Below are 144179 nucleotides of genomic sequence, written 5' to 3' on the forward strand. Positions count from 1 at the left end.
CAAGCAACATAGAGATTTAAATATAAATGCTGCACAATAAGGGGGATGTCATTTTCTTCAGAAGGGTGGTTACTGGAGTCAATTTTATGACCCCCCTATCGCCGCTAAATTTTTAATACAACCCCCTATCTCGGGTCAAAATTTTATGACCCCCCCTTCCACCTACACAGACTGAAGACAAATTATTAATTGCTGGAAGTGTGAAGAAAGTACGCGGAGTGAAATACAATTTTTGTTGTAAAATTCTAACACCACCCAGTATATTCATCTCCCCCCCCAATTCCGAAGAAAATGAAAAAAACCCTAGAATTACGCGGTTTGTAATTAAGGTGTCCCCCACATCAAAGGTTGGAAAATACAAAGAATATTGATCTTGATAAATTAAGGTGGCCCCTACATCAAAGGTTGGAAAATACAAAGAATATTGATCTTGAGAAATCTGCTAATAAAATGGTAGTCAAAATATGGGAATGAGGTTGCAAATATTTATGCATACATTTTGTAACACATCAGGCCACCATATACTATCACCATACCAATTTTAAATTTGATCGGTGATTGCGTAAAAGCTGCAGAGTGGATTAATGAAAAATGTAGGCAAAATATGCAAATGAGCTCATTAATATTAATAAATATGCAAATTACATGAGACAAAACTATACAGCACATCACGCCATCATATTCTATCACCGTACCAAGTTTGATATAAAATTGGACAGATTGAGCGTGATACCTGAATTTATCGGTCGAGCTAGAGTTTTCAAATATTTTGTTAAATTTGGATAATTGGTTACAAAATATATTAGAAAATGAAATTCCAAAATTGGAATGCATAACTTGAAAAACACAGTAAAAATGCATGTTTTTGGTCCTTATATCCAAAAATTGGCAAAATATTAAAATTTTACTTTTCCTGCCAGTTAATTGGGCAAAACAGGACATTTTTTAATCCTAAAAAAATCAGTGCTTTATTTTTCTGGAATTAGGAGTATTCAAATCATTCACTCAATTATAAACTTACAAAGCGAAAAGTGAATATTCATTTCATTATCGTGTTGGCCAAATTTATTCACATAGCTACACCAACTAAAGACAAATTGTTAATTTGGCATCATAATACAATATTGTACATAAACATCATAATTGTGCAGAACATAGCAAATTCTTAAGAGGAGATACCTACACAAGTTTGATTACACAATTAGTAAATTTATCAAAACTGTTTCACAGCATGCATTATTGAATGGGGCTCCTGTTTTGCTTTCTCAAAATAGTGCAGAGCATCTTTTGATTCAGGTGGTCATTTTCACTTATCTGTTTGCAACTCCTCTCCCTATCAATTTTATCAACTATTAAATAAATGCCCTATTATCATGTAACCAAACCAATAACCAGGATTGGACAAGAGGTACATCTCTCATCCTTGAGAACATGTTAAAAAAGTGCCCCAAATGATAAAAAACAAAACAACTCACAACAATTTATCTTTAAGTGTTTAAATGTTCATAAGCATCCTAAAACAGTGAAGTTTGAGATTTAAAATCCCACTTTTTTACATGCAAGCTGGACCCCTTTTTGATAATCTGATACCCATTAAATAAATCCTGGCTACAGGTCTGGTTATAACAATCCCAGAAATTATTAATCACACAGTAGTAAAAAAGATACGTTTTTTTTTCACAGTAAGAACAATTAAATTAACAAGTGTTTCACACTTGGAACGTTTCATAGACTCAACTGCTTTTACAGGCAACAAACAAGCATACATGGGCTAACCACTTTGATTAGCAATATATGCTTTGGCTGCAAATATAGTAAATGGAAACTGGGGGTCTGCTCATGAAACTTAGCCATGTTTTTATCAAAGCAGTTAAGACTATCAGGAGAGCCTGGACTTCAAAGAGGCCCATGCCCAATGGGAAATCCCACCCCACACATAGTCCATGAAAACTAGGTGGGGTCTGCTCATGACACTAGGCTATGTATCTTTATCAAAGCAGTTAGACTATCAGGAGAGCCAGGATTCCAAAGAGGCCCATGAGCAGAGGGAAATCCCACCCAACACTAAAATAGTGTAAACCACTTGCATTTTTAGGTGAAAGCCTGAAATTAAATAATACTTAGCATCATTTAGCATGAGTATTACTTAGGTTTGAACATGTAAGCCTTAGCGCATGTAATCAGCACAACACATTTCACACATATCGCAAACTCACTGAAATTTGCCAAGGCAAAGTAATCAAGAGGTACACTATTTGCCCTTCCATGATTGAACAAGAAAAAATGGTGGACCCCAAGCTCTCCTAGTCTAACTTCTTTGGCCTATATATAATATGCATAATCATGCTTGGGTGTCTTATCATCCTAGCACTGTGCAACTAGTGTTGCAAATATTATCATTACTAATAGAGGTCCTGCATATGCCGTAATCATGGCCGCCGAGTGAGCAACTCTGTTCAATAGAAGCATACCAATATCCCAACATACACAACCAACCAGTTTATTCCATATAAATATAACACATGCACCATATGTTGATCCCACCAGTTTATTGAATAGACTGCATAACGGCCGGGACACTGGTTCGAATCCTTTGTTTGAAGAATTGAAGTCTATTGATAAAAGCACAAAGGGCCTCTCTATATCTATGGCCAGGCCTCAGCATGATTGAGCATACAGAGAAGGTAAGCACAAATTCATGATACAGAATTTCTGTACAATGAATATGCAATGCTAACAATGCAAAAAGTTCTCTCATTATTTTCACTTCATCAGCTACTCAAACATGCATAGAATGACACGTACACCCCACCCCCCACACCAGGAAAACATTGTACATAATCATTACATAAAAACATTATGTGCTTATTGGAATTAGACAGTGAAAATGACTCATCCACATAAACCTGTGACTACTAAAGGTTCTAGGCCAGGCCTTCTCGACTGGCAGCGCACACGCCACTTGTGGCGCTTGGGAGTTAGTCGAAGTGGTGCGCATTAAATTTACTTATTTTTTCACATAAATTTTTAACAAAAAAGGGGGTGAAAACACCACATCTGAGCCTTTAGAAAGCCCTATAATCTTAGAGCTTCCGGGGCGCTGCCCCCTGGACCCCGCGGCAGGGGCTTTCACACTGGATCCATCCAGGGGCCATAAGGCGGGCCCCTGGACTCCACCCACTATGGGTTCGGTCGCGCACACGATCCCTCGCAAAATCCTCCCTTAACATGTTGGCACTTCATGATAACTAAAATTTCCCAGTTGGCACTTCAAATAAACTAGTTGAGAAGGCCTGTTCTAGCCTAGGTGTTGTGTCATGATTTATCCCAAGAAATTCTTCGTACACATTTTTTTTAACACAGTGGTTTGGAAACTATCCATACAATCACATTTTATTTGAATACAACATGTTGACATTAACAAACAATATCCCACCTTAGAATTGCTGTGAATGAAATGAGTTTAAAATTTTCTAATAGCTAGAGCATCATAGTACAACATTCACTGTTCATAATGTCAAATCTTAATACAAAGATAAGAAAAGTTTAGTCCAGTAGCAATACATGCCCACTTGAAACAGCTGCCTCTTGCAAAATCTGCCCTTTCTTACTTAGAGTCACACACAGAATTATACCAAGCAACTTAGTGTGATTGCTTTTGAGTTGGTTAATGGGTGACACTAGTCCCTTTATGAAGCATCTCTGAGGAATCAGTTAAGACCTAAAACTCTACAACTTAGTGAAAAATCAAAATACCCAGCAGCCATTGCACACACATCATTCTTAAAACTACAAAACAATTCACTTAATGGTAGTTCAACTAAAGACACCGTTTTTTGTTTTCGCAAATCACACAAAGCAAAACATGGTTAAGTTGTTTAGATTTTTTCATGATTTTCTCCTACTCAAGATTCACTCAAGATTTTAAAAAAAATTTTTAGTTCTGCTTTCACTAAATTATGAAAATTGGGAAAACAAGAACAGAGAATAAAAGTCCTTTCATGTTGAACTACTCTAGTTTCTCAAGGTTAAGTGTACATAATAAGACTACCACAGTTCAAACTTCATAGCCTCCTCAATAACGGAAAGACTCGGTTCAATAAGACCTAGTCAATGTACAGGAAGCTTGTGAACTGTGAACTCTACAGATGAGTCTCACTCATCAGCTGCTTAATAATTACATATTATAAATACATCAATTATATTAGACTACACATTTCAATCGGTAGTCTAGATATCCTATGCAAATTATGACTCGATTATAATGCACATTATTTACAATTTTGAGACGGAATTAAAGCAAAACCCTCGAGATTACTTGGAACATTTTATGAATAATTATTGTGACCCTTCACCACAGATGAGCTGGAAAAGTTGTCAACTTGACATTGGATTATAGTCCTTTCAATATAAGATGGCACATGACCTTTGGAAAAATACACAGGTCCCCAGGGGAGACGAAGATCAAATAGTATACAAAATGTTTGGAAAATATAGCTTTAGTGAATGTTGCCACAACTTGAACATTGACATTTAAGTGAAAAAAGAACTGGGTCATGTGCCATCTTATACAGAGTAGACTATAGCTAATTTAACTGCAGACAAAATTTACAATGTCAAATTGCAAGTCCTTGTTGCTTATAAACAATATACATGGATTCAGAAATCCTGTTTTCTCTTTATTAAGAGAAAATTTAACTCTGCGGATTTTCCAGCCCTATCGTGGTGGACCGTCACATAATTTACGTGACATAATCTGACCCACTCACACATACAGAAGAGGGAATTTTGTATAATTATTTAGCTCTTACTATTATCAGCTAACTGATACACTTAAACTTGTTGATGATAAAAGACCAGGTTTTGGTGTCCTTTCCGCATGGGTTTAAATTGGATCAGACCATGTCACATAAATGCACAAGGCTGCATGTCCATTCACTCACGCACACACCAACATAAACCCTACAAACTACTAACTACTACGACATCACAAAACATCCATGTAAAACATATTAAACATAAACATGTCATTAATAGCAAAAATGCTACCGACACACCAAATCTTTACAATACAGTGCTTCAAATGAAGATTTTGAATCATCATTTGTTGTATAAAAACAAATTCAGCTATATGGAAAGGACTTTATTATTATACTTTAGCCTTAGGCTTACAGTCTGCAAGTAACAATCAAATTTATTTTTTTAAATTATACCATGTGGGTGCCACAATACACATTCCAAAAACTACTAGACTGCATTCTGCAGAGATACATATAGGATTGGCATGATATATATAACTTAACCATATTGTGAGAGCACTTTAAATCAGTTGTACTGTACATAAGTGAACACACTGTAAATTGAGTTAGATTTATCAACATACAAATGAGGGCACTCACTATGTGTTCAAGTTTGTGAAATTGGGTGCTATCCTCTTTGCAACATTAGTTACAGTTCACTGCCTCAATCATTTGCTGCAATTACTAATGGTTTGCACTTTGCATGCGTGACACACACCTTAACCCTTTAACCTGACGTCGCCATTCTTACTTTAACAAATCTCATGTTGATTAGGTATAAAACATTTGTGGTACTCGTAATGGGCAATATAACTCTACTAATATACGTAGTACAATGATTAATAGTGGGATTTGGGGGGTTGAATTTAAAAACCTACTTTACTCACACAGGAAAATCTGTATTATAATGAACACCTCAACTACAAACTTATACAATTTTAAGAAACAAAATTGTCTCTTTTCAACTTGCTTGATATAATAAATTTAATAATACTGATAGATGAAGTGCAAACTATTTTTCAAAAAACTAGTTAATGTTTTGTAAAAATTTAGAATAAGTGTCCGTAACTGACTGTAAAATGATAATAAAAAGACTCTAATTTCATTAACATAATGATATTGACATCTGAAGTGTTAACTATCCTGTTAAGTACATAATGATTGTTTAAACCAGCTAATCTCTTATACAGACTCAAAATATTAGCTAAGTAATGCTAAGTAAAGGTAAATGAATAAACACAGTAAAAAACAATGGCAGCTTCACAGCTTGTTGCACCTGCTCAATTCACTATAGTTTCCACCTTTAGTTACGGTGCAAAGTAGATGTGGTTGGTTGTCAATAGCAGATAGTTGTTGTATCCAGCCTACACATGAAAATCACATGGCGCATCCACACTACACCTTATTCAAATTTAAAGGTCTTACGTGAGTTAAGTCTATTCCATGCATGCACAGCACATGTTTCAATTCAATATGCATCGGCATACAATATGCCTTTTGTATGACATTTCAACACATGTGCCATTGACATCTCCTTGAAGAAGTTATAATTAAAGGATCTTAGCTACTCTTGTAAGAAAACTTCTTATGGTATTTAGAATACAAAGAAAGATATCATACATATTAAAATTAATGGAATTCTAGTGATGCTCATTTTACAACAGTGGTGTGGCACAGGAGAAATATTACTATTGCCCACTTCTTTGACAGGTGCAATTTGGAAATTTAACTAAAAATGTTTATAAAAACTTTAAAAGAGGTTTTTTTTTACTTCAACAAAGGCAATACAGAGCAAATCTTAACGACTGCAACAGCCGACAATGACACTAAACAATTGTTTTGTTAGCACAGTCACTGTGCACACATTTAAACGGACATTAAACAGGTTTATGTTGTAATCATAGCCAAGATCAACCAAACCAACAAATGTTGTAAAATTATCATTTGTATGTTGTCTTTCATTCTTGGGTTATTCCAGTTAAACCCATACACCCTATGGAAGACATGACTTAATATTCCACACAGTGAGTGGTAATGGGGTTACCTGAATGAGTACCTTCATTTGAAACCTACACCCCCTGTATGGGATATTAAGGTCATGTCTTCCATAGGTGGTGTATGGATTTCAACTGGGATAGCCCATTATACTGGCAAGAAATAACATTGTAAGATGAGTACCAAGAGAATTGTACAGATTTTTATTCTTTCACTCCTGTATTGTATTCAAAGCAAAACACAGGATAAGTTAGGTACTAACTGTAATGCTTTATAATAACAGTATAACATAATAAAACAGAGAGCATCTGATATTCATACACCTTGGCGATACATGCTATATCACTCCAAAAACACATAATGTGACTACCACAATTGCACACTCCAACTTCTTAAAGAAAACTAAGTAGATGAATGTTGTTGAAGCATAATCGGTTTGAACTTTGCAATTTTGATTTCTCAGAAATTAGCTTGTTTTTGTTAAGATTTAAATTTACAAGCTGATAAAAGCAAATGTAAAAAATAAAACATAAATACCTATACATACAGAGTTAAAAAAGTAAAATGGCCAGAGTTCTACTCCTAAGTTCTCAACACAGTATCAAGTTATTTATCATCAAGATATAACAAGCCAGGATGTAAAATAAATTTGTCTAATTCTTGTCAAACTGTAGATGATCTTACACTTATTTAATACACAGTAAAGAAGCATCAAAGAAAGATAATTATTCAAAATCTCATCAGAGCTTGTCATTTGATAAACGTCTTCAGAGTAACATCAAATAATTGTGAAAAACATACTCTGATAAAGCTACAGTAGTAATTATTGTAGGTAAAATCTCCGGTATGACAGCTGGCAAGCTTAACAGCAATCAATTTAATTCAAATCACAAGATATGTTGAGGTTTAAAAGTTTGCAAGTAGAGTTATAAAAATAAGAAAACAACACTAAAAACTTTTAAGTAAACAAAAACAGAAATAAAAATTTTAATTCAGTAATTTAGATTCAGTAATTTTTCACTGGAAGGTACCATTTGCTGTTAGCATATGGGATAATATTGGTAAAATATGATTTGAAAACCTAAATTTTTTATACTGACAACTTGAGATCAGACATTTAAAATAGCTACAATCACTGACTCACTTTGTTGGTAAAATCTACAGGTTCTAAAAGATACTTCGACTGCTCAGTGCCAGAAGTGGGTAAGTGCAATAGCTGCCATGTGTAGCTGCCATAAGTAGATGAGTACAATATACTGTGTGTAAATTGTCAAATGTTCACAGGGCATCTATTGCACTTACCCACTTCTGGCACTGAGCAGTTCACTTGAAGTTGTGAAACTTGAATTTTTTTTTAACAACTCTTCAGAGGAAGAAGCGAGCACAACATTTCTTAGCTTTCAACATACCCAAGCCAAGCAAATATTGTAGGGAATTTTACATTCATGCATGTGATATGATTAACATCCCACGGTGTAATTACAACCAATTAGCAAATAAGCAGGCCTGGAAAAATGGCGAATTCAGGAATCTTATTCCTGAAAATTTGGTAACATGAAGGAAACTTGTGCTTTTTTTTTTTAAAGAAATACCTACGAAATGGTGGGAAATTCTGATATGTTGGAGGGAAATTTGTCTAAATTCCTGGGAACTGAACATTTTTCCAGGCCTGCAAATAAAGCATAGCATATTTCATTTATTTAATCTCTGCTGCGAACAAAGTACTTTGTACCATCTGAATTGATGTGTTCGTAATTTGCCACATTTAGAAATCTTTTTGAAAATCCATCTGGCAAAACTTATTTTCAACAACAACAACAAATCTGCGAATTCCCAAAATCTCCCTATGATGTAGTTTGGTCACTGATAAGAGGTAAAAATTCATGAATGAGGTATTAACATATGCATGCAACAGCATCCCAACTGATAATGTATACATGTGTAGTGTAAACTTATATACATTGCTTTCATCCCCGACTTGCATTGTGGGCTTGTTTTAGGTGCTGAGCCTATTATCTTTGACCAAACTTAAGTAGGCATGGTCTGGGGAGGGCACCCCAGTAGCCATGGATACTTTTATTGATAATACACAAGCTGATATTGATAACTTCTCAATGACTGTAAAATACAATGTAATCTGTATCCTATAGGCTAATGAAAACATTGTGTGTGTGTTCACCGACAGCCTTAATGCAGCCAGATGTCATTATGCACAGTTGCAATGATTGTAAACTAAATCTGCATCATAACCTGTCACATGGTTTTATCTACATTTGTAGCCACTTTTCAATGTGATATCTACAAGTACAACCTCAGTTATATAGAGTTATGCAATTCTTAAAAGTTACCCAAAACCCATAATGCACCCATCAGTTCAGACTCCATACTCGAGTTGCACTAATCAATTTACCTAAAAAGTTAGCTATAGCCATCACCGTTGTCAGAATGGTAGACAAAACACCCAGAGATGTGCTGTGAATCTCAGGATTGCAAAAAGAAGATATATATTTGAAGTACATCTTACTCACTATATTTATACTTTAAACTAAGAAGCTGCACCAAACAATATTATACCAGATCCAGCTAATTTGCAAGAGTATTTCACTGCTCAAGATTGAAATAAATCATGGCTGGATTTTTAAATCCAGCCATGATTTATCCAGCAACGAGTTAATAAACACAATCATGTCACACTGTAATGTTCACACTATATCCCAAAGTGTGGATCATCGTTTGCTTATTACTTGTGAACAAATACAGTTATATGTCCAAAGAAAAATGACAACACAGAAGCTGTGACCAAAACATAATCCGTACACTTTGTCAACGGTAATCCCTATCAATGCTACATAAAACTTAATGGTTAGAATACTTAATACATTGGCATTTGTGTATCAGATGCTACAAAGTTATTTGATAGATGCTGATTATAGTTGCCGCTATTCCCTCTACCACGCCCTCTCCCTCTGCCTCTTCCCTCCCTTGCCCCCTTCCCGGCTATTCCCCTTCCTCCCCTGTTATATCCCCTGGTATTACCGCCACTCGCCCCATTGTAGTTTCCCCGGCTTGACTGTTGCTTATTGCCGTAATTAAAGTATCCGTCCCCACCTGACTGGGCGTATTGAGAGTTCCCATATGACTGATCCCCTCCTGTTTGCGAGTATTGATTCCCTCCTGAATTATACTGGTCCCCTCCTGAGGTGAAGTCGCCCCCTCCTGCTATGTAGTTATTACCGTCCCCCTGGTAGCCGCCTGATGTGTTGTATCCCGATTGGTAAGTGCTTTTGTAGTCTTGCAGCTCTTCAGAGAAATCTTTCTTTTGGACCCTTGGATCCCTACTGTTGGGGTTGTGGCTCTGCTTGTTCCACCACTGGAAGAGAACAAACAAAAGTATAATTTGTGAGAAAAGTTATCTGAAATCTCATTTTTCTTTGATTGAATGAAATATAGATGTCATTAGAATGCAAGAAAGGGCTATTCTGTTTGATCCCCGAAGATTTTGGAACTCCAAATAAATTCAACGGTCTTAATTATTAAGCGTGGAAGGTTTTGGCAGTATCGGTACTAACAAACATTTCAACCGGATTTGAACATACTAGGTACAACTGGAATTGAGATGGCAGTGAAATCTTCCACGAGGGGGGAGGGATGATTTTAAATGGAATCACCCAATGTCAAGAGTGCCATTATCTTTCACTGTACGTACATTTGTACTAGCAAAAATGTATTGTACAGAAGTACAAGTAATTGCAGCAAACTTGTGTATGAGGATGTATAATCTGGTACACAAATCAAACAATTCTCAACATGGAAATGAGTGAAATGAGACATTCATTTTCTTGGAAATATTAGGAATAAATGTGGTGCAATGATAGTACAATTATTTACAAGTTCAGTTGTTGATGATGATTAATAGTGCACCAATGTATAGCAGCTACTGTACAACACTGCAGAATCAGGGAGGTGAAACAGTAACAGTTAAAATGTCTTGGGTGGCAACAAATAAAGGGTACAATTACCGAATAGGGTGCAACTTGCTAGACTTGAGTCTAGTCCTCGTTTACGGAGTTTGGGTTTAGGGTTTAGGGTTGGGGTAGGGCAGTCTTGTAATAAGACTAGTAGAGTTGCACCCTATTCGGCAATCGCTCCCAAATAAAGGATGGAAATGCAAATTTACTGGAGGCAGCTCTGGGATGTAGAGGGAGCAAGTCTTGATTGGGTGGAGATGTGCGGTAGGGATTCCATAGAAAGAAAATATTTCAAACTCGACAAAAAAAAGAAAAGAAAATAAGACCCCCAAATAAATACTAATATTCTGCACTTTGAACAATTTACCAGATTCTGGAACATTTTACTTTCATCTGCACTTTTTTATATTATATAAAAGTTTTCAAAAACCATCAATTCTCTAAACCAGTTTTCAAAAATTTGCAACCTCAATCTTAAACCCAATGGCCTACAAATGTTACCCAAATCTGCCCCACATCGCCATACGAACTTCTCCACTAAGACACCCCCTACCCCACCCCCACAGGAGGCAGGTGATCGACGAAGCTGCACATGTATACAAGTATGAGCACACATACACACACACTGACAATAAAAATACATTAATTACAACTTTTAGTTAGCGGATAAAGTGGTTATGCACACATAGCTGTCATGTGCATTGCGCAATTTGTTGATTGAGACAACTTTGGACTAGTGGTGGCACAAGAATTTTTTTCTATGGGGCATTGGAGGGGCAGAATTCCTCAACTTGCTGGGTTTTTTTTTGGGGGGGGGGAGAATAAATAATATCTCAAAAGTTTTGCCCCTAAAAGTTAAATTTTCAGGACCAACATTTTTTCCCTGGGGGAAATTGAAGGGGTGTATATGTTGTGTGGGGTAAGATCTAAAAATATGCCTCTTTTCCCCATTGATATTTGTCTCTGGGGAAGGGGCCCCAAGTCCAAATTTTTGTTTTTGTGTGGGGATATACACTGTTTTGGACTAGCATATATATAACATCCTCACATTGCCGAATACAAAAATTGCTCTCTGCGCATGACAACGACATTCGCATACCATCTTTGCCCGCTAACTAAAGGTTGTAACTACATTAGACTCAATGCATTGTTAATTATGAGTTCAGAGCAGTGCTGATGATGGATGCTACTACCTCATATACTCAAATTGCACCGATTCTTACCTGCTTACCTTGCTGATTACCTCCTGGTTTTTGGTACGGATGGAAACGATGAGTTTTTTGAGCAGCGCCAACGGCGCCGCCGCTTTCCAGCGTTAGGGGTTAGCAATCTTATTCTGGTGTTTCTGACTTCCCATATGCTGTGCAAAGAAGAAAGAATCAACATTTAAAATTAGGTCGGCCAAAAAGTTACTTGGAAGCCGATTCGCAATATGCATCCATTCTGAATTTATGCTGCGTTAGGCACTTATGCAAAAAAAGTTGTTTTCAAACCAGTTTTGTTTGACCAAAAGTGGTACTAACTCTAGTCTGCCTGACTTAATAGTTTGGCCTGTATGCACAAAACAAGTTAGACCAGGTCTAACTTTAGACCTGATTGAAACAATGAGGTACAACAAAGAGTACCGACTTCACTATGTTTGTTTGTCACTCATGGAGTGCAAAATAGTGTATCTCCAGATCATTTGCCCGGTGCATAGCAAATTAATCCAGAGGTACAATATTTTGCTCTCCATAAGTGACAAGCAAGCATGGTGAAGTCAGTACTCTTTGTTGTACCTCATTGTTTAGACCAGATTTGAAGTTAGACCTGGTCTAACTTATTTTGTGCCATTAGGCTAGAACTCTTTTGTGCATACAGACCTAAGAGTCTAAATCTAAATTAGATTTAAACAAAGGATATTTTAGAACAGGGCTAAAATAAACCTTTTTTGTGCATAATTCTAACTCAAGATCTAAATCCAAGAGTTAAACGTGAGTCTAAAATTACAGTCTATAAAGGTTATTTTGAAACAGGGCTAAATGGCCTGCAGTCAAATCGCTATCAGTTTACTTCAGGGGTACCATTTAGTGACAGTCACTAGCCACAACTGAAATGATGGTAGCATTGTACAATCGCTACATCGCTACTGGTGTTTGATCAATAGTAATTTTTCTGTCACATGCTGCAACTGCTAGAATGTCATGTGCATAAGGTGTTGTTGTTATCTTGAAACCAGTGTGCTGCCCAACTAACCGATATTGGGCGTTTTCTGGTATTCCTCTCAATACCTTGCCGTTTCTTTTCTATTTGAATCTCCAATATGTATGACCTGTTGTGAAATACTTCTTGCAAGAGTTCTAACAGAACTTGTAAAATAAAATTTTAACAGAAATATGTTTACATTCAGTGAGTGTAAGTGTACACATTCTTCAATTAACAAGCAAAATGCTATGCAAAATTGGGGAAAAATATAGTGCATCCGTTTTTGCTATTAAAAAAAATCCTGAATTTAAAAGCTGTGTTCAGTTTTATTGGAACACAGTACATTATATCTCATCCACAAAATGCTACGCAAAGTTAGCAAATTGCTATACAAAACGAAGACTGTTTAGCAGTATTTGCTATGCAAAGACATGTGGGAAGACAAATGCTGAGTATACACTAAGGTGACCAAAAAAAGAACTTTTCTACAAGCCTGACCAACCCAGATTTTGCATTTTGGGAATTTTGTTCTTACCTGTATGCCATTAAACTTGGGATTGATTTTGACTGAAATTTTTGGGACAAAATTGAGAAAATATTCAAAGTATGTTTGCAAAAAATGTACATTTTTAAGCTTTCTGTGAAAAAAGGATCATTTAGCCTCTTCTAGAAAAAAAATCCTGATCGACCGACCCTGCAAGTTCGTCCGCCGTAGAACAGGGTTTTGTTTTCGTCGCCTTAACTAAGACTTACCTGCAAATACTGCTGTTCTGAATTCATTTGTACATTACAGACTTTACAATCGTAACTTTGTATCGGCTTGCCAGCGCCCCCTATTGTTGTCGAGATTGCCGTCGTGTTAGCTTTAGCTGCTGTTACAGCTTTGTGCTTAGCACCTGAAAAAGGTAAAGATTTATGAAATATTGTTAGACTTGACATCATGCAGGGGAGCAAAGTTTTTACGCTCAAGATTTCCTCAATCATACCAAACATAAAAACGCTTTATTCTGCATTTCGAAAGATGAGAGTGTTATCATAGTATGACTTTTTGGAGAGACTCTATTTGTAAAGTCTTTGAGCTTCCAAAAAAAAGGTAACAATGTGAGCGCTACATGCAAAAATTTGATATTTTACACTAGCTTGGGGTGAATTGTGGTGGGACACTGGCTCGCTTCCCCTTTTCTTTTCCTTCCCCCCCCCCCCTTTTTTCTTTCTTTTTTTTTCAGAGCATGAAGGTAGTAGCTCTTTCTTTTTTTTTTAACAGGGGCACTCTTATGCCTCAAGCACCCTTTTGCTCCATTGCCTCAAGCACCCTTTCAAACTTCATCCCAAATCTGACATTAGTTTTTGATAGACTTGTTGACAAAGTCATGGTAGTATTGTGTTTTGTCAGTCACCACTCTTCAGTCCATATCTCAGAAATCTTTCTCAGCCAGTTGCATACGGTGAGTAAAATTCTTTTTTACCTGTTAAATTACATTGAATACCTTGTCTGGTGATGAATTGTAAATTTCCTCAAATATGCATTGTTCGGGGCATTGTTAGGCAGTATAAAATTAATGTTTTGGTTCTCGTCCAGAGGATTTTCATGAATTGATGAGGGAGGGAGGGAGGTGTTTTTTTTTTTGTTTTTTTTTCAGTGTAAAATTAGTATTGTCTGTAGTTTTCGGTCTTTTCCAACAGTGCTCGAGGAAACGATGAGGCCCTTTTTTTTTTCAAATGTGAGAATCTGAGGGATAAACCCCTAGAGTACCACAAAAGACTTGGAAGTGATGCTTGTTCTCTAATAAACTTATTTATATGTATGAAGATTTCATCAATCATTCCAAAGTCTAAAAAAATTGAAAAATCTATAAAATAAAAAAAATCTGACAAATCCCAGAAATTGAGGAGGGAGGGGACGAGAACCATAATATTAATTTTACACGGCCTTACCTATATTCTAATACCAACACCTTCCTCATTTGAGGCTCTTTTTTTTTCTTCAAAATTCCTCAAAATTTTGCACAAACAGCATTCCTCTCTTCCATTCAGTAGCTTCACCGACTCACAGCACTCACCTATTAACTTGTTATCTTTTGCTGAGATCTATTTCCCTCTATGTCATCATCTACCTCACTCCTCCTCCTCTCCTTCTTCTTCCCTCTTTCTCTCTTCTTTTCTTTTTCTTCTTCCTCCTTCTTTTTTCCTTTCTTTTTCATCTCAAGGCATTATTTCCTCAATTTCGACCTGTCATTTCCTAGGAGCGGTGCTCCCCGCTCCCGCACAATTTGCCTCCCTGCTTACATCAATATATACAATAAATGAATCAGAATGTTAACTTGTGAAGTGAGGACCTGCCTCCTTAAAGGGGTGTAGATTTCAATTGGAGTCACTCATTCAAGTAATTTAACCCCATTTGAAATTCACTCTCCTGTGCTGAAGATTAAGGTTATAACTTTCACAGGGGAGAGCAATTTACTACAAGATGAAAGCTTTATTGTGCAATTATGCCTGAAAAATTTCATAAAATAGCCCCACTGAATATTTAAGGCAAAATGCAGAAACAAAGGCTACTTTTTTGCAGAATCAATTTAAAATAGCCTTCGTGGTCAAAACAATATTTTGAATCCTGTGATATGTGAACTGGAATGTAAACTAAACACGTCCAAAAACAGATGTTTCCACTTCATTTACTGACTAGGTGGTCATAACTCTGAACATACTAAAATAAAATTAATATAACTGATATAAACATCACAATTTTATTACCTGCAATATGATACCAAATGTGTAAAAACAAATCTGAATGATTGGGAAAGTTCGGTGTGATTTGAAAAGTTGCAAATTCAAACATATTATGCAGTGTGAAATTGCATAGCATAACATGTTCCATTCACCTGAAGTCAGTGGATGTAGGTGTGCCATAGATTGGTAACTGATGCTGCTCTTTTCAATCTGGAGCCCATTCAAACCTATCCTTTAACACAGCAAATTAAACTCCAACTTTTTGAATTGCATCAAGTGTCATTCACTCATTAATAACAAGTGTGGTATCATGTTGCAGAAATCTTACATATGTTATCTTTTTTAGATATGTTATCTTTTTTAGATATGTTATCTTTTTTAGATATGTTAATTTTAGGCCTGTTTTTGCTATTGTTTTTCTGGGGTGTGGTGTCCTATGTTTTAAATTGTACATACTATAGTAAGAATACTAATGAACACAGCTTTCAACAGCTGTACTTGATCCAACCGCGATCGTATATTGCGTATTTCAACTACAACACAAACGCACAACCTTGGATACAATGCTAACCAATCACAAGTGCGTTGGCATGGTCGGATTCACTTCCGCGTTACTCACACACAGTCGCACAGACACAAACGCTGGCGTACATCGCACAGTGTACACAAAAAAAGTAACACTTTTGAAAGCTGCATTCATTCAAAAGGAATTGCTACTATACATACCTTCTAAATGCATCTTCATTTGATCTGTCCCGTTGTGCTAACATTACATAAAGTACAGAACAATTCTGATGCCTCAACCGCCTCTTTGGTCTTCTTTGGTTTAGGTGCTGCAACATAAATTATAACATTTCAATAGTAAGCTCAATTATACCTGTACACTCACTGTTCATAACAAGTATTAATATTATTGCTTAAATTTGAATGTACACGACTTCGATTATTATGTGATTAATAAAATGATAAGCATATATGTGACCCCTCGGCACAACTGAGCCCGGATGTCGCCAGTGCCACTATTGAGATATGCTCCATCGAACTTAACAATAAACAATAGGAAACAAAGGATTTATTGACTGTTTTATTGATTTTTCACTACTATAGACATGATATACATCATTTTAAAGCTAATTTCAAGCACAATAATTTGGTTGAATATCTCAAAAATGATGATTGGCGACTTCAGGGCTCAGTTGTGCCGAGGGGTCACATATTGCAAAATACTTTTAAGAAAATATCAAATATTGAGTTCCAGTCACCATACATAACAATGAATTTTATACTTTTCATCAACATCAGGTACCCAAGATTTAATGATGATCACTACAAATTGAAAAATGACAACTGCAATATCACCTCCAACCGTAAGTTTTCCATCAGGTGACCTCTGGTTGAATGTGGCATCAAAGGGTATAGCAAAAGATCTCAAATCCCAAAGTCATCATGATTGAAATCCTGATGACGCTTCGTCGAATTACACAGTTGTGTGCATTAATGTCATCAGGGTATCAGTCACAAAGGCTTTACGGATTTTCCAAAATTGTCACTTGGTGGTTTGTACATGATGTTTAATGCCAAAGTTTTACTCATCCTGCACACTTTCCCCCACCCCCATTTTCATGATTTTGATAGTATCCATACTGACCTGGTTGTGGTGTAGGTCCTTCTAGCATAAGCTTCACTTTCTTTGCATGCTTCTTCCCTTGGTAGTGCATATCCGCATGTGACGGTGAATTGAAGTCTATGTCGCAGACCTCACACTTGAGAATGTTGGCGGATGCACCGTTGGCCACTTCACCCTCAGCCGAGGGCACTACCACAGTGCGTGAACCACTAGCCTCCCCTGACCATTGTGCGTCCATGGCTTCTGCTGTCGTCTGCGTTGGTAATGATCCTTGTTGTGAAATTGGTGGTACCACTACCGTCCTTTTGTTGGGTGAATTGATAATGTCTGCTTTAGCCATCAAATCTGGTGGTTTAACATTGCATTGTGTTACATTACTAAATGTTTTATGATTATTAATTACAGATATTACACATACACAGACAAAGCCTCCTCAAAAGTTCATAAAATATGACTAACTAAAAGCAAGTTATGTAGAACAATTTTGCAAGATGTTCATCCAGTTGTAAGGCGTGTGAAAGTCGATTCCGAGTTTACCATCCCCCGCCCGCGTCACCTTTTGAGATACGATACAAAACAATTACTTTACTCGCCAGCAGGGATGTCATCCTTAAGGGGCATGGCAAGTTTTTGCGCTAACACGATTTTGCACATTGTGGTGACCTAGATCTAATTACATATGGTCAATCTGTATGACAGCCAATCGTAGCATGTTTCTACTTTGCCTGTGATGTCAGAAGCAACATTCCAAATTTATCTCTGACAGCTCACTTTATTCTCTACCTATCCAAAGAGGTTAAACTTGGGGAGTCTATGGTCTTTGCATGTCACTCCTGACTTCGGGGGAAAATAGGGCACCTTTTGATTATCTCATTATGTATGTACTAAACTTTGCTAGTTTGGGATTTGATTGTGATGCCTTATGCCAACTATGTGCACTAAGCGCTGCATGCTCAAACCTTGGTAACACTCAAGCTTTGTATTAATTGATATCCAACCTTTGTTGTGAAAAAAACACGCCAGAGGTACACTAGTTTGGCTCCCTTGCATTACAATTCCACATCACAGATTTTGCATATCATTATGAATCATACTATTATTACATGGAGTTAAAACTCACTAAGTTCAACCTCTTTGTATATTTCCAACAAAAAATACTTTTGCTACTGTAAAAATTTGTTAGTAAGCATATGTGCTTATTAACGAGTTGCTCTGAAAAGAACAAATTTTTACTGTAGTTTGTTACAGTTTAAAACTTTTTTTCTTTTAATTCACAAATATCTGTTACAGATATTTGTAAATTAAAAGAATAAACATGAAAAAATTTAACAAACTACCCTAAAAATTTGTTCTTGTCCGAGCAACTCGTTAATAAGCACATATGCTTACTAACAAATTTGTACGGTATTTTCAGATGTTTCTCTCTTTCACATCATCTTACCTGGCCGAGACAACAATAGAGCACGAGCTTTGAGCTTCTTCTGGTGGTTTTTGCCTGCATAATGCATCTTGGCCGTTATAGCCGAAGTCATGGTAATGCCACATACATTACATGTCCTGAACTCGCCGTGGTTCTTAGCATCACTCTCTGGGCCCATTAATAACCCACTGGGTGCAGAATAAGCAGGGAGGTCTCCAGGGGATTCCTCTCCAAGGGATTCCAGTCCAAGTGGGTCAGTTGATGGGGGATAGGACGTCACCAGTCTACAAAACAAGGAATCAAAGACATACGGGCAGCCTTTTTAAGATGGCTGGATGGATGAACAAAGTTCAAGCCAAGCGGAACCGGAAGAAACTCAAAGCTCGTGGTCTAGCCAGGATGATGCGAAAAGAGACATCCGACTAGAAAGGACTTCTTGACCATTTTCTCTAAAACCTCTGGCCATCAATATAATATACAAAGCATATTTTACCTTAGGAAAAACCAATCCCAAGTTACCAGTATCCAACTGACAGACATTTAGGGGTGTGTGTGTGTATGTGTGTTGTAATATGTGGAGTAGACATGAATATTAGACTTAGTGGATATTACAATTATGGCCAGATGTCAAGAAGAAAACTGGTCAACAAACTTTTCTAGTAGGATTAATTTCAATGTTAAACCCAAAGTAGTCAGATGCAAAGTGGGTATTGAAAGTACATGGGGGACATCATTAGCCTTTTCGAGATATGGCGTACACAATAGGAGGGCAGTCTTGAATATGGGTAAAACCTGGCAAATTCAAAAGACTTTACCCATTTTGTGCAGCGCCATCCTATTGTGTCCGTCATATCTCGAAAAGGCTAATAGGATGGATCAACCAAATTTGCTAAATCTGCAGAATGCTTCATTAAAATATGGACAATATTCAAGTTTGATTCATTAATTCAGTTTTGTCAGGCCACAATGCAAATTTATAGCCAAGTTACATTATAGATCTACTATATGGATACTTGGTGCAGATAAGGCAGATCCATTCATCCATCCAATCATGACTATACAACACCCCACTTTCCACTTAAATGACAACTGTTACCTTTGAGGATTGTCTCAGCTTTGAGTTTCTTCTGATGTTTCTTGCCAGCAAAATGCGTCTGTGCAATGGCATCTGAGTTCAGGATGACCCCGCACAGGTCGCATGTGGTATACTCTACTTCGGCTTTCTCTTTTTTCTTTCTGGGCGGTTTGTTTGGCTTTTTCTCCCCCTCCTGGCCTTCCTGTGCTGCCCCTTGGTCCATTGGCTGTGTCTGGTTTGCGCCCATATGAGCTACACCCAACTGGTCCAAGATGGACTTGGCTGTAGCAAGCTGACTCGCTGTTGGCTCGGTATTCATTGATGTGATGCTGGGGTCGCTCTTTATTGGGGCTAAACCGACTACATACTGAACCATAGGCTTATTTGAACCCTTGTTTGTCCTGTAAAATCACAGGTACATTTGAAGTTAACATGTAAATCATATACCATGTTTAAAGTCAAAAGTTGTAGATGAAAATAATACCAACATAATTAAAGTTCAAACCAATAGGAATGTTTGTTAAATATTAAAATGGGCACAAAATGCTAAATACTAAATCCTGATAAAAGTAAGTATTAAGTAGCGTCTACGTATGTTTATTCTATTTAGAAAAGCAGTTCGACAATCATTTAAAAAGCCATTTCCATTATTTACAATCGATTGATTTTCAAAATTGAAAAATGATCATTGTTACACAGATGTTTCAAAATTAAGTTGACACAATTGGTTTTACAAATGTCTCATAGTAGCCCACACTACTGAACAAAGAAGATTTTACAACATCCTCCAAAATTTCACTATATTTGTCAACTTACTGATTTTACATACCCCGGTACATGGGTCAAAATATGCTAAACCAACTATTTTCTAGCTAATCATATTTGCAAACATAAAAAAAATTCAATAAAAAAAAAAAAATAGAAATGCTTTTTGCTAGTTTAGGGCAGAGGTTGATTCAATGTAATCCCAGCATGCAGTATGGTTTTATGTGCAGTGTAATAAAGGAGCCATTTCAACACCATTTCACATTCGAATTTATGTACAAAATAAGAACCAGTAGTTTTGATGGAATATTCATCGAGACTTTTATGTTTTGAATTGATAATTGGGTACGGCTAATGTTTGTGGATACATTGTCACCAAGAAAGTTAAAAAGTTGTGTGTTTTTAAAAACAATTTTAGATATTTTAAATGCTTGGGAAAAGAAGATGAAACCACCAAAGTTTTCTTGCACATGCATGCATGCAGACACATAGCTTATCTTGTTGTATAACAGCCTTGACCATGCACAGCAGGGGCCCAGTGTGATATTTTCTGAAAATAACATGCATTTCTCAAACATGCCATCAGTGGCTGCAATGTATTCTGGGGTTACATTTAAACAACCTCTGAGTTTAGGGACACGTTTTAAGTGATAGAGACATAACATACTATAGGCCTACAGTTAAGTCAACTCCTTTTACACAGGAAATGATGCAAACTATAAGCCCCCCCCCCCCTCCACTACACCCTGTGAACTGGACACAGTGCCTAAAATTATGTTCCCTCCACCTTCAATTTATTAAGTAGTAGGCCCACGGTCTCCAGTTCAACTCGGTGGCACTATTTAGCTTTGATTTACATAGCGGTTACTCTTACCTTGTGTTATCAGCTTCTGATGTGTTTTGAGGGATCTGTATAGACTGCGGTGGAATAACGCTGGCATCTGATGCCCGTGTTGAGCCCTCCATATTTCCAAATTATTCTGTACATAGTGAAAAAATATAATGGTGCAAAATATTACAAATTACAATACATCAACTTCAAGTCAGTCCTGCTCAACTTCTGAGTCCAGAAACATCCTCAATAAAGTTGTCTATAAATCTTATCTTGATAGCAGGCTCAGAAATCCAACGCAAATCCGCCAACCGTACAATGATTCTCGTAAAACATGAACCAGGCAAATCCATATGATCGCATACCTTTGTGTATTGCATACGACTGTAGACTACATTGCAAACCATGTACCATATTTCAAAACAATTTTTTAACATTACAAAACAAGAACTGGGCCTTCATAAAAATCAACATTTTCCCATCACATGAAAACATCATCTGATACAGTGAAAATGGGGTGTGGATTGGGGAGACAAAATGTTAAAATACTGAAATTTAAATGTTCAAAATGAATTTTGTTCAAATTGTTGACAAAAAAATTCAACACTCAACTCAACACTTTGTCTGCATGTCTGAAGTCTCACAATTTAGCATTAAATGTCCATGCACCAGTACTGTTTGAGGCAAAAACTTCCTAGCAATATACAGAATAGCCGTTTTCACTAGACTTGCTCGCCAGTCCTACGATACACCGTACCTAAGGACTGGCTCACGCCATTTTGTCTGTCTATGGAAAATACACACTTCTTAACGGTTTGCGCAGGTCAGATATTCGAAAAATTTCTTCAAAATTTCATCAATAAAATTGGTACCCACCTTATTGTGCTTCCTAATTCAAGACTCGGTTGAAACAAAATAAGGATCGAATGCATTTTAGTGTCCAAAAAAGGCAAAATTATCGTCAGAGTTCTGCCGAATTTTCCACCCTTGCGAAGAGTGCAGAATTGGAATCGGGAATAAAAATACCTGATCTTTGCGATCAAAAACACAAAATTACAACTTTGGACGTAATATTGGCAAAAGACATTATTGCCAAACAATATAGAATAGAACATTTGATGTCAACTTATCAAAATATTGAAGAAATGTGCTCCCTAAACTTGTGTCGTGGTGAGTAGGCAAAATAATCCCCATTCAAACGCATGGGAAACTGAAAAAGTGAATCCAGACTCGTTTTCACTGCACTTGTTTTCAAGAAGTAGTTTAAATAACCTTGTATTTTACCCCATAACTCCCAATACATTAAACCTTAAAGTGTAAAAGTAAACCTTGGTACAAAAGTAATAATGTCATCCTAGCTCGGGTGGAAAGGAAATGCATGACAAGTCAATTGACATGTACGTGAAGAACGCAAATTTAGTTCCCCTTTAGATTTCGATGTATACATGCAATCAATCACAAATATTACTCTACCTTAAACGAACGAGATGCAGGAGCTCAAATGCACTTGCAAGGTGATATGGACCCAAGAAAATCGGAGATTTAATGGGTTTGTCTGCAGTTTTTTCCCAGAGTTTCACTTGCCGGTTGTTCCACCACGAGCGACCATGTTTCTTGGTGTCATAGCAAATCATGTTCAATAAAAAAAAACCACCCAATGGTTCGGTGTCATCGTGGCGCATGCACGGTATACGGCCCAAAGATAAAGGGATTCGTGTTCAGAACTTGTTGGGAGGGCTGGAAAATAATGTAGGGGATCATAAAATTTTTGGAGTTCTGAATGAAGGGGGGGGGGGGAGGGGTAAAAAGTTTTGGGTGTGTGAACAGGGGGGGTTTAAAAAAGTTTTTTGCATATGATATGGGGGGGGTAAAAACTTTTAGCAACATTAAGGGCTGGGGTATGAACGTTTGGACAGTATTTATTTTGGGACATTAGAGCACATCAGACATATCGAATTGCATTCTGAATACGAAAAATGTCATTCTGATATCAAATAATTTTGATTTTTGAAATTCGCAATTTAATACACATTTTATGGCAAATCATTAAAAATTGATATTTTGATATTTAACAGTACTTGAAGTAAACTTTATAAATCTGATGATTTATACTTAAAGTGTATGTAGGTGGGATGAAAAGCCGACGATCAATTGAAAATTTTGACCTTTCGTATTGAAGATATGGATTTTTTCCCCAAAACACCAAAAACAAATAGGTCTTTTTGGGAAAAAAATCCATATCTTCAATATGAAAGGTCAAAATTTTCAATTGACCGTCGGCTTTTCCTCCCTGCTACATACACTTTAAGAATATATCATTAGATTTATATAATTTACTTCGAGGACTGTTATATATCAAAAATTTGACAAATATCAATTTTTTATAATTTGTCATAAAATTTGTATTATATTGTGATTTTTGAAAAATGAAAATTATTTGATATCAGATTAATCAGAAAGACATGCTTCGTATTCAGAATGCAATTCGATAGGTCTGGGGTGCTCTCATGTCCCACAAAAAATACTGTCGAAACGCAATAAACGCTCATTTTGGATCCCTTAATCCTGAAGCAAAAAAAGGCAGATAAGGGTATTCGATCAGGTACTTTATGTATTTTTATAAATCGTCACGTTCAATACCCCACGATGGTAGTCACAGAAAGATTTCACACACCAAATATTAAAAATTCAAACAATTGGGATAAAAAGCACATATGAGGAAATTAATTTTTCGACATGGATGTTTGCCAAAATTGAACAACTTTGATCATGCGCGCGCTTTTCAATATCAATTTACTGTATAAATGCTTGCATATGGCAGAATAATTGTGCAGCCACTGTAACATCCCTATCACTCCTGTAACTCGACACTTGTTCGCTTTAATTGCCGCGCGATTTTGAGATAATATGATAATTAATAATATATAAATGAGAGAAAAAAGAAAAGAGTAAGATGCATGAATTCCCGGGATGAATTCAGTAATAAAGGTAGATATAGAAAATAAATAAAATTCTGACGGAGGAATGGAGGAAGAAAATATACATTGGGGGTTATTAGGGCTATCATTTTCTTTGGAAGGGGGTCCCAACTATGCCGGGGTCATACATTTTTGAAAAGAAAAATGGGGGGGGGGTCAAATTTTTTTGATGACCAAAATATAGGGAGTCACAAGATGACCACAGAGAGTGTGTTTATTTTATTCAAAAGGTGTATCGGTGGTGGGTCATAAAAGTTTTGCCAAATAGGGGGAGGTCGCAATTTTATTGATGTCAAAATATCATTTGTTTTTGTAAATTTGGGATCCCTAGGCCTAATATTCACTAAACCTCCAGTTCTTCGTGAACCCAAAACTTTTTGACATCCCCCCCCGGCCCCCTCTTTTTATAAAACTTCTTTGACTCCCACTCACATTAGGTACAAAACTTTTCCGGTTCTGGACAAGGAGCTACTAGGGTTAGGGTTATATGGGTTAGGTTTAATGCAAGGTTAAAGGTCGCTAAGGATATAGCGTATATAGGGCAATTTGAAAATTTAGCAAATCATATTTAAAACAGCTTGTGCCCCGGCATCAGGCCCAGTCAGTAGCGCCAGCCAGCGGGGGGGGGGGGGGCAGAGTGCCCCCCTGAAAAAAAAATGAAAGAAAAAAGTGCCCCTCTGACAAAAAAAAATAAAAGGGAAAATCAGGAGGGCAAAGGAAAAGAAAAGGGGCAAGGAGCCCTTTTCTACCGAAATTCAGCCCGAAAATACACAATTTTTCCGCGCTACGCGCGCATATTGCAAAGATTAAGCCCTTTCCATCCTGATAAAGGGCGAAAATAGTGTAAAATACCAATTTTTTGCGCGCTACGCACGCACATCGTCCCAATAAAGCCTTTTGTCTCTATGTATTGTATGATGCAACAGTAATTTTTTTCGTCTGTGCCCCAAAATTTTTATTTTGCCCCCCCTGACCAAAAAAGCTGGCTACGCCCCTGGGCCCAGTGCCCCTCCCATCCCGTGATCATCAGTGGTTGCCCCCTCCGATTACTCACGTCAGCTGCCCCATGATATCTAACACTAAACGTTTTTAAAATGTTTTAAACATGCAATTATTTTGGGTTTTGGTTTTGATAAAGACGTTTAACGAGTCAAGGCCTACATTTAAAATGTTGCCAAAAATGTTATGTATATAGGCCTAATATTATTTTGTTGCAAACATTTTTGCTAAATATTTCGTCAACACTATAGGCCCTAATACTAAGTAAATTTTCAAAAACTGTTTTAGAATGTTATGAAAACGTTTTATATCCTTTATGTAGGCCTAACTCGTTATAACCCGACGTTTTAATATAGGCCCATATTTGAGCCTATAAACGTTTCATGGCAACCATTTCAATAATACTAGACTTCTCCGTAGTCCACTTGCCCATTTTGCATACTCTGGCTATTACATGTAGGCCTAAGCATAAAACTCTGATTTATATTGATTTGTGTGCAACTGATAGATTTTCACATCTGTATCTGATCTTTTCAGTCACCGCACTCCCTCTGTTTGTTAGCTTCCCAAGTGGACTACTGACTTTGCCTTGCAGTTAAGATTTTTAACACGGGACTCTATGGAGAGTTAGGCCAATTTCTGGCCTAACTAAAATTGGCCATGATGTAATGCATCTTTAAATGGATCTGCCTTGTGATTGGTCCCCTATATCTCGCTATGGTTTAAATCTTCCGGGCCCGCGCCATTACCATTATAGGGCCTACTACACCGTACACAATTATCTGTGGTATTTGCGGCGCTTTTGTGTTGACGCGAAAGTTAATCTCTCATCAAACATCTAGCGCGTCTCGTACTATACCATGCTTAGTATACTTGTGGTTAATGGATTGATAAACCAAGTATGCTTGACAGTGTGTTTTTAGAGAGCAAAGTCCCGGGGTAAAGTTCTGCTTAAAATTCAAAGTCCATAGTCGGATTTTCAGGGTTCGCTATCAATAAACGGGTAGATTCCAAAATCAGAATTGTTCAGTATTAAAGCGAGCCATTATAATTATGCAAGATAATGTTGCATTCAATTACTTTTATTGTCACTAATCATCTGATATTTTTAACTCTTTATGACCATTTTACTATTGAATACTTTAATTTTAATAAACATCAGTATAATTTTGAGTTCAACGAAATGGGTTCATCATGACTAATAATAAGATATTTTTAATAAAATTCGACTATGGCATAGTATACAATAATACTAGCTTTTGCGAATATTAAAAGTCGAAAACTTTTTTCGATTATTAATTTGTGAAAAACATTCAATAGTACATCCATAATGAAGGGCGCCCTCAACAAAGTATGATTATAACTTGATTGTATATGTTTTGTGCAATTGCAGCCTTAGATCTTTCAATTTTGACTCAAGTACATAAATAAATAGGTATTGATGCATACAGATAAACAATAATACTCTCTATCAATATATTGATCTGTTCAAATCAAAGATAACAATTCTGTGTGATGAAGGTGTAACTGTTTCCCATTTCCTTAATCGTATGCAAAAAAGTATTAAAACCCAATCCATCGAATCGATCGGTCGGTCATGTTTATGATTATCATTATCACATTCACCGGTGATTAAATCATGTGTTTTTGAGTCATAAGCTTTCACTTGTTCATCTGTTATATAAGCACCTTTAATTAAAGTTTGACGAGAGGAAACAAAATCGTCTGTGAGGAAATGGAAGATCCACTGGAAAGTCATCTTGAAGAGACGTAAGCTGCTGATCGACTTGTACTTGTCAGTTTTTGAGTCTCTAGAAATTTTAAAATTTAAGCTTACTGAGCTGAACTGGTTATAATATTGATCAGTACACTAGCTATTCAATCAAGGCTAGCATATAATCTCAAGTATAAAATCTCTGAAGTATAAAATACTTCAAAGTTCCCACACCTACATTGTTAGCTATTGTTCAACAAATCCATGGATTCCTGCACTGCATGACTGGGATCCCTGGTCTTGGAGGTATACGTCGAACAACTGAATACATGCACAACGTACGGACCAATATATTTTTGTAAACATTTTAGGCCTATAACAAAATGTATATTTTCGTACAATTGTACAACTATCGCTTCTACCCTATGACCTATAAAAGTTACCTGTTATCAAAGTGTCCGCAAAAAACTGGTCATCGCAAACTTCTTTGATGCTGAAAAGTCACGATATTCACGCAGGGACAGGCCGAAAACCTTACCTCGATCGTAAAATCCAGCCCATGCATGTCATAAATAATTCATTATTGTATTGTGTAAATGTCACTGATTGTGTCGACGTATTGTTATTGCACCTGTTACAGCAGAAGTCATGCTGAATTTATACTCGATCGCTGGATCACCATGTGAATTCGCTTATTAAAAAAAAAAAAAAAACCTCTACGACCAGGTTGTTAAGCATCGAGCACGCTGACTGGCTTAGCAAATATCCAATTATTTTTGTAAACCAATCAGGTTAGACGTATTTTACTGGCGGGTCACATTAATTCATACCGTAAAAAGGCCGTCGCCTTCATTGATTGGCTAACGATTGCGATGAATGGTGTTTGCAACCAATCACAAAACGGGTTACAAATAAATAAGGCGCCCATCGGAAATTTTGTGTGACGTCATGCCACGAGGTAGCCTGAGGCTTCGCTTTTCTGCTAGCTTTAAAGCGAGCGAGTGGTATAAAGTCAGTTTCACAGCTGTGATTTATGGAGCATATCATAAAATCTCTGAGCACATACACAGCGGATTTGACAGATAAAAATGACATTTGCAATTCTGAGCAACGGGATTCCATGAAATTGAAGATTATGTAAGTTATTCTACAGGATCGGTAATAATTAACAGCTGGTCTGCAGTATTTGAAGTGCATATTGAAGTTTGTAAGTTTGTGACTTCGTCGTTATGTGCAATAGATATTACAGGAAGCTTAAATTGGCACGCTTTCCTGCAATTTGTCTGTCGCTTACGAAAGTTAAATGGAGTTCAGGGCACGTCACACCGAGTGTGACGTGACCTCGCTGGGCATACCCTGGAGGCATGAATTTAAATTGCTTGCTGACATCGTGATGTTCAACGTCAGGTCAGGAAAGGAAAAGTGACATGTCAACTTTTCATTTACACTTGATCAGGAACTTGAACAGGAACTTGGCTGCCTTATGCCCCCATAATACTTTCCTGCCGCTACAGCAAGCGGCATGACATATCAACCAATGCCTTGATTGTGTCCGTTTGTCTGCAATGCGTGTGCGTCAGCCGCGGCATGGTAGTATGAAACCAGCATTACACTTACAGTTCTTGAACCCGAGTGTACATGTAGGGGGGGGGGCACTGACATTTTTTGTAGGGGCGATGATCCTCATCTTTTGTGTTAGACTACCAGGCATAGCTATGGTAGGGACTAAATTATTACTTTCGCATTAAGATTTACTTTTGCTTCAAGGTTAAACAGTTGTCAAACACTTTGAAGTCAAGGACAAGGTTTAATGTATTGGAAGGAGGACTTCAATAAATGAGGCAAATTATGGGGTAAAAAACAAGGTTAAAACAACTTTTTGAAAACGAGTGATAACAGCTATTCTGCCAGGAAGTTTTTGTCTCCAAAAACAATAAAAAAATTACCGGAAAAGCAAAAAACATACCTTCGTAAAATCAGCATCACTTCCGTCACATAAAAAGATCAGATGAGTGGAAACTGGAAAGTGACAAAGAATTTGTGAAATGAGGGAATTTTTTAAAGAAAAGTCCATCCGTTTTTCGAGAAATTCGCCATCTTGGATAATATGCAGAATTACGTCACACAGTAAAAACCTGTCAAACACACTTGAAAATGCTTCATCAGCAAGCGTAAATCATTGTCAAAAAGAGCGTACATCAAGTGCTCATACTACGCGAAGTGTTGGAGTTTCTGAGTGGCGTTTGCATCACCGGTAGGCGGTTTTGCATTCAGCTTTTTTACGTCAAAAATTGTGATTAAAACGTGGCTTTTGAAACAAAATAAAGCTTGTTCGAAGAAATAAAAGGTATGGTTGTATTGCTAAAAACATGTTTAACCTTGATGCGAAAGTTTAATTTTATAAATTCGTAATTTTAACCTTATATAGCTCGGGCGGTCTAAAAGAAAAGATCGCCTTTGTAGGGGTGTGCCGCGGCCAGTTTCGAACACAATCAGTAGGTATTCACTCTAAAGCCAAACCTGCATATTGCAATACGGCGATCACACAAAATTATCAGAAACTTTGGCTGGTTATCAGTTGTAGTTCTCGTCTATGTAATCGGCAATTGGAGCCCACAAAACGTGGTGCATAAATATTATGACATCGCCCCATCGGGATTTGATGCAAATTTTACGGTGCAATAAATTAGTCATATAGAAAGGACTTTTCAAGAAATGTCCTATTGAAGTTCGTCCCAGCCCTCCACCCCACCTTTTTCTGACACTAGTAATGATTTTTACCAACTTCAGTACTCATAGCTCATAAATTCTTTTTCTGAACAGATATTGCTAGAGCATAAAATAAGGGTTCTGAAGGGCACCCATTTCAAGGCAATTTTGAAAGGGCACATCAAGGCAACTGGTAGGGGCACCGAAGGCAAATTGCATTGAATTCCAGAAATCTGCTTTCCTTTTATTTATCATCCAAAGTTGGCTTTTTTTTTTCATTGTACAATTTCTGCCTGGTAGATCGAGCTGGGCCAGCTCAGTAAACGCTGTCTGGGGAACAATTTGAACAATTTTGTTTTATTTTACTTCAAATTTGGGAAAGTAACTGTATTTTATTATTTTAACTTTAAAACATAAAATAGTAACATTTTTGATGGGTGGCAATATTTTTTTGTTTTATCATTTCAGATTGAATAACCCTGGTGTTGTAGGAGTTCTTTGTACTGACAAGCAAGGCTTGTGTCTAACAGGTAGGTCATACTACTAACAGGTAGGTCATACTACTTGACAGTCACTCATACAAATATTAGGGAATCTAACATTTTTGTTATTGTTGCCATCATTATATTAACATCATATATAATTGTGTTTTTGGTGTATTCATGTGAGGTTATTCCGTTCTTCTGTTTCAGCCAAAGGTACAGCATCCCCGGACTCTGCAGGTCTAGTGTCTGCCATAGCTCAACAAGCATCACAATTACTACCTGACAACAACTCAGCACCTGTTATATGTATAGAATCAGATAAAGGGTAGGTGTGTTCCAGTCTCGGGGTGGGGGGTGTTGGACTTGAATATGATAGTGGCGTGCCTGTGCCCACCAGCGTATGAAATAGGGGTCTATCAGTGTAGAAATTTTCAGAAAAATGGGGATCATTCGGTGTTGGCAATGTCAAAAATGGGGTGATTTTGTATGGGAGCGCCCAAAATTTCACATCATTAACAATCAAAAATAGCTTTTTACCCAATTTGACAGTACAAAATAGACAAAACTCATTTATTATTTTCAAAATGCACATGAAGCGTGCCAAAATTTCAATTTTGAGGACTAAATTGTTCAAAAAAGGGGGTCATTCAGTGTAGGCTACTTAAAAAAATGGGGTCATTGGGTGTAGGATTTGCCAAAAATAACGGTCTTTTCATGGGCACATGATGTATGTCAATATGGGAGTGCTCCCCTCAGAGCTCCAATGGTATACATACCTAATAGTGGGAGGCAACAGTAGCGTATCCAGGATTTTAGTGTGAGGAGGCAAAGCCAAATTTTCATCCCCATTTGTAAATGTTTTGTCACATTTTTAGTCATTTTAACAACACATACTCTTTGCCATCCCCATTTTATCCCTGCAAAATTTATGTGGGAGAAATTTGCCCTCCCCCTGGCCACCCTCCTGGGAGAAAGTTTGCTTCTGGCTGCCTCAAAAGACTGGGACAAATCACAAAATTGACCAAAACTTGTGGTGTTCGTCTTACTTTTGACCTATTTTAGGCCACAGTTATCCTCATTTTGGCCCACATTAGCATTAAAATTGGAAGATTCAAGTCATTTTGGTAGAAAAAGTGAGACAATGTAAATTTTCTGGGAAATTTTGCCAATTATATCACTTGTGTGCTCTAACAATGGAGAAGCCAGCTTTTTGACACCAGAATTTGTGAGTGTTTCTTTCAGTGGCTTAAAAATGCGGAAATGTTTTTGCATAGTTTGCCGACTTTGCCTCCACATAAAAATCAAGTGTTTTGAAATATTACAAAGAAAACCTACAACAACAAGATTTAAAATAAAATAAAAAATTACTGGCAAAAAACTCTTAGAAGTCAGAAGTGCCACATGAAAATCTTGTTAAAGGTGTGCTACTGCATCGCCATTTTTCCGCATCAAAATTGTGATTTTGGTATCAGAAGAAAGCTTGTATTTTTCTCTCATTACCACCAGTAAAATTTAACACAATGATATGTTTTATTTAGATGATGTGAACAAAAAAGTGGTGAAAAGTGGTCACTGCCATCAGAAATATTATTTTACTATCCTATGGGGCATTGATTATTTTAATGGTAGGTCTCAATGTAAGATAGAAACAGAATCAAAAAGTCTGCTCATCCAACTTTAATGTTATCATGAAGTACTAAATAACCCTTTCTTACATTTTGTATTTTCATTTGACAGAAATGTAATGATCAAGACACACGAGGACATCACAATGGCAATACACAAGATGCCAACATATTAGCCAGTTGCCTTGCTTGCCAGAACTATAGACTGTAAAACAGCAATATCAGAATATGAAGTTGTGATTTGCACTAATATGTTTTTCTGGAAAGAACAAGGAATATTATGTGCATACTGCATAGGGTCAAGATATTCACCTTACAAAATATAAAGTTCTTCAAATTAGTCGGCATCAGGGGTGAAAATAAACAGGCTACTGGCCTAGTTTCAGTTGAGAATGAAAATCTTAATTCCAAACTGCACTTTTTGCCCTGAACAATAGGGGCTATACAGTATATATTAAGATCCCCAGGATTTGTCAGAAAATTGTAACTACTCAGGATTTGCCAGAAAATAGGAAATGGTGAACCAAAATGGGGTTTCTCTGCAATTTGAGGTCATAATTTGAACTGTAGCATTAGATATAATGAGTTAAACTATTATAATAATGAAAAGTGAGTCCTGTTTAGCCTAAAATGAGTCCTGACTAAATTCAGGGGAACCAGGACTCACTATCCTCTCAAACTGAGTGCTGGTGGAAAAGCTATTATTTTCACCCTTGGTACTTTTGTATCAGTAAAATTCAGTCATAGGCTAAGTGCTGACTGATCTGAATACCCAGCAAACACAAAACGTTTTTATAACATTTTATGGGTTATATTTTGGGTTTTGGTTTTGGCAAAAACGTTCTAATAACATTAAATGCAAGGTATTATAAAGGTCATGAAAACGTTTTTTGCATCAAAAATCACTACAACAATATTTTTAAAATGTTGTCAAAATGTCAATTGTGCAATATTTGGCAATCGTTTTTGCCAAGTATTTTGCAGTAATGTTTTTGAATGTTATGAAAACACTTTATACCATTTATATAACCCAGCACTTTTTCTGGTAACCTTTTTACATTTTTTCGAATAATGTCGAATGCTGGGTATGTGCCCTGTACCAGTTGTGGATTGTAAGAAGTGTTCAAATTTGTTTACTTTTCAAAAATATTTGTTTCATTTATCAATTTATATTTATTGTAATCATGAGGAAACAACAAAAACACTGATTTTGTTTTAGTATTTTATTTTCAAGAAGAGGATATTTAAAAAATAAAATGTATATTGTCTTACACAGTAAATATATATATCTAGGGAAAAATCGGATATAACTTCAACTGCTGGTATGGAATGAAGTCTGAATGTTTCACCATTTATCATTTACTAAGTTACAAGTAATGTACTGAGCTAACAACTGAGTAATACGGCGCAACAATACATGCTACTCCGCATCACACCCAGACGATTATGTACTGCTTCACGTCATGCGTCACCTTGGCGATGGCTGGCTCACAAAGGTCCACCACAAAAACGAGAAAGGATGGAAGATATGTTAGGATTTGGTGGGTTTGATTATTTTGGGATTGTATTGATTCGGTATTTGATATTCAATTCATGTCTACTTTTAAATGATAAATTTGTTATTAATCCCCTCATTCAATACAAAAAACATCACTGACCCTTCAGAAGGGGTAAAACAGCCACCAATCCAAAGCGTATCAATTTGTCATAGGCATGTGTGTAAATATATATGCATAGTTAATTAGCCGTAGACCTCATTAGATATGACATCAAGTCATTGCATGAACACACATGAGATAACCAATAAAAAAGTTGAATTCGAAAGTAAGCAAACCAAAATACCAGCTAAGAGGTTGTACCAGTGGATGCATCTTGTGTGTATTAACAAACCATCATTTTAAAAAACATGGGTTACTAGCAAAATAATCTGAGAAGATATTTTGGATTTTATTTTAAATAGCTGCCCTGTGAACATCTGGCAATTACACGCATATTGTACTGTATTTTTTACACATGGCAGCTATTGCACTTCACCCACTTCTGGCACTGAGCAATCGATATACTGATGTTTCCATCTCTGGAAAGAAATGGGAGAGGGCAAGGTCATAAACAGAGGCAAGTGATGAATTTATATTGGGAAAGGAGTGATGCCAATAGCATTGTGTTGTATACTTTGAAAATTTGAATTGTATTGTATAATGAAAACTGTAAAATAAAATTCAATTGAGGCCAAAAGAATAAAATAAGTTTTGTAGTAAAAATGTACATAATAATTGTGAATTGTCTTAATTATTGGAGATTTATCATATTAGTATTATACAAACTAACACATCACGTCCAATAAATCATCTTATTATCAAATCTTAGTTGGATTTGACAGAAATCAAGTCTACATTAATGCTCATTTGGTAAATGCTTGTGTGGAGTGTGTGGTTTTATAGCTATATATAGCTATATATATATATATATATATATATGTGCAGACCTCTAGGTTAATTGAATTATATCAAATATTTCTACACATTTGAAAAGTATGCTTGTTATTCCATCTAAAACTAGAGAAGATGAGAAGAAATCATTCTCTGTTCTATCTGATAATATTCTTTAAATATTTGCAGTTGTTAGGTGAACAAGGCATGTAGGGAACCACCTCAACTGTTTTTCAGTAAAATAATCAATGATACTCTACAATGCTTAACCTTGCAGAAGTCTGTCATCACTTTGTTTCTGACATGACTGTATCTCCACTGTCTATTGCGACTACTTGATGATTGTACGTGAATTAATCTGTTTTGGGACTAATTGGTATATACACCACATTTCGCCATACTGCATCTTAGAAACGCTTGCTGTTAGAATAAGAAAATTTTTAATGCTAATTTATTGCACATTCTAGGGAAGCGTGGTTACCGTTTTGAAATAACCGAGTGAGAGGGTTTTCAAGAAAATATTTTTCCTGTCAAAACTGAAGCATCTGTATAAAAGAAAATATGAATATTAACTGCACATCATATATAACGATTCGTGATACCCAATTGCGGCACATTTGATGTCGTTTATGAGGCAGAGAATTTTATTTCAATTTTATATACGCCAAAATATTTTTTTAATTGAGCGAGAATGACGATAGAAAAACCCTTGAAAATTCCATGTAAAAATGACATTAGACCCTACCAATGATTACTGTTTCGTTTTTATGGTAATCTAATCTTTTATTTCCTGAAATAAAATTAGGGGTCTAATGTGGATTTATTGTATAAATGATGAAAACATCGACGTGTATACAAGAAACTACAAGAAAAATGGTAGGCCACGCCACACCGACATACTTTTGCCAACGGCGAGCATGTGCGAGTCAAAATCGATATAATGTATGAAAAAACTATTGTGCGTAGGCTCATTTATTGAATATAGAACACGCAGTTATCAACAATTGAGCGCTATTAATACACATTAATGTTTTTAAACAAATAAAATTCCAAAATATGGTACGTTTTCTGTCTTTGCTTGTCACATGGTATGTTGAAGTAATGAAGTTGCGATTTTCATCATGATGCGATCAAGCCCTTACGGCCGAGCGGTCTAAGGCGCTGGTTTTATGTCAATACTGTATAGTACTGCTCAGTGCAGCGTGGGTTCGAACCCCGCCGGCGCCTCTGCCAAAATTAATTTAATTTTTAATTTTTTTTATATTTCATATTATGTTAGGGAAATGTGGCTGGGAGAATGTATGTATATGGCGAAGAGTGGTGTGATTGGTATAGTAGTGGTATTTGCGATCTGAGTTGAGCATCAGGTGGTTCTCAATTATTATTATAAGCTATTATATTTGTTTTTGTTTACGTATCCTGGATATTTGCTTTTGGTTGACTAAACATGCATTATTTAAAAAATAATTCATTATAAGTAGGCTCATGTTGTTTATGATTTCAACTCAGGGGTCGCGTAACGGGAGGGGGGTCATGGGGCAAGGTGCACAATTTTAAATTTTGATCCCCAATTTTTTATTTTTGGCTGCTTAAGGGGTCATCAATGACCCCCTAATTTTAGACCTAACGCAATCCCTGTTTCAGCTAAAATATTTATTGTAATGCTGCTACATGACAATATGATTTCCATATATCAACATAAAAATATATACAATGAACTTGACGAAACAAATGTGAGACGAATTTACATACATTCATATTCGTTCCCGATACTTGTAAAGTTTATAACAAGATTTCTTACATGCCTCTAAATCAAGCCCTATCTGGCTGCAAAAAATTGTTTTATGCTTGTTACAAATGAAAATATGAGGGTGTATATCCTAGACAGCCCTCAGCCAGTAAGGTGCTGTCCCGCCACTGGCCATCTGTTCCACTGGATGCGTGGGACTTTGGGTACCTCCCGACAAATGGACAGTAACTCTGGCACCAAACGACAAAGAAAACCTTAAGAAAAAAACAGCACTCATGCTCGGGTGCTGGAATGTTCGCACAATGACGACTGGCTTATTCAAGCATCAGCGACATAAGGAAGACTGCCCTTATCAACAACGAGCTCCTTCGCCTTCAGGTTGATATTGCTGCCCTCGAAGAGACACATTTGGCTGACTCTGGCTGCTTGAAAGAAAGTGATTATACTTTCTATTGGCAAGTAAGAAAGAAGAGGAAACTCGTGAGTATGGAGTAGGTTTTTCTGTTAAGAACACTCTCACTGATTCAGTTGAACTTGGTAGTACCGACACTGAACGGCTCCTTTCCCTACGTCTTAACACCTCCGAAAGTCAGATGGACCTGTGAACCTGCTAAGTGTCTATGCTCCCACCCTCATCATGGCTTGTTCAGACATCAAAGATGAGTTCTACAGCCAACTGGACAGCCTTATCAAAGAGTCTCCAATACAAGAACCTTTAATCATACTGATTATGATGCACAGCCCACCTGTCTTGGACACTTTGGAGTTAGAAAGATCAATGACAATGGCCAACGTCTTCTGGAAGTGTGCTCCTACTACAACATTTGCATCACCAATACCTTCTTCAGCACCAAACCCTACCACAGAGTTTACTGGAGACACCCAAGATCTAAACATTGGCATCAACTGGATCTCATCATCACCAGACGGCCACCTCTCGAGAACTTTCTTGTTTAAGAACATACCATAGTGTAGACTGCGACACTGACCACTCACTTGTCTGTTCAAAATTCAGGCTGCTCCCCAAGAAGTTCCACCAATCAAGACAGCAAGCAAAGCCTCGTGTGGATGTCACAATGACTGCCCACAAAGATATGTAACCAGCTTCAACCCCTTGCTGGCAACTTCTCTGTCCACGAATACTAACTACTCTAATTCCACTGTACAGTGGGATCACATAAAGACGGTCACTCATTCGGCTGCTCTCTCTGTCTACATTCGGCAAAAAGGAAGGAGGCCAAAGCAACGATTGGTATCCAGTGTATGATGAGATACTCAAACCACTCATATTAAAGGTCAAGCGCATGGCACTGAAAGACCATAAAGATTCTCCATCGGACAAGTCACTGCAGACCTTGCAAACAACTAGAAAGGATGTCCAAAAGATGGTCAGACAATGCACAAACGAGTATTGGCTAGACCTCAGTGCCAAGATCCAGCAAGCTTCTGATTCCAGGAACATTAAAAGGAATGTACGATGGCATCAAGAAAGCAGTTGGCCCGACCGTACTGAAAACAGCCCATCTAAAGTCAACATCAGGTTACATAATCACAGACAAGATCAAACAGATGGAGAGATGGGTCACTCTCATAAATAAAGGTTCTAAAAAGGTTCTAAAGTTGTCCTCTCAGGAGAACCCTTTGAGGTTCTCTAAAGAACGAACCAAAAATGCTTCTAAAACCGTCAAAAATGGCCCCCAAAATGTGATACAGAACCGTTTTTGGTTCTTTAGAGATCATTTAAGGGTTCTCCAAAATTAAATGAAGCTTTTTGAGAGGTCAAGAGGGAGGGTTCTCCTGAGAGGACAAAAAAGGTTCTATTTTAACCTTTATTTTTTTAGAGTGTAGCGCATTTCTCGGAGCTGTATTCCGGGGAGAACATAGTTCACCAGTCCGCCCTTGACGCTAACGAGCGTTTCCCAATGAAGCCCCACCAGGATGATCTTCCAACCATCGAAGAATTGGACAAAGCATTAGACAAGTAACCACCAGGCAAGGACAGCATACCTGCAGGAGTCATCAAATGCGGAAAGACTACTTTGTTGGAACCACTCCACCGTCAGTGCTGGGAAGAGGGGGGTTCCGCTCCAAGAGATAAGCAATTGACATGATCTTCTCACTACGGCAACTGCAAGAAAAATGCAGAGAGCAGCAACAACCCCTTTACCTGGCATTCATTGATTTGACTGAAGCGTTTGTTCTTGTTGGCAGGGACGGTCTATTCAAGATGCTTCCACAGATTAGCTGTCCACCCAAACTACTCAGCATAATTTGTTCTTTCCATGATGGGATGATGAGTACTGTCCAGTTTGATGGCTCAATGTCTGAAGAATTTGGTGTCAAAAGTGGAGTAAAGCAAGGCTGCGTACGTACTCGTACCAACACTGTTTGGCATTTTATTTGCACTGCTGCTACTCAAGCACGCCTTCAAGTCATCCACAGAGGGAGTATACCTTCACTCACATCTGACGGTAAATTCTTTAACATTGCACTTCTGAAAGTATTTCACTTGAGATGTCTACGCCGCATTCTTGGAATCTCCTGGAAAGACAAGGTCACAAACAATGAAGTCATGTCCAAGTCATGTCCAAGACGGGTATCCCATCAATGTATACGCTATTACGTCAACGTCGCCTTCGATGGCTAGGACATGTGAGTCAAATGGAAGATGGTCGCATTCCCAAGGATCTCCCCTACGGAGAACTGTCTTCAGGACACAGAAAGGGTCGACGACTACTCCGTTTCAAGGATGTCTGTAAACGGACATGAAAGCACATGACATGAACTGGATCACCTGGGAATCTACTGCTAATGACAGAAAAAAATTGGAAGCAACATCTCTCTGTTGGCCTGAAAAGGGGAGAAGACCTCATCCAGAAAGCTGCTGATGACAAGCAAGGCGGCAGGCGCAAAGCCAGTCACTGTAAAACATCCAAATAAACCCAACCAGACGCATCAGTATTCACATGCCAGGCAGGGCTGCAATACAATCTGCAAGTCTGGGGTGTCGCATTGGTCCATTACACAAGACGATGCTCCTCAACCACCTCAGACAGCGCTACTCCATAGTCTGCGAATACTGACGGATGCCAACAACAAAACGTTTTTACCAAAGTCAAAACTCAAAATATGACCCATTTTTGACAAATGTGTTTGCTAGGTAGGTTGGTTAAATTTACAGTAAAATTTATAAATAAGACAAAGGTTAATTAAATTTAAAGTAAAAATTAATTACATATCGACTGCTTAGTAGGCTTAGTACCAGAAGTAGGTAAGTGCAATAGCTGCCCTGTGAACATGTGACAACTTACACACAGTATATTATACACATCTACTCATCTACACAAAATGGCAGCTATATTGCACTTACCCACTTCTGGCACTGAGCAGTCGATATCCTCAAGTCAGTATGCAATACGTGGTCACTGCCAAGCCTGGTAGATCGCAGATGACTATATGATGTTAATGACAGATGCATCACTACACTCTCATATAATTAATGCAACTATTTTCAATGTTTCTATGTCTGCTGCCCTGGATTTTACCTATAATTCCATAGATGTTTTAAATTAACGAAAGTTGGTACATGATGGGCAAATAATATCTTAATGATCCTGGTATCGCCTCACACTTTATACTCAAGAACTCTATTTTCGAATTTGCACATATTAGTTACGTATTTGAGGATAGAGTCCAAAGCTATCGTTTTTTCGGTAGGCCTATAGATCTTTTGCAGCGCATGTTAAATATTCTGTTGATATTTTAAATTTGGACAAACGTTATGAGTCAACTGTATCCATTAGGAAACGAATTTGGAGAAAACCTTCTGTTAATAAAATACTATGCTGAGCCACCAGCCTGGGTGGCTTACGCTCCAGTAATTTCAGATGATTGAGCTCAGTAATACATCAAAGAATGTCTTCCAATTCATGAAAACAAATAGATAATCAACTTATCGGATTAAAAACTATAGAGGGAATTAAGTCTTGCTGCTCAGCGAGTGTTTGTAATTATCAGAAGGTTTTCTCCAAATTCACCAAAGATCACCCATCGTAATCGGCTGTGTTTACTTTCGAACTTCTGTTGGTTTACCAGGTGTCATGCTTCATCGATTTCTATTAGATCTCGACAACTTCGGCCTTGGCCTTTAGCATGTTTAGCATCAAATACAAAAATAAAGGTTAGCAAATTAGACTTCTCGAGCAAACCGCACACCTAATTTGGTACTCTTGGAATCATTATTATAGTTAATGATAAAGGCGTGTTCTTTCCTGCTGCACCTGCTCCGAGAACGATAACTGTTTTGTTTGTTTGTTTGTTTGTTTGTTTGAAATTCAGCGCACTGTAAGGATATAGTACTTAATTTACAGTGACTTTAGAAATGAAAAAGAATTTCTACGATGGATGGCTGTTGTAACTATCTGCTACTCGTGTTTTATTTGATATCAGGTAAGAAACGTTTCTACTCCTTATCCGGAATTGTTAGGTTTGTGAACCCCAGATAATGAAAGGCTCTTTATCATATTTATAGATAAGGCACCTTATAAATCATAGATAAGGCACCTTATCATGGGTTTATGTCACGTTATCTAAGGGTTACGTCTATTTCCACCTTATCCGCAGATAAAGGTTGTAAACGTAGCCTAGGATAACGTGGTCTAATAAACCGCCGCATTTAATCATGTTAATTCAAGATGCGTTTAATATTCCCAGGTACGTATAGGCGCTTTATCGGGAGATTTGGCTTGCGCCGAGAGTGCTCACCTCCCCAGCCCCAGCCCCCCCCCCCACCCACCCACCCAAAACAAAAAAACCACCCGAAATGATTATGATATTGCAAGTTCACTTATATAGGTGCGATCTTAAGTAAAAAGATCCTGGGCTTGCAGTCTAGAACAAATAATAAGAGTGCATTTAGCATATAGACCGTTGCAAAAAAATGCCATTTTTATTAGAATGTTGATCTTGCATATCCGCCTTTGCAATCCGGATTAACCCAATCCAACATGTACCTAAAACATATATACGTTTAGTGTAGGGGTCAACCAAGGACAACACATGGGTCAAATTGAAAACTTGTTCAAAAGGTCTCTTACAATCATCTGAGACATTTTTTTTATCGGATCACTTTTATATAGATTCTGACCTCTGTGTGGCCAAAAAACTGACCACCTCAAAACTCAAAAACGGTATGTAGCAGATAGATCAAACTATACTTTCTGAATCCTTCACATAAAAGAATACTGTGGTATGGTTATTAACAATATTTGAGCAAGTAGGTGTATGTGTGCCAAAGAATATTTGTGTGTGGAGGGGTGTGTTTTTGTTGTTGGTGGTTGTTACGTCTGAGAGAAGAATTTTAACGGGCAAGAAGGGGAAACAGGACTGAGGGGGATGAGAGAGATAGAAAATGAGGGGAAAGAAAGAACGAATTGGTGTTTCCTTACGTTTTGTGTTGTGAAATATGAAATTGACAAAGCTAACATTAACTTTAATAAGCCTTTATTAAATTACATAAGTATACTAGCATAAGAATATTTAATCGAAACATTATAGCGAGTTTAAAAATAATATGATAAGGAGATTAGCACTGGCTCCCGACATAATCCCTGTTGAGAAGGGTCATCGCCATGTCAAGTCAAGTCAAGTCACTGTGTATTTAAACGAAGTGCCTAAGGTATAGTCATATGTCTGGAAGTGTGACCAATAACCCACTTGATCAAAGAAAAGGGAGCAGTCGCTTGCACATGCCCTTCTTTTGATCGCACATTGCTACATATGTCCCGACCTGAGTTGCAGCAGTAACCAATCAGACGTTCGCGTTGAAGTAAAACTGAGCAAGAAATCCAATCGATATATGAAGTTACCGTTGAAGTTGAAGTTAAATTTTAAAACTTCATTTCGCATACTCTTTATTACCTTAACCTACTGAAACCTGCTCGGTCGCGTGTGACTGCATACAATGTTCATTAATCGATGCAATGCATCATCAAACTCATGTTATTAATGCTACAACTTTCAATAAACAAGTACATTAAATATTTATGTTTCAATGTCATTACGTTCAATTTCACATTGATATAATGATAACGAAAGTTGGTACATGATCGGCAGATAAACATCTTGATTCTGGTATCGCCGCACATCGAGTTTGGTACTCTTTGAAATAATTATTATAATTGATTAATGCGTCACGGTGCTCTTTCCTATTGCACCTGATCCAGGAACGATAATTGTTTTACTTTAGCCCACTATGACGGCATATTTATAGTCGTCATTTTATAGTGACTTTATAGGAATAAACATGCTAAAAGGAAGTTCCGTGATGGATGGCTGTTGCAAATATCTGCTAGTCGTGCTTTATTTGATATCAGGTAAGCAAATCATTTTACCTTTTATAATACCAACAAGTCATAAATCTTCAACACAAAAAGTGAGTACATGGAAAAGAAGAAAAAACACCTTACGCGCTATGGAAAACGCTAACGCAAATGGTTGTGTAACGGAAAACACTACGGCAAATGTTTGCCGCAACGGAAAATACTACAGCAAATATTTGCCGCAACGGAAAACACTAGGCCTACAGCAAAATATTTGCCACAACAGAAAACTGTGCGGCAAATGTTTGCCGCAACAGAAAACGCTGCAACAAAATTACCACTGAATGCACGCAAAACGTTATTGTATTTGTAAGCTACAGTGGCGTAGATTTGTTTTTGACATGGGGGGATGGGTTGGGAAAAATTCTCAGTATCGCGAAAAAAATTGCCATATTGAAGCTTAAACTGGTGAAATCTGGTACAAAATGCAAATTCGCATGAAATGTCCAAATATGAGGTTCATTTGGTCAGAAACCCACATACAGGCGTCAACATGGGGGAGGGGGGTGATTGTATGGACCCCCCTGGCAAAATATTGGGGGGGATGGGGGAAGAGATTAGCAGGCCTGTCCCAGATCTACATCCCAGGACAACTTCCAAAGGCTATACAATGCTATGTTTTGGTCCATCAGGGTGAAAAAGCCACTGAAGAAGATTGATATCAACAAGTCGTCTGGCGTAGATGACATCCCGGTCCTTTTGCTTAGAACAGCTGCTCTAATCTTGCAACTTCATCGGCTCACCTCTTCCAGTTATGTTTTGACAATGGATACATGTATGCACAGTGGAAATCTGTCAATATCATTCAGTACTTCAAGAAGAGGGATGAATATGAACACACTCCAGACAACTAAAAGCTCATATCTCTATTATTCATAATATCCAAAGTAATGTTGATCAGAAAGAAACTATGGAATCACCTGCAGGACAACAACAAATAAGCAATTTTGTTTTTGAGCTGGTCTTACAAATTCGATCAACAACAGAGGAGAAGCAAGCATTGTCTGCCATGACATCAGCAGAACTTGTTTGGCATCATGGTCTACTAGCCAAACTTGCTGTCCTTGTCCTCTGTGGAACGCTCGTAGACTTTTTAAAGACTACCTCAACAGTCGTTCATTTACGGGAAGTCACCAGGACTGAATGGCATCAATACTGGATTGCCCCAGGGCTCTATAAGGGCCCTTGCTGTTTATAATTTTTTATCGTCGATGACATCTCAGCTAATTTGACCAACAAATCCATCCTGTATGCTGATAAAGAAATTGAGGTATGGGCTGTAACATGGTATGTCCTATCACAGTAAAAATATAAGTAGATCTCTTGGGCCTCACTCTCAGAAACGACATATCCTAGAATCTAGTTGTTACTAAAATGGCAAATACAGCTGGTCAAAGAGCTATAAATGAACGCTCTAAGATGGAGTATGCGAGCACTTGGTCCGGTACCACACCCATCTCCTTAGCACAGCTCGACACCATCCAAAACATTAACAGAGCTAACCGCATAATTGGACGTCTGAGCTGGAGCAGCTACGCTCTTCCACCGCATGTTCTATGAGGAGGCTCCTAAACTCCTATGTCAACTAATGCCTAACACCCAGATACTATAGATCCCCGTCTAAGACGGTTTGTCCGATCTCATGGCTTTAGCAGTCGAGACCCCAAGATCAATATTGTCAGCAATCAACGATCACTAACACCATCAACCGCCCGCTTCTTGAATGCCCTTCTTGAACACATTCCAGCTTACAACGGGCACCTGACTACGGGCCAGCTTTAAATAAGTGGTCGACCGCTATCTTGGCACCAACCCATCAGCGTTTTCTACAAGACATTAGTTTTCCCTGTTAATGCCGTGATATGCAACTGAAGGTCAGTTCAAGAGGCGAGAAGTAAAATAATTTGAGAACTCTAATGGCCTGGCCCGTAAAGTTCTCAAATTGGAGTCTAAGAACTTCGCATCGTTTCACCTTTTTCTCGACTCGTCTTTATCTGTTTATTGAAATACACCAGATCGTTACTATTCATTCAGAATACACTCTGATATGTGATTATAATTTGCATTTCCCTCTAATCACTTGTTGATTAGGCTGATTAAATCAACTTCAGTGATCCGTATCGAAAGTTGTCATACTATATTGAATTTGAAAATTAATTAGATTTAGGACCGATTGTTCCAGGGATTCGGGATTTTTGTCGACCTGTATCATGTTATAACATAAGGTTAACCTTAGTACTACGAAGGGGGGGGGGAGGTTGTACCAAACCTCTAAGGTTTTTCATCCGTCAAAACACCCCCCCCCACACACACACACACCGCCCTCCCCCCACCCCCACACACAAAACTCGCGTGTTAACGCCCAAACGACTTCAGCTAATCATAGACCCATCCTTTGTGCTCATTTGAGCGATTTACCACAGTACCTCTATACACGGAGGTAGTGCCAACCATCAACAATTAGCCGGGCCAACACATTGAAGCATAATTTATGGGTAAAATATATTTTCGCGGGCTTTTATATTCGCGGTTATCTAAAAATTAATTGCGAAAAGCACGAAAATAACCTCGTGCTTTTAGGCAAAATTGATTTGTTGCCACAAATTCTACGAACATGCGAGTTTTCACTGGATTTTCATCTAAATATAAAAGGAAATGGATATTTCAACACTGATACTGAACAGGCTGCAACTTTCAAACCTTGGGTTACTTTCATTAAAATGTACTCTGTGACATCAATATTGGGACCATAGCAACAAATGAGGTGTCATAATGCGCAGAAATAAATTTTGCTTCGACTGCAAATTTGGCATACAATGAACCATTTAGGAATAATGGCCATTATTTAAAGGGGGTAATTACTTTTTGGTAGATGTTTATACTATATTCTACAGAATCTGAGTTGAGCATCAGGTGGTTCTCAATTATTTGTTGTTGTTGTTTACGTATCTTGATGGTTGTCAAAACATGCATGCATAATATTAATGATGATCATGTTTAGTATTATTTTGTGGGCACGTTTAGTTATATACGAGCGAAAAAATAGCGTACTGTTGAAATTAAACTCATTAATTACGTTTAGAGATGAAATCAAAACTCGACCGGTGGTTGACCGCCGGTTCCGCGCAGTTCCGTCCGGTTTCTATCATACTGCAGTTACTGTCCATTTTCCTATACACAATACACAGTGCTCTCACCATTGATGTGTCACCTCTACAAAAAGTGTATGTTAGGTATAGGGCATTGCCTATTTAACGTCACTGTGTGAAAACTAACCGGCCAATATTTTTTGTACTCTCTGACATTCTAGAAAATATAGTTTTGTAACATGTCCTAAATTTTTAGCTAATTTAGATGTTTGGAAATATTCGTACTTATGTGTTTTAGTAAGGAAGGGCACAACATGGCCTGCAAGATTCCCTGTGTAAATCGAATGCAACTTTTACTGACTATCACTCATTTTGTGGGCAGCTCTCTTCCGAAGGGCATTAAAACTAAACCACTTGACGGATATTTTTGTACTTGCTGTCAATCAAGAATAATGTATACATTACATGTAGGCTAAAAACTGAGTAGGTGGGGCATCTGCAAATGGTCGTACCTCCCTGATATGTAAATGATAGATAACAGCAAAAACAACTCCCAAATCTGTCCATAACTTTGGTCAGTGGAGAGAGTCAGGGGATTTCAAATGGGTGATTATTTATTGGCAAGTGACATATTTGGGCATAAGTACAGCCTACCATTCAATGTGGCGGATGGACTAGACTTTATCGATTGATTATGCTGGATTAATTTCCTGTTAACCAGGTTTAAGTACTGCAAAAGTCTAATCATGTTTGCTGTACAGCATAACTGCACTATGTTGTTCTAAACAGTAGATACCGGACGGAACCGGGCGGAACCGCCGGTCGAATTTTGATTTCATCCCTTAGTTGTGCAAATCTATCAAAATAAAAATCCAAGAAAAATTTATTAACTTGACAAAACTCAGGAAAGGATTAGTGTCTATTTCTGTAACTTGTAAATTCTAAAGTGATGTTATATGTGGACATTTTCAAAAACAAATTCCATCTGCCGCTAGCTATACAATGACCAGCTATATCCTACCATACAGGTTTTATAGAATTGACCGTTGCTAATTAGGGTCAGCTGTAATGGGCCTAGAAATAAACAAATTAATTGCTTTCGACATCTGAGACCAAAAGCAATATTTTGTACGATTTCTAGCAAACCTTTGATACTTTCGACATTATTCTCTAAAATTAAGTTTGATACATATTTTCATAACATGATACCATACACCGATTATATTCTAACTGATTTTGACATTTTATAATTGGTTGTACATATTTCTGTATACTTTATCATTGACTTCGGCATTTTGCACTAGAATGCTATTATAATGCTGTTTTACAGCTGGTCTATGGTTATCTACTTGATCATGTTGATTGGATTTCCCTTGGCTCAGGGTGCTGGGTGTGCTCCGCGTTTTTTGCCGGTACATACTGCAGTTACTGTCCGTTTTCCTATACACAATACACAGTGCTCTCACCATTGACGCGCGACCTTTACAAATAGTCACGTTAGAAGTATATTGCATTTGCCTAGTTAACATCACTGTGTGAAAAATAACCGGCCAATATTTTAACTATTCTCCAAACTTCCAGCAAATATATTTCTCTAACATGACCTAAAATTACAGCTAGGTTAGATGTTCAGAAGGGGTCGCACTTGTTTGTTTGTTTATTTCTTCTTTATACTGGGTCCATATTCAGGGGAAAATGTAAGTATTCCCCTGTTCTTCCATATGGCCCAGCACTTTCGTAGAATATGAGTGAGGGCAAAGCATAGCTAGCTCATAGCTAGCCAACTCCCCGTGTTAATTGAATGGAGATTTGACCGAAAATATTGAGCTATATTGGTAACGGACCGCTCCGTTCTGAAGGATGCCACAAAAAAACGGTACAAGCTACATTTAAACTATTCTATGAAATTCTAGAAAATATAGTTTTGTAACATGTCCTAAATTTTTAGCTAATTTAGGTGTTTGGAGAGGGTCGCACTTTTGTGTTTTAGGAAGGATATGAAAACGACAGATAACACCAAAAATATGAAGAAATTATTTCCAAACCGTGTTAAGTCAACAATCATTATGTTGCTCATTTTCAAGAATGCTGGTTAACAAAAAGCAGGCCTTTGTCTCATTTCGTGAACAAATGTCTACATACCATTGTTTCCTTCCGTTTCCTTTATAATCGGTTACCCAACTGAAGCTATAATACCAGCTTTATTGCGATATCGCACATGTAAAACAGACACATGTGCACAACCAGAGAAGATCCGATTTAATCAGTTGAGCTGTTTCAATGAGTGTTATCTTGGTTTAATAGCTTTTAATGGGGTTTAAGTCCTGCAAAGGTCGAGATGAATTCTACTGTAGACATGACTGCATCATGACCTACTTGCCCTGTTTCGTTTCCTGTCGGCTTGTTCTGGGCAGGGAAGTGCAGCCCACGTCCCTGTTCTGAGTTGCTATGTGGATCTAGTTTTGTGACTTCCTGCGTTATTAATTTTGGTGTAATATGTTTACTATTGGATTATGGCCGGGGATTATGGTGGATTGATATATGGTGGATTAAAGACCATGCAAAAGACCAAAGACTTTTTGAAGGTATCACTTGTGATTAATTGCTTTCTTAGAAATCCACGTTACTAAAGTATGTTCATGGTTTTATGTTTTCAAAAAAGGTTATTCTTACACTGCGAATGGCTCAGTGTGTTTCGTGACTCGAATGACAGATCCAAACGAAGGAGGTAGATTACGTTGGGCGGTACCGATAAACCAGAGATGGACTTGTACTCGTGTATTTGCTTCCCCCGTTGGTAAACATATGATGCATCCACCTGCACCAACTAAAGAGTGTTGTATCGGCCATTGCAGTGAAGTGCAAATGTGGTTTGAAGATGACATTCCTTCTTTCCTTCATTTAACAATATCAGGTAAGAGATGAAATCAAAACTCGATCGGCGGTCGACCGCCGGTTCTGGGCAGTTATTGTTTAGAACAATTGTTAACCTGTCTAACAATTGTTTAGAACAATAGACACCGGCTCCAAACCGGTGTCTATTGTTCTAAACAATGATGTCAAGTTGTCGGTTTTGATTTCATGCCTTAAAATGGTATTTCATTGTAACATTTATTTTCCGTGTTCGTTTATGAAAGTATGCCGATCGTTACCAGATGAAATATACTATTGTTATTATATTTAAATGCATCAATTTAAGAAACGTTATATGATATGTAGCGTGACATACATGCGTTTAGATATCATTCAAATAATAAACTCGCCAATTCGTAATAATGTTATTGTTGTACGTTTATTGCGCAGATGAAATTACGTCTACCATGGAAAGCTTCTCAACCATGTCAACTACAAGCACTAGGCCTACAGGTTTGCTGTTGTTATCGTTGTTGTTGATGTTGTTGCCGTCGTCGTTGGTGGCGGTATTATTGGTGTTGTTATAGTTATAACTGTTAGCAGTAGTTACAGTCCTTTTGTCATAAATTGCTTGGAAGCTCGACTAACCGGGCAATGCTTGCGATATGTACATGGTTCTTGATTGGTTCTGTGCATCCAATAGCAATGAATTAGCACTGGCTCAGTACTGAGTTGACAAGCCTTTTATGGCACTAAAAATGTGTCCCAGTTGGTTCTCTGGGCCAAGGCACTGAATCTCTTTGATAATAGCTCTATTCCAGCCAACCATTTTACGTTGTTACAACGTTGTATAAAAGTAATCTACGTTGTACTTAGGCTGTCATCTACGTTGTAAATACGTACATTTGTGAACTCCTATTCGTGTTGTGACAACGTTATTTTCGACGTTGATTTTCGGACGTTGATATAACGTCATTATGATGTTGTTTTGAGGCCAAGTTGTGAACGTATTATTCATACGTTGTTACAACGTTTGACCGGATTTAATAGGGACGTTTGAATAATACGTTCACAACTTGACATCGAGACAACGTCATTAAAATGTCATAATGACGTTACATCTACGGTCCGAATATCAACGTCGAAAATAACGTTGTCACAAAACGAATACGAGTTCACAAATGTACGTATTTACAACGTAGATGATAACCTAAGTACAGCGTCAGCGAACGTCGGTAAAACGTAGTGTGTGTTGGCTGGGTATATATATGGTATCTTTTAGTACCGACGCGACGTTAGTTAAACCCAACAGATTAACAAATGAAGTGCTACATATTGTTCTGATATTTTTGATTGATGTACTTTTGCACAGATATAATGTCTACTTCGAGTTTGTCAACAAAACCCGCTACTTGCCATGATATGAATAGGTTACAAAGAAACTAACTATAATATTCAGTCTCCCGATATTTAAATATATCTTGTCTTAATTCTTATGTTTACGGATACACAGTTACACAGGCCCTGAATAATGATTTATAATAATAAGCTATAATATCCTCTACAGTAGCCCTACAATTAAATCTGTTTAATTCTTATACTTTGATGAAGCTCTGACGACTAGCGGTCAATTATTGACAACCAGTACGCAACCTGTAACTGTGTCAACAATGGCTAGTAGTTACGTTGCTCCAGACACGAATCTAACTGCTTCAAATGACAACAGTAAGTGCGCATTACCTATTGAAATGTTGAAATTGTCATGGTGTTGATGAAATGGGTTATTCCAGTTGACATCCCCCGGGCCACTTTTCGTTGACAACGGGGTATCATCCATGAACAAAAATAATAATGTAAATAGGGTCTTTTTTCACGATCAAGCACGTTAAGTACGTAACGTGAAAAGGGCGACTTAAAACCATCAAAATCATGAAAGGGTGGTACTAGAACCTACGTATTCAGGGTCCACTGTCAGCATCTCCAAAAAAAGAATCCGAAGTGTGTATTTTGTCTTTAACAAATGCCTGGGTCCAACCAAAGTATCTGCGTTTGTGCCCAGGCGCTGAAAAATACACCTGAAGCTCTTATTTATAAAATCAGCATTTGGAAAACGAAAAGTATGTAAATGTCCAAAATTTCCGATTTTATGGAAAGCAATGTTCTCCTAATATAGCCTACCATATTTAGACCAAAACGATGATGTAAATAATGATTTCATGACGTCTTTGACCAGTTAGGAAGGGAAGCTTAAATTCTATAGGGCAAGTATGTCAAAAATAATTGCATTTCCTTTTAGTTTGTTTCGAAAAGTGAAGGTCATTGTCGGCTTTTTAAAACCATAATTTATGGTCTATTGCCATTTGGTCTAATACCATTTCTAATTCCCACTTAGTCTATAATAGTCAATTGGTCTGTTATCAACAATTCGTGTATCTCTGATAATGTTATCATGGTTATCGCGCATATGAATTTCACGTCTACTATGGAAAAAAGGATACTTACCATTAATCTAATAAGCATACAGTCTAATGCCCATTTAGTCTAATACTGTTTGGTCCAAACGAAAATCCACGAAAGACATTTAGAGGCTAATGGCTGCGCATCAGTTGTTTTGAGGATATTGTGAAATATCTAAACATTGGGCTTTAGAATCGAGGGATATTCCGAGGTCCAAATCACAATGTTTTGATATTTCACAATACCCGAAAAATAACTGATGCAAAGTCATTCATAACCGTCTTCACTTTTCAATTTTTAAATTCAATTTACGTCAAATTTTCTTCTTTTAAATTTGAAAACTAAATATAATTTTAACTGAATCTTTTGTTTTCCCTGTAAAAAAATTCGAATAGCCCATTACGGAAATACCGCTAGCAACCACACTAGCGCGCAATCAGGCGATGTCCAAATACGGCTGCCAGCGCCCGCGTAAATTGTTCGAATGCACGTCACGTAACGCGGTCATTGTTAAGTGTACTTTTAGCTATACGTCAATAACCTGCATTTGCGTCCGCATATTTTAAAGTTATTATCTGTATATTAATGGAGTTATGAATTTGTATCAACCTGATGACTTTTCCTATACTAGGTGGTCACAGTTACATTGGTTGTTTCCAAGATGGCGACCCATTGATGTTTCCCGCGTCTAATTTGGTTTCTAATCCCACTATGACCAGGGAAGTATGCTTTGGTCATTGTCAATCCCGCAATATGAAATATGCTACCGTGCATTGGATATTCTGTTCCTGTGGCCCTGATGGACATAACTTCAACATCTATGGTCAAGTGGCGGACGACAAGTGTTATTACAGATGTCCAGGGAACTATGAGCAGTATTGTGGTGGTGTTGAAAATCTCTTCACACTTTTTGCTTCGGTATTTGAAATAATAAGTAAGTATACTAAATCGGTTGCAACACATACTGTCGTAAGTGAAGACAAAAATTACGTTTCCGAGCAAAGCGTTTTTGTCTGTTATCTCTCAGTGGCCCGATTCCATTTGTAATTGAACTGTATCCCTAATAGTTAAAAAGGAATAACTATTATACGATAATAGCTTGCTCTAAACCTATACGCCACTATGTGAAACGGAAAATTTGGAAAATAACTCTACGCCATTATGTGTTGCGACCGACGTAATGTATGCTTTGATGGAAACATATTTTGATTGAGTTGCTCCTCTCATTTCATTTCATTGATTTGACATGGGGCGAGTGGAATGACAGGAGGCCTATTTTGTCAGTTTTTAACTATGATGCAAAAGTGCAGTGCATGTACAGCATCAAGCCGTTTTAAGGCAATTTTCCTGTGAGATTTTCTAATTTTTCAAATCGATTGTGGGCACGAGCCCCACCCCCTCTTAATTATTAAATTGGGGTCAGGGCCCCAAGTCAGGGCAAAAGCAAATATTTACACTTCCCGGTGTTTGGCCTCCTTTTTGTTAATTTTCCATGCATTGTATTCAGTAAGCGCAGCATCAGAACCAAGTTTTGGTTAGTAATACGCTCATATTGGGTTTGCTCATTCAGTGAGTGAAGTGTGTTGTTCAAAAAGTCAAGTCCGCTCCCCTCGTCTAATAGTGCGTCCCTAAGGAATTGATGGATCAATCTTTATACAATTTTGAAGTAGATGATAATGCCAACAACAACATCTACCTCACTGACATCCATACCACTTCACAATAATCAACATACCCCACACCAAGACCCACCCACCTAACACACACCAAATAAGAACCCAAGAACCACCACAAATACCACACCCGCACACACACCCCACCCCGAACCACACAAACCCACACCCCAACCCCACCCATCTTGATATTGACAGTGTTGACATGGTGAACATTATTTTTTCATACAATTGAAGTGTCTGCATTAACATGATTAACAGGATATCCTTTTTCTAGCATCATATTGTTGCTCTGGTTCTGTCCCTAACACTTGCATGACTTGAATTGGTTGATAACAGATGACTGTGGTAGCCCAATCCCAACAACCTGGACATATTCTAATGGAAGTTGCTACAAGGAAGCTTATACCGATATTTTCGTAAGACACACGTGGGATTCTGCTCAACTCGCTTGCACCGCTCTTACCCTCGGAGGTCATTTAGTTGTCATCAACAGCAAAGAAGAAAATGATTTTATTCGTGGATTTGGATTGACGCCGCTCAATGAAGCCATCTGGCTGGGGTGTTCCGATACTCTCATAGATGGTCAATGGGCGTGTCTCGATGGGTCTGGAAGTACCTATGACTTAACAACATCAACTGGAACAGGATTCTGGGGTTAGTCATAAAATTATGTGCTTATAATAATTCACGGTTGTTTGATGGTATGTATAACTGAGTCATTTTAAAGAAAAGATGAACAATGATGGCGCTATATATCTTAAATCTTGTTTGCATCTTTACAAGGGGTAGACGCTTGTATAATGGTATTAGAACATCAGCAAAAAGACTAACAAATGACAAGGGAATTTTCAAAACACTTTTTATCATGGAATGTAAGGTATAACTCATATTATATGGCAAATTTAAATCTAAAATATATGTAAATAGAATAGCGCCCTCAATTTGCACATAAATGTACAGTTTGTAGAATAAAAATTACCCCCAGAGAAGCAGAAAAAGATGAATAATTTGATAAAGAAACGAAAATCTATGTTACTAATTGCTACAAAATATATGTGTATACAATTTATCAGTGCGATAGCTGTTGTTTATTATTCAGGTCTAGAATTGAACATTATATAATGTTTTGTGAGAAAAATTAATAAATGATCACATCAAACAACTGATAAATCATAAACAATTAGATGTAATAATATAATTAAACCTCGCCCACCGGAGGCACCTTTCTAAAATCTAATCTAAATAGTTAAATATTTATGTAAGAAAAAAATATCAGCGGGCTCCATTAATCCACCTCGAAATTTGATGGTCAGCCATTACCCCGGGTAAGGTGATTGGTCAGTTGCACAACTACATAAAGCCATTTGGCGATAATCCGAATGTAAATCTGAATTTACTTAATGGCGATATCAATGCTCTGGGTGTTAGCCATATATGCTTCAACATAAAAAGTTTAAGTTTTGAGATATTTTCTCAAAATATCAAGATCTATCTTAAGAACCACTGAACCAATACTAGGCTTGTTTGCACTCATTTTAATGCATTTTTCCTGCTGATTCCAGATATGGTCATGAAAATGTACAATTCTGAAATTTTCTGCAGTCGACACCCGAGTGGAGAGAATTAAATTTCAAGTGATTTTTTTGTTTGCTTCTTCTTATTATTATTCAGCTTGGAATGATCTGGATCCCGTATTTTCGACAACCGAAAACTGTCTGATAATGGATGCATTTCTAAATGGTGGGCGCATCTGGTATGACATTGCATGTACATTAACTGCCTATATTCAAGTTATCTGTGAAGTAGAAGTCAGCGGATCTTGTTGTCCACCCTAAGACACATGACGAAGGAAAGTTGCCACAGCTCATCTAACATATACTATCCAGGGATACTATAGGGCTAATTTAAATTCGGGTTTTGAACCGATATGAAAACAGACATATGAAGAGCTTATTTCCAAACCGTGTTAAGTCCACAAACACATGTTTCTGATTTACCTGTGCGATATTGCAATGGGTTGTGATGATCAAGCAAACAGTGGATGGCTGCACAGTACAATACTGTGTGAGGTCTTACAACAGAAATAACTATTGTTATTGGTATTATACGGTTTAATGTAGTAGAATTGTAACTTTTTTAAATGATTGTTTTTAAATTTTACTTATTATGTATACCAATTTTATATCCGTTATGTGCAATATTTTGTACTTATCTCGTTATGGCTTGATGTACCAGGGATAAAACATAATACAATAAAGCATAAAAGTATTTCAATTCAAATAAAGTAATACTATTCAAGACGTATCAACTCAAGACGTATTTATCATAGAAAACGTGATCTTATGGCGATCCTACAACAAATTTAACACTATACAAACATAATACAATAAAGATAAAAGTATTTCAATTCAAATAAAGTAATACTATTCAAGACGTATCAACTCAAGACTTATTTATCATAGAAAATCTTATGGCGCGATCCTACAACAAATTTAACACTTTTAAACGGAAAGATATCAAACCCGTTGATTGGGAAAAACTAAGAAACACAAATATTGAGCTTGAGCCACGGCGGGGAAAGTCTTTTATTCAATTCCTGATTAGTTCTTCCGGAATTTTCCTCCAACGAAGCGGCATCAATCATTCGCGCTTTCAGGCCCAACGGATTCCTGACATAGAATATGTTAGAACATTCCTGAGTAGAATATGTACGGTTGTACCTGAACTGAACAGTGCAATATTTACATTACGAGAACATTACTGAGGGCGTACATCAAGGTATACAATGGGCTATTCCATTTAAAATCCACACTACCCCTATGGAAGATTTTGGAAATATCTTTCACAGAGGGAGTATGAATTTCAAATAGAATTAACAAATTAGTAGCTCCATTTGAATTTCATACACCCTCTGAGAAAGATTCAACCTGACTTTTCCCCTGATGGAGAGTGAGTTTCAAATGGAGCTGCTAATTGTTAATTCCATTTGAAATTCATACTCCCCCCTGTGGAAGATATTTCCAAAATCTTCCACAGGGGTAGTGTGGATTTTAAATGGAATAGCGTCAATAGCCCAATAACACATACAAGTACTGCTGGCTCAAGTATGAACTCTTATGCCCTAAGTTGAGTGTGACCAGTCAGATATTTGGTTCATTAGTGCTTTATATACATAACTGACGTGGCCCTATGATGTAAATTTCTTTACATACATTAAACCACTTGACGGATATTTTTTGTATTTGCTGTCAATCAAGAATAATGTATACATTACATGTACAACTGAGTAGGTGGGGGCATCTGCAAATGTTCGTACCTCCCTGATATGTAAATGACAGATAACAGCGAAAACAGCTCCCATATCTGTCCATAACTTTGTTCAGTGCAGCGAGTCAGGGGATTTCAATTGGGTGATTATTGATTGGCAAGTGCCATATTTGGGCATAAGTGCAGTCCACCATTAAATGGGGAGGATAGACTAGACTTTATCGATTGATTTTGCTGGAGTAGTTTCCTATTAACCAGGTTTAAGTACTGCAAAGGTCGAATCATGTTTGCTTCGTATTATTGTCAGCAAGTTCGACATTACTATTATAAAGGTCAATCAAATAGTAGACTTTCTGTAAAAACAAATCACTGCTGATGAGAAATACTAGTCCGCCATTACCTGGTTGTTCCTGGCATTTATAGCGGGCGCACTTTCAAGCTTCTTACTCGCATTGAACAGGCAACGTTCGCAAAACTAACGGCGTCATTATTTGCCGACCTTTAATTAACACGATTAAGGGGTCGAATATGAATTATTCATAACGGATCGATAATTGGCCTCATTATCTAGCTAGTAAACCAGCGGGATTTGACACACTTTTGTGTTGCTAATAGAACAACCGTGAATTTAGTGTCACCTCCTTGATAAATATGCACATCATTGTTTGTAAAACAAGTGTCGAAAAGGGCGTCTGCTTTCAGGCTTCGAAATATTATTTAGCAGTTTATAAATATTTCAAAATGGTTGTACGTTCTAATGGCTATCACTCATTAAGAGAAGAAAGTAGAAATGTAAATAATGTATCTTAGTCAAATAATACTTTATAGCTTAACCCGTATCATAAACAGCCTAATGCACATGAAACATATATCTTTTATTTCAATTTAAAACTACTCTGACGCATATCACTAATCCATTTTAGAAAGTACCTGTACCCTGTACACTCTAAGAAATAAAGGTTCTAAAACGGTTCTACAGTTGTCCTCTCAGGAAAATCCTTAGAGATTCTCTAACGAACCAAAAATGGTTCCAAACCATCGAAAATGCCCCCACAAATGTGATACAGAACCGTTCATACTGCAGTTACTGTTCATTTTCCTATACAGAATACGCGTCTCACTATTGACGCGTACGCCCGTGACCTCTACAAACAGTGTATGTTATAGGTATAGGGCATTGCATAGTTAACGTCACTCTGTGAAAAAAGCCGGCCAATATGCATTGTACTCTCTGAAATTCTTGAAAATATAGTTTTGTAACATGTCCTACATTTTTAGCTAATTTAGATGTTTGGAAATATTCGCACTTTGGTGATTTAGTATGGAAGGGCACGCATGACCCAGGCCTGCAAAATTTCCTGTGTAAATCGAATGCAACTTTTAGTGACTATCACTAACTTGTGGACCGCTCTCTTCGGAAAGGCATTAAAGCTAAACCACTTGACGGATATTTTTTGTACTTGATGTCAATCAAGAATAATGTATATATTACAATGTAGGCTAAAAACTGAGTAGGTGGGGCATCTGCAAATGTTCGTACCTCCTTGATATGCAAGTGACAAATAACAGCAAAAACAACTCCCATATCTGTCCATAACTTTGGTCAGTGGAGCGAGCCAGGGTATTTCAAGTGGGTGATTATTGATTGGCAAGTGCTACATTTGGGTATAAGTACAGTCCACCATTCAATGTGGAGGATGGGCTAGACTTTATCGATTGATTTTGCTGGCGCAATTTCCTGTTAACAAGGTTTAAGTACTGCAAAGGTCGAATCATGTTTGCTGTGCAGAATAACTGCACTATGTTTCGGTTCTTTAGAGAACCTTGGGTTCTCCAAATTAAAGAACCTTTTTTGTTCGTTCAAGAGCAAAGGTTCTCCTGAGAGGACAAAAAAGGTTCTATCCATACTGCAGTTACTGTCCGTTTTCCTATACACAATACACAGTGCTCATCCCATTGACGCGTGACCTCTACAAATAGCCTACGTTAGAAGTATGGGGATTTGCCTAGTTAACGTCGCTGTGTGAAAAATAACCGGCCGATATTAAAAGTACTCTTCTAAAATTCTAGAAAATATAGTTTTGTAACATGTCCTAAATTTTAGCTAATTTAGATGTTTGGAAATATTCGTACTTTGGTGTTTTAGGAAGGATATGTAAACGACAGATAACACCAAAAAATATGAAGAAATTATTTCCAAACCGTGTTAAGTCAACAATCATTATGTTGCTCATTTTCAAGAATGCTGGTTAACAAAAAGCAGGCCATTGTCTCATTTCGTGAACAAAGGTCCACATACCATTGTTTCCTTGCGTTTCCTTTATAATCGGTTACCCAACTGAAGCTATAAATACCAGCTCATTGCGATACCGCACATATAAAACAGACACATGTGCACAACCAGAGAAGATCTGATTTAATCAGTTGAGCTGTTTTCAATGAGTGTTATCTTGGTTTAATAGCTTTTAATGGGGTTTAAGTCCTGGAAAGGTCGCGGTGAATTCTACTGTAGACATGACTGCATCATGCTAGAACCTTTATTTCTTAGAGTGTATCTTTTTATATAAAACTTCAGATAGTATCATCAATGATTCAATAACTAATACGACTAATTGAATTAGAATGATAAAAATACACTATGCCAATAAAAGGATGATTATAATTCTAATTAAAATCCACCTAGCACGGTTCATCGATTTTGTTAGATTAATAATGTTAATATTTTGAATGCGCAGATCAGATATTAATTTGTCTGGGTAAACGAAGTATTTCCTCAATGAATGTAGTTGAATGACAATATATACAATAATCGTTATCATCACAACAGCCGAAGAGCAGTGAATTTAACAACATTTCATGATGCAAATCTGGATGGTATTCAACATTTATAAGTACTTGCTACTTACACACTATTTGATGTCAGGTAAGTAATCGTTTTTAATTAACTTTTTAATTGTGCCAACACTACATAGGTGTGCAGCCTTTTGACTGTAGGCCTATGTCATAAACCAACTGGAACGGTATAACAAGTGAAATGGTCGCCATGCTTGAAGGACAGTTCCAAGATATACGTGTATAATGACAGATATTCCACATGCATTCACAACCTATCACCGGTTTTATTGTTTGCGAATTGCCCCATGGTACCTTATTCGCTGGCGAAGTGATGTAATAATCGGAATAACTACCATAGCAATAGGGTAAAACAATCTTTGAATATATTGCACTTCACTAGTACGTTCACGCGGCACCTCTGCATTGAACCATATCATGCTGATCACTCGCACCTGTAAGATTAGTATCTTTGAAAAGAACGGCATTGTATTCAATCTATGATTGCAGACATACACAAGTGATGAGTGCAACCTGTTTTTAGTGCAGCAAGATATATTCAAATATTGTTTTATCCTATTGCTATGGTGGTTAATCCGATTGTTACATCACATCGACAACGAATATAGAACAGATTTTATTTCAAATGAGGACGACTGATATATACATTACCAGTAATCAAAGAAGTGCGCACTTCCTCGCTACAGCATTACCCACAAAGAAAGAGGTGCATACTTCTCGTCACAGCATTACCCCCGGGCATTACCCCTACCCATAATCAAAGAAATGCGCACTTCTTTGCTACAACAATACTCTTACATCATTACCTGTAAGCAGAGAGGTGTGCACTTTCCCATTACCCGCATGCAAAGAAGGTTCACTTACAGCATCACCCAAAAGCAAAGAAGCATGCACTCTCCCTTTACAGACGTTGTTTACATTTACTAAATTCTCCCTGCTGTATGCAACATTAACCGAGATCAAAAAAGACGTCATTGATTTATAACACATTTTAATCAGTGAAAAACATTGCTTCCGAAATTTACGGGTCTTTGTTACAGCATCAACAACAGTGATAAAAAAAGACCTTTTGGCCTCTGATGAGCACACTACCCTAAAGAATGGAAACCCTTCTACGGACACTTTACCGGCATTTCTGGTATTCTACCCGGCAGAGTTATCATCACACAATAAATACGAGTGCTACAATCGTCAATTAAAGAAATATTACATATTCAAATGGTGACCATATTGATTTTTCTAGGTTGCTTGTATACCGTGGATGGCTTAGTGTGTTTCGTGACTCAAATGGCAGACCCAAACGAAGGAGGTAGACTGCGCTGGGCGGTACCGATAACCATGATAACACAGGGACGGGCCTGTACTCGTGTATTTGCTTCCCCCGTTGGTAAACATATGATGTATCCACCAGCACCAACTGACAAGTGTTGTATCGACGGTTGCGATGAAGTACACAGTACACAGATGTGGTTTGAAGACGACATTCCTTCTTTCCTTAATCAAACAATAGCAGGTAAAATGTCAAATTCCGTATTCTATTGTAACTTTCATTGCTTTAGTTGTTCATTTTAGAAGGGGTTACAGTAATAAGTTGTGAATAATGCCACTATTCAATAAAGCGTGCCACCTTTCAATTACTGAGACCGTACAAGCACTCACTTAGCGGAGGAGGAACACAAATCCCTTGGTCTAAATGATATTAAAACTTCGAATATTATACATATCTTAGTAATGTTTAGATTTTTACAGCCACTACAGAAAACTATCTCAAAGTATTTATACAGTTATATCAAACCTTTCCAATATTTTGCCCAGATTTGCTTAGATATCACTAATGTGATCAATGTTCCCGATTGATATTATAGATGTAATTATGAATCCAAGAGCCTCACTTAATTCAAAATGTTCTTTCATGAAATAATTTTGTTGTTTTATTTTACTTCAAGTACATCATTCAAATTAATATTTTCCGCTCATACTGTATATGTATGTATATAATCAGTTGAATGTATTAAGATATGTCATTATAATTCACAAATGAGTTGATGCGCTTTAATTTTTTGATGTTTTTTAAACAGATGAAACGTCTACTTCGAGTTTATCAACAGCCTTGACAACGGTCTCTAAGTCAGGTTTGTGATTTGATTAGATTGATGTTTTTAAAACCTTTAATTCATATGTTGATATTTTTTAAGTAATTGCGTCTTTATTTTCAATAACTGTCCTGATGAACCTGTTCGATAAACCAATTTCACTTCCGGTGGCTAGAAATCTTCACCATAGAATCTAAACTGGCAGGCGCATGCGGACAAAACTCGCTACGTCAAGTTTATTATTTTGCCAAGATTCGTTTAGATATCCGACTAATGTAACTGACTGATAAATGTTCCCGATATTTAAATGGATTTTTTTAATAAAATTTTATAAAAGTTTTATTAACGTCGAACCAACTTTAGCAGGAAACTTTCGATCTCGTGCTGCAAAAACTTGAAGTGGTCTTCCGGTTTATATTATAGATTATGAATCCAGGAGCCTCACTTAATTCAAGATATTCATTCATGAAATAATGTTGTTTTATTTTACTTCAAGCACATCGTTCAAGTTCATATGTTCCACTCATATTGTATATGGGCAAGCAAGCAAAAGTGGACATGGCCCAAAACATGAAAAATTCTCTTAACTTCAAAAGTACAAGTGCTACAATGGCAATGTCTTGCACTTACACCATGAATTTTCTTTGAAAAATGTGTTTTTTGGGTCAAATATTTTGTTACTTTTTAGAGTGAAAAAGGACCTACATTTTGGACCTCCTTTGCACATCTTCATTAAAGTTTTATTTCATATTTTTGTTTTAAATTGCTCAAGGAATATCAAAATTTACATATTTTATGATGTTTTTCATGTATCTATTAGCGGACAAACTGTAGCACGAGTTACCGTAGCGCGAGTTACCGTGTTTTTTGCAAGAAAATGTAAAACTATGAAGGGCAAATCTTTTTAAGGTACATCAAGATAGTAGTTACTTATCAAAATCAATTAGGCTTTATCATGTTTATAGTGTTTTTTGTTTTAGGGCACCATCAAAATGAAAGTGAGTGATTTTTTAGCATGTCCTCTGCTCGTAGCACGAGTTACATGTTTCACAGCTGTCCCAAACGTACAGAAGTTGGTATCTTCATCTAGCAATACTATGAGGATCTAGCCTTGAATGTTGGTTATTAAAATACAAAAAATAAAGATTCCACTCAAATGAGTTTAAAAGCTGGAGCATAAAGTTTGTGAAAGGATGCCCAAAAGTGTAGCACGAGTTACCGTGGAATTGCCCATATGTATATGGTCGAATCCAACCAAAAAGTGTCCACGGGCCAAAAATAAAAGTCCGAAATAAAAATGTCTCCACAATTTTTCCTTTTGCCCATTGATTGATGACATATTGGCCTTATAGGAACCAAAAGTGCCATTACTAATCTTGAAAAATAAATCCAGGACGTGTGATAGCAAATGTGATATCAAAACCCAATGTTACCTACGAATACCACTAGGATGCTTTCACTATCGCAATACTAATCAACCTAAAACAAATGGAATATTCACATTAACGCTTTTTTCGTGTAATGTAGACCACAGGGTGTCAGGAAAATGCTAGCTCAACCAGAAAATATTTGTTTTTATTTTTATAACGCGATCAATATGATCTTTGTCAATTTATGCTAGTTTATTTTTGAAAATGAAGTATAGGTCAGTTTCTGTATTTTATTTATCAAATGAGTATGAATCAATTTACACATTGTATAAGAACGAGTAGGATATATGTTTTCAAGAATATTAGGAATTATACGCATACACCTAACGCTTTATACAATGAAAAGGTGAAGAAACCCGGGTATTCGTAGGTAACATGAGCGATTTAACAATATCTATATTGAGTTTAGAGGTTTAAATTTGGCTATTATGGTAATGAAATAATAAAATGGTAGTTTTTAGATCTCTTTCAGATGGTACGTCCAAATGAATAAATGCTATTACCTTAGATCAAAAATTTTTTATGCTTTTAGCAAGATTTTGACCACTTCATTTTGATATACAAGTAGTTAATCAGCAATTTTAAATAATAAATAATTGTTGAATGAATCCGTATATGGGTAATAATAGTGTCCTGGGGTACCGCTTAAAGTTTTTGACAATTAATTTCCATTGGTAGGGACACTTCATTACACATGTCATGTATTATGCTGTATTCGTAAGTAACATTTCAGTATTTGTAGGTAAGAATTAGACTTTTGGTGGATATCGCAATCAAAACTTCATTTTATAAAGCACTTTGAATGTAATATTTTCTTTATGTGCGTTTATTGATACTTAAGACCCTATCATGTATTAATAATGTCGGTTCACAGCGGTTGAAAGAGGATTGAAGTAAGAAACAAAGGCACTAAAGTGACTTTAATTTGCTTAATTGCACACAAATCGCTTAAAACCGTTATTGCAGACTTGTGAAGTCCATCTTGGAGTTAGTTACGTCTTGTGGCCTTTCGTTTGAGGGCAGCTATAATTAGTTTTATACTTGGGTCCACCACTGTGTTGTCTAGATCATGAGACAATGAGAAAAGTCGTTTTTGTTCATGGTATTCGTAGGTAAACTTAGGGAAAACGTCAAAAGTTACCTTCGAATAAACCAATTTGGACACAAATTACTCAGAAACCAGAAGGTCGGTAAACGTTTAAAATGAAACACACATGACAGCTGACAAATCCAAGTATTTATCCCTTCTAATCTTCTTCGAATCTGATTTTTCTTTCAAATGAGCAGACCGTCGTCTATTTCAGTACATATTTTTCAACAATTAAGCCGTATTCGGTTTTGCATGGTGGGCATGTATGTGAATTCGCAACTTTCATTGACATATGATTTGATAGCAAACATACAGGCCTTCGTTATGTACCAATATGGGCATTGGCATGAATGGCGGTGTTTCACAATAATGTCATGATGTCAAATTGTATTCGTAGGTAATATTCGGTTACCGAAATTTACCTACGAATACTTGCTTTTATTGTTGACATCTCAGAAATATTTAAACGCAGGCTATTGAAACTTGGTAGAAATAAAGAGTGTATTACCCTGCACCTATTCCTTAACTATTGTTTACTATTCTCTCACTTTGTGGAAATGACACAGCTTTTAACATGTATTCGGAGGTAATGCACATTTTTTACCAAACCTACCTTTGTGCCATTTAGAATTTCTGGCAGCTAAACACAATAATAAAGATGTCCGAATACAATGCATTTCAGTATTGGACATATCAAAGCTTGTGTCAATTGCGCATTTATTAGTGATTTCCATTTTTTAAAGATATATCTAGTACTATGAAAAATTGTATTCGTAGGTAATGTAAAAAAATACCACTCAAAAATGATCACAAAAATTCATAATTATGTACAAATATGTGAAAAATTGAACAGGCAATCTTTGAATACACACCTTTCAGGAAATCAATTTAGATTCAATCCAATGACTTCTTTTCATAACTGATTTAGATGTTTTTAAAAATACCTTAAGAAATATTTTGAAAAAATGGGTAAAAATAGCATGTTTTGGGGGTCTCTCTGTGTCTAAATTTTTCACAGAAGGGGTCTTATTATATATGGCGCGAAGCGTATGATCAAGGCGAATAAACACAATATAAAAACGAATGTCAATTGATTAATACTTTTAAGTTATGGCCCTGAACATGCCGTGAACACTTTTCGTTGGATTCGACCATATTTAATACACACCTATGACGTCGCGCTATTGTTTTACCGCTCCATTATTTTCCACGAATGGAGCGATGATTACAATAACACGCCATTCGTAAATGCCTTTCTCTTTTTTCTGAAAAGCAAATACTTTTCAGGGAAAAAGTACTGGCATTTACGAATGTAGTGTTAATAACAATTGCACTTTCGAAAAGCATGTATTTGCGTAAAGTGCAGTATTGTTATCATCACTTCATTCATGCAAAACAATGATACGAAAAACAACAAAACTATGATTTTCATTAATACAATAAATTAAGGAAGCGGATAGCAACATTTGCACATTATTGTTATGGGACATGAGAGCACATCAGACATATCGAATTACATGCTGAATACGAGGATTGTCCTTCTGATATAAAAAAAAATAATAATTTTGATTTTGTGAAATTCGTGATATAATACAAATTTTATGGCAAATTATTAAAATGTCATATTTTTTAATTTAACAGTCCTCGAAGTAAACTTTATAAATCTAATAAATGATATGTAATGAAACTGTAGGCCTACGTAGGCCTAGCTGGGATGAAAAGCCGAATTGAAAATTTTGACCTTTCATATTGAACATAAACATTTTTTCCAAAAAGACCTACATTTTTAGTGTTTTGAGGAAAAAAATCTGTAATAATGAAGGTCAAAATTTTCATATGATGGACAGCTGTTCATCCCAACTTCATAATCTTTAGGTGCATATCGTTAGATTTATACAATTTACTTTTATACAATTTACAATTTTTAATAATTTGCCATAAAATGTGTAATGTATATATCGCGAATTTAATAAAAATCAGAATTATTTGATATCAGAAGGACATTCCTCGTGTTCAAAATCCAATTCGATGTGTCTGATTTGCTCTCAGGTCCCTCAAATATATTATATAGGCCTACACGTGCATGAAAACGTCGCTATCCGAGCCCTTAAACATAAATTTACAATGCAATCTGTGAAAAGTAAGGCAAGATCAAAACGGGCAGGTTAAAAGTTGTATATACTTATTATGCAAGATGTGTTTTTACCCTCACTTTGGTGGAAAATGCTTATTTAGGCTTAACTTAGTAAGCCCGTAACTTTAAATTATTTGGACCTTTCTTTCTACGCTTAGTGTTTTTATATCATTTTTTTGTTCTTTATATTTTTATACGTTTTCAGTGGCTTGGGACCAACGTTTAATTTGTTACATTTTGGGCAACATTGCTACATAATACACATTATGTATCATGTATTTAGGCCTATGTATCTGTTTATTTTTAAATCGTTTGCTTTGGGCATGTTCAATAATGATAAAAGCCACAGTAGGTCTATTTTCGGTATAATTTTTATTTCACTTTAGTACATCTGATGTTTCATCTGATAGTATTTTAGCATGTTTGAATATTTACTTACATCGATCAGTAGGCCTATCCGATAATTAAATATTATAATGTTAGGGACGCTCCAGTTGATTTCGGGAGGGGACTGGAAGTTGAGCTTTTATTTCGCGTAGGAAGCGGCGAAGTTTGTTTGTTGTTTTTTTTGCCGCCGAAGTTCAGGGACATAATAGGCCTAGGTAAAATGGGTTGCAATAAGGCCAACCAAATAAAACTAAGTTTACACATTTAAAATTTTCGTACCTTACTTCGGCTTAAAGTAGAATCATACCTGATTTAGGTCCTTGCTGCGAATCAACGATATATATCCTCGGAATGATTCCATCACAAATTATAATTACTAGTATCCAAGATAAATAAATAGTGTCCATAATTGCAAGGTTGTCCAAAATCGAACACTCGATTCATAGAGAAGAATATCATTGCTCATGATAGCGGCAGGTCTACCTTTCTTGAGGTACAAAACTGCAATGATCTGCATTTAACTATTTCATATTAACCTATGACCAGTTTGCCAATTTTCTTTATTATGCAAAATACAGACCTAAACGCAACTACTTCAATCATGTCAATAGTTAACACATTAGAAGTGGGCATAAAGAACTATTGATTGTACTTCTAATCACTTTAATGATTTTACGAATCTACGTTTATTCAATTTGGGTAACAAACATTTTAGATCTTTATAATTCAAGAACGTGGTTACGGATGATTTAAACTAAACACCTGGATCGTGATATGATGGGTAATTCTATAGAAATTTTACCGATAAAGCTGAGTCCGTGTATTTTTCACCCGCACCTAGTACGATCATTCTATTAGTGTATTTGATAGTGTATTCAGTGTGAGCAATTGATCAATTTGTAAAGAGCATCAAATTTCAATAACACTCCATTCGTGGAAAATAATGGAGCGGTAAAACAATAGCGCGACGTCATAAGTGTGTATTAAGTCGGTTAATGGCCGCGGATTAGAACGTGAGTGGCTAAGAATGGCCTAGGGCCTCCACTCACGTTCTAATCCTTGGCCATTATCCTATACGTAAATCAGTTGAATGTAGTAAAATATGTCACAATAATTCACAAATGAGTTGATGTGCTTTTTTTAAATGTTTTTTACACAGATGAAACATCTGCTTCAAGTTTAACAACAACCGTGACAACAGTCGCTAAGTCAGGTTTGTGATTTGATCAGTTATCATGGTCATCGGTAAAGTAAATAAGTTGTTCCCGATATTTAAATGGACTTTTTTATCAATTCTGAATTTTTTTAAACTTTTTAATTCCCATTTTGATATTTTGAAGAATCTCTCACGAGCGCGACCGTCAGCACGCAACCTATAATTGGAACAACAATAGGCAGTTATGCTGCTCCAGAAACGAATCTAACTGCTTCAAATGACAACGGTAAGTTCGCTTTACTTATAAAGTGTTGAAATTAGTGACGATTTCCTCGAGTATTGACTTGTCAAAAACAGCATCTACATCACTTCCGCTCTGAGGAAATTAAAACATGCGAAGCGCGTGAAAAATTTTGCTATTTTGAAGCTAAACTGATGAAATATGGTGCAAAAGTGGGCTAAATGCGCGCAAAGTGCGTGAAAATTTGATAAAATGGGCAAACATGAGGTTAATTTGGTCAGAAACCCATATTCAGACGTCAACATTGGCGGGATGATTGTATAGACCATCCCCCTGCCAAAATATTGGTGGGATTTACGCCCTGTGGAAATAAAATGCATCATATAGGCTAAGTGATTATTTAGAGAATAAAGGTATTGTTTGTAGCCCCTGTAATGCATCTATCGTCTCATATAACACGGGCGACATCATTATTTTAAGTAAAACAACGAAGCAAAGCCGAGTTGTTTTACGCCAAAAATAATGATGTCGCCCGTGTTATATGAGACGATAGATGCACGGCAGCGGCTAAAAACAGTACCTTTATTCTCATTTTTAAACACTTTAATTCAAATAAAAAGTATTACAAATTTTAATCAAAGTAAATCCTACATTTTGCAAGGAATTATACCTAGGGCTTTAAATCGATCAGTCCCGTTGTTGCTATGCGCCTCCGATTGGTTCAAATAGAGAGTACGCGTATCGCGTCGATGCACACGCGCTGACCCGTGTGATATCGTGTCATATCACACGGGTAAGAACCAATAAGATTGCAGGAACATTCTCAAGTGTTTAAGAATGCATAATATTTTACAATTTCATGTAAAACATTGTAAGTTGACTTCTCGATTTTCTTTCCAGCTGGTCAAAACTACAGTGGGTGTTTCATAAATGGTAGTCCATTGATATTTCCCACGTCCAATTTGATTAGTAATCCCTTTATGACCAGGGAAGTATGCTTTGGACATTGTCAATCCCGCAATATGAAATACGCTTCTGTGCACTACATATATTGTTCCTGTGGCCCGGATGGACATAACTTTAACATCTATGGTCAGGTGGCAGCTGAGCGGTGCTCTTTTAGATGTCCGGGGAACTATGAGCAGTACTGTGGTGGTGCTGATGCGGAATATCCCATACTTGCCTCCATCTTTGAATTAACAAGTAAGTATTTTAATGTAGAATTTATTACAGGAAACGTCTTGACTAAAATCACGTTTTGTTCATCGTCGGAAGAGTTGATAAAGAATTAGTAGATCAATCTTTACAAGTTATATACTACATATCTTGTTTCCTAAAATATTGTCCTTGATATATTCCCGATGTTATCTGTGAAATATCCTAGATGATGCAAACTATTCTTTTTTTTTAATAGCCTTTGCAAGAGGAAGAATTTGGAAAAAATTTGGTTTTGACCTCTGTGTAGTTCAAACTTTTGACATTCCACTAATAACTCATGAACCGTCCGTCACAGATCGGTCAATTGTTTTCTGATCAATATGGCAAGAGGAATACAGTACAGGGGTTTACAATAAGATCTGAAATTTTACCTTCATGTGTCCCTTAAAAATGGGGATTTGGTCACATTTCTTATATTTAAAAAAAAACACATGCTGTGGATTTGAACTCAGCGCCCTGGATTTGACCTAAAACACCTCTTCAGTTAGTATAATCTTGTGTATGGTTCGGAAACATTTTTGAAAGCCCTGACCCTGTGTGTCGGGGTGAGTGTCCCTATTAAAATGTCTATATTGAAAGTAATGTTCATGATAATATTCGGTTCCTGTCTTGCAATTCTATATATATAACAGACATGACAGTTGACTGTGGTACTCCGTCATCCTGGACATATTTTAATGGGAGTTGCTACCAGGAAGTTTTTACCAATGTAGTGACCAGATACACTTGGGATAATGCAAAAACCGAGTGTGAAAATCTTGCCCTCGGAGCTCATTTAGTTGTCATCAACAGCAAACAAGAAAATGATTTCATTCGTGGATTTGGATTAACGCCGCCACATGAAGCCATTTGGTTGGGGTGTTCTGATGGAAGCACAGAGGGTCAATGGGTGTGTCTTGATGGCTCTGGAAATACCTACGACCGTACGACACAAAGTGGAATAGGATTTTGGGGTCAGTCACAAAATGATGCTCGTTATGGGTCCTAACCATAAATGATGTATATGTGTTTTAGTTGTATTATTGATTGAGTCTAACAGCCTGTTATTAAGGGTTGACTGTATTGTTGTCGGGGCAGACAAAAAGATCACTTTTCATTGTCTAAATCAATATATTATTGAAAAATAACATCTTAAAGTTTTACAGAAGTTCAGTCTGCAAATCATATATACATATACTTTAGAAACTTGCTTGATTTATTGTTGTTAATGAATTATGTACGTTTTACAAAGGTGATGTGGGTTCAGCATGGAGGAGTCTGGCCCAAACGCCAATGAAAGAGAGATGGGCACTCCGATCACGATACAGAATCGTCTCCTTTACTTTACCTTACTTACCCGGCATTGTTCGAATGAAGTATATGGAAACTGAAGGCATTTTGTCAATTAAATCATATCAAGTGATTCTTTTCTTTATTTTTTTTCTAGGTTGGGTTGTTGCGGAGCCCATAGTATCGATAGCTGAAAACTGTATGTATATGGGTTGTTGTGGTTTGCACACCTGGTGGGACCTTCCATGTTATTATTATGCCGATATTCAAGTTATCTGTGAACTGGAAGTCAACGGATCTTGTTGTCCAGCCTAAGAAAAAGTGACGAAAATTGACACATCTCATCTTACAGATTATATGACCAATTTAAACGCAGGTTTGGAACCTTGTATCTTACGGATTGCGAAACCAAGTCCTAAATGCCACTACACCAAGTTGGATATACAGTTTGATCAGCTCGTAATCAGCGGGCCTTACATCGCGGATTAATATTAATATATTTTATTTCGAGAATTGTCTTGTGATATCTCGCCAGAAGTATTACGAATTAAACCACTTTCTCTAATACGCACATGATAGACCAGTCAGGCAAACTATATCACTCTTAACGTGGGGATACTTTTTGGCGTAGTAGTAAAAGGCTAACAATTCAAACTATCAAACTATGGAGCTTAGTTCGTGGTGCACCCGGGTGGTACAGTCACCATAGAGAAAGGATTAACAATTAGTAGTGATGTAACAGGATTAATTACCATAGCGATAGGTGAAAACACTGAACTCTAATGAGACTGCACTTATCACCTATCATATGTCTGTGTATGTGTGCAATCATAGATTGAATATAATATATCGCTCTTTTCGAAGACACTAATCGTACAGGTGCGAGTGAAACGTACATGGATAATGTGAACTTTCCATAAAAATTATTACGATGCACGTCTTGATGCCTATTCTTTAATAACCAATTGTGCGATGCAGAGTTACAGCGTACGTCTAGTGCAGGTCAATACATTCAAAACCCAAAACTTGTTTTCATCTGTCGCTATGGTAATTATACCGAAAAGTTCTGGACAAGAACTAATAAAATTGGTTATACCAGGTAAGAAACCAACTGCGTGTGATTAAAACGGCCGTATCCGGGGCCGTGTTGAAAACGGCACATATTGCTACAGAATTGGTCAGTACTTAAAAAAATGCGTAGAATGATGCATGACCTTCGCTTAAGCATGGATTGTAATGTCGTTTGGAACAGCAGCTCAAAGAACTCATTTTAGAGCTGGTCAGTTTTAGTTTATTTATAGTGTATTTTTAAATATGTTTTATTTTTCACACAAGCCTAAGGCTCTGCTGTCAATATATTGATGTTGCCAATAAAAACACCAGTGGAAATTTGAAATTTCTTGCCAGCTCTGTTGACTAGCTACCAATCTCTCTAAAAAACTTTATTCTCACATTGCTTTATACAAAAAAGTGGTGATACAGAAAGAAAGGTCATTGTGTGATTAATTTGCATTTAAATTTTCCCGTTCATTTGAGGTTGAGATTATGCAATGAAAAACACATTTAAATTATAAATTTCTATTTACATTTTATAATATTTTTAGTAATTTTATGAAATTTTGTAATTTTCATACATTTCTCGCAGCATTGTGTATCAGCCGTCCCACCTACACATACGCACATTCTTGTTCGATATGCGTCAATATCACCTTAAAAAGGTAAAGGTAAAGGATGCACTCATAGAAATGACTTGTTCGCCTTGTTGGCGTAATTCAAAAGGAGTAAGTTTGGACAACTCAAAAATAGTGTAAAAGTTGCCAAACCAAAATTCATTTTAGTTATCCGAACTTAAAAATGCTGAAAAAGCTCAAAAGTTCCGTCAACTAATCAACTTTGTTGGCATTACTTAAAAATTGATGTAAGTCGTTGCGTCAACTTTTTAAGTAATGCCAACTTCTGAATTCAAGTTCAGGGAACTTAGAAAAATAAACAAGGTTCAAAGAACCAATTAGTTGAGTTATTGTAACTCAACATGTAAGTTGATGTAACTCGTTCATATTAAGTTACTGGTACTTATTGTTTTGAGTTATTCCAATTTGGTACTTTGTTACTTAATTCACGTAATTGGATCATTTTCTGCACAATTAGCAGTATTCAAATATTTATTTTTGTAATGAGTGCAAAATTTTGTATACTATAGCACACCTCTAGAAAATTATGCTAACCTAGTTTCATTTTCAATCAAGTAAGTGCAAATGAGTGCGACCAACATAATGATATTGACGCAACGACTTACATCAACTTATTATGCCAACGAACAATTTCTCTGAGTGTGCGAACCTGTATATAAACAGTGAACGAAGTGCCCATCTCTCTTTCATTGGCGATTGGGCCAGACTCCTCCATTTAATGTTGCTGTATGGGGATCGCTACACCTCCACAGTCTGTTACCTTCCCAGCATTAAAGAATGCCGGTACCCATTTATACACCTGGGTGGAGAGGAGTAATCGAGATAAAGTACCTTACAAAAGGGTACAACACGATGGCGTCACCGGGGCTTGAACCCGCAACCTTCCGATTATGAGTCGGAGCCCGTTCCGCTCGGCCACCGTGCTCCCTACTGAGTAACTTATTTCCTTTTGGAGATAATGATAAAATCATTTTAAATACCTGTTTCTGGATGTCCTTGATAAATTTGTGACTATTTTTGCATTTTTCTCAAAAAATAATAACATACTGGTAAAAAAAGTTATGTATATTATTGGGGCAAGGAATCCAGTTACTATACTGGAATTTCAGTGACTCAAGACAAGCGGTACGTTAATTATGATAAGAAAAGAGGTACCACAAGAATGAACCTCATTTATTAACATGAACCTCTTGTCTTGAATCACTGAAATCACTGAAGTAATTGGATTCCTCGTCCGTAAAACCGTTGTTACCAGTGTGTGTAGTTATTTTTTGAAAAAATGCAAAATTAAAAATTTATCAGGGGTATAGTCCCAGCAAACACAAAAACGTTTTAAAAACGTTTTAAATAAGTTATATTTTGGCTTTTGGTTTAGGTAAAAACGTTTTAATAACATTAAAATGTCGGGTTATATAAAGGTCATGATAACGTTTTAAAACGTTTTGTATGAAAACACACTACAACAATATTTTTTAATGTTTTCAAAAATGTTATTTTAAACTATTTTTGCAAACATTGTTGCCAAATATTTTGTCAATACTTAAATAACATTATGTTAAAATATTTGAAACCAGCAAACACAGAAATGTTCTTAAAATGTTTTTTTCAAAACCTTTTAATAACATTTAAATGTCGGGTTATTTAATGGTCATGAAAACGTTTTTAAAACGTAATTGCAAATATTTTGGGCAAACATTTTTCGCAAAATATTTTTTCAACCCCAAAATAACATTCTGTTCAGAATGTTTTGTATCAAGTTTTCAAGAATGTTTTTGGAATGTTATTAAAACGTTTTTATACCCTTTATATAACCCGACATTTAAACGTTTTCTATAAAACAGTTTTGTTTGCTGAGCAGTAGATTATCAAAAAATGTTTTGTAAGGTTATAAAAACGTTTTATACTCTTAATATACCCTTTATATAACCCGACATTTAAACGTTTTCTGACAACCTTTTATAACCGTTTGCGAATGATGTCGAAAACGTTTTGTGTTTGCTGGGGTACCACCTTAAATTTCGGCAAATTAATCGAAACTAACGTCTAGCCAATATTGATCCAGTTGATAAAAATAGAGATTTCTTCAAAGTTCAAGGTCACTCGTCCAAAGATAAGCCTTGTTCTGATATCATGAGCGACATATTAGATTATGATCTGTGATCTTGCAACAGTCAACGTAGCCTATTATGTAGCCAAGTGGAAGAGGTTTTTAACAAGGTAAGAATATCAGTACTTTGACAACTTTACAATCATACTGGTCAATCAAATTAAAGCGTAGCGGACGGACGGTGGGTCTGATGGATTTCTAACCATAGCCTCGTATCTCACTTTTGATACCTTAACATAATTTGGTCCTTCATAACACAGAATGCTAAGGGTTTATTTCTTACTTAATTCTCAGCTAGGCCTATGCAGTGTAGAAATCCTTTTGGGTGGGTGTTACTAGTATTTTACATGTACAGTGGCGTATCATGATAGGTTTTCTGAGGGGACAAATACAAACAAATTCCCGGTGATCCCCATTTTGGCCCTTTGATAATTGCGCGGTCAGAAATTGTCCGGAAACTTGCTCACTGTAAACACTACATACTGCAGTTACTGTCCGTTTTCCTATACACAATACACAGTGCTCTTTCCCATTTACGAGTGACCTCTACAAATAGCCCTACGTTAACAGTATGGCGATATGACTAGTTAACGTCGCTGTGTGAAAAATAACCGGCCAATATTAAAAGTACTCTTCTAAAGTTCTAGAAAATATAGTTTTTAACATGTCCTAAATTTTAGCTAATTTAGATGTTTGGAAATATTCGTACTTTGGTGTTTTAGTTAATGTTATAGGTAATAGTACATTGCCTAGTTAACGTCGCTGTGTGAAAAATAACCGGCCAATATTAAAAGTACTCTTCTAAAATTCTAGACAATATAGTTTTGTAACATGTCCTAAATTTTTAGCTAATTTAGGTGTTTGGAGAGGGTCGTACTTTTGTGTTTTAGGAAGGACATGTAAACGACAGATAACACCAAAAATATGAAGAAATTATTTCCAAACCGTGTTAAGTCAAAAATCATTATGTTGCTCATTTTCAAGAATGCTGGTTTACAAAAAGCACGCCATTGTCTGATTTCGTGAACAAAGCCACACATAACATTGTTTCCTTTCGTTATCGGTTACCCAACTGAAGCTATGAATACCAGCTTTATTGCGATATCGCACATGAAAACAGTCACTTGTGCACAACCAGAGAAGATCCGATTTAATCAGTTGAGCTGTTTCAATGAGTGTTATCTTGGTTTAATAGCTTTTAATGGGGTTAAGTCCTGCAAAGGTCGAGATGAATTCTACTGTAAACATGACTGCATCATGAGCCGTAAGAAGCAGTCTCTTCATGATGCGTTGGATGCGCGCAGGACATTAAGAACTCTTCTCACCCTCAAGAGATATCAAAACAGAAGCTACATTTAGGTTCGCCATGATCACACTGTTGGACGGGCTGTTTAAAGATCGCGACACAATATCAAGGGGGTGACACTAACTTCACGGTTGTTCTATTATCAACGCAAACCTATGACAAATCCCGCTGGTTTGCTATTTAGAAAATGAGGCCAGTTATCGATCGGTTATGAATAATTAATTTCGATCCCTTTTACTAGGTTGGCAAATAACGACGCCGTTAGTTTTGCGAACTCTGCCTGTTCAATGCGAGTACCAAGTTTGAAACTAGTTGAAAGTGCGCCAGCTAGCAGAGCAGGGAGCAATCCGGTGATGGCGCACTAGTATTTCCCATCAGGCACCAGTGATTTGTTTTTTACAGAAAGTCTACTAATTTGATAATGGAATAACCTTTCGCAATAGTAATGTCGAAATTAGGAATTGGTGTCAATAATACGACGGTAGTGTATCACTTGAATTTGATACGATATTCAGCCAGCGATTTAGCGATAAAAAACCTTTGACCACTGACCTGACCTGAAGCACGTGAGGCGCCATATTCGTTTGTTTTTATTTCCTCGTGTGATAATAAATATCATTCAAACTATAGTTGTCGGCCGTGAACGTAGTTTATAACTGGCCTAAGAAGTTTGTTTTTAAAAATAAGTAAATAATCATCACTCACCGTTCTATTTGATCTTGTGGATTTCCCAACACGTAATAAATTGAAACGCCACTACCGGATTGCTCTCAGGTAGTAAAGCGGGCGCACTTTCAACCTTCGAAGCTTGCTATTCACTACCGGTAGTAATATTAATTAAGTGATGTCACTGATGTGCAGCGTTTCTGGAATAGCACTTGCAGCATGTATAATTTGAATGTAGCTTGCTGTAATATGTGCATGCATATTACAGGAGCTTAGGTCCATCGAAAAAACAATAATGAATAATTTAGGAGATTATCAGGGGCTGTGAATAATTATGAGTCCTGGGGAGGGTAAAATTGGGGTGAGGGGTGCGATTTTGGCCTTAAAAGGCTTAGGATAACCAGGGGGCGGGTACTTGGATTATTTTTCGACGGAGATGTGCGGCCCGAGCTTCCGAACCCATAACCATTTCTAAGGGTCACGATTTTACCGAAAATATGTAGGCCCCCTACCCATATCTAAGGATTTGAGCTTGAAAATAGTAAAAGCAACATGTTTTCCGGCATGTTTTTCACACATAGCACCGAAAATCTAAAAGGGAGACCCATGTCTATGGATTTTTCGTGGAAAACCTTATACGTGAGTACCCTGGGGGGAGGGGGAGGATAATAGTAAAGGTCCGGAAACGCTTATGATATGGAAATTTTATTTTGAACAAAAATTCTTTAATCACTATTGACGGTTTCGCCTATACCATGGTCAATAATGAGTAAAATATCGGTTTAGTTTTTTTAAAAAAGTTTTTTTTTACTGTAGGCCTACATCTACAAATCTGATGTATTTAATCATTATTTGGGATCCCAATAATTTGAATGTGCAACAGGGGGTGGTCACAATATTTTTGCAGGCTGAGAGGGGAAAGCGATTTATTTATTTATTTATTTATTTATTTATTTATTTATTTATTTATTTATTTATTTATTTATTTATTTATTTATTTATTATAATTATTAAGGCTTGTTCAAGTAACTCACCTCTAACATTTCACGCACTCACTTGCACCAGCTCAACAAATCAATCAATCAGTTAATTAATCAATCAATTCACAAACAATGAATATGAATAAATTATATGATATTCAATTTCAATCAATAGACATATCATATCAAACCATCAAACAATGAATAAATGAACTGATCGACCAAGAGCCCTTTTTTCTAAAGAGTGTGAGTGAGTGATTAAACAAAATAAATACAAGCATAATTATTTACATAAATAAACAAATAAATAAATAAATAAATAAAAAAGAAATAAATAAATAAGAAAAATTTGAACAAATGGTATCGTAGCATTGCATTCACAAAAACAAACATTGCTGACAGGAGGACTCGAACCAACAACCTTTGCATCACCAGTCTGATACTCTACCACTGTGCTACGACGTCGTCTAGTGGTGAGGACCTAGTTTTTAGCCTATACAGTGTTCGTCTGTGACAATGCCGCCTCGTGAAATGAATTTATTAATTATTAATTTAAATGAAGTTATTTTGATATCAATCTTTTTTTTTTTTTCAATAGGGCCGTAACATTTTGTTTTGAAGATCTCAATTTTTATTTTCTTTAGAGCAGAGACAAATATTTCCCCTTTTCTACAATTTGAGCCCAAAATAAGAATCTACGTCTTTTATTACTGATTTAATGTTACACGTCTCACAACAGATATTTAGCTGGCTTAGCGGTCTTGCACTGTGCTTTTTAACCGGGAGGTACCGAGATCGATTCCCACCTCTGCCTGTAATTTTTTTTCAAGCCTGGGAAATAATAAGTTTATTTGGCTTCACAACGCTAAATTATTCATGACTTGCCCAACCTGGTGGTGTAAAGTGCTCCCCATAACATATGAATATTAAGCAATAACACAATGGCTAATTTAAATAAGAAAGCGTCACATGCAAATGAGGGATTGCCCTCTCCAGGAATTGCTTCATGACAATATTTACACATATCCCGTGCTTTGCAAGAGTGACCTCGGGGTCATTGTAGACGTACGGTAATGTTCGTTACGATTTGTGCGGTTATTGTGCCTCACCATAAACAGAAATAATTTCGTTAAACATACAAGGATACATATACTCAAAGATCATATACTAATTATAAAACGCTGAATGTGAAAGTCACATCATATGATATAAAAATGTAAAAATGCTTCAGGATAATGTTGACTACAATTCGCATGGTACTGGTTGATCAAACACGCACAATGCTCACTCAAGAGGTTTTGGAGACTTCGTCCGTTTGTGCATAGAAGATCTTCTCAGGAATAATAGACAAAGGGATAGGCATCCTAGACTGCTGCCCTCTGTTGAAATATGTATCCTAGGTCTAGACAATAGGCGGATTAGCGGCCATTTTGTCTTCGACGTGATTTTATTCACGTGTCCTTATACTTTAGTACACAATTATACAAGTTAACAGGTTTACAATATTAAAATTATATTATGAATATACAATATATTCTGTAGTAAATCGATCAAATGACGGTAATTGTTCAGGTATTATATGCTTGTAAAAATTAAACTGTCTGACCAGCTAGTATTCTCCTCCGCCGTCAGTGTGATTCCAGACACTCCACGTACCGTGTTGCGAAAGTGGAGGAGACTAAAAGCTGTATTGACGAACACGCATGCGTTAAAAAATATGTAGTCTAAGTCGAACAATAGTGTGACGTAGTTTCCGGCATTGTTCCTATGCACTGTCACCCTCCTGATCTTCTCTGGTTTGTGGATCAATTTGTCTAATTTTTCTAAAAACATTAAATCCTTTTCGTGGAAAGTGATACATGTTTCCTAACCCTAGAACCTCCCCCCATTTTCAATTATAAACTTTATATACCGTTGTAATTGGCACTAATAATAGCTATGGGTCTCCTCTATCCTGTGATGCCAAAATAAGTATTAACTTTCTCCATATAATATCCATATGACCATTAGCGCATTACGTTTGGGTTTTGTTTGTTTGTTTGTTTGTTTGTTTACCCAGGTTGGTCCGTGAGGAACACATGCTAATCCACGGAAAACCATGGACCGTTCCAAGCTCATACAAATGCACAAGCCTGAATAGCCAGTGTAGGCTAATATATGCATGCTGGCCTAGACAGCTTTGATAAACAAAGCAAGAAATGGAAGAAAATAGCTAGGAAAAAGAGAAAAGAGAGAAGGCCACTCCCAAACACAATTGTACAATTTTACTCTTAGCCCTTACTTCGTGAGAAAGGAAACTGGAATTGGAAAGAACCTTCTGATAAATTATGCATGACTCAATTACAAATCTCTACATCCCTTTCTTCTTGTCTATTGATATTTTGAATAGTGTTTATCTTTCCTTAATATATAGCACCCTGATCGATTCTTCCTGCATATCAATATGCTTCATTTACATTACATTACAGAGATCGGACACTAATCCCTACCATAACAAACCATGTAAAGGTGATATAACAGGTCTATATTACAGGATTAGATTAGTAAACTATGATCTATTTGCAAGTATTATAATATATTGATTGAGCAGGAAAGATGTGATACTATTTTTTTGTATAGTAGTCTAGTTGCCGGCGTGCGATATTTTTTTTCCTAGTCAACATTTGCATCACATAATACATTTACATGATATAGGCCTATGAGGCTGGATTGAGCTGTGTTCAGTTTTATACGGCGGATTTATTGCCATAATTATTACCTCTTACTTAAGGGATCTAAAATGAGCGTTTATTGCGTTTCGACAGTATTTTTGTGGGACATGAGAGCACCTCAGACCTATCGAATTGCATTCTGAATACGAAGCATGTCTTTCTGATATCAAATAATTTTCATTTTTGAAAATCACAATATAATACAAATTTTATGACAAATTATAAAATTTGATATTTTTCAAATTTTTGATATATAGCAGTCCTCGAAGTAAATTATATAAATCTAATGATATATTCTTAAAGTGTATGTAGCAGGGAGGAAAAGCCGACGGTCAATTGAAAATTTTGACCTTTCATTTTGAAGATATGGATTTTTTTCCCAAAAAGACCTTATTTTTGTTTGGTGTTTTGGGAAAAAAAATCCATATCTTCAATACGAAAGGTCAAAATTTTCAATTGATCGTCGGCTTTTTATCCCACCTACATACACTTTAAGTATAAATCATCAGATTTATAAAGTTTACTTCAAGTACTGTTAAATATCAAAAATATCAATTTTCAATGATTTGCCATAAAATGTGTATTAAATTGCGAATTTCAAAAAATCAAAAAAAATGCAATTCGATATGTCTGATGTGCTCTTATGTCCCAAAATAAATACAGTCCAAACGTTCATACCCCACCCCTTAACAAAAGAAAAACAAATTTATTCCAATTAAAATTCTACCAGGGTTCGAACCCACAACCTTTTGATTAACAGTCGAGATCGAATACCACTACGCTGTGAGTGCTTCTGCCAGAAATGCGTTTGTTCATCATACTTATTGATTACGGAATAAATCGCAAACACACGATATATATATATTACTTGTCTATTACTAATAAATACGTATATAATCTCCAATCTATGCGGTTCCTATGCAAATGTTGACTAGTAAATTAATATAGGCTGCCGGCGGCGTCAGGTATACATAGAATGTGTTTTTCTGCCGAAAGCACTATGTATTGGAATTGGAACATGAAACACGACTATTGGGCGAAATAATAGCCGGATTGCCATGACAAATCATTCTGTCAAGTACATTTGGGCTACGTTTTCCATGTTGCCACAAAGTTCTTACGGTACAAAATGCTCAATAAGTCTGCATTTCGGGCTAATGAATTATGCATTAGAAAAAAAAAATGGCAGGGACGGTCATAAATTCTTTATACGGGGCTGTAGTAAAATGTTTGCCTTGAAGAGTGATTATAAAAATGTTTGACTTGATTCTGGACTTTGAAAAGAATATTAAGCTTTGAATGTGTGAAGTTTTTATTGTTTTAAAGAAGTTAATCTGAAATAAGGTATCTGTGAAGGATTTTACGGATATTTAGAGGGCCTGCACCCCCCCCCCCGTCTTACAAAAATGTCGAATTATTTTGTGAACGGCACCTAAATAGTTCAGCCTGATAGGAATATTTAGGGGAGACCGGGGCAAAGTGGAACACGGGGCAAAGTGGAATCATCAGTCGGCTGCGGAGCAGGTGACTACAAGCTCCTATCTTTGGCTGCATCCTTTTTTGTACTTTGTGTACTTAACCCTCTATCTTTTTAACCAAATATCCCACAGAGTCGTGCGATATGTCAAACTTTTCCTCTGGTCATAAGGAACAAAAAAGTCAGTGGTCACATCTATGTAGGATCATTGGTTAATGAGATATAGTCACTTTTTTGTACTTTGTGTACTTAACCCTCTATCTTTTTAACCAAATATCCCACAGAGTCGTGCGATATGTCAAACTTTTCCTCTGGTCATAAGGAACAAAAAAGTCAGTGGTCACATCTCTGTAGGATCATTGGTTAATGAGATATAGACACTTTTTTGTACTTTGTGTACTTAACCCTCTATCTTTTTAACCAAATATTCCACAGAGTCGTGTGATATGTCAAACTTTTCCTCTGGTCATAAGGAACAAAAAAGTCAGTGGTCACATCTCTGTAGGATCATTGGTTAATGAGATATAGACACTTTTTGTACTTTGTGTACTTAACCCTCTATCTTTTTAACCAAATATTCCACAGAGTCGTGTGATATGTCAAACTTTTCCTCTGGTCATAAGGAACAACAAAAGTCAGTGGTCACATCTCTGTAGGATCATTGGTTAATGAGATATAGTCACTTTTTTCTACTTTCTGTACTTAACTCTCTATCTTTTTAACCAAATATCCCACAGAGTCGTGCGATATGTCAAACTTTTCCTCTGGTCATAAGGAACAAAAAAGTCAGTGGTCACATCTCTGTAGGATCATTGGTTAGTGAGATATAGTTACTTTTTTGTACTTTGTGTACTTAACCCTCTATCTTTTTAACCAAATATCCCACAGAGTCGTGCGATATGTCAAACTTTTCCTCTGGTCATAAGGAACAAAAAGTCAGTGGTCACATCTCTGTAGGATCATTGGTTAATGAGATATAGTCACTTTTTTCTACTTTCTGTACTTAACCCTCTATCTTTTTAACCAAATATCCCACAGAGTCGTGCGATATGTCAAACTTTTCCTCTGGTCATAAGGAACAAAAAGTCAGTGGTCACATCTCTGTAGGATCATTGGTTAATGAGATATAGTCACTTTTTCTACTTTCTGTACTTAACTCTCTATCTTTTTTAACCAAATATCCCACAGAGTCGTGCGATATGTCAAACTTTTCCTCTGGTCATAAGGAACAAAAAGTCAGTGGTCACATCTCTGTAGGATCATTGGTTAATGAGATATAGTCACTTTTTCTACTTTGTGTACTTAACTCTCTATCTTTTTAACCAAATATCCCACAGAGTCGTGCGATATGTCAAACTTTTCCTCTGGTCATAAGGAACAAAAAAGTCAGTGGTCACATCTCTGTAGGATCATTGGTTAGTGAGATATAGTTACTTTTTTGTACTTTGTGTACTTAACCCTCTATCTTTTTAACCAAATATCCCACAGAGTCGTGCGATATGTCAAACTTTTCCTCTGGTCATAAGGAACAAAAAAGTCAGTGGTCACATCTCTGTAGGATCATTGGTTAATGAGATATAGTCACTTTTTTGTACTTTCTGTACTTAACCCTCTATCTTTTTAACCAAATATCCCACAGAGTCGTGCGATATGTCAAACTTTTCCTCTGGTCATAAGGAACAAAAAGTCAGTGGTCACATCTCTGTAGGATCATTGGTTAATGAGATATAGTCACTTTTTCTACTTTGTGTACTTAACCCTCTATCTTTTTAACCAAATATCCCACAGAGTCGTGCGATATGTCAAACTTTTCCTCTGGTCATAAGGAACAAAAAGTCAGTGGTCACATCTCTGTAGGATCATTGGTTAATGAGATATAGTCACTTTTTGTACTTTGTGCACCAAACCCTCTATCTTTTTAACCACATATCCCACCGAGTCGTGCGATATGTCAAACTTTTCCTCTGGCCATAAGGAACAAAGAAGTCAGCGGTGGCATATCTGTAGGATCATTGGTTAATGAGATAGAGTTACTTTTTCAATTTTGTGCATTTAACCCTCTATCTTTTTAACCAAATATTCTAGAGAGTCGTGCGATATGTCAAACTTTTCGTCTGGTCATAAGGAACAAAAAATTCAGTGGTCGCGTATCTGTACGATCATTGGTTAATGAGATATAGTCACTTATTGTACTTTGTGCACTTCACTCTGTATCTTTTTAATCAAATATCCTACAGAGTCGTGCGATATGTCGAACTTTTCCTCCGGTCGTAAGGAACAAAAAGGTTGATTGGCGCGAGGTTCATAAAAATATGTATCTTGTAAACCTTACGTTTTGCCTTGCTTGCTTCGTAATCCTGTTTGGGCTGGACAAAAAAAATGTTCCACTTTCCCCCGATCTCCCCTAGGTATATTCGTCTTAAGCTTACTGATTTTCTTTATTTTATTACTAGTATATTGTGAAAAACCAAGTAGCTGTGGTGTTAGCTCAATATGCTAGGAAAATATTATAACCGATGACCCCATGTTGACTTTGGCTAAATCAGCTGTATTTTTGCTGATAAAATAGCACGTACTTGATCGACATCCGCCAGCGTTGTTTGGTGCAATCAAATATGGAACTGTCAATTAAATACGGGGATAAGTCTGTTTCACTATTGAAGTAGTACGCAATACGTTCGTCGTCGTACATACGTACGTACATTTTAGGCTAAGTGTTACTATGTGTATTTAAAATGCCTAGCAACTGTCACTCAAACTTACGATGTGTCAACTGCCGAAAAGTGAATTCACTTTTATACAGGGATTGAATACGAGTGTCACGGCCCGGGGTTTAGTGTGCATTCAAATCCTTACTAGCCGTCGGAAATGATTGCAAATTACACATTTGTAATCATTTTGACCACAAAATATGATGTGAAACACAATGAGAACAAGTCCTCCAACATTTGAAATTTGTAGCTTACTACAACCTGAGACTAGTCTCAGCTGCATGTACTCAGCTGAATTCCTACTGACTGAAGACAGCCTGAAGACATAATCATAATTCATATACCATGTAGGACCTACATGTCAGATGTATAATTGTATTGGCAAATATCCACAAAAGCGTTCATTATCAATTTATTTTGATAAATTGTCACATTTTATGCCATGTATTATATTCTTAAAACTAACCGGTGGATTTGCGAACAATTTGTCGCAATAAATGACGTTCAGCGGTGAAACGGTGGGCCAAAATGGGTTATATTTGGTAATATGCAGACGAATGGTCAAATTAATAGAAAAATACCTGTGATAAATTTATCTGTACACATTGTCGCACTCCGAGTGACGTATGGTATATTTGCCACCCTGTGGTGGATTTGCGAACAATTTGTCGACATAAATAATGTTCGCGGAGAAACGGTCGCCCAAAATGCATTATTTTTGGTAATATGCAGACGAATGGCCAAATTAATAGAAAAATACCTGTGATAAATTTATCTGTACAAATTGTCGCACTCCGAGTGACATATGGTATATTTGCAACCCTGCTGTGGATTTGCGAACAATTTGTCGACATAAATGACGCTTGCGGAGAATTTATTAGAAAAAAAGGGTTTATTTTGCCTAGGCCTGTCCTCCATGCTAGGCAGGGTCTTAGGCAGGATCAGAAGGTTTGGGTGTGTAAATTTAAAAAACTGGGTGTGTAAATTTAAAATTTATGTACAAAGTGGGCAAAAACTGGGTGTGTATTTACAAATTTGGGTGTGTAAAACACTCCCTACACGGCTGGCTGCCTAAGCCCTTGATGCTAGGTATGATCATCAAATTTCCAAGTAGCCTTTTTAGTACTTTTTTGGTCCTGGTGACAACCCTGCAAGTAGGATATTTCACATTGAAATTGTTTTGTTTAGAAAGGTGATTATTTAACTTGAAAAATGAAGGGTCAACCATATCTGTAGGAAAAAAATTAGCAAAGTTATGGGGGCGAGATGGCCGAGAGGGCGAGATGGCCGAGTGGTTAAGGCGTTGCGCTGCCGGCCGGGAGTTACGATCGACGAGGGTTCGAGCCTTGGGCTTGCCTTAGGTGAAAATTCTCTTCCCTCCCAAAAAGTTCCTATATGGTCAGGAATCCTTCAATTCAGTTCAGAAATTTAATCTCAGAATTTAATTGAAGAATTTCTTCTCGCCCCCATACACCGCTTATCACGTGCAGATATAGGTAGTGTATGTGCTTCGTCCGTGGTTCGGAAGTCACGTAAAGCCGTTGGTCCCGTGTACAGGAGGGCTCTCGATCATCCCTGTGCACGTAAAAGTGTCAGAGCTATTCGGAAAGAGTAGGGGATCACCACCGGTTCTGGTATCTGTACCCCCTTCCCCTAGGTTCCAGGGCAGTAGTAGTTGTCTGTACAGTGATAGTAATAGATTTGTTGTGTTTGTGAAATGGTGATATAGATTATACATGTAAAAATCGAAAATTCGAAAAATTACACTGCCGTTGCAGTGACGCGTGAATTGTCGAAATACACTGCCGTTGCAGTGGTGCGCCTGAAAAAAATAGGCGGGATTTCCTTGAATTATTATTATATTATTATTATTATGGACAAATGTATTTTTCCGAATTCTGTGACCATCATTGATGGTACCTTACAATGAATTACTGTACAAAAAAGCAAGTAGGGCCTACCCATTATATGCAACATTTTTCAGCACAGCAATCAATTTTACAGAAAAGAGATTTTATTTGAAAAAATCTTACTATCACTGTATGATAACTTCTGTATCAAGGTGTACCAATTGACACTTTTTGACTTTCAACCTGAAGTTTCTGGTGTCCAAATTTCAAATTTCCTACACAGTTATTAAGCTATTTCCTTGAAGGAGGGCCTCTATTATCTATACGCATCTGGGGCACATGATACGTGATTATAGCCTTCCTTGTGTGTAGCCTTCTTCACTCTGTACGAAGGCTACAGCATCAATGTATTGAAAAATGCAGGGTCCATCGATCATGTCAGTAAATGAATATTTTGTTTTGGGACTGATTATTCGGATTACCACCCGGCATGCAAGTATTCCTGCATTAAATACATCAGAATTATTACCATTGCAAGATGGCTTAAATAAAGCTAGTTCACCACGTAAAAGCTCGTAAACTTGTATGGCTCAAAATTCGGACCGCTCGCCATTAAGTTTACTGTCATTGCGTATTTTGAAATTGTTGACGTTTTAATGATCCCCGATTTCCGGTCGATTATTTTAGCTGTGTCACGTCACGTGCATGACGCTGGTGGTAACCAGCCTAGCCTAACTTCAGTAAAAACAAGAAATGTCTTTAAAAAAGACAATGCCTCCAAGATACCAGTGGGCACCTTTTGTTATTAGTTAAGGAGACACTTATAATGCTAGCTTTAAGGTAACGCTATTGGATATAGATTTTTGCCTGATTGAAATATGTGAGCCCATTCTCTCCTGATTACAAGACTGAAAATTTTATTTTAATCGGATATTCGGTTACCAAAATATGGCCTGTCAAAATGGCACGTAACCAAGAAGTTGGCAACAACTTCCTTAGTAAAATGTTCAGATCGGCTACAAAATAAAATAAAAAACCCATGGATGCCTTTGGCAAATTTCCATTTGCATAATTAATTAGGGCCCTAATCAACTTTTCTAATAAGTGGCCCTAATTAATTATGCAAATTGAAATTTGCCAAAACGCAACCGTAATTTTGTAGTATAGTGTGTGTTCTACCCATGTACCATGCCTCAGTGCCATATCTCTTTTAATTGTATCTGATTATCTGAAATCTTTACTTTGCATAATTCATGCATGTAATTAGAAAATCATCTGGCAACTGGACTTGTCAAAAATCTAGAAAATAAAAAGAAAGTTGTTGCCAATTTTTTGTTTTGGTTTCGCGCCATTTTGACAGGCCATAGGCCTATCTCAAGAACCGAATGTAATCTACAGGGCATAAGCTTTAACATACTATAGTATTATTTAAATAGAAAGAAAATCTAAATTTGTGCATTAGCCAATAGGGCCACGGTCACCTAAAGCCATCTTGCAATCTTGCAGATAATTCTGATGTATGAAATAAGACCTTCAAACTTTCAGATATGAAGAGTTCCAGATGCAGGCAGCCGTTTCTGTTTTTTAAATATAGGCCTAAGTTGTATCAAGAGTCATTTCTTGTGGATTTTTTGACTGAAAATTACGATTGTAAGTTGTAACGTTTCAGAGTAACAAATTTTCGTATCAGATTCTTTTATGCTTGTTTATTATATTTTGTATTCAGGACTAAAATAATATTAATATTATTATATTTAGGGGGGTCTTTTCATAGGCCATTACTTTTTTTGTATGTGTAATTGAATAAAAAATCAAAAACATTATTGTTTTGTTTTCTTTCCTTCATTTGTGCTTTGTTTTGCATCGAAAGGGCCAATATCAACACCTTGTTTGTAAGAAGTATTGTGTGGGGAAAGATGATTCTTGCATTTTATTTTTATCTTAACAAACAAAAGGCAAATTTCTCAGTCATAGTCTTGAAACGGTCATGGGTATGCATGCAAAAATATTGCAACAGTGCTCAGTAGAATGTAAAAAACTGACATACATACCACCAACATGACCAACCACGCATGGGAATTGGGGAAGCAAATACTTTAAAACTAATTATTCCGAATTATATCAACGCAATAAAATTGCAATACTTTAGTACATGTATTTGAACAGCAATGAAGCCGGCCATAGGCGCGGCTAGGCGTATCATACCATACATTGCAGTTCAAATGCAACATCATCATGATCATGACATGCCGTGTGTACGTTGAACACGGCACAGCACATACATCTCGTATGCAGAGAAATCAAATAGCTAGCCGGTCTTTTCAATCCCATCATTTCAACCTATTATTATGATGTAGACACGCATGCACGATGATTGCGGCCTAGTCGAGCCTAGCCTGCATGCCAGTCGGCCTGCTGACTCACCGCGTATTAAATGGCACAAAAATACCTCAAATTTTGCACAAAACAATCCATGATGTCAAATTATCACATCCAAAGTGTCGCCATGAACGTCAGCTTCAACTTCTCCAGCCAAAGTTTTTCCATTGATAATCAGATTTCATGTAATCATGAAATTAAACCTTGTTTGATGTGTATTCCCATTGTCACAGCATAACGGTTTTCCGACTTGTCTTCAACGATAAAGCTGCTGATGAGCGCTGAGGTTACAACCTAATAATTAAAGACCGAATTAAAAAGACTAGTTTGCGTCTGACGTCATGACAAAGGCGCGCCGTGATTGGTTGCTGTCCTGCAGGACGGCATACGCAAGCTAGTCTTTTTAATTCGGTCTTCAATTATACAACATATGCGCTTGAAAAAATTCTAATGCATAATTCATGAACTTGATAGACCCACACCATTGTCGCCACGTGCTAGGTGTTTCTAGAATCCCTATAGAATAAGATTAATTTTATTGCTAATTTATTGCACATGCTGAGGAAGCGTGATTACCTTTTAGAACATTCGGAAATGGCGATAGGCGAATTTATGTATGGCGCAGAGAGGTGGGGGATATATTGGGCTCACGATATTGGGCGGAAATTAGAGTACTTGTCAGAATATAAATTTGTACAATCGGCCTACATGCCGCACAATGTGCGGCATTTTAGGTGTCAATTTCAAAGCAAATCTACCTCCTGCGGAGGCAGAAAAAATACGATCGCCGATATCGATGTGATGGATGTGATGTGGGACTTGGATAGGATTACACAGAGATATTTCTTGCCAAAATTTGACCATTTGTAGGCAAGTTGGCCTTACTTTGTCTGCGTTATGTGAAAAAGGACAGTCTTAAGTAAGTATACGTGCAACGCTTTTGATGTTTTGGGAGACAGTGAGGGATCCAAAACAGCGGGTGGCGGAGCTTATTCTTGACTGTTTAATATTCATTCAATACGCTGCCTTACGGTAATAGTCTTATACGATGGACAGATAGTATCAGTTTGTGAATGAGGACATCGTATAAGTTCCTTGTACTAGGCTTAAAGCTAGCATTTCAAGTATCTCTTATGGCAAATAACAGATGGTGCCCACTGGAATCTCTTGAGGCATTGTCTTTTTTAAAGACATTTCTTGTTTTATGATGATGACATGTATGATGCAAACTCATAGGTTTTGTGCGTTTGGCAATTTGGGAGGGGTGGGGATGGGGGTTCAAAATGACCCCATAGGATTATAAAATCAAAATTTCAATTGCTCAAATACCTCTTTCAAATATATCAAATTATTTACATAAATAAACAAAAATAAATAAATAAATAAATAAATAAATAAATAAATAAATAAATAAATAAATAAATAAATAAATAAATAAATAAATAAACGAAAAAAATTGAACAAATTGTAGCGTAGTATTAAAATCATAAATATAACCATTGCTGGCAGGAGGACTCGAACCAACGATATTGACATTAGCAGTCTGATGCTCTACCATTGAGCTATGACAGGATCTAGTGATAAGTGTCGAATTTTTAGCTTATACAGTGTTTGTCAGTGTTTGTCCGCCTCGTGAAAGAAAGAAATATAAAATCTCAATTTTTAATTTAAATTTATTTGATAATTTTCTAACCTATATTTTCTTCAGAGCAGGGACAAATATTTCCCCTTTTATCTAATTTGACCGCTATATAAGAATCTACTGATGAATAACTTATGGGGTGGTACAATTCTCCCCTTTTGTAGTTTTAGGGTTTGTAAGCAGATAAAATCCCCAAATATGGTACGTTTCTGTCTTTGCTTGCCATAATATATGTTTATTATATACCCGATATGTTGGAGTTGTGTATCCCATGACATTTATAGTGTAGTTCGATAGCAGCTATGCGGCGTGTAGTGGGTTGGAGACGATCCTCTGCCAATTAAGTTTCCTTTTTTCAAAATGTCCTTTTAGGGAAATGGGGCTAGGGTGGTGAATTTGCCGCACATCTATGCACAGTTTCCACCTCGATACACCTGAGCACACATTTTCGTCCAAGAGCTTCAAATCAAACAGTGAATTGTCTCTACACAGTCCTTGGTTACACTACACGGTTGAGTACATAGCATCGTAAGAACTGTGTGAGCTTCTAGCTGGAAAATATGCCTCTGTGATTGGTTTTTGTCGAAACCTCAAGTGTTCCCTTCATCCAATCAGAATTTTTTTTATATCAAACGAAAGCTAACACTTCACCCTAAAAACACTTAATAGCACACTTATATCGTCCATACACTAGCCGCATTTTAATGAGCAATAACCCATTCACTTCTTGTGCAAAAAGTTCAATTTTCGCCTGTTTTGTCATACGGTTGTAAATTCAATGAACTATGACTTTGCTAAAGAGTGCTTACAAATTGATATGAATGACCTTAGCTGGATAGCGAGGTCATAATTGAAAAGCACTGTGTTATATGTACCACTTCCTGCAATACCGTTCTAAATTTATCCTCGAGTGTTTATAGTGTACCAATATCCATGTTGAGAAGGATATCGATTTACGATACATTCCCGATACGACTGTTGTTTAGAGTGAGGAGTTTCCGGACACTTTCTGACCGTACAGAATTTATACGCCAACGTACCGTACATCTACTCCCACAATAAACACCCCGCTATAGCTGTACCAATTCCCCAAAAGGTTTTTTTCATTTTGTAGAATGTCTAGAGTGAGAAGTCTCCTCCTTGCTGGGGTCATTGCTGCAGTAGCTTATTGGTTGTACACCCCTGTTCCGGATGATATTATAAGTCCATGGAAGTTTCGAAGTCAATACGCCGTCATGAGATTTACTCAAGACGTGGTGGTAAGTATACATCTTATTTTCTAAGCGTGTTTATAGTGTATATACTGAGTTTCGAGCACATCGTTTACAGTTGTTAGATACATGCCGCAACTAGCTTTTTTTTTATCAAATCATATGTAAGATTATTCATTGACAGACGAAAAATATCCCCCCTAACAACTGAGATCTATACCGATCTCCAACCCGGTCTCCCAAACCAAACTGCCGTTTAGTTTACAAATGATCCTAAAATTATTATATACGGCAGTTTTCGTATATTAATCGTTTTGACACCACAGAATATTACCAAGTCGTTACATTAAGGTTTCTCAAGATTTTAACATTAAGGGCTGGGGTATGAACGTTTGGACAGTATTTATTTTGGGACATCAGAGCACATCAGACATATCGAATTGCATTCTGAATACGAAGAATGTCATTCTGATATCAAATAATTTTGATTTTTGAAATTCGCAATTTAATACACATTTTATGGCAAATCATTAAAAATTGATATTTTTGATATTTAACAGTACTTGAAGTAAACTTTATAAATCTGATGATTTATACTTAAAGTGTATGTAGGTGGGATGAAAAGCCGACGATCAATTGAAAATTTTGACCTTTCGTATTGAAGATATGGATTTTTTTCCCAAAACACCAAAAAAAATTAGGTCTTTTTGGGAAAAAAATCCATATCTTCAATATGAAAGGTCAAAATTTTCAATTGACCGTCGGCTTTTCCTCCCTGCTACATACACTTTAAGAATATATCATTAGATTTATATAATTTACTTCGAGGACTGTTATATATCAAAAATTTGAAAAATATCAAATTTTTATAATTTGTCATAAAATTTGTATTATATTGTGATTTTCAAAAATGAAAATTATTTGATATCAGAAAGACATGCTTCGTATTCAGAATGCAATTCGATAGGTCCGAGGTGCTCTCATGTCCCACAAAAAATACTGTCGAAACGCAATAAACGCTCATTTTAGATCCCTTAAGGTAAAGTTAAAATGCCAATTCCGATAGAGACAGCCCGTCGCCCTTAAGGTTACACATTGCTTTCTTGCCCTGTGGGGCAATTATATATTGGAACTTTGAGTTCTTTACTAATGGAGTTCCAATATATAATAGCCCACAGGGCAAGAAAGCAATGCATAATTTAAAACAATTTTTTTCGACCCCTGATACTGTTAACTAACCTCTGTTGAGCATGGATGGGCAGGAAAAGAGATACCTACCACCGGCACTAAAATAAAATACTATTCAATCTATAGACACTACACTCTGTAGACAGCAATGCTACCAATTCACGCCGTATCACTTCATATTTGAATTTCAGCTTCCCATACTATCCATTGTCAATGGGCAATCCTACTGGGTTAATCTGCGACAAGTTATAGACAGTGCTGCGCCGGACATACCAAAAACAAGCGGCAACATAAAGATCACACAAACCGAATTTGACGGAGTGAAAGTTTTATTGTATGAACCAATCAAACGCGGACCTCATCTGTCACGTGGTCTCATTTACATACATGGTGGAGGATTTGTAATTGGTAGTACAAGTAAGGAAATCGTATTAGATTTTTTTTTATTGATTCATATTTACATTTAATCATGTTAATGTAAAAAAGCACAGCATGAAAAAAGGAAAATGTTAAGTTAGAAATGGAAAAGAACTTAGTAAAAGACAGAATACGATGAATAAAAGGAAATAAGAGAAAAAATAAGATGAAGAAAAGAAAAGAGTATGATAAGAAAGAAAGAGAAGTACAGAAAAGGGAAAACAAGAGAAGAAGTAATACAAAAAGGAAGAATAAGTATTAACAAGAAAAACTAGTGAAAAAAGAAAAGGGCCCTTTTTTACAAAAAGATAAGAAAAACGAGAAGGTATGGAGAGGGAGTCTGTTGGATTGTAAACATTCCTTTGTTTGGGGATGATAATCTTTTTGAAGACAAAAAAAATGTTTGTATCCTTCTGTTATAGAGCTGTACCATCCCCTTACTCTGCAACTAGCTGACGAACTGGATATGGTCGTTGCATCTATTGAGTGAGTATAAACGTAGATTCAGTTGTCATAAAGGAGCCAAAATAAGGATGGTAATTAGGACAATTTGGTAAATGAATACAAAGGGCAATTAGAATGAGCTCTTAAAGGGACACCCAGAGATCTGTTATAAATCCCAAACTACACTATCCCCTTTTAGAATATTAACCCCTACAATGAATAAGCTGGACACTGCGTTTCAAGAGAGACAAATCTTAATTCTCTATGCCCAGATATGAATGACATGGCAAATCCAATATAGGACACGCAATCCCAAAGATGAACGTAAACCTTTAAGTTTTCTTCATATTTTGTTCGATATTTCTGAAAAAAGATTTGGATTAAAGGTATTTCCTCGATTTATCAATCATTTCAAACAATTTGCAGATTTATTGGTCCTCCAAATGTCCCTTTAAAGACAATACAGAGAGTAATTACTTACTAATAGACTTCTTATCGCATGGAAAACAAAAATATAGAATAAAGCACTTGATGGCTCTAAAAAGAGCTGTTCATTTGTTACACATACATATCAAAGAATTGGTGCAAGAAAGCACTATCTGCAAACGCTGCCCGATATATATTTGACAATTTCTGCATTCCACATTGTACACATTGTAAAATATGACACCTGGCAGCTAGTGGCATTGAGGTCTTCTTGGACTAGCCCCTCATTTTGTTACAAATACATAAGGGATATGTTCCCCCCAGACTGTTCCTCATCTCAGTACTAATAATGTAGTATTCTTTACCGCTTCTTGGACAATATTCTTATCATATTCAAACCAGGGTTTGAATAAGCCACTTGCCCACTGGCAAGGAGAGTTGTTACAACTTGCCCGGGTGAAAATTATTGATAATTGAAATGGTAGTGGGCTAGTTGTGAACTAAGCGGTCAAGTTGGTTAAAGCGCCTGGGAAAAATTGGGGAAATTTTCATTTTTATGCTGATTAAATTAGTATAACATTAATAATTTTATGAGATAATAGTGGCATTTTCTGTCCAGACAGGGGATTAATTGCATCATATCCCACAATGCCTTTATTCATGCAGCGCTGACCTTCATGTACATGTGGTGGTTTATTATTATGCAAAGACTAATATAATATGTGACCTGCTACCACAAAATGAGTGTAAAATTCGCAAGTTGGTAGTTTCGAGACGTCCTGGCTGCTGCATTGTTGTTCTTTGTTTCACACGCACATGTTCAAGCCAATAGTATGTCTGTGTGCCCTCTCTGTGAATGGAGGCACAATGGGCCATGGCCAAGGACAAACTACTGGCTTGTACAGGTGCGCGGCAAACAAAGAACATCAACACAGCAGTGAGGATGTCTCGAAACTTGCGAATTCACGCTCCATTTGTGGTAGCGTGTCACATATATGGTAGAATGTTCCACTGTATGATGCAATATCATCTGGGATCTAGATATTTTTGAATGTGGAAAATTGGCCTGACACCAATGCACTCACTTCTAGCTGCATTTTTGGGGAGCCTAACAAAATAGCTCTTTGAACAAGTTATGATGCATACCAACTTGTTTCGCTTTCTTCTACATCACCAGATATCGTCTAGCACCAGAGCATACATTCCCAGCAGCCCATGACGATTGTGTGACAGTAATCAAACACTTCCTACGCCATCTGGACGAGTACGGTGTCGACCCAGCCCGTGTTGCTGTCGCGGGAGATAGCGGTGGGGGAAGATTAACTGGCGCACTGATGCACCATTTCCGCGACAACGAAAAGTCACTTCCAAAAATTAAGATTCAAGGAATGATCTATCCAAGTCTCCAAGCTCTGGATGTAAATAACCCATCTAGACAGTTATATAAGAAGAATTGGGGAAATGGTGGTTTGCTTACTGGTTACGATTCAGCTATGTTCCTATCCTTGTACCTTAATGGAAAGAAAGATGTTGACTTCATAGAAGCGATGATAAACGACCAACTTGTACCTGTGGAATTCAGAAAGAATGATGTCAGATATGCGAAATATCTTAGTCACGACTTGATTCCCGATAGCATGAGGAACAAGTCGTTTTATACCAAACCAATTTTCCCAGATCATGTTGACGAAACCCAATGGAATCGTCATAAAGATGCTCTTTTAGATGCGAGATACGCACCACTTGTACAGCATGACTTAAAGAATCTTCCACAAGCTTATATAATGACGTGTGAACATGATACGTTGCGTGACGATGGTGTCATGTATTACAAGCGTCTACAGCAAGCTGGGGTAGAGACTAAATGGGTGAATTATCAAGCTGGATATCATGGAATGATTAATCCAATTGGTAATTACCCAGTTGCCAAAATTGCTGTCAAAGACTTCATTGATTACCTAAGGAAAGAACTCTGAGTGATATATTATATTTATGATCTTTAGTCTTGCCATGGAAACTTTCTTCTATTTGAATTCTCATACAAGCTTAAAACTAAAGGGCAGATCTATTGCAAAAACAAGTTTATCTTCATTCGAAGAGAATAATTATTACATTACAAGTTGACACCCGTTGCAATTTTGTATTCGTATTTTCGAACATTTTCGAACAAAAGGCCATTGAAATTGTTCATTTGCATAATAAATACAATATCGATATAAATCACGCTCAAATTCTAAAATTGCACGGTAAAACTGGTCTAAAATATTTTTGATTGTTTAGTCCAAATATTTCTCAAAAACTTGAGATTCGAAGAGAATAATTATTACATTACAAGTTGACACCCGTTGCAATTTTTTATTCGTATTTTCGAACAAAAGGCCATTGAAATTGTTCATTTGCATAATAAATACAATATCGATATAAATCACGCTCAAATTCTAAAATTGCACGGTAAAACTGGTCTAAAATATTTTTGATTGTTTAGTCCAAATATTTCTCAAAAACTTGATATACATATGAATAGTAATATCACAATAATATTTACTAATATATAAAAAAAGAAGCGGCTGATTTTATCCATATGTTTAAAAACCATTAAATTTGTAACACTTGATTAGACTTTGTTTCTGAGGACAACAACAGTATACGTTCTGTGCATTGAGAGCGTTTACAGGTCCCTATTCTCAAAGCAGGCACGTCTCATTTCATGACGTCAACTTTTTTCTAGGTCAAATCTGTCTCGTTCGAAGGAACTCACCGCTTAAGTTAGTTTTTGCGGAATATAATTTTAAACGTCTTTTTTTTCTCAAAAAAGGAGTCATTTTCATTGTCTTCATAATATTAGCTTGCCAATGATATGATGTTGTCCGAGCAATTAATATGACCTTTAAAGAAGATCTGTATAGCAATAACTATAAAGTGTAATTCAAATTTTTGTGTAATGCAAGAAATTGCTAAAAATGGTGAAAAGGGGTCAATTTTGGCAGAAATTGCCAACATCGTGCACTTAAAACGTGGCCATAGGTCAAAATGAAATCGGCAAGGATTGAACCCCAGTCCTCGGGAATTTTACCACTGCGCCACCATGCTGCATACGATCTGTTAAAAAAAACGACACTTTTTAGCAGCTATAATTTCATTAATTTTTTAGATTTCATCAAATGCCAATCGTCAAGATGTTTGTACACCGGAATGACTAAGCTTGATTTACAGAAGGCGTTTGACACCGTCAATCATGTCATCCTTGAGAAACTTAAAGCAACGGGGGGAGGGGAAGTATCAGTGGAGGGGCTTAGATCATATTTGTCTGATTGTAAACAAGTAGTTTGCATCGGTAATGCTGTTTTTGAACCATTAGAAATGTTAGACGTCACATGCGATATGCGGGGTTCGCCAGAGTAGCCTTTTAGGGCCACTGTTGTTCCTGTATTATATTAATAAGTAGCATTAGTGAATGTAACCTTCTCCTGTATGCTAATGACAGCGGAGTTTTTCCATGTTTTCCATAAATAAAGTGATATTATGGTTGAAACACTTGGCTATGTTCTTGGCTACTGCAACAGGTGGTCAGTTGACAACAAATTCCCTCTGTGGAAGATTCAGGATCTTTCTCAGAGTGTGTATGGAAATCAAATGGAGCTGTCTAATGTGCTAATTCCATTTGAAACTATTCATACTCCCCCTGTGGAACCTATTTCCAAAATCTTCCACGGGGTAGTGTTGATTTTTAAATGGAATAGCCCATTGACAGGATTATTATAGCTGTTTAACGATGAGCAATCTGATAAAGGAATGCGTTGCTATAACATCACATGTAAGAATAGAGTTCTATTGTTGTCTAAATATTTTACAGCCCGTCATTTCAGTCCAGATGCCAGAATAGGCTTCAACATTTTAAAAATTGATTGAAACATTTCCCAGTAATTCATAAATATTTCAAGTGGGTTCGACGCTAATACAATACATGTATGTTATTTATTCAAAACATGCCAAGTAGCTTAACCAGTGCCCTAATGCACTTGAAGCGTTAGACCATATTGGTCTATTCCAGAAATTAAAGGCATCCCCCCTAAAGAAGACATGGGATTCCCAAAATTTTCCATCATTTTTTGCTCTGGGAATTTCCTCCCCCCCAAAAAAAAAAAAGGTGATTATTTTCACAACCCTAAAGAAGACATGGGTATTCCCAAGAAAAAGACACCTTTTTATTTTAGGCTTGGGAATTCCTAAAAATTTTGGCCAAAATTTACCTGTATTCTTTAGGGACACTGGGAATTCAAATTTTTTTGGATAAAATTTTGGTCTGGAAATTCCCAAAAATTTATGGTACAAACTTACATGTCTTTTTTAGGGGGGTGCCATTAATTTTTGGAATCAATTTCTGGAATAGCCCATATACTACTGACGCACGTCATCAATGATTCAACAACAAATAAAGTAGAACTAGAAAGAAATTGCATTAAGCTAATAAAAGGGTGATTATATACTTTAATTAAATTTTACCTTGCACGCATCGACGTTCAGAGAAATAATTGTTAATATTTTAAATACGCTGATGAGTTTTGAGTTCATGTTCAGTTATCACCAACAGAAAGCATATGGGGGTAATTGTATTTAAGTATTTCCCTACATGAATTCAGTTGCATGGAAAGAGATATCCTACCACACTCGTTATCTGAACAGCTTAACAGCACTGGATTTGACAAATTTCCATCATGCAAATCTGGATGATATTCAACTTTTATAAGTATATACTACTTATAAACTATTTGATGTCAGGTAAGTAACCATATTATTTCATTATTTGAATTAATGTTGATATGAATCTTAGCTATACCTAGAAGGTAGTGTTGAAGGATGTCTCCGGCAATCACAACATTTTGCCTTAAATTATGTTAGAAAAATAATTATCAAGCCCGAATCACATGGTTTTATTTTAAACAAACTCATATTGACCATAAAAACGAATAAGAACAACCGGTTTCAACACGCGATATTCGAAACTTCCACGCCGAAATTGTCTAGTGCAATAACGTCATGGTTACTTCTGCTCAATTGTTGGCAGCCTTCATTGTATTACTGGGACGTCATTGTACTGGACAATTTCGGCGACGGGAATTTTGAATATCGCATGTTGAGAGACGGCTGTTTTAATTCGTTTTTATGGTCAAAATGAAACCACGTGGTTCGTGCTTGATAATTAATTTTCTAACATGAGGCATAATGTCGTGATTGCCGGAGACATCCTTTAATGTTGATATGAATCTCAGCTATACGTAGAAGGTGGTGGTGGGGGGCCAAATAGGCAAATTTTGTCAGGGGGCTAGGCCACTGGACAGCTACAAGGGGACAAGGGGGTGGGTGCACGTGCCCTAGGTGCCGGCTTGGGGAGATAGGGTTCGCCGAATCTTCGCTTGTTATTTTTTATGGGTCATGTGTGTGTACTAATATAATGTGTCGCCAAAATTTGTGATTGCTCCTTCCCGTTTGTCTGTTTGCATGCAAATTTGGTCATATGAAGGATTAATATTGCTACAAATATTGAAAAAATAGTATCCCTACCCCCCCTCCCACACACACCCATCAACTTTTTATATTCTCGAGCTTCCAATTAACTTTCAGTTTTAGCGACATATTTTTGTATCCTTGCCCATGGCGCCACAACCCCGTTTCGTGTTAACGCGAGGCAATCTTTTCGGTGAAAATATTTGGCGGGAAATAATCCCACCAAAATGTTTTTCAACAACTAAATATCAAAGTCAGGAAAATAATCATGCCTCTGGTATCTTAGTTTGATTTACTTACATGTAGTAAAGGACAAGGCATCAACATTTATTTTTTTACTGCAAAATAGTGCGATTTAAAGATAATCTATCACTTTTTCCCAAATATTTAAACTTGTTAACATGAAAGTAAAGCGCGTTATATAGGGGGAAGTATTTTTGCATTCTTTTCGCTCAGGATTTCGACGGCGCTGTGCCGTTTGTCAATAATTCAAACACGCCCCTAAATGAAATTGAGGGTGATGCACCCATAAAGTAAATTATTTTAAGACTTTCTTGGGTAATAACAATTTTTATTCCTTTGCCTTAAATGCAGAGATTTTCTCAGCTGAACTATGGATAAACTCCAGTTGCGATGGGTGCTTGTCAAGATAAAAATGCATCCGCGTATCCTTTCCTATTCAATCTAATTTAATATCCATCAGAGCATTAAATTAAAATTCTTAATGAACGTACCAAATTATTAAAGATCTTAATGAATGTACCAAATTACTACAAATGACTTTATAATTATTCATCTTATCCGTGTAATTTATGTCTTGATTGAACTTAGTTCACACAGTTCACACAAGGGTACCAACCTATCTATAGATATGCAATTGGCTACTGCATACCCCAGAGCAAAGACTTTCTGATTTACCCGTAAGAAAAAAGGGGCACACTTCTTTTTTCAGCCCCCCCCCTAGGAGGGTCAAAACTTTTAAGGCCCCTCCCCATTTTGCATCAGACCCCCTAACAAGTGTTTGTGAACGGTCCCTTACCTGTAAGCAGTGTGCGCTTTTACATAACACCATTACCCGTAAGCAAAGACGTGTGCACTTTCCCATTACAGCAATGCCTGTAACAAAACTATAACAAAGAAGTGCGCACTTCTCCGTTACAACATTACACGTAAAGCAAAGAAGGGCGCTTTTTCCAATAATACAACAGTACCCGTAGCAGAAATGTGCACACCTCTCCGTTACAGCCTTACCCATAAGAAAAACAGTGTCCACTTCCCTTCCCGTTACAGCATTACCCGTAAGCAAAGAAATACCCCGTAAGAATTATACACTTTCCCATTAACAGTATTAGTACCCGTAAGCAAAGAAGTGCCCCTCGTTGCAAAGCAAAGAAGTGTGTACTTCCTCGTAAGGAAAGAAGAGTATACTTTCCCAGCTTTTCACATAACAGCATTATCTGTAAGCAAAGAAGTGTCCAATTCCCCGTTACACCGTAAGCTAAGAAGTGTTCTCTCTCCCGTTATAGCATTTCCTATAAACAAACAAATTTGCACTTCCCCGTACACCATTACCGAAGCAAAGAAGCCTGCATTTTCCCGTGACACCATTTCCTATAAGCAAAGACGTGTGCAATTTGCAATATACAGCATTACACTCAAGTAAAAAAGTGTGCACTTTGGGTTCCCGTTACATAAAACATGTAAAGTAAAGAAGTGTATACTTTCTCATTACAGCATTACCCGCAAACAATTTTTCATTTACATGCGAACTTTAACATCCCAACTTGTTGCAGATTTATCAGCTTCTCTTTTGCAATATTACATCACCTACGAGCAACTGATACACACAAAAAAGAGTTCAATCCTGCCTCGGAATTTTCAGATGGAACTCAGCGAGATTATTGTTTTATGTTTCCTTCTGCAATATTAACCAAGAGGAAAGACATTATGACACATGTTTATTGAGAAAAAAGAGAATATACTTGTCTTTGTTGCAGCATCACCTGTGATCATAAATATTTATTTATCGTCAGCGCACTACTCAAAAGGCTGGAAACCCTACCATCGACACTTTACGGGCATTTCTGGTATTTACTTAGTTTCTTGCCATCTGCATGCAGGGTCCACATAAAGAATATAAGGACAACACCAAACTAAAATTATTACTATTACTAATGATGGTCATATTGATTTGGGGTTTTTTTCAAGGATATTTTTATACTGTCGATGGCTTTGTGTGTTTCGTGACTCGAATGGCAGACCCAAACGAAGGTGGTAGACTGCGCTGGGTGCTACCGATATACCAGAGATGGACTTGTACTCGTGTATTTGCTTCACCCGTCGGTAAACATATGATTTATCCACCTGCACCAACTGACAAGTGTTGTATCGACGGTTGCAGTGATGTACAAATGTGGTTTGAAGACGTCCTTTCAGCGTTTATAAAGCAAACAAGCACAGGTATTCATGACTTTTTTCAAGTAAAACTTAATTATGTACAATTCAATCAATTAATCTTTAATATTGGCAAGTTAAAGTGAACCGTCTCAAGAAAAGAAAAAAAATCAACAACGAATCGCATCGAATTATATGCACCATGAATGTTATGATCTCAATAACACAAGTTACAATCTAATTAATACTTATTACTACGTAATATTGCTGCAAAAGGAACATGTACGTGCCTTAAACAGAGTTTAATTTGCTATTCGCCCCTTTGCACAGATCCGCCATCTTGCTACCAAAACGAGGTTATCCCTGCAAACGCTCGCGCAAAAAGTGCATTTTTTTCCTCGCGCCTTTCTAGCGACACACTAGGAGGCTTTTTGCAAAGCGTATGCGGTAATTAAAGCACGCGTTTGACAGGCGTACACATGCAACACGCACTTTGTGGGTAGAACCTCTTTTGAGATGACCGGGTCAATAGCATAGTGTCAAACCAATACTACTACATGTAGCGTTCTATCTTTTTTATTATATTAAAGTTAAACTATGATGATATTTTAATTTGATGCTAATTATTTATTTATTTATTGACTTCATTAAGCAGCATCAAGGACAATATCGCCGACTATTGGTAGCCAAGTAGCCGTATCCAATACTCCGCTACCTGAACAGATATTACAAAACAGCAGTCAAGTTGCCGTATCCAACACCACTTCAAATTTGACTGCGTCTGCCAATATCACTTCGTATATCAATCCTGATACCAATTTGACTGCTTCAAATAATAACAGTAAGTATCCCCCATACATCGTCCACACCAGGTCAATAATTATTTCGTATAGGCAGAGTGAATATCAGATCGACCAGCATCCCATAGGGAGGAAAGACTTCTCACAGGGGAGAGCAGCCGTCCTCTTACCCCCCCCCCTTTCCTTGGCTTCGCCATTGATTATCCCATACTTCATCTCAGTGTTGGCATTGGACGAAATTTCCAGGGGGAAAGTCCAATCAAACCTTGACCATTGACAGAAATAGGGACTATACATCAATCCAACTACGCCATTACTGCGGTGTCCCCGACGTGAAACTGCGGTGTCCCAAGGCCGGGGTTTCATCAATTACTTGTTAGTGTGCTATACAGAATTGTGCACAACAGTGATTTTCAATACACGATCATGAATTGATTGAACAAATTAAATCTCCCGCACTGCTACATCTGTGGTTCCGTCAATAGAGGGCCAAATGCAGTAAACGCTTCTCGGATTGGTGTATAATTAACATAATTATAATAATTTATTGGACATTTCCAAATGCACAACATAATTGGGGGCCTCTTCTTGAGAAATTATTCTTATAATATTGCTTTAATGTGCCTGTCTGTTGATAACGTACAAAATGCTGTTAAGCTGAATTTATACTCCATCGCTGAGCGACGAGCGATTGGTATTTGACCAATGAGGTAGCGCGCTTTTCCCAACGTAACACAAAGCGTTCTACTTCATTGGCTAAAATCTAATTGCTATGGCTCAGCGGTATAAATTCAACTCTATACATTATCCGTCTGAAATGATTTACGAGAATTTTCAAGTTATGGTGGAAGAATATTATTCTTTATAAAAAATGGTACCTAATAATGGTAATAATTTCAAACATGATAACGTAAATTTATCGTTTGTAATTTATAGAATCGCAGAAAGTAAATTAAAATAAATTGTGATTATAATAAAGCTGTACTTATTAGCCCCAAACAGAAAACATATTCCTTTGTTAATGGTATTTCATATTGTTTCATTACAAGGTGGTCAAAACTATCTCGGGTGTTTTGGCGACGGACTACCAACATTACCAATAAAACTGTTTCCACTGGCATTACCACACAGCTTAATCGTCAGCGGCGATTTCATGAGCCGGGAATTTTGTTTTGCACATTGTTTCTCCAAACACATGAGGTATGCAGGATTACAAGGTGGTTGGTGTACCTGCGGTGAGGATGGAACCGACTACAACATTTTCGGACAAGCTCCGGACGAAAAATGTTTCTTTCGATGCCCAGGAAACTATGAGCAATTTTGTGGGGGCTCGGAAGGGAGTTTCTTCGGTCTAAAATTATATTCATCATTGTTTGAATTAGTAGGTACGTATCTTACCATGCTTACTGGGGTGTTCAATATTGTATTCTGGATAGTCCTAGGAAAGGAATCCACAAAATATAATAACGTATTCTCGGACTTAACAGTCTCGGACTTATAGTAACATTCTTTACAAAAACTCCCTTCAAAAGGCTAGTTTGGAAAGGATTCGTAAATATTAACAAAGGTTGCAATTAATTAGTAAATGATGTTGCCATATATATTGAGAACTTCAATGGGTTCCCTGCAGGTAAAGTATAACACTGTAAAGTCAGTCAGCTACTTCTGTTAGAGCTACCCACAAGGGCAGTCATCTGTAGCGGCACTTTTCAGAGCCATCGAATATTCAGTAGGAAAGGGGCAACTACAATAAACGACTCTTCTTAGAGCCACCATCTCTCAGATAATTATAAGGAGCACACTACTCAAGGGACGGCCCAGCCCACTTTGATACTCTGTACATTATGCAGATATCTTTAAAGTTTTGTCCTGAAGAACTCGAAGCTAATCCTGACGAAATCTTGACACTATTATACTGAACCCGTTGAAACCCTCAATTTGTATCAAGAACACCCCATATAATTATCAATCCGGGCCATGTTTTACCAAACCACGGAACATGTATGTAAGATTGTTCAAAAGAAATTATGTTACCGAAGAACTTTTCGTACTGTTGTTATATGATTATAATCTAAGACAGAATTAAAAGACTAGTTTGCGTATGACGTCAATCAAACGGTTTGTTAAATTTGTTTGTTTGTGTCGTGATGATTGAGTTTCGAACGCGGCGTTAAAACAGCGTGCCTTATGGTTAATGTTGCACCTTCAAGCATACAAACCGGCTCAAAAGTTAGGTCTTTCAACAGTGCGTCAAAAAGGTGCTTTTTGCCATTTTGTGCGATTCCTTTTCTCCGATAAAAGTACAAAATGAACCAACCTTTTACACACTACTAACCAATCACGGGCTGTGAAGAGTTGACGTCAGACGCAAACTAGTCTTTTTAGTTCAGTCTCATATTATAACAATCGGATTTTAAGTTTAAGGGATAGGATAGCTAAGGATTAGTGTAATGGTTCAGTAAGAGTAGCTAAGTGTTGCGACGAGAGCATACTATACTCATTGACAATACTCGGTTATTCCTCCATTTATTTAGACATGGCTAGTGAATGCAACGCCACATCAATATGGACATATTCGGGAGCGGGAAGTTGCTATTATGAAATTCCCACTGGATTGTTTGTAGCATCGTATAATTGGGCCGATGCTAAACAAGCTTGTGTTGATCTTCATACGGATGCTCGTATGGTTGTAATAAACGACAAACAAGAAAACGAATTTATTCGCGGTTTTGGTTACGATGGCTATATATGGTTAGGATGTTCTGACGAACCAACGGAAGGAACGGTAGAGGGACAATGGGTGTGTATCGATGAGTCTGGAAACACATTTGATTTCAACACAATGACTGGAACTGGATTTTGGGGTAGGTATGGCTAAGAATTTCAGATAATCGTTATATCGTTTGATCAGCTCGTAATCGGCGGGTCTTATAACATCGCGGATTGATATCATTATATTTCATTTGGAGAACTGTCTTGTAATATATCGCCAGAAGTATTACAAATTATTAGTTGAAGTCCTATACTTCGTCTACATTCTTTAACACGCTAAATATAGTCCAGGCAGATCAACTAAACATCTCAAAAAAAGTAACTAACCCCCTTAAATAATGACTATTATTGAAAAACGGATGATTGTATTACAAATCTGTGAGATGCGTTGGAAGCAAAATTTATTTCTGCACATTTTGACACCTCATTTGCAGCAATTGACTAAATATGGACGTCACATCGTACATTCAAATCAATGTAACCCAAGATTTGAAAGTTGCAGTAAATTGTATTGATTTTAAAGAAAAGTTTAAAACTAGTCAACAACACTCACGTTTTTGTCCGAATAATTTCAGAGTAACCATACTCCGTCATCAGCGGTGGGATACTAGTGAATGACTGATGTATGCAGTTTACTTCCTGTTGACAATGTCCTTTTTTGACCTTTTGTCAGGTGTTTCTAGAAGTAAAGTGTCATAGATCTTGGAAAGTTCTCGGCCCCGTCCCTATTAAGAGTTTTTTTTCTTGATGAAAATGGCCTCTCTCACTTTTCTTGGCAATAGTTTTTCTTCCCTGCAGAGCACTTCGACGTTGTCAGTGTCCGCATCATGTCCTGTGCGCTTGTGGTGCTCTGCAATTGCTGATGTATTTGAGGCGGTGTCGGCAGTATGTTCTTTCAGTCTTTCTCCTAAAACTCGCATCGTTTCTCCCACGTATACTCTGTCGCAATCTCCACAGGGAACGCGGTACACCACTCCTGATTTTTCATCATTCCGCGGTTTATCCTTGGGCGCGACAAGTATTTGACGAAGAGTTTGATGTGGTTTGAAGACAGTAGAGATTTTATAATTGCCAAACACTCTTTTGATTTTTTCTGACAAGTTCTGAACGTAGGGGACTACTACAAAGCTTTTCTTTTTTGAAGAGGAGTCCGCAGCGCTATGAGGTTGGTCGCTCTTAGATTTCTTGACTTGAGCCCGTTTGAAACTCCAATCTGCATAGCCGCAACGTTTCAGAGCCGATTTGACGTGATTAAGTTCTTGATCTTTGTCTTCCGAGTCAGTGACCAATGTGTCCGCCCGATGGAAGAGGGTCCTAATGACACTAAGCTTATGTTCTAGTGGATGGTGTGAGTCGAAAGCTAAATATTGGTCAGTGTGTGTTGGTTTTCTATATACACTGACCTTAACTGTACCGTCTGCTTGTCTTTTTACCAAAGTGTCCAAAAAAGGCAACTGACCCTCTTTTTCGGGGTCGTTGGTAAATTTAATGAACTCGTTTTGGCTGTTGATGTGCTCTGTGAATTGATGGACCTTGTTTTTGTTGATAACCACGAAGGTATCATCCACGTAACGCAACCAAATTCGTGGGTGGTCAATGGCAGAAGCTATTGTTTTCTGCTCAAACCATTCCATGTATAGATTGGCAATGATCGGACTAACGGGGAGGCCCATCGCACATCCATGATCTTGCTGGTAAATTTGATCTCTGAATTTGAAATAGGTTGTGGTGAGACAAAATTCTAAAAGATTGACCACCTCCTTAGCGTTGAGATATGTCTGCTTGGTCCAGCTGTCGTCTTTATCTAACAGTTCTTTAACAACTTCTAAGGCACCGTTAACTTGGACGCTTGTAAACAAAGCGGTTACATCTTAGGACGTAAGCACTTCCGCTTCATCTAAGGTAAGATCTTGTAATTTGGCAACAAAGTCCTGGGTATTCTGAATATGATGGGGGGAATTCCCGACCAGTCGGGACAAAATATCTGCCACGAACCGAGCTAAGTTGTAACACACAGACCCGATGCTCGAAACATTAGGTCTAACAGGGATGCTGGCTTTGTGTACTTTCGGTAGGCCGTAAATACATGGGACTAATAATACATGCCGAAGGTCGCAGTTTATCATAAAGATATTGATCGATGGAACCTTTTTTCTTAAGTTCTTTCAACAGTTTCAGTAATTGGTTCTTGTAAGTAGTGGTGGGATCTTTGTTAAGCTTACTGTATGTTTTTTGGTCGCTCAGTAGCTCATTCACTTTAGTTTCGTAGGTGTCAGTGGACAAAAACGTGAGTGTTGTTGACTAGTTTTAAACTTTTCTTTGATGTCTACTACCAACACGTATAAATCTCTATACTCTTGTATTGATTTTGTATTCAGTGTAAAGGAAGGAAATCTGTGTAATGATATCTGAGTGTTTTTGTATTGTAAAAATTTGTATGTAAGTGCAACTTCCAAATCTGGACCTCACTACATTAAATTGACCGGTGTTTTATTGTTTTCTGGGCTATCGTATCATATGAGGTGTCAAAATGCGCAGATATAAATTCTGCTTCCAACGCATTTTACAGATTTGTAATACAATAGCCCTTTTTGAATAATGGCCATTATTTAAGGGGGTTAGTTACATTTTTGAGATGTTTATATCACCCTATACGTGGGTCTACTTTTCGGTGTAGTGGTAAAAGACTAATAATTCCCGTCGATTACGAGCTGATCAAAGTATAATTTCAACAACGAGGACTCGGTCAGTTTTCATTTCACGCGAAAGATATAAGAAAGTTGCCACAATTGGTCAAATTCTATTAAGTACACATTTGGCATGTTTGGCATTATTTACATTCATAACCTCATGAATATTCGGGATACGTTTAATCCAATCACAGACATAAACTTTTTAATACGCGGACGTATATGCAATTTATTTTTGTAATGACAGTATCTCTTGACGTAGTACATAAGTACGCTTTACAAATGACCGCGTTGTGTGTTAACCGTTCGAACCATTTACGCGGGCGCTGGCTGCCGTATTTGGATATCGCATGATTACGCGCTAGTGTGATTGGTCACCAGCGGCATTTCCTTAATGGGCTATTCGATTTTGTTACAGGGAAATGAAAGACAAAGTTTAAATTGTACTTTGTTTTCAAAACTGCTCATATCTTTTAAACTGGTTGTCCGAATTCAATGGGGTTTTCTGCAAAATGTAGCTTTGCAAATACTTTTTACAATCCAATAAGAAATTGAAAATTGAATATGCCCGACTTCAGACTGAATTTGCTCTATCACACCACATATGAATTCAAAAGAACTCCTAGATTTTACTTGTACCATTTGATGATTCTGAAATTAATCTGAATCTGTTGTTATTATATTTTGTAGTCTGGCAGGATGGAAACCCTCGACAAGATCCTGGCTTATTTTGGTCGTATGAAAATTGCATGGCAATGGAGGCAGGTCAACTGAAGTGGGTAGATGTATCATGCGGTGATGCACATAGAGTAATTTGTGAGGTGGAAGTCACTGGAAATTGTTGCCCCGTCTAATCACTCCCAGAACAATACCAACTATGGAAAGTCCGACATCTGATCAGAACTAGCTATATTTCATTTGGCAAAACAGGATAATATTTTTTTAATTCCAAAAAAATAGTGCTGTATTTTTCTTGAATAAGGAGTATGCCTAAACATAGACATAATTGCTCATATTCACAGGATCGACGGCTTGCCGTCACCTCCGAAGGACGGAGTATTCTAAATGCCATGGGCCAATACGGAAAACTGAACTTATTATGTTGGTGTTATCATTTATTACTTGTTTCAATTCCAGTGACACCTCATGCATATTGTTCTGTGTATGCTTAGCCCTGTGTTAAATGGAGGGGCATGAAAACAAGCACTGCAGCCCTGTTGTATTGATTTTTTCAAAGTAAAATACTAATACCTATTTCAATTCATCCAAAGGGCCAGGGAAATTAATGAGGTGTCACTGGAGCTGGAATAGTTAATAATTCATACTGTTTTCCGGTTCATGAGGTCCCGGGTTCAATTCCCAATTCAATTTGCTGAGGGTATTTGCTCCTTGAGAGTAGAGCCTTGAACTGGCAACATATCATTATTATGTAACTGTCCATACTGTTATATGACTGCTTCAATTCCCATTCATGGATACTGCCGTTTAAGAACCCTCAAACTTCAAGGATCGAACACTACCAGCAAATTACCCCCGCTAGGAATTGAACCCGGGACCTCATGCACTAGAAACGAGTACCCGAACCACCAACTCACCCTCAAAGAATTACAGAGATAAATAAATGACACGAAACAACCTGGTTGTGAATGTCTTGCAGACAAACTCGGTTTTATAATATCACGTGGAAGTGACACTTATTTGTGTTTAGGTGTTGTATAAAAATATAAGAGCACATAATATACTGTTATAACACAATAAATATACTTGGTTATAATACTGTTTTTTAAACTATTTGTTGGGTTATATGAACGGTGTTTATTATTGGCATTTGATGCCTTAATAACGTGATGCTCCGTATGAATAAATCTTTGCATAACTATACTATGTAATAATATTAATATTTAGATTAATTTAATGTATCAACAACTTCTTAAAATACACGTTGTCGGACTCGTTCACTCCGTTTCTATATATTCCACAATAAAAGCAATATTTTACTTTAAAATCAACTTATTTTAAAACCGAATCGACATTCTGACCACACTCTCATCAATCAACCCTTGAATAAGTACCACGAGGAAGGTGGAAAGAGGGAATCAAAAGTAGAAACAATTAAAATATATTGTTATTACTATAAATAAAATAGTGATCTTTATGGGTGGGTTGACCCCACACTAACACTAACGGGAAACTGCATATTATATTCCTTTCAAATCAAATGAAGTTCCAAACCCCTACAAGCAATTTTGCTTTCGTATGTTCGACCCTCCCAAAAGATAATTTCGCCATTTTTTTAAGTTCTAAAAATAAAATGTGTTAATAACCACACTAGAGACTGAGTGGAGAACATTATTTCGACTTATAATAAGGATTCGTGATAGAAAAATATAAATTGTTAATACAATTCATGATCCCTTAAGGTTAGCAACCATTTTAAACTGTTGCGATTTGGTAGTTCACAGCATCTTGCGAATGGTAGTGAGCTTCGGCAAAAAATTGCATTGATCATTTCATAGCGAGCGTGTAGAAGAATTCAAATATTTACAGATATACTTCTGTAGGTCATGTGGTTCTTGAGTTATGTTGTAAAGAGGGTTCAAAGTTCAAACAACAACACTTCTGTAAAATGTACATAACTCATTAACAACAATAAATCAACCAAGTTTCGAAAGTATATGATTTGTAGAATGAACTTTTTTTTTGCAAAACATCAAAGTGTTATTTTTCAATAATAATAATATTGATTTAGATAATGAAAATCGAATACAAGGCACAAAATTGAGATTTCGTTAACACAAAGCGCTCCTTGAGCATAAAGGTTAGTAGTGCTTCAGGATTTATGACTGTAGGTTAGGAGCGCCATTTATACGATATCTCAATTTTACGATAAAGTTTGACCGATACAATAATATCACACAAGAGGGCGGCACTAAAGATAATAAGTGTTACTTGATCCTCGAGTTGTTATTAATTTCAAGAGCAATGGCGAAAGACCGATTAATATTAATATCAGGGGTATTATCAAATTCCATATTTCCGCGGAGCGATTGCCATGGCGCAACTCTACTAGTCTTATAAGTCATTAGAATTGTAAATACGTATTTTAGAAATGAATATTTTTGCAAAAGCGCTGAAAATATAGGTATTGACAAAGTTGAAGCCCCGTTTAAAAACATGTAGCTTATTTCTCTACTTAGATAGAGATATTGCAAATTCATGTATTTTGTCTTTAATACGCGGCTTTCGGCTTAACCACTAGCAGGCTATGTTAGTATACATCTATATTACTGACTAGCAAAGGTGCAAAACAACTGATTTTGTTTTATAACTCACATGTATACTACTCATTCTTGTCTTATGTCTCCACATATATTCGCATACATAACAACACTTACTACGTCATAGTGCTCATGAAAGTTGAGCTTAAACCTGAACGAACGTGCAACAATGAGAAGTAAAATATAAAAGACACTAAGCTACGTTGCATAGTTCCTGTAATAGTGATATGATGATCAGAAAAAATGGCCCATTTGACAATAAAATGAATGTCACTTCATCTCACATTCTATTAAGTTCATCAGGACTGTAATATTCCATTAATTAAGCATATCTTCTAAACAAGTCCAATCGAAACACTGTATGGGACGTTTCAAGAGCTAAGGTATGTTCTTTTCATCAGCCAGATGATGCACTGATCTGCTGCTTGGGTTGCCAGTTGACTTTTTGTTGGTATTGATTGAAGCAACACTCTCATCACCAGAAATCAATACATCATAAATGTGGCTTAATTTGAATGTGCCATCATCAACTCTCTGGTGATGAGAGTGTTACTTCAATCAATACCAACAAGAAGTCAACGGGCAACAACTCTAGCAGATCAGTGCATCATCTGGCTTTATGAAAAGACAGACCTTGGCTCTTGAAACGTCCCATAAAGTGTTTCAATTTATTGAACTTGTATAGAAGAAATATGCTTAATTAATCCAATAGGCTACAACGTCAATATGCTGAAAATCTCACCAAAGTTGGGATTCATGTTCCTGAGATTGGGCTAAATATCAAATTTACTGCATTTCTGTGTTTTAGAAATTCACATTTATACCGTACTGTCATGCATGAAATGCTTAAGGAATCGGATAGCGACATTTGCACATTATTTTTTGTGGGACCTGAGAGCACATCAGGCATATCGAATTGCATTCTGAATCCCGGTTCTGAATACGAGGAATGTCCTTCTGATATCAACTAATTTTGATCTTTTGAAATTCGGGATATATGGGATATACATATATGACTTTTATGGCAAATTATTAAAATATCTAAATTTTTGACATTTTTCAGTCCTCGAAGTAAACTTTATAAATCTAATAATATGTACTAAAGAGCATGTAGCTGGGATGAAGAGCCGACCATTAATTGAAAATTTTGACATTTCATTTTAAAGATATACATTTTTCCCAAAAAAGACCTACATTGTTTTGGTGTTTTGGGGGAAAATCTATATCTTCAGTACGAAAGGTCAAAATTTTCATTTGATGGAAGGATTTTCATCCCAGCTAAAATGTGTATTACATTGCAAATTCAAAAAAATCTATTTTGTTTTTGTTGATATCAGAAGGACATTTCTCGTATTCAAAATGCAATTCGATATGTCTGATGTGCTCTCAGGTCCACAAAAATATTTGAAAACGTCGCTATCCGAGCCCTTTAGAAAATATATGTTTGAAATAGCAGGATAGCAGGGTGTATCAAAATGAAGTACAGTTTGAAAAATGCCACTAGATTAAAAAGTATGAGGTATTTCGTCAAAATAACTTATATAGTGGATAGATGAATCAACATCTTGTCCTCCCACAACTGTAACATCACTGGCGTGTAACCATTAATAAGGACTCAGTGGCTAGTTTTGCGAGCCATGTAAAAGTGTAGTTGGGCGAAGTCAATTAAAATAACATAAAAATCACAATTTCACCACCTTCTTTACAGTAGTTGACAGAATGCCTTTTTACTCGGCTCGCAAAATTAGCCACCGAGTCCTTATTAACTCTCTTCACGCGGGAGTCGACTGCAGACGACAAGTTTCAAAAAAATAATTTAAAATTAAAAAATTTCAGAATTATACATTTTCATGACCATATTTGGAATCAGCATGAAAAATGCATTAAAATGAGTACAAACAAGCCTAGTATTGGTTCAGTAGTTCTTAAGATAGCTCTTGATATTTTAAGAAAATATTTCAAAACTTGGAACTTTTTCCGTTGAAACGCATGGCTAGCACGCAGAGCATTAATGGTCACATGTCAGAGATTTTACAGTTCCGGGAGGATAAGACGTTGATTTAGCTGTTGACCCATACATCATGCTTTTTAATCTAGTGGCATTTTACAAACTGTATACTTTATACTTAACCCTGTAGTTCCATAGCCTTTGTTTACACGCGAAATGGAATCAATAAATCTAGTTTTCGCAAAATTACCTTTGTATTGAAGCATATTATTCTAACTGCACGTCTTAACACAAAATAAAAATAAAACACACATCTTGGTGTTTGGTACACATTCAAGATACGAACATGTTATTTTTAGCCTAATTATGATTATATAACAAATTCTTAAACACTTGAACATGTTCTTGCAATCTTATTGGTTCTTACCCGTGTGTTATGACACAATATCACACACTTTAGCGCATGCGTATCGACGAGATACTCATACCCGCTATTTGCACCAATCGGAGGTGCATAGTAACAACCGGACTGCTCGATTTTAAGCCCAAGGTAATTCCTTGTGAAATGTAGGATTTAATTTGATTAAAATTTGGTATATTTATTTTTAATATATTTATTGAATTGAAGTGTTTAAGAATGATAATAAAGGTATTGCTTTTAGACGCTGTCGTGCATATAACACGCGACATCATTATTTTCGGCGTAAAACAACTCGGATTCGACTCGTTGTTTTACTTAAAATAATGATGTCACCCGTATTATATGAGACGATAGATGCCCTCCAGTGGCTAAAAAGAATACCTTTATTCTCTAACAATACAATGGACTTGAATATTATAATTTACATTAATACCAAACCTAAATTTTCGTCAATTTTGTCAAAAGTTCAATCCAATTAAAAAAATTAAAAATTAAAAAATACCAACAACAACACTTGATTGTTACTTGCTATTTAACCAACCACGTAAATGTATTTAATACCTTAAAAGGTGCATGGCTGGTTGAATTAGCATTAAAATGTGCATATTTAGAATACAGTAATTTAAATACAGTGATTGTATTTGTAATTATCTATAGCCTTTATAATTTCTTTAATATAAAGATAAGTGGCTATTGAGTTGAAGAGATTAATACTTAGTGCCAACGTTGTTTAAATCATTTTTACATAAAAAATAATTAACATCAGTGGGAAAATATAGTACATTTTATTAATTCTTACTTTACATTTTTGTGCATATTTTTATGAGGTGGACGAATAAATAAAAATATTGAATATACATTGCATAAAATTATCATATTCTATATATACAATTGTATTATTTGCAACATTGTCAATAATTTGTTTTAATGTACACTCTATTCCGATGCTCAATCATTTCTATTCAAATGAAGCATCAATTAAGGTTAGCATCTATTTTAAACGGTTGCAATTTGGTAGTGCACAGCATCTTGCGAATGGTAGTGAGCTTTGGCAAAAATTGCATTGATCATTTCATAGCGAGTGTATAGAAAAATTCAAATATCACATATACAGGTAGGTCCTGTGGTTCGTGAGTTATGCTGGAAAGATGGCTGACACAACAATTTGGAAAACGTACAGCAAGTTTGTGATTTGTAGAATGAACTTGTGCAAAATTCAAAGTGTTATTTTTCAATAATATATTGATTTATACAATGAAAATCGATTTTTGTTTTGCTGCTTCGACCAACAATAAACAATCTACTATTAAATCTCCTATACAGAGGGTGTAGATTTCAAATAGAGTCACCCATTCAGTTAAACGGAAATTCACGCTCCCTCTGTGGAAGATTAAGGACATGGTTTTCATAGCGGGTGTATGGATTTCAACTGGAATTGCCCAAGGCAAAACAAATTATTTGTCTCGGAAACAAGCACGCAATACTACATGTATGTGAAATAGAGGTTATCCACGTTACTCATGTGTGACTTCTAACAAAAGGCGCTGGTTCCCGTAGTATTCCTGATTCAAGCCAATTCAATGCACGACCTCGGAGTTACCTGCATGACTTTGGCGGGCTATTTTGAAACAGTCATGGTTGCACATGCAGATACTTCTTTCTTTTCAAAATCCTAAACAAGGTATAGCAGTCGTTGATAGGATATGCAGCTTATAGAACACGGATAACCTCTGTTTAAACGGTCGCTCTGTGTGGAGACACTTGGATCGTGATAGGACCAGGCTCAAACAAAATGCTAAAGCCATGTTAAAAAGCCTATATAAAAAGCATGCTGGCCTATGAAGTGAGCGCTACAATAGCGATGGCGGTTTGAAATGGTGGTTTAAAGGTGTTTGACTATATCGACAGTTTCATCCCCCACGTTATCCTATCAAAATAGAGATTTTGATATCAGAAGAAATCACATATTTTTCTCATAATCCAGTTAAAATTTTGGCCCGAAATATGTTTCATTTAATAACAAGCAATGTCAAATGTTAAATGAACTAGCGCAAAACTTAAAACTTGAGAATTATTTTAGTACAGGCCTCGAAGTGAGGTACAAAACACACTAAGAAACAATATGATCAAACACCTTTAAGCTGACCTTTAACTACGTACAGAAAACAATAAATAAAAAGCGGGAAGGTTCTGAGAAACACTTTTCCAAAGTATTTCCTGAAAGTGATGGGCGTGCGTAGGAATAATGTCAATAAGGTGGTTAAGATAAGGAGCTTCCGATGCCTTTTGCTTTGATACCTTTAATTTGAATTGTTTTATCGCTGGTCAGACCTCCCAGTGACTGAAGCTGTATGCCCAAAATCTTAAATGCTATTTTAAATTAATAGTATTTTGAATTTTGGAGGGTTGACAAAGGTCCGTAACCCGATCGACAGCATCATCCCCCGATTTTTCTCATTGTTGATGAGTTTTTGTTTTATCGCTGGTCAGACCTCCCAGTGACTGAAGCTGTATGCCCAAAATCTTAAATGCTATTTTAAATTAATAGTATTGTGAATTTTGGAGGGTTGACAAAGGTCCGTAACCCGATCGACAGCATCATCCCCCGATTTTTCTCATTGTTGATGAGTTTTTGGTATCATTTAAGGGAACAGATAGCAATGTTTGCGCAGTATTTTTGTGTGACATGAGAGACATCAGACATATCGAATTGCATCTGAATACGAGTAATGTTCTTTTCTTCTTTTTTTTTGGGATAAATTTAACAGCCCACGAAGTAAACTTTCCGCGTATGTAGCTGGAAGGAAAAGCCGTCCATCATTTGAAACTTTTGACATTTCGTATTGAAGATATACATTTTCCCCCAAAACACCTAAAATTTTTAGGACTTTTGGGGGAAAATGTGTATTCAAGATACATACAAAAGGTCAACATTTTCAAAAAAGTTTTTTAATTAGTTTAGCTGCTAAGCTCCCAAATTCGGTACAATTGTGCACTTTGTGATAAAAGCATGGGAGTTTCCACACATGAAGTATATAATCTTTAAAGTTTATTTTAAGATGTAGATGCATTTTGGATTTGACCCCTAGCGTCCTCTAGAGGCCACAAAAGGTCACACAGGGGTAAATATTTGAAATCTTGTCAACAGATATATCTGATTGTGCTATCTATCACCTATCGTTACAGAGTTATTCTGGAGGTAAAAATGACATATTTTGGTTGTACAGGGGTAAAAATTTCAACTTGCTACGATTTTGAAAAAATTGGTTACAAATTGTTTGTCTTGACATAGGAATAGTATAAGACTTACCTTAAAATGTACTCTTTACTCGTTATTTGCAACGGAAGACAACGATCAACAGGGCCCTATGGTCAGCCAATGGCATTTGACATTTTAAACTGCTATCTCAGTATGTTAACACAGTAGATATGCAACACTATTCTTTTTATGGTTCATGTCAGCTAAACGGACAATTTGCCGCCATTTTTGCCAAAATCGGAGTAAGTTGAAATTTTTACTCCTGTACAACCAAAATGTGCCATTTTTACCCAAAAATGAGGTTTTTGTAGAATAACTCTGCAACGATAGGTCGTAGATAGCACAAACTATACATTTTTGAATAAGTTGATGTATCTGTTGACAAGATTGGAGCATTTTCAAAATACCACCACATCTTAAAATGAACTTTAGACCATGTACTTCATGTGTGGAAACTCTCATGTTTTTATCACAATGTGCCAATGTTTCATTACCACGAACATGTGACCTTCTACCATATTGGTGAGGGCAAAAAGCCATAGTCTGCGATTATCCAATTACGTGCGAGCTCGCTAAACATGTACAATAGAGGTCAGTGATTCGACTGCATAACCATGATAACAGATAAAGACGGGAATTTCCATAACCTGACCACCTTTTCTGACTACCTTTTCTGACCACCTTTCCTGACCATCTTTTGTGACCATCTTTTTTGACATTATTTTGATGTTTACTTCATTTTTATTATCTTTACACTTTGCACAATAATGTTGTACCATTTATGACATAAGATTGAAATTTTCAAGTGAAATTTGTTTTGTTTTTCACAGGGCAGTTAAAACTTCTCAGTTTAGAGAGGAGACAATTGTCATTTCAGGTGCTGGGTCAATAACACAATTACCACTTCACAAGGTCATATTCATGGTATTTGTCAATGCCATACATGCCCTGATAATAAGGGTGCAGCATGAATGTGAATATGGGTTTAAGGGTATACGAGGTATTGTTGGTCGAAGCAGATTTTCATTATCTGAATCAATATATTATTGACCCGGGATTATTGAAAAATAACACTTTGGTGTTTTGCAGAAGTTCATTATACAAATCATATACTTTGGAAAACTTGCTTAATTTATTGTTAATGAGTTATGTACGTTTTACAAAAGTGTTGTTGTTTCAGCCCTCTCTACAACATAACTCAAGAACCACAGGACCTACAAAAGTATATCTGTGATATTTGAATTATTCTACACGCTCGCTATGAATAAGCCCAATCGCCATTGTAACTTTCAGGTTTTTTGGGACACTTTGACCTCTGACATATCTGGAAAATTGCTGTAATCATTAATAATTAATTTATTATTTTAATAATGTTATCATTATAAATAATAAAATAATTAATTTATACAATAATCAAATTTTTGGGTTTGTTTTTATTCTAGTAACACGTTTTAAATTATATTTGTACGCACAAAACCCCAATTTTTCTGAATTTTCCCGATAGGTCAAAGGACAAAGTGTCCCAAAACTGCAAAATGTGTCCTACAATGCATTGCAAACTTCCAATGCCGATTGGGCTTATTGAACAATGCAATTTTTGCTAAAGCTCACTACCATTTGCAAGGTGCTGTGAACTACTTTGTTTTCTGCTGCTTCGACCAACAATACATCGTATACCCGTAATTGTCCATCATACAGACAAAGTCTGAACAGGGAAGTGCTGACGGTATAGGAGCACTCGTTCGAATGAAGTCAGGAAAATTGGATGTGGGTGCAAAATTGTATTTTATTTGTTTTAAATAATTTCATTTACCATGAAAGTGTTGTAATTTTTAAGTTTCAAGTTTTATTTGGAAATTGCTTTTTACATCAGTGGCACTCGATCCGATGGTGCATCCAAGACATTAAATATACCAACAAAACTGTATACTCGACAAGCAAAAGGTACAAATAAATAATCTAAAGTGAGAAAGAAATAACATCCATGTAACCTTAAAAATGTTGTTTATCTATTAACAAGTCCCAGAGAAAAGCTTGCAAATTATCACTCAGCACTTATTATGGTGTAACACACTAGGATCCAAAACATTATTATCTATTAGTGCACAGTTCTTTAACATCTGTACATTCATTGAATGACCTTTGAAAATTGGGGTACAAAAACTCATACTCTGCAACTTGAGGTCAAATTTTGCACTATGATTGTTTAGTTAATGTTATTTGACTATGGCATTGGGATAAGGCCATTGTGGTCTATAGTGAAGAATCAAATATCACAGGGCTCACTGTAAAAGCTGGTCAGAAAAGCTGGTCAGAAAAGGTAGTCAGAAAAGGTGGTCAGGTCATGGAAACACCCGATAAAGACGACATTGCTTTTGCCTTAGATTGCGAGCATCCATAGCTCCAGAGTTCGTAATTATTTTGCAATCAAATCAACTTTGACGGAAACATGACTCTTGCTTGCAAATCTGCATAGTAAGATTGGCCTTTGTCACTGTACTGGTGTCGTCGAATTGGAACTAGAATTCCCTGGTGTGGCAGTTAAATATTAAAGTGATCAAAATCTAGCAGCTCGGTCACCTTGTTTCAGATGGACATTTGTGACGTGGTATATCGAAAGGAGACACTTTTGGGCAGGATCGTAAATGGATAAATAGCAAAAAATCTACCCGGGGTGATTTTTTCTCAATTTGGGTTTGTTGCAAATTTGTGATGTTAATAATGCTTAAAATATTATCTGATAGTTTCAGACCGGCAAATATAACTGGCATCTTGTATTTTTTCAGACATTTTTCAAGATCATTCCTACTCTCAACATTGTCAGTAATATTATTAAAGGCCGATATCTCAGTTTGCAATTTTATATTAGACAGATTGCGATTTCCAAACGTAGCATCGAACGTACGTGGAATCTATTCAAAATCCCGTCACAGGAGAGTGATTTTGAATAGATTCCACGTACGTTCGATGCTACGTTTGGAAATCACAATCTCTCTAATACCATAACTTACGAACTCAACAGAGAGATTGCGATTTCCAAACGTAGCATCGAACGTACGTAGAATCTATTCAAAACCCAGTCACAGGAGAGCGATTTTGAATAGATTCCACGTACGTTCGATACGTACAAGAGTACAGAAATAAATCAAATACTGGAACTTACGTTTCGTTAACACAACGTTTCGTCCGAAACCATCGGACATCATCAGGTGACTGAATTAGGTCGATTGGTCACGTGAGAGACGGCGATCAATTCCCTTCAGTGCCTGGTCCCACGCGTGCGAGAGTTGAAAGCGTAGTCCTCCTGTTCTGTTAAGCGACGGGCTTTCGACTCTCTCCCAGACGGCTTTGCGCACACCCCTTTCAAACCAGCGTTCCTCCTTGTCCAGAATGATGACGTCTTCCGGATTAAAGGTATGTCCCGTGACTTTGTTGTGGTTGAAAACAGCCGAGTTCTGGGCTTCGTTAGAGCTAGGCCTGCGATGTTGGCCAATCCTAGCTTTAAGGGATTGTTTTGTTTCTCCGATATAAGAGTCCTTACAGTCCTTTTCCGCACATGAGATACCATAAACGACGTTGCTACGTTTATCCTTTGGAGGTTTGTCTTTGACCTTGACTAATTTGCCGTGGAGGGTGTTAGTGGGCTTAAAAGATGTGTTGATGCCAAAGGTCTTTAAGGTCTTCTTTAACCTCTCTGAAAGGCCAGCGACGTAAGGTATGGTAACGTGCGTTGAGTTGGGGATTTAATTCGTGTTCTGCGCGCTTGCCAAGGTCTGATCTTTCTTTGTCTTAGCTTTCTGGAAAGCCCAGTTTGGGTAACCGCAGGTGCTAAGAGATTTTGGATGTGATTGAGTTCCTTAGCTTTGGACTCCTCTTTGCTAATGAGGGTGTCTGCGCGCCACTGCAAGGTTCTTATAACTCATTGTGAATGAGGGGGTGGTTGGAGCCAAATTGAAGGTAATGGTCCGTGGGAGTAGGCTTTCTGTATACTGTGGAGGTTAGGCTACCATCGGTGTTGCGGTGAACTAAACAGTCCAGAAAAGGCAACTGATTATTCTCACACTCTTGAATTGATCGCCGTCTCTCACGTTCACGTGACCAATCGACCTAATTCAGTCACCTGATGATGTCCGATGGTTTCGGACGAAACGTTGTGTTAACGAAACGTAAGTTCCAGTATTTGATTTATTTCTGTACTCTTGATTCACAACTGGATGAATAATCTACACCAAGATGTTCGATACGTACGTTTGGAAATCGCAATCTCTCTATTATCTTCGCTTAGGAATGTCCGATTTCATTGGGGAAACCAGAGCTGTAGAGTCAAAGGTGTCTCTTTTTATTTACGAAAGGAACATTATACGATACATAAACAATACAGATTTATATAGCCCCTCTCAAGAACTACTAGTATTGCATTACATGCTTACTTGCTTAATAATTAGCATTATGTGCAAACTGTATTACATAATTGTATGCCATTCTTTTTAATGGGACTTCTCATTTTACATGTAAAGTGTATGGAAATGGTGATTATAGAGGGTGCTATAAAAGGCTTGTACCAAAAGAACACTTCCATATGTGTCTAATGTGTTTGTATGATGTAAAGATACAATATACAAGTGCATAATAATATACATACTTGAGAGGGACTATAATTGCCCAAACATAAAATGTCCATACTGTATTATAGACGAATCCAACGAGCCAAGTGATGGTCAGAATTCATTCGGCCATTACTGGGTCTTCTCCATACCAAATTGGTGTTGTAACTGCCCAATTGGGTGGATTAAAACCGCTTAAAAATCGATGTTGTATTGTATTGTGTTGTGTTGTTAACTGCCATTGTTTTGTCTTCGTGTGACGCGGGTGATGGAATGCAGTTTAAAATCCCCACGAATGCAGCATCATTTCACATTTCAGATGGGCTGGACCCAATCAGCCTATTTGAGATATGGTGGACACAATAGATGCCGCTGCAAGAAGTGGGAAAGCTTTTGAATTTGCCGGATCTTATCCAGATTGAATACTGCCCTCCTATTGTGTGCGCCATACTTCGAAAAGGCTAATGGGGACCCAGCTATGGTTGCAATTGAGGTGTTGGAATCCCTTGGTAGAAATGCGTGAAATTGGATTCGTCTATTATGTCAGTGGTTATGAAACAAAGGGGCCAGGGTGGCAACCGCTCAGTGCCGAAATCTAAATCTCGCTATTATACCGCGTCGTGGCCTTGACCATGATGACTGCTCACAAAAATCTTGTTCTTCAGGTAATAAAACTGACAAAACAATAGTCACACATTAACTGGACAAAAATCCCTAGTAACGTAGCTATATTTCGGCATGCCTTCGTATTTTTCGAGTTATTTTGTCAATAGCTCGTAAAACCTTTGCTTGGACCAGAGCAATACACGTCGACATCACTGCCAAGCCGAAAATAGTGTAAATAATACAAGTGAAGAAAAAGTTTTCGCTATAATGGTTGTCAGGGGCCATGTCACCATATCCTATAGTTGTGAGTGTAATTATAGTAAAATACAGAGACTCTCCATAGCGCCAATTTTCAACATACATCATCATTACTGCGCCAATACAAATATACAATATCAAAATAGCCAAAACTAGGATTGTTGGCACTTCGGTGTCCACAGAATCATCATCTCCACCAAGGGACGATTTATCTGTTGTTTCTGAAACCATCGACATTGCATGATCTCCTATGTCACTAAATGTGTCCTCATGATCAAGAGCATCTAAAGGAGACAAATGTTCATTGCCTACTAAATCAGCGTCACTTTTGCTATTTGGTATTGACAAAGTTATATCATTTGCAAGGATTTCATTTGTTATCGATTCTATGCCTTCGCTGACAGTTTTAATAGGTTCTTCATTCGACGTTTCGCTATCAATATCTTCCGGATAATGACGCATAATTGACCTCGCATGGACAGACATATTCCGTGAAGCAGAAATGCCGCCATGATGATTTCCGCTTGTTTTCCGCTTTATTCCTTGGCCACCACGTCGTCCACGAGGACGCCTAGCGTAATGTCTAATATCATCATCGTCTGTGACGCGTCTACGCAGTGATCTTGCATGAACGGACATATTTCTCGATGCAGACAACCCACCTGACTTATTTTTAGTTCCTCTGTGAGATCGAGGAGCTGCTAATGTATTGGCTCTGTGCAGATTTACAGGGTAGGATATCTCCTCATACAGATTTCGGCCTCCATTAGGAGTTGTATTATGATTAGTGAAAGAAGTATCTTCTTCAGTCTTATCAGATTCACTCCTCATAACTGAACGTCCATGAACTGCCATTCCACGCGATGCCGTTACACCGCCTTTTGCCATGATCGCTTTTGTTCTCTCTTTGTGTATATGTTTAAATTTTTTGCCGCGTTTTGCATATCTTTTCTTGCGTCCAAACCTTGACAGCTGCTTGGCGTTTTCTGATGAAGTAGGGGATCTCGTCGATGCCTCCTTGGCTCTCTTTCGTCGTAATTTATACAACTTTAAAGCCCGAATAAATTTGACTATAACCTTAGCAAACAGGTATCCTACATCCGCCAGAAAGATGACATTAAGTGGAATCCCAATGGCTGCATAGATAGTTACAAAAACCCGACCTTGGATCGTAACTGGAACGATATCCCCATAACCTGAAAATGAACAATATTAAAAGAAAGTGACCTTTTCAATGATTTTCATGGTTATGATCGTGCATTATTATTTAAAGTTCTTGTCAGGCTTTCAACATTCTTGTCGGCCTTTCTTCTGTTGCTTTTGTTTTGACACCTCACCTCGTCCCATCTCCAGATCAAAATGATCATATGTATCATTTTAGTGCAGTGATAGCGTCATCTGTTATTAAGTTTATGCCGTATATAAAACGTTTTTAAACTATATTTGACACCATAGAATATAAAACTATGCGAGTAAAATTGCTTAATGTGTAATGGGGGAAGGTTGTTGAAGTGTCGGCCGTAAAAACAAACAAAAAAAAGCGCTCCAAAACAATATTGTTCAAGGTTACCTCACAAGGTTACAAAGAAACAAATACCGCTCGAAAACAATAGCGACCACGCTAAAAACTATCAATTAGCCCCCGATAGTGGGCAGAGCCTGAAGAATGAGGGAAATTAAAAAAAATCATAGTGAGGACTCATATCTTATGTAGTTCCAATATGATGGCCTTGCAGGGCAAGAAAGCGAAGTGAATGCGAACCGTAACTATCACCATGATCACTGATGTTTTTGTTTTTTAATTCAGGTAACCCTACAAAATTGGTCTATAATTCAAAAACCTTGGCGTAACGTTTAGTTATCGCCAAAATCTCTCTGTAACCTTACTTATCACTAATACGTTTTTATATTTTATGGTGTCAAATATAGCTTTGAAACTTTTATATCCGACATGAACTTACTGACAACAGATGGAGCTATCACTGCACTAAAATGATTGATATGATCATTTTAAGACCAGTTGGAGAATGATTCATCAAAATGCGCAGAACAAGATATTGAAAAACGTTATTATCTATTTGTTTACAATTATAGACTGTTGTATACTTTTTGTGCACAGTTTATATAAATATTGGAGGCTGCAAACATGTTCTACATATCAGAGAAATACCACATGCAATGCCTGATAAAAAAACCCACTACAGTAGACGTCTATAATGTTTGTTTCTTCAAGGCAGAAACATAAACACCACCTCGACGCACTTTTTAATGTGTCATGTTTTAATTTGAGGGCGATATGTCCATGATAGTTATTATGAATCATTTGCAGGACGCGCAAAGTAATGCTGCGACTATATTGAAAACCCCACTGACCTCACTGGCTTAAGGAAGCAAAATAAAGATAAACTCACCAATTGTAGTTATTGTAATCAAACAAAACAGCATTGATCCTGAGAAAGTCAAAGTATCACCTTCCATATTTTCATAGCGTCCTATTTTGTAACCAGATGGGCTTGTTACAATGTTAGTATAATCCTTCAAAAGATCTTTCCAATCCATCCCAGTGTAAATCCTTTAGTTTCGTTGATAATGGCTTGTTGGAGCTTTTCTTTAACTTCATTGTATTCTTTCCAGCGATTCTCTAAGCTTGCCCCCTCAAGCATGATAAATACCAAGCTACCAGCTACAAGATATAAAAAGTATATAAAGCAAGGCACCAGATGAGGTAACGCTCGCATGAAGGTACGTCTGGCAGGACGGCGAGTCTTCTGAGCTTTCTCAATGGTTGGAACTGGCGCGACTCCCATCGTTGCATTTGGAAGAAGTCACTCGATTACAGCGTTCTTTCAAAGATGATCGTTGGTTGCTTTCATATCAAGCTCCGCCATTAACTTCCTGTAGAACTTGTCGTATAGTGTTACGTAAGGCATCAGTGGTTTTCAGGTAGAATGTATGAGATAATGTTGAGTGCTATCTAATGTGGAAAGAAAAACAAAGGAAAGAAAACAATTAGCATATTTGGAATCGAAATCATCTGTGATTTCAAAATATTGTTTTAATCAAATCAGGTCATCTGTAGTATTAGGTGATATCACGATAATTATCTAGCAAAGTCGACTTCTTATGAAGTTAAAATGCTGACATGTTGACCTAATTCTGTCGATACGGTGAGATAATTACGGATAACATGTACACAGAGATAACGCCATCCGATCGCGATGCAAGGGTAATGTGACTATAAATTACAATGTAATGTTTTGTGTCCATCACCTGTAACGCATTTGGAAAACCATGAATGCTGTGACACTGATAAATTGCAGATGGACGTTAGCTCTCATGACTGGCGATGCAAGGTATGAGATCGAACAGGTATGGAGTAGACTCAGTAGAGTATATCGCATAGAGCTATAAGCTAGAATACAACTGACTCGTATGACACTCAAACGCTTGTATAATCACAAAAACGATTGATATACTGTGTATGCACACAGACAGATATTAATAGTTTCTTCATATTACCGATGATACCCATGCAGCGCTTTGTGTTGTTTGATTGTTCGGTTGTTCATCTGGTGGGCGTTTAAGACTAAAATGAGCGACAAATTCGTTAAAAATCCTATTTTAGGATATTGCTGCTATCTTGTAAAATCATTACTCAATTTATTTAACGAGTGGGCGTTGTACCGTATTTATAGCATGAAACCTTGGGGTAAAAGTTGGGGTAAAAATCCCATTATTATGTTTTTTGTATAAAAATACATTGAATCGTATTTTTAGGCTCGAAATAATAAAGATGAATCAGACTGTGGCCTTCTGATATTAAAGTGATTTGTCACCAGTCAAATTTGAACACATATTTGGAAAATTCAGCACATTTCAGCGACAAAAAAGGAAAATGAATAGATGAAAAAAAGTGTGTCCATTTTTCGGTGGATATATTGTCTCGAATAATGTGACCCGTGCCTACGATACCCGGTGCATGACGAATAATGTGACCCGTGCCTACGATACCCGGTGCATGACGAATAATGTGACCCGTGCCTACGATACCCGGTGTATGACGAATAATGTGACCCGTGCCTACGATACCCGGTGCATGACGAATAATGTGACCCGTGCCTACGATACCCGGTGTATGACGAATAATGTGACCCGTGCCTACGATACCCGGTGTATGACGAATAATGTGACCCGTGCCTACGATACCCGGTGCATGACGAATAATGTGACCCGTGCCTACGATACCCGGTGCATGACGAATTATGTGACCCGTGCCTACGATACCCGGTGTATGACGAATAATGTGACCCGTGCCTACGATACCCGGTGTATGACGAATAATGTGACCCGTGCCTACGATACCCGGTGCATGACGAATTATGTGACCCGTGCCTACGATAACCGGTGCATGACAAATAATGTGACCCGTGCCTTCGATACCCGGTGCATGACGGCAGGCATACTTTTGAGATAGAGGACTTTAAACTGCTGGGAGTACCCATTTAAATTAGTTCAAAGGGGTCATTAATCTGAAAAGGGTTAAGTTAGACAAACAGAGGAAGAGGCATCATACACTGGAACATGGAAACATTCAAACATTACAAACTAGTGCACGAGATCAAATTAATAATCGTTATTCTTAATATATCAATATACAGGGGAAAGAAGAATTACGCATTGCACACTAGCACATTTAAACATGAATTTACAAATGGAAACATAACATGCATAGGCAGATATACCAGAGTAATAACTCCGGACATACCTGCCTGTGCGGAGACTTGAACCCCAGACCTCTCGCTTGTCGGGCGAGCGCTCTACCACTGAGCTACACAGACTGATCAAGGATCAGGATACAAAACGACCCTTTAACAGACTAATGCTCCTTGAGACTAACAAATTGTAACCATTTTCTTAATCAACTTCACAGAAGCATTGCATAAAAAGAGGATCATTTTGAGGCGGGTCCGGAGGGGAGCACGACCTAGCGGCGCGGTGTTTACACTCAAATATTGAGAAGCTGATGCTGATACGCAAGAGGAATGGTATGGGTTCTATAAAACCCCTATGTTTGATATATGGGGTGTAATTTCTATACCATGTTTATGATTGTATTCAGGAAGGGGATATGCCCGCGACATTCGTTTTAATAGAGAGATTGAGATTTCCAAACGTACGTATCGAACGTGCGTATGGAATCTATTCAAAATCGTTCTTCTGTGACGGGATTTTGAATAGATTCTACGTACGTTCGATGCTACGTTTGGAAATCGCAATCTCTCTAATATATTATTGGACATAACACAAGAACCGCAATATAATATATGGAATCTATCGACAGCTCAGTGCCAAGTGGCTAAGTGCAATAGCTATTGCACTTAGCCACTTCTTGCACTGAGTAGTCGATAGATGCGATTATCAATGTATTAATGTTAAGAAATACACTGCAATTTTTTTAGTTCAATGGCTAAAACTAGGGAAAATATGGCTCCTTTCACCACAATCGCCTTTAACAATAATAATTGCCTCGTGGCTTTGATCAATCCTGTTCAGTCACTGAATTTCAGCGTTGTGACAATAATTGGAGAAATCCACTGTTCTATTTCTCAGAATTATATTTATACACTAACACCTAAAGAGCTCTTGGTAATTCATAATTTTAATCATATTTAGAAAAACATTTACATTGTACAAAAACAAATCTGGTGTTTTTAAAGCTTATTATTTTTCTAGTCTTCAATATAAATGTTAAAAAGTGAAATATTGGCATACTCTGGGTTTTGTGGGAACGTGTTTATGCCGATATTAGAGAGTTCGCGAAATGCGGTTCAAAAGCACAAACTTCAACGTCTAGAGGATTATAGAGGATTATCTATTCAAAACTACCCTACCATGAAAACCTCTAAAACTCGAATTAAACTCCAAAATCTATATTGAGCAGTATGTTATGCACGAAAATACGTCAAATAAATAACAATAGTTTCTATATTTCCTCATGCAGTACAAAAGTTATCTAGTATTCTATTTAAAAGAATAATTATTGGAAATCTCTTTTGGTTTGGAAATTAGTGATTGAATTAGGTTAACATATTTTTTTGTTCCAAACGTCAAGCTTGGTATATACTTTTGTGTGTGATAATGTCGTAAAAATATCAGTTTGCAAAATGGCGTTTTGTGAAAACTTCAACGGCAAGGGAATTAAGTTCACGTAAGATTGGCTTGTTTTTAATGGGGCTAGCAGTATAGACTACTGGGAAGAGTCATAGTAGGTGCATATATTTTTAAATAGCATATGTCATATGTTCCATCTCATAAGAAAGGGGATATGGGGAGGGTATTGGAAGTGGTTAGGAAGGTACAGTGGCGGTAGCCAAGGGGAGAGACAACTTTAACTTTAATAATTGAGCCTTTATTAAATAATATATTACCATAAGAATATTTAATCGAAACATAACGAGTTTAACAATAATATGGATGATAAGGAGATTAGCACTGCCTCCTGACATAATCCCTGTTGAGAGGTCATCACCTTGCGAGTCCATTCATATTTATTCTAACGAAACGGCTAAGGTGGAGTCTTTTGTCCTGAAGTGTGACCAATAACCCACTTGACCAAGCAAAAGGGACCAGTCGCTTACACGTGCTCTTCTTTTGATCGCCCATTGATACATGTCCCGAGTTTAAGCGACAAGACACTATTGGTGCAGTAACCAAGCGCGGATTAGGGGGAGGCCCGGCGGTCGAGTTTTGAGTTTTGAGAAGGGTAGAGACGGTAGTTCAGAAAACTATAGAGTACGAAAACAAAGCGCATATGAAAGCTTAAGAAAGTCACGGCCCAAATATACAAACGGAAATTGTTGGAGAAATTAAAGAGGTTGAAAGAAGAGGAATTAATAGACGAGTGTAATACAGATAATTGTATCCAACTGCAAAAAGCGTTCCGCCACTGTACAAAATCCACTAGGAAAGAAATCCCATCAGGCCTATTGTGGATTATACTGGGTCTGTAGGCTATCACACATTTAAAGCTCTCGCGGAATATCTGGATCCTTTGGTTGGCAACACAGAAAATAATCTTGTATTAAAACATTCTAAGCAAGCAGCTGGATGAAGATATGACAGGTGTATTCATAGAATAGAAGAAAATTACATTTTTTAACTCCCATGACGTGGTGTCATTGTTTACAAACACGGCCATTGGCAAGTCACTTGATATCATCAAAGACAGGCTGGAAAAATGACGATACACTCAACTCCAGAACAACATTGTTCCAGATGATATCATACAAAGTCTCCAATTTGTATTGACTACCACAAAGTCCTATTTTAGCTTCCGTGGTATTTGGTGTCAAGATGGGCAATCCTGTCAGTCCAAATTATTGTAACATACCTCTTCATGGAGTGGTTGGAGCTGGAAGCAATAACAACTGCACTACTGGATTGCAAGCCTAAATTATGGAGGAGATATGTCGATGACATTCTGGAAATAATCAATGAAGACGGTACACAGAAGCTAAACGGACAACCTCAATTACTACCGATCAATCTGGGAACATCAAATTTACCTACGAAGAGGAGGAGTCAAATACCATTTCTAGACACCTTGCTCATTCGTAAACAAGATGGTTTGGTCAAACTGCTTGTGTATCGGGAAAAATCCGTACCGATCAATATCTAAGCTGGAAATCACAACATCCTTTGCACCAGACACTGAGTGTAATCAGGACATTGATGGACAGAAAAGCAAGTTTGTTGCAGTGGAAGAGGACAGGAAAGATGAGGAACAAATAATCACGGAAGCATTGGAGTTTTGCTTTGGAACAACATATAAAAGACAATAGAATAACAAAGACGACAAACGAGACTGCCATAATCAGGACCATAAAAAGCATAGTAATACCATATGTGGGGGGTACAACGACCATAAAACCATCAAACAATCTCAAAGGCGTCCTTGTCCATCCTGAGAGAAAAAAGGACATCGACCAGACCAGCAAAGTGGTATGTAAAGGGTGCAATATATCATACAGGAAGACGCGGAAACGCTTGCAACCATGACTTTCACCGGAGCGCAAGACTATCCTCTACAGAATAGCATTTCCATAACTGACCACATAGCGCAGGAAAATCACGACATTGACTGTGATGGGGCCAATTCGCTTGACAGAGACTTGAATTCATTCGCGAGAGGAATCACGGAGGAGATCTAAATCAGGCAAGAATTCACTCAATCGTGAATATGGGCATACATTCTAGTCCTGTATACATGGTATAATTATGATCCACTGCTAAAATAAATACCACTTCCGGGTAACGACGATGGTCGCCGTCGTCAGCAACCAAGTTTTTCGTGAGAAGCAGTGGACCAGATCATTTGTGAGCAAGCCATATCAGGCAAGATGTCTAAACCTCAGATTAATAATTTATTGGATTTGGATTAAGGTATCTAAAATGAGCGTTTATTGCGTTTCGACAGTATTTTTTATGGGACATGAGAGCACCTCAGACCTATCGAATTGCATTGATATTTTTCAAATTTTTGATATATAACAGTCCTCGAAGTAAATTATATAAATCTAATGATATATTCTTAAAGTGTATGTAGCAGGGGAGGAAAAGCCGACGGTCAATTGAAAATTTTGACCTTTCATATTGAAGATATGGATTTTTTTCCCCAAAAGACCTAATTTTTTTTGGTGTTTTTGGAAAAAAAATCCATATCTTCAATACGAAATGTCAAAATTTTCAATTGATCGTCGGCTTTTCATCCCACCTACATACACTTTAAGTATAAATCATCAGATGTATAAAGTTTACTTCAAGTACAGTTAAATATCAAAAATATCAATTTTTAATGATTTGCCATAAAATGTGTATTCAATTGCGAATTTCAAAAATCAAAATTATTTGATATCAGAATGACATTCTTCGTATTCAGAATGCAATTCGATATGTCTGATGTGCTCTAATGTCCCAAAATAAATACTGTCCAAACGTTCATACCCCAGCCCTTAAGTTTATTCCATAGTCATAAAAAGATCTATAGTTGCATCGTTCACCCAGTGAATGCTGCAGGGATATTACGTGATTGCGATATTTAGTTAACATGGTTAGATCATGCAACTCCTAGTCAATTCGATCGATAACAAGAAAATACTAATACCTTGTGACATCATCCGTACATCAGTGTATACACTCCGTCTCTTATCTTAACGTCGTAATTGGTGGTGCAGGTGCTATGCGTGTGTAGGTGAGCGGTAAATGGTGTGTGCTGTGGTGGATGAAACATTGGTTTATAATGCAGAAGTAAATTTTATTCACGCTATCACGTGACTACTTGTATTTGTCCTCATTCTTAATTTACGAGGTGGCGAACATAACATCACTTCCCTGATGACATAATCCCGGTTTATTTATTATTTACTCTTTTTTGAGAATTGATTTGACGGTACTAACAATTTGAGACGATTAATTTGTCATCAAAATTAGAATATTCTTTCTATTTCGATCCCTGTGGATTCTCACATTTAACTTTCAACTTTGCAAAGGTGTCCAAACCCGCCAAAATATTTTTCTGATCATAAGGTTTCAGAAATTATATGTTAGATTTATTCTTAATGAGATTCATTAGGTTTGTAGAAATTCATAATTATACATTTCACCGTGTCAAAACCAAAAGTGTCAGGTCAGTAAATATCTTTTGGTTTTGAAAAGATGAAATATATATAATGTTAGGTTTCCTATCCAAGACTTACGCTATAGCGTTAAAGGTTACATTTGGGACTCTACAGTGTTTGAAACGAGAAAATGCACCAATTTAGATTAAGGGGGTACTATACACCCCTGCCCAATTTTGTGCCTATTTTTACATTTTTCTCAAAAATTATAGAGCATTGGTGACAAGTAAGATATGTATATTATAGGGGCAAGGACTACAACTGCTACACTGGAAATTTTATTTCAGCACAGACAACAGTTGTGGAGTTACAGTCAAAAATGAGGAAAACCAATATTTGATCAATAAATCAATAACTACTTGCCTTGAGTTGCTGAATTTTCAGTGCAGTAGTTATAGTCCTTGCATCTATAATATACCTATATCTTACTTGTCACCAATGCACTATAATTTTTGAGAAAAACACAAAAATAAGCAAAAAATTGGCTAGGGGTGTAGTACCCCCTTAAACCAACTGGTCTCATAAATTATCATTCCTGTCATAACAACTCTATTAAAGAATAGTTTGTAATACCTAGCTGTTGAGTCCACCTAGTGACCTACATTGTATACTGGTATTCTCCAGGTATTCTTACGGTATACCTATATAAAATGAGTAGTACCAGGAAATTTCAAGTGAATTTCAGACTACTCTTTTTTAGAATTGATATGACAGTACCAACAGTTTGAGACAATTTCGTTAAAATTACAGCATCCTTCCTATTTCGACCACTGTGAATTTTCAAACTCAATCTTCGACTTTGCTCATAAAAATTCGGCTTTGCTCATAACTTTAGAACTATAGGTCGTAGGTACTTCACACTATACATTGTCTGACTCTGTTATGACCAGATGAACATGTTTGTATGAGCAGTTTTCAATTTTGACCTTAAAGCTTTTGGTAACATTTCAAAGATAACGGAATATAATTCCCTTGTAAATGTTGTACGTACTTGGAGCCAATGCACTAGTTCTTTGAGAGGGGCTTTACAAATTATTATTTTCTATGTATAGGCCTACAGAGTGTTCTATCGGTAAGTAAAATAAACCTCTGGTATTTTACCGGGTAATTTTCTGTAAAATACCGTAATATACCGTAATATACGTAATATTCGGAAAATAAAAAACACTATAAAGGGAAAGATATTTTTGAGATGTCTTTAAAACGTGATGCATGGTTCAAAAAATTGGAAAAGTTTCCTTCAAAAAATTCTGTTTTAATTTGGAATTTGCATGCATATCGCTAGGAGGTCTCAAAAACACGATGCATAGTTAAAAAATCAAAAGGTTTCCTTTCGGATAATGCTATTTTACTTGGAATACATATTATTACATGAGATTAATTGCTATTTGTATTCAGAATATCTTATAATAGTACCTTTTGTTTTGATCAAAATTAATAATTTGCAATGTCAAAGGTCAAATGGTTCAAAAAGGTTTAAAAAAGAGAAACAAACAAAAAGGTCTCCAAGACATGATATGATATGATATGATGATGCATGATTTGAAAATCAAAAGGTTTCCTTCATGAAAGGGTCTTTATAGGTACTTTTATTCATCAAGTTATTACAACAAGAGGGTTTTTAAGTGCATTTTACATTTAAGACTGTGGTTACATAAAACACAGGTCACACCAAAAAGTATTATAAAAAAAACCATCAGAGATTAAAAATGATGCAACAAATTGGGCAAGCATTTTGAGTTGTGCAAAAATAATATAACATTTGGTAATGACCTGCACGATACCAGATGTATAATTATTTTTTAAATGCTTATAATAGTTCGCCTGCTGGCTCTGCAAAAACAAAAGATTCTTTTGGTCTGCAAGTAAAAATGTTCCATAGTTCTTGTATGTTAACTAGACATTTTATAATGCACATCTCACATCCTAATCATCAAGATCATAGTTAACTCCAGTCTCCAACTACAAAATTCAGCACTTTGGCCCTTTCGAATAAAGATATATTTATTTGCATGTATCAATGATAAACTTGATACAACACTTGTTTGTGAGAGGGCCAAACCCGCCACCCTTTTTATTTTCCCCCACGCTTTTTAGCCAGACACCCTCTTTAAAAGGAATTGAGCCCCCGCCCTTTTGTGACCAAAGCTTAAGGGCTGGGGTATGAACGTTTGGACAGTATTTATTTTGGGACATTAGAGCACATCAGACATATCGAATTGCATTCTGAATACGAAGAATGTCATTCTGATATCAAATAATTTTGAATTTTGAAATTCGCAATTTAATACACATTTTATGGCAAATCATTAAAATTGATATTTTTGATATTTAACAGTACTTGAAGTAAACTTTATAAATCTGATGATTTATACTTAAAGTGTATGTAGGTGGGTTGAAAAGCCGACGATCAATTGAAAATTTTGACCTTTCGTATTGAAGATATGGATTTTTTTCCCAAAACACCAACAAAAATTAGGTCTTTTTGGAAAAAAAATCCATATCTTCAATATGAAAGGTCCAAATTTTCAATTGACCGTCGGCTTTTCCTCCTGCTACATACACTTTAAGAATATATCATTAGATTTATATAATTTACTTCGAGGACTGTTATATATCAAAATTCGAAAAATATCAAATTTTTATAAATTGTCATAAAATTTGTATTATATTGTGATTTTCAAAAATGAAAATTATTTGATATCAGAAAGACATGCTTCGTATTCAGAATACAATTCGATAGGTCTGAGGTGCTCTCATGTGCCACAAAAAATACTGTCGAAACGCAATAAACGCTCATTTTAGATCCCTTAAAACATTGCAATTATCAAATTCGGAAGACCGAACATCGTCGCTATCGCAAATTTCATAGTCACAGCACGTAAAACAAGCCAATGTTGCAAACATTTTGATGAGTTGTTTATCTTTTGCAATTCCAGTGACAACTCATTGCCCTGGATAGAATTAGCCATATGTTCCCTGGAGGGGTATGAAAACTAACACTTTTAGCCTTGTTTATATTGATTTTTCGACTGAAAATGCTAATACATATTTTAATAAATCAAAAGGTCCAGTGAAAACTAATGAGGTGTCACTAGAGCTGGAACAGATAATAACTTCAGCTAGTTCTACGTGAAATGAAATAATTATGATTAATAATCAAACTAAAACCGAGATAGTGGATTTCCTTTATTCCTAACTGAAAGGTCACTGGTATAGCGTGGCAAAAACATAATGCGACCAGTTTTGTGAAAATATGTTGTTTTTCGAGCAAATTTCTGTGTTCGTTTAGTCTGTTTGTTTCTTCGTTTGCTGAGACGCTTTCAACGAAGTCTGTCGTAGGTGGCCTACTTTCATGTCAAGTTTCTAACAAAGGGTACAAACAAAAGATATCGATAATGACGTCAGTTAAGAGCTTAGGCAGGATAACAGGAAAACACGTGACCAAAACTAAATCAAAAACTAAAACTTAATATTTGAAACGACCGACTGTTGACATTTCAAGAGTATCCGATTTTGTATTTGGAGAAAGTAGGCTAGGCTTTTCAATAAACATTAATTTGTCATTTTGATATCTAGAGCCTGTATAAGCCAAGGGCATTTCAGAATGATGCAGTGCATGCTATTACTTACTGAAGTTCTACTATTAGAAAATTAGATGCGTAATATCCCTTTAACCGTGATACAGATACAGGAAATTAAAAGGTTATTGCCGTGTCAATTTGCTATCTGGGTTGCTGGTCGTTGAGCGAATATCATGATATATTTTTAAAGGATGGAAAATTTCGTAAAGTTCCCTTGAACATGAATAAAGCCTTATAGGTGTAGACTTTATATTTGAGATATTGCTTCATCCATGTTCAGGGGCCAAAAGTACATGCAGGAAACACCTCATATTTACTTATGGCACTTGAAAATGGATAAAGTCATAAAGCCTTGTTGGTGTAGACTTTATATTGAATGGTTTGCTTCATCCATGTTCAAGGGCAAACGGTACGTTAAGGTTTTTCCCGCCCAGTGATTTTATACATTCATAAACTGTTCACAAGTGTTGAGGTTGTGCTCCACCGTATTACAGGACATTTATCTCAAATTATTTTTCAAAATATTAAAATATTTTGCTGTGTTACATGAATTCGCAACACGTTCTTCCCATTGCACATCGATGACATAAAATGGACAACATTTGAAACAATGCAAATTATGTTATATATTTATTAACGTGGTTCAAAAAGACAATAACATTTCTATTTATACTACAACCTTTGTAGGTTCTTTATACAATATAAATATGATAAAAATGACGTAACATGTATGACGTCACAGGCATAAAACAGCCTTACATTTATGGTCGCAGAATTTAGTTTAAAACATTCTCTATAAACACATTAAATAAAAAAATGGCCAAAGTCCACGCTTCCGAGGGTTTCGTTCGATGTTCGTAATAATTTGTATCGGATAAACAAAAATGCAGACAAGTTTATATAAAATGCAAGGAAAGACAATTTTCACAACAACTTCACGTCCAATATAAAACATCAATTCACCCACACACTCAAGCCAGGTGAATGCAAAATTTCACCTTTATTTTGGGCCAAAATAGTGTAGAATTTAAAATTTGTCCGATACACACAAAATTTCACCTTTATTTTGGGCTAAAATGGTGTAAAATTAAGTACATTCACGCTCACACTTGTTTTATTATACTGAACAAAAATACTTTTAAGTAGACCGAAACTGAATCCGGAAGTATAGGCTAACTGTATATAAATAAGTGTCAAAAGTACAAAAATAAATTTCAAATATAAAAGCTTATAGTTTGTAGCAAATCCTCGTCATTGCTATCTCCATAAAAAAAACCTTGTAAGGAAGACATCGTATAATCGTGTGCATTATATTCCACATATTCTTTTAAAAATCCTGATGAACTTATTTATGGAAGACATCGTAGTCTTGAATTGTTAGTTTAAAAGCATTAAAAATGAAATGAAAGCACATTATATACAACAGGTTAAAATAACTCGTAGATTTCTGGGAATTGTGATATGGTATATTTTCATTTTGAATCACCACGTTCACAGAATACTGTACTAAGTACATATTTTTATATCATTTATAATATGCGCACTGCAAAACTTATCTTGAAAATAACACCATCAGAGTTAACAGAGGAATACGCCAATCGCATTTATTTTTCAAACACATCGGTGTTTCTAGAATACTAAATTCCAGTTTTGAAATGAACCGAACAAATGGGAACGTGACAGTAATTTGATCAGCGGCGTAACCAGGGGGGGATAAATTAAGTACGGCAAAGAGTAAAGTGTCATTAAAATGAATATATATGGCACAACAAATTGATAAATAGGGATAGGACGAACATCTGGCTCCCCCTAATACACACACTAAAAAATTGGCTACGCTGCTGAATACAAAACATAATCAAACTTCAAAGTACTCATGGATCATTCCTATAATTGGTACTTTCCTGCCGTTGACGGGGTTATAACTTTTAAAAATTACGTGATACCCTTCTTGACCCGGGTCTTGACCTCTCTTTTGTTTTATAGTATGTGATATCGATGTTCACCCCATCACCGGCAAGAAGGTTTCATGTATAGGAATGGTCTATATTGTCGCGTCAGTGAAACTGTTGAATTTTGCAACCCTGCGTAACATATGTACCATAGCAGTCGCCACGCATGGGATATGTTTTATGAAACTGACGTTTGGTGGCGCATTTAGATATAAAATAAAAATATTTGTACACAAAATCTCTTAATTATCTCTTTAAAGAGGAAGCCCCGCCAGAGCAGCTCTTCTGGGGTAAACCAAACGTGCCTGGTTATCAAATTAATCAGTGACAAGGTTATCTCTGAATTTGACAGGTGCTAATTGATGCCATAACATTAAAACGTCAATTAGCACCTGACAAATTCAGACATAACCTTGTCGCTGATTAATTTGATAACCAGGCAGGTTTGGTTCACCCCAGAAGAACTGCCCTGTCGGGGCTTCCTCTTCAAGAAATAACATTGATTGGTGTTATAGCCTTTGGCAATGCCGATGGTATTAGTTTTAAAACCGAGTTTTGTAATGTCAAATTTGGATTGGAGTATGTTGTTTGGTTAATAGCTCATGATAAAAGATTGATACAACGATGTTATCGAGGAAAGACAATATGGTTTCAATGGGGTTCGAATTCGAAAGTATCCTCCATCCAGGGAAGACCTTTGCACTTGGACCCTGAAACGCCCCCAATTGGTGGCTCAAAGTATATACCGTAAAAACTCGATAGTTCTCATATGTGCTTACTATCGAGGGCTTTTAAAACCAGGCGGCATAGGAAGCGCAACACGTGACGTACGAGGCTGGCGAAGATACAGGGCTGACAGCCCCATTCAATATACACGGTTAACAATTACAAATGGAAAATTAACATACTTGCAGTGGGGTACTTTGTAGAACCCCGACGGTTTTAGAGTAAGATCATTTTGCTTTGACACCACATAACAAATTTAGAATTGTTTGTGAAGATTTCATGATTATGTGTTAATCCAATGGCGACCTCAAAATTGGCGATATCGCTTCCATCACCGCCTGTTTAAAACATGCAAATATGAAGAGCCCCCATCCACAAAAGTGTAAGGGGGTTTGAGCAAATCATCGACACACATAGTTATATATGAACAAGTAAACCTGCAAATGTGTGTCTTAACCCCATTAGCTGAGTTGCTAAAGCGTCGGACTTTGGTACAATTTCATGTTTTCAAAAGCTCTCGAAAGTAAGCACATATGCTAACTATCGAGTTTATACGGTAGGTTGATTTGGTTTACCGAAGAAATGATGGCTCTGAACAGACCCGTTCAAATAGACTACCACTTGTCTGCACATCAATTAATATCCATTTGATTTCAAACCTTCACGACTCTGACTTTGTCTTAATCCAGGCAGTAAATCTGTCTATTGCTCGTAGAACCTTGGCTTGCACAAGGGCAATGCACGTAGACATTACAGCAAGTCCGAGAACGGTATAAATAATGCAGATAAAAAAGAAATTCTTCTTATAATGCTTGTCAGGATGCACATCACCGAACCCAATTGTGGTCAGCGTGATAAAGGTGAAATACAAACCCTCTCCGTAATCCCACCCTTCAATATCAGCCATTAAGGCGGCTCCAATGAGAACAAATATGATTAAAATCAAAAGTACCATAATTAATGGCACTTCCGTTTGGTCTTCCTCCATCATGTCCATTGCTGATTCGTTCAGTAAGTCAACAACAGCAGTTTCGTCCGTTTTTGCACTTGTATTACTCTTTTTGTTATAATGATTTGTATCCGTACCGTTGTCGAAATTCTGAAATGTCTTCATTTCAAGAGGACTTTTGTTAGGAATTTGCTCGCTATTAACTAAATTAGACATACTAGACTTATGAGATGTTACATCAGGAGGAACTTCTAGGTTTACGGTTTCAAAACCGTTGGCTTGAGTGGCAGTCCCTTCTTCAGTAAAGGACGTGTCGTTGATAGAAGGATATATATTAGAATCTCTGGAATCTGTCTTTTGGCGTTCAATCGCTGCTATATGTACCGATTTGGGGCCATCTATAGATTTAGGACTAGAATCTACGCCACGCCGTACAGATTTAGGACTAGAATCCACGCCACGCCGTATAGAGCTTTGCATGATCCGCATAGGTCGTTCCGGACTGGTTTCGACCACAACAGATTTAGGTCCATGTACAGATAGAGCGCGAGAAGCGAATATTCCACCTTGGTCTTTCCGTATTTTCTTATTCGTTGGTCGCATTCCTCGCATAGGAGGTCTAGACGCGACCATTTTCTTCTTGGAGCGTCCTTCACGACACGTCTTGATGACTTGCATTGTATTTATAATGAGCTTGGCTAAAAGATATCCGATATCTGCTAGAAATATAACATTCAATGGAATCCCGAATGACGCATAGAAACCAACGAAGATCTTACCACCTGATGTCACTGGGGTAATGTCACCGTAACCTAGAGAGTAAACAAAATAATAGACAACGTGAATATTAACAGGCTTAACAGCATCAAAAATTAATATAACATCACATTTCTTACCGTAGTCCCATTTATGAATGAATTACCGTAAAAACTCGATACACTTTTGTGGGTGGTGCACTTCATGTTTGCATGTTTTAAAAGCGCTCGATAGTAAGCACATATGCTAACTACTGCATTGCTTTAATCTCGGCGTTTACAAAGTATAATGTAATAAACCCAAATGCCTAAAAACAAAGAAACGAACAGGCACGCTCCCTTCATATTCCCTTCAAGTTGTTGATTTTTCATCGAACAGAATGAAGAACAAAAAACAGGAACCTTTCTATCAGAATAACTATTTGCTTTCAACGGAAGTCGTAAAAACAATACAATTGTAAATGTCAAGATAAAAGGTATATATACAAGTTTAAGTTCCCCTAATACTTTTTTTTTTTAAATATATTGAAAATGTTTATATTTCGAAATTTAAAAATTATGGCAAGTTATCGCTAGCCTATTATGTTTTTCACACCAGGTCCAATTTACAATGTTACACATTGTTGGGTTTGGTCACAAATTGTTCATTACGTATTAAGATTCAGTTTTGAAAGTTGCACTTTGGTCCATCAGCTCTCACAAAGCATGCATATTTTAGATTACATCCTGCATCGTACTGCATGCTTTGTGAGAATTGAATGGCCCAAAGTGCAACTTTCACACTGAATCTTTTCTTACGAACCAAGCGCAACAATGTGGACTTGGTGTGTAAAATAAAATGAGTCGAGGCTACTAATAAGTAATAACTTTTGTAAACGTTTAATTTTAAACAAAACATTTTAATATATTTTAAAAAGTATTAGGTGATAACTTAGGAGTTGTCAACCCTAAGTTTAGTAGAGCTAGGGTAGCTTAGAGCATTCTAAACTATGATGTATAGCCGGCTAGCCCATACCGTAAAAATTCGTTAATAAGCATATGTGTCGGTCAATAACGAATTTTTACGATAGTTTGTTAAACTTTTTTTTTTTCTGTTAATTTATAAATATCTGATGTGTTATAATACAGATATTTGTCAATTAAAGGAGTATTTCGTGATCCTAGCATCCTCTATTTATGTCATTTTTCAGTAGATATCCACGAAAAAAACCTATTCCCAAAATTTCAGTTGATTCCGATTTTGCGTTCGCGAGTTATGCATGATTATGTGTATTACACTGCTCCATAGACAATGCGTTGTAATTTCGTTCTGGTGCACCAGAACGAAATTCAAATTTCACGATATCTTTGCTAAACGAATTAATCTGCAAGAAATATTTTGTACATAAACATTATGTAGCCAGAGGTTTCCAGTGATATAAAAATCTCAACTTTTTTTTTAGAAAAGTGGGGGATGAGGCTGTGGATCACGAAATGCCCTTTTAAATGGAAAAAAATGAAAAAGTTAGGCAAACTACCCTAAAAATCCGTTCTTGTCCGAACAGCTCGTTAATAAAGCACATAATTATGCTTATTAACGAATATTTACGGTATTTGAACTACTTACCAATAGTTGTGATTGTGATCAAACAGAACAACATTGTACTAGAGAAACTCCATGCCAGTCCATCTTCATCATTCTGCATCCTCCCGAGTTTCCATTCTGGCTGAGCCAACATATCGGTGTACTCGTCCATCAACTCGGTCCAATTATGTGATGCGTCCGCTGTCTTATTCCACATGGCGGCCTCCAGTCTCTCTCTCATATCAGCAACATCGTCCATAAAATTTACCAATTGCGAAGATCCCCCTTCTATGGCTTGAAAAATCACGGTGCCGATTATCAGATACAAGAGGTATGTTAAGCATAGAAGAGCGTGTGGTATAATCCGCACTATTCTTTGCTTGAAAGATTCGGGTACTTTGCGTAAAGTTGGCATAGCCATTTTCCAAGTTCATTACACGTTCATTTAAGTTGGTTGTGGATTCAGTCGAAAAGCAGAAAAGAAAGTCTATTGTTGCTGTAGTGGTAGTTTTTGTAGTCTCGTGACCTTTGTTATTAGCTATGCTTAGTCACCTGTGGGAAAAAAAGTATACGTATCTAATTAATATTTATTTCCTGTGGTAACTAGGTCATTTGTACCAAATGATGATGCCTAATGAAGAAAACAATAATCCATAATTTTAACTCTTCAGATGTTGTTTTTAAACTTTATATTTAAACAACAAAACAAAAAGAACATGACCCAAAACGTAAGAGTAAACAAACATAAACCCCAATGAAATCAAATGGACGCATGGTTCTTCAAACATTGACACATGTCTGCTTATACACAATTATAGCTAATTATTGTGTAAGATAAAAATTTTATATAAACATCAACCAGGCTTAATAGTTACAAGAACTCGTTCTTTCCAGCCGCAACCAAGATGTGGAATAGTTTGCCTGCATTGTCAGCACAACTAGCTTAGGGAACACTTGTTTAGGGGGGGGGGATGCAAAAAAATCATTGCAAACAATTTTCGGAGCCCCCTTTTGAGATCTCAAAAATGTCAGCCCCCCCCCCCTGTTTTGACATGAAAATTATGGGTCAACCGTAGAAAAGCATATAAACTCAATTTTCCCAGGAAAATTTGCGGTCATTTTTGTCAGGCCCTCCCCCTTAAGAGGGTTCAAGTTTTAAGCCCACTCCCTTTTTTGCATCAGCCCCCCCTAACAAGTGTTTGTGAACGGTCCCTTAGGGATTTTCAAGAATAGTGTTATGGAGCATACATGGTGTCCCTGAAAGAACACCGTTAGAACACTGTTTAAAATTTTGCTGTTTAAAAGAATGTTGTTCAGAAAAGTAAACAGAGTTGTTCAAAATCAAAAAATTGGAGCTTGATTGTTTTAAACAACAACAAATGAAAAGGCAAAATAATCAATTTAAACAGAGTTGTTTAAAAAATGCTAATTTACCGCCAAATCGGCATTTTAAACATCGAGTTGTTTAATATTATTTGCATAATCCAAGATGACCGTTTTGACAAGCATGCCTGTGTGGAGAGAAGCGAAGGAATTTTATTGAACTTTATACAGCAAGTGTACAAGTTTTAGGCCTGTATCGCTCTCTATTTATGTAAATGTTTGCTGTGCACAAACTGGAAGCAATTTTGTGATCCACATGTGCATGATGTGGTTAAAAAAAATTGATACTATGCCTGTAAGCTTACTGTGTTGTAAGATACAGTATGCTTGTACAGGTAAGCTTATAGTTAACATGAGCAATATTATGCTCAGTTTTTTTACCACACAGATCACAAAATCACATTCAGTTTTAGCAGCAGCATGTATACATAGAATAGCGAACGATTTCAATGTAAAACGTGTACACATACAAGTAAAATGTAAACAACATTCAGTGAATAAAAGCATATTTTTAAACAACCTTCTTTAAACAACCGTTTACAATTTAAACACTGTTGTTTAATCTAGGCTTACACAACTAAGTTGTTTAATTATACCACTAAACAACAGTTGTTTAAATCTTGGTCAACATTTTAAACGACAAACTGTTTAATAATTAAACAATTTTGAGTTGTTTAATTTTTAAACAACTATTGAGCGATTCACCTGGTAACTTGTGGTTGTTTAAAATTTTAAACAACTTGTTTAATTTTATTTTAACAGTGAACTGCATCGTCGGAAACGTAATTGTTTGGGTATTTTAACGCCACAACTAAATACTTGGTGTGGTTGAAGAATAAATAAGCTATCACATACTTTTTGAATTCTGACAATTGACCATACCGTTATTGAAATATCATTTTCAAGTCTTTCCACTGATTCAAATATCAATCGATGATAATAATAGTATAGTCAGAGTGCTAAGGTTGATTTAATAATTCGTCTCAAAGCCCCCGCGTACATTAGTAAAATCGCTCGTTTGTTCGTGTTATTCCCGCTGGATTGAGTAATTTCAGTTTTTTCTGCTGTTTTGTTTTTTCCCCATCCACAACACAAAAATCTCATGTCTGACATCGTCAGACGTCAACATAGCCCAAAGCGTAAATCTCAAAAAACTCTTTATCTTGACCACAGTGCAACCTTCTTGCCACAGATAAAATTAAAGTTAAAAATAAATAAAAAAATAATAAATTAAAACCGCATTCCGTATTAGGTTTTATTGTGGGAAGAGAATAATGCGTCTGCAGTGTTGTCATTGATAGTAATGATAGATATTGACTGTTTGGCAAGGCTTGAAAATGAGGGAGTTTCGTAAAATTCTTTTATTTCAAAAACGAAGCTGTCAATTGTCAAAATTCAAAAATATGTGATAGCTGATGTGTTCCTCAACATCACCAGTTATTTTGTTACGTTTGGTATGCGTTAAAGTACCCAAGAAATCAGTTCCGATACAGTTCTTTCAGTGACACCCTGTATCACAGGAAGTATAACCAAAATTAATTTGCGTCCTCAGTGTGAGAGATAATCAGATAATATTTATAACCTCCTCTTTTATTGTTACTTTTGCAATTAAATAATTCAGGCTTAGTCTTTCTGAGGTATGCAATGAAGTACATAATTGTGAATTATTAATCGCGTGCAAAAAGTACGTGTAGAAATTCGAGAACAATTGAGGGCGTCGCTGTGAGCAAATCACACATTATGGCTTTAAGGAGAGGTGATGTCAATCAGGGTGTGTTTTGCAAATCGGACAGCGTCATCAAATACATGAGTAAAAGGAATTAAAGATTCTTCACCGCCCGATTTCGAACCAAGAGGGTAAAAGTAAAAGGGTTTAACAACAGTTACCACTTGTCAAAAGTAGCTAAAAGTCCCGGAATAAAGCAAAAGTGGTATAAAAAACCCTGTCAACATCAAAGATATCAAACATTTAAAAAGTCTCCATAGTTTCCCCATTGCTTTCTCTGTGAAATTGTATGAAATGGAAGGATGATATTTTAGAACAGACGCCGACATACACACGCCAGTGCGCCAGTGAAAATACAAAATAACGTACATGGATATAGTTACAAACTTTCACTTCCTATTTCAGTTTATCTTTCAGTGTCATATCTCATGACCTTTAACATGACTTT

The 144179-nt window shown here is 36.8% G+C and overlaps 8 protein-coding genes across 10 annotated transcripts in view; 5 read left to right on the plus strand and 3 right to left on the minus strand.

Moving 5' to 3' along the window:
• Positions 1-3932: 3932 nt before the first annotated feature.
• Positions 3933-23033, minus strand: LOC140148850 (zinc finger matrin-type protein 3-like). 2 transcript variants are annotated; one of them, XM_072170937.1, is made up of 8 exons: positions 22866-23033; positions 21435-21540; positions 18742-19004; positions 17322-17645; positions 16400-16506; positions 13700-13842; positions 11994-12122; positions 3933-10164 (listed from the first exon to the last, which is right to left on the minus strand). In XM_072170937.1, the coding sequence occupies exons 2-5, from the start codon at positions 21524-21526 to the stop codon at positions 16415-16417; spliced, it is 771 nt and encodes a 256-aa protein (XP_072027038.1). In that variant the 5' UTR covers positions 21527-21540; positions 22866-23033; the 3' UTR covers positions 3933-10164; positions 11994-12122; positions 13700-13842; positions 16400-16414. The 2 variants fall into 2 exon arrangements, with proteins under 2 accessions (XP_072027038.1, XP_072027037.1); XM_072170936.1 differs by lacking the exon at positions 18742-19004 and adding an exon at positions 19817-20196 and having other exon boundaries at positions 22866-23031.
• Positions 23034-26961: 3928 nt separating this feature from the next.
• LOC140148851 (ragulator complex protein LAMTOR5-like) lies at positions 26962-34163 on the plus strand. The gene is made up of 4 exons (XM_072170938.1): positions 26962-27139; positions 30261-30322; positions 30485-30602; positions 32015-34163. Exons 1-4 carry the CDS (start codon positions 27105-27107, stop codon positions 32076-32078), a joined length of 279 nt encoding a protein of 92 aa, XP_072027039.1. The 5' UTR covers positions 26962-27104; the 3' UTR covers positions 32079-34163.
• An 8136-nt stretch (positions 34164-42299) lies between these two features.
• On the plus strand, positions 42300-54969 carry LOC140148854 (uncharacterized). Its single transcript, XM_072170940.1, has 7 exons — positions 42300-42455; positions 48213-48464; positions 48854-48916; positions 50015-50128; positions 51492-51794; positions 52873-53190; positions 54208-54969. Exons 1-7 carry the CDS (start codon positions 42386-42388, stop codon positions 54369-54371), a joined length of 1284 nt encoding a protein of 427 aa, XP_072027041.1. The 5' UTR covers positions 42300-42385; the 3' UTR covers positions 54372-54969.
• Positions 54970-58607: 3638 nt separating this feature from the next.
• LOC140148815 (uncharacterized) lies at positions 58608-69393 on the plus strand. Its single transcript, XM_072170888.1, has 7 exons — positions 58608-58726; positions 59900-60169; positions 60735-60788; positions 66950-67003; positions 67131-67232; positions 68088-68390; positions 69038-69393. Exons 1-7 carry the CDS (start codon positions 58660-58662, stop codon positions 69391-69393), a joined length of 1206 nt encoding a protein of 401 aa, XP_072026989.1. The 5' UTR covers positions 58608-58659.
• Positions 69394-90052: 20659 nt separating this feature from the next.
• LOC140148855 (neutral cholesterol ester hydrolase 1-like) lies at positions 90053-96412 on the plus strand. The gene is made up of 4 exons (XM_072170941.1): positions 90053-90453; positions 91785-92010; positions 92433-92496; positions 94058-96412. Exons 1-4 carry the CDS (start codon positions 90310-90312, stop codon positions 94854-94856), a joined length of 1233 nt encoding a protein of 410 aa, XP_072027042.1. The 5' UTR covers positions 90053-90309; the 3' UTR covers positions 94857-96412.
• Positions 96413-97445: 1033 nt separating this feature from the next.
• On the plus strand, positions 97446-110050 carry LOC140148856 (uncharacterized). 2 transcript variants are annotated; one of them, XM_072170942.1, is made up of 6 exons: positions 97446-97659; positions 100594-100845; positions 101432-101620; positions 102629-102964; positions 104114-104443; positions 107732-110050. In XM_072170942.1, the coding sequence occupies exons 1-6, from the start codon at positions 97596-97598 to the stop codon at positions 107893-107895; spliced, it is 1335 nt and encodes a 444-aa protein (XP_072027043.1). In that variant the 5' UTR covers positions 97446-97595; the 3' UTR covers positions 107896-110050. The 2 variants fall into 2 exon arrangements, with proteins under 2 accessions (XP_072027043.1, XP_072027045.1); XM_072170944.1 differs by having other exon boundaries at positions 101435-101620.
• A 10094-nt stretch (positions 110051-120144) lies between these two features.
• On the minus strand, positions 120145-123893 carry LOC140148852 (uncharacterized). The gene is made up of 2 exons (XM_072170939.1): positions 123827-123893; positions 120145-122611 (listed from the first exon to the last, which is right to left on the minus strand). Exons 1-2 carry the CDS (start codon positions 123891-123893, stop codon positions 121278-121280), a joined length of 1401 nt encoding a protein of 466 aa, XP_072027040.1. The 3' UTR covers positions 120145-121277.
• Positions 123894-135293: 11400 nt separating this feature from the next.
• The window catches only part of LOC140148857 (uncharacterized), a 12036-nt gene continuing 3150 nt past the window's right edge, over positions 135294-144179 (minus strand). Inside the window, exons 2-3 of the mRNA XM_072170945.1 lie at positions 140665-141174; positions 135294-139115 (exon numbers count right to left, since the gene is read on the minus strand). Of these exons, the coding sequence (XP_072027046.1) occupies positions 138016-139115; positions 140665-141043 (1479 nt within the window). The 5' untranslated portion in view covers positions 141044-141174 and the 3' untranslated portion in view covers positions 135294-138015. The remainder of the gene's footprint in view (positions 139116-140664; positions 141175-144179) is intronic.

Source organism: Amphiura filiformis, chromosome 3 (genome assembly GCF_039555335.1).
Source record: "Amphiura filiformis chromosome 3, Afil_fr2py, whole genome shotgun sequence".
Lineage (NCBI taxonomy): Eukaryota > Metazoa > Echinodermata > Ophiuroidea > Amphilepidida > Amphiuridae > Amphiura > Amphiura filiformis.

Bases quoted from the DNA above. Each gene is read 5' to 3' on its own strand.
- LOC140148815 (XM_072170888.1), top strand. From the start codon at position 58,660: ATGATGCAAATCTGGATGGTATTCAACATTTATAAGTACTTGCTACTT. The intron at 60,789-66,949 runs GTTTGTGATTTG...TTTTTTACACAG, and splicing joins GACAACGGTCTCTAAGTCAG to ATGAAACATCTGCTTCAAGT. The intron at 67,233-68,087 runs GTAAGTTCGCTT...TTTTCTTTCCAG, and splicing joins AACTGCTTCAAATGACAACG to CTGGTCAAAACTACAGTGGG.
- LOC140148851 (XM_072170938.1), top strand. From the start codon at position 27,105: ATGGAAGATCCACTGGAAAGTCATCTTGAAGAGAC. The intron at 27,140-30,260 runs GTAAGCTGCTGA...TTATCATTTCAG, and splicing joins GAAAGTCATCTTGAAGAGAC to ATTGAATAACCCTGGTGTTG. The intron at 30,603-32,014 runs GTAGGTGTGTTC...TTCATTTGACAG, and splicing joins TGTATAGAATCAGATAAAGG to AAATGTAATGATCAAGACAC.
- LOC140148850 (XM_072170936.1), bottom strand. From the start codon at position 21,526: ATGGAGGGCTCAACACGGGCATCAGATGCCAGCGTTATTCCACCGCAG. The intron at 17,646-19,816 runs GTAACAGTTGTC...TTAAACCACCAG, and splicing joins AGCTGAGACAATCCTCAAAG to ATTTGATGGCTAAAGCAGAC. The intron at 16,507-17,321 runs GTCAGTATGGAT...TTTATGTTGCAG, and splicing joins AGGACCTACACCACAACCAG to CACCTAAACCAAAGAAGACC.
- LOC140148854 (XM_072170940.1), top strand. From the start codon at position 42,386: ATGCTAAAAGGAAGTTCCGTGATGGATGGCTGTTGCAAATATCTGCTA. The intron at 48,465-48,853 runs GTAAGAGATGAA...TTTATTGCGCAG, and splicing joins CCTTCATTTAACAATATCAG to ATGAAATTACGTCTACCATG. The intron at 50,129-51,491 runs GTAAGTGCGCAT...TTCCTATACTAG, and splicing joins AACTGCTTCAAATGACAACA to GTGGTCACAGTTACATTGGT.
- LOC140148855 (XM_072170941.1), top strand. From the start codon at position 90,310: ATGTCTAGAGTGAGAAGTCTCCTCCTTGCTGGGGTCATTGCTGCAGTA. The intron at 92,011-92,432 runs GTAAGGAAATCG...CTTCTGTTATAG, and splicing joins ATTTGTAATTGGTAGTACAA to AGCTGTACCATCCCCTTACT. The intron at 92,497-94,057 runs GTGAGTATAAAC...CTACATCACCAG, and splicing joins ATGGTCGTTGCATCTATTGA to ATATCGTCTAGCACCAGAGC.
- LOC140148852 (XM_072170939.1), bottom strand. From the start codon at position 123,893: ATGGAAGGTGATACTTTGACTTTCTCAGGATCAATGCTGTTTTGTTTG. The intron at 122,612-123,826 runs GTGAGTTTATCT...GTTCATTTTCAG, and splicing joins GATTACAATAACTACAATTG to GTTATGGGGATATCGTTCCA.
- LOC140148856 (XM_072170942.1), top strand. From the start codon at position 97,596: ATGCAAATCTGGATGATATTCAACTTTTATAAGTATATACTACTTATA. The intron at 97,660-100,593 runs GTAAGTAACCAT...GTTTTTTTCAAG, and splicing joins TATAAACTATTTGATGTCAG to GATATTTTTATACTGTCGAT. The intron at 101,621-102,628 runs GTAAGTATCCCC...TTTCATTACAAG, and splicing joins GACTGCTTCAAATAATAACA to GTGGTCAAAACTATCTCGGG.